At 47.7% G+C, this 113,993-nt stretch overlaps 4 protein-coding genes, 1 long non-coding RNA gene and 2 pseudogenes across 25 annotated transcripts in view; 2 read left to right on the top strand and 5 right to left on the bottom strand.

Moving 5' to 3' along the window:
- The first annotated feature begins 5,748 nt into the window (after nt 1-5,748).
- ZNF3 (zinc finger protein 3) lies at nt 5,749-26,085 on the top strand. 13 transcript variants are annotated; one of them, XM_054558894.2, is made up of 6 exons: nt 5,759-6,140; nt 6,371-6,662; nt 10,838-10,968; nt 12,626-12,714; nt 12,995-13,121; nt 23,054-26,085. In XM_054558894.2, the coding sequence occupies exons 3-6, from the start codon at nt 10,914-10,916 to the stop codon at nt 23,176-23,178; spliced, it is 396 nt and encodes a 131-aa protein (XP_054414869.1). In that variant the 5' UTR covers nt 5,759-6,140; nt 6,371-6,662; nt 10,838-10,913; the 3' UTR covers nt 23,179-26,085.
- On the bottom strand, nt 22,928-38,695 carry ZSCAN21 (zinc finger and SCAN domain containing 21). Of its 8 annotated transcripts, none has more exons than XM_054560232.2 (6): nt 38,536-38,695; nt 36,763-36,891; nt 36,483-36,662; nt 30,540-31,033; nt 30,055-30,247; nt 22,928-24,178 (listed from the first exon to the last, which is right to left on the bottom strand). In XM_054560232.2, the coding sequence occupies exons 4-6, from the start codon at nt 30,936-30,938 to the stop codon at nt 23,349-23,351; spliced, it is 1,422 nt and encodes a 473-aa protein (XP_054416207.1). In that variant the 5' UTR covers nt 30,939-31,033; nt 36,483-36,662; nt 36,763-36,891; nt 38,536-38,695; the 3' UTR covers nt 22,928-23,348. The 8 variants fall into 8 exon arrangements, with proteins under 8 accessions (XP_054416207.1, XP_054416205.1, XP_024105275.1 ...); XM_054560230.2 differs by having other exon boundaries at nt 36,763-36,894; nt 38,536-38,691; XM_024249507.3 differs by lacking the exon at nt 36,483-36,662 and having other exon boundaries at nt 36,729-36,894.
- A 7,671-nt stretch (nt 38,696-46,366) lies between these two features.
- Nucleotides 46,367-72,591, bottom strand: ZKSCAN1 (zinc finger with KRAB and SCAN domains 1). Of its 2 annotated transcripts, XM_009242588.3 has the most exons (6): nt 72,427-72,591; nt 64,038-64,551; nt 63,663-63,816; nt 58,063-58,154; nt 57,640-57,766; nt 46,367-54,708 (listed from the first exon to the last, which is right to left on the bottom strand). In XM_009242588.3, exons 2-6 carry the CDS (start codon nt 64,461-64,463, stop codon nt 53,816-53,818), a joined length of 1,692 nt encoding a protein of 563 aa, XP_009240863.3. In that variant the 5' UTR covers nt 64,464-64,551; nt 72,427-72,591; the 3' UTR covers nt 46,367-53,815.
- A 4,422-nt stretch (nt 72,592-77,013) lies between these two features.
- Nucleotides 77,014-92,923, bottom strand: LOC134761673 (uncharacterized). The gene is made up of 3 exons (XR_010140645.1): nt 92,809-92,923; nt 90,999-91,179; nt 77,014-77,273 (listed from the first exon to the last, which is right to left on the bottom strand). It is a non-coding gene; the product is annotated as an uncharacterized LOC134761673 (long non-coding RNA).
- A 4,498-nt stretch (nt 92,924-97,421) lies between these two features.
- On the bottom strand, nt 97,422-102,565 carry LOC100439844 (gap junction gamma-3 protein-like; annotated as a pseudogene).
- Nucleotides 102,566-102,692: 127 nt separating this feature from the next.
- On the bottom strand, nt 102,693-109,804 carry LOC100439102 (zinc-alpha-2-glycoprotein-like; annotated as a pseudogene).
- A 4,177-nt stretch (nt 109,805-113,981) lies between these two features.
- AZGP1 (alpha-2-glycoprotein 1, zinc-binding) overlaps nt 113,982-113,993 on the top strand; it is a 9,557-nt gene continuing 9,545 nt past the window's right edge. Inside the window, exon 1 of the mRNA XM_002817740.6 lies at nt 113,982-113,993. This exon is cut by the window's right edge and continues 315 nt beyond it. The gene's annotated coding sequence lies outside the window, so the exon portion shown is untranslated.

The following is a 113,993-nucleotide window of genomic DNA, read 5'->3' as shown; positions in this document are numbered from 1 at the left end:
TTCAGCCTCCCGAGTAGCTGGGACTACAGGCGCACCCCACCGCACCCAACTAATTTTATTATTATTATTTTTATTTTGATAGAGACGGAGGTCTCACTAGGTTGTCCAGGCTGGTCTCCAACTCCCGGGCAGAAGAGATCCTCCATCCTCGGCCTCCCAAAGCACTGGGATTACAGGCATGAGCCACCGCACCCAGCTCTCCGTGTCTGTTTTTCACATGCTTTACTCTCCCATTCAAAAGCCGGTGGTTCCTTCTCTTGTTCATCATGGTATCCGCTGTGACCAACACGGTGCCTGACACATTGGTGCCTAGATAGTTTTTGAGTGAATGAAGGAATAATTTGGGGTGGAATCTGGTGTTGAGTTGCTCCATCTTGTGAAAGTTGCAGATACCAGGACAAAATCACATTGTCAGGTCCAAACAAATTGGAGCCATGAGAACACCAAAGAGAAGGTCTCATGCTTGCATGTCTGAGATAGGGACTGTCTCAAGGACTTTCGAAAATAACCCCATAAGGCCAGGCATGGTCGTTCACACCTGTAATCCCAGCATTTTGGGAGACCGAGGCCAGACAATCACTTGAGGTCAGCAGTTTGAGACCAGCCTAGCCAACATGGTGAAACCCCATCTCTACTAAAAATACAAAAATTAGCCAGGCATGGTGGCAGGCGCCTGTAATCCCAGCTACTCGGGAGGCTGAGGCAGGAGAATTACTTGAACCCGGGAGGCGGAGGCTGCAGTGAGCTGAGATCACGCCACTGCACTCCAGCCTGGGCAAGACAGAGTGAGACTCCGTCTCAAAAAAAAAAAAAAAAAGAAAGAAAGAAAATAACTCCACAAGGCCAGGCATAGTGACTCACACCTGTAATCCCAGCACTTTGGGAGGCCAAGGTGGGAGGATCACTTGAACCCAGGAGTTTGAGACCAGCCTTGGCAACATGGTGAGACCTTGTTTCTACAAAACATGAAAACAAAATTCGCTGGGTATGGTAGAGGCATGCCGAGGAAATTTATGCTTGGGAACGGAGTCAAAACTCCCTTCCTTTTTGTTCCCAGATAGCTGTAATTCCACAACCCTGTGTTATAGCCTCATACATAAGCCAGGTTCCTACAATGGCAAAAGGCATATACCTTCCCAGATGGTCTTCCTCACAAATTGCTTGCCAGGAAATTCCTCATTAGCCTCTAAATCTTTCAGCATAAACATTCCCCCTACAAACCAGCCCTAATCCGAGTTCTGTGAAATCTCATACTGACAATGTTGATTACAAGCTTATTTTCCCAATTATAGAACAAGGAAGAGACCAGGAATCATCCCTCCACCTATCCTGAGACAGATGCATAACTGACTTTTTCCTCCACTCCCTCTTTTCACATGTTTATTGTATCTTACATAAAACGTAGATTTACCGGACGCTAATGAGAACCTCACAAAAAAGTAACCATTTGCAGCAGGGTACAGTGGCTCATGCCTGTAATCCCAGCACTTTGGGAAGCGAGTGGATCACTTGAGGCCAGGAGTTCAAGACCATCCTGGCCAACATGGCAAAACCCCATCTCTACTAAAAATACAAAAATTAGCCGGGTGTGGTGGTGCCCACATGTAATCTCAGCTACTTGGGAGGCTGAGGCAGGAAAATCACTTGAGCCTAGGAGGCGGAGATTGCAGTGAGCCGAGATGGACCCACTGGACTCCAGCCTGGGCAACAGAGTGAGACTCTATTTCAAAAAATAAAATAAAATATCCATTTGCTGGACTGGGCGCAGTGGCTCACGCCTGTAATCCCAGCACTTTGGGAGGCTGAGGTGGGCAGATCACAAGGTCAGGAGATTGAGACTATCCTGGCTAACACTATGAAACCCTGTCTCTACTAAAATTACAAAATATTAGCTGGGCGTGGTGGCACGCACCTGTAGTACCAGCTACTTGGGGGGCTGAGGCACAAGAATCACTTGAACCTGGGAGGTGGAGGTTGCAGTAAGCCGAGATCGCGCCACTGCACTCCAGCCTGGTGACAGAGCGAGACCCTGTCTCAAGAAAAACAAAACAAAACAAAACAAAAAACATTTGCCTCACTGCCTCTCCTTCTTCCTTATTTTCCTCTTGCATGCTTTTTTCCCTTAAATACTGAGTTCCTGGCCAGGCACAGTGGCTCATGCCTGTAATCTCAGCACTTTGGGAGGCCGAGGTGGGTGAATCACCTGAAGTCAGGAGTTCAAGACCAGCCTGGTCTTGACCAGTAGAGATGGTGAAACCCTGTCTCTACTAAAAATACAAAAATTACCCAGGCGTGGTGGTGCATGCCTGTAATCCCAGCTACTCGAGAGGCTGAGGGAGGAGAATCACTTGAACCCGGGAGGTGGAGGTTGCAGTGAGCCGAGATCACGCCACCACACTCCAACCTGGGTGACAGAGCAAGACTCTGTCTCATAAAAAACCCCAAAATTCACATCTGGCAAGCCTAGGCTGCTCTACCCCCTCCTTACCCCTAAGCCTAAGCAAGTTGCACACACTGCTCCTCCTGCCGCCCCTACAAAGAGGGGTACAGACACCTAGAAAGAGCCAGACAGACTGGCTCTAGGTGTCTGTATCCCCACCCAAAGTGTAAGCTCCTAGAAAGCAGGTGGAGAACTGTGTTATGACCCTGAACAGCCCCATTGTAATTGTAATTTACAGGTGATAGTTGTAATTTACAGGGGAATTATGCAATCTCTCCATTTAGGAGCCTGGATGAAGGAAACTTGAAGGGGCCAGCAACCCTCGATGGAACGGACTTGAGAAATCCTGTAGGAAGAGGGGTCTTCTGGCCAAAGGGAAGTTAAAAAGGAATTTATCTGATTCTAGTCCCCAGCGATAAACCAACCAGGTCTGGACAAACTGAGAAGGTTGTCAAAGAAAAAAAGTACGTAATGCCTTGTTTCTATTTGGAAAAACCAGGTCAGAAAAATGTATCTCTTTGGCGAGATGTTGGCTCACTGCAACCTCCACCTCCTGGGTTCAAGTGATTCTTGTGCCTCAGCCTCCCAAGTAGCAGAGATATCAGGCTTGCGCCACCACATCTGGCTAATTTTTGTATTTTTAGTAGAGATGGGTTTTCAGCATGTTGGCTAGTCAGTTCTTAGACTCCTGGCCTCAACCAATCCACTTGCCTTGGCCTCCTAAAGTGCTACGATTACAGGTGTGAGCCACCGTGCCTGGCCAGAAAAATGTATCTCTTTAGAGAATGCTAGGCAGCTTCCAAGGAGCATAGTGCTTCTCAGCTAGATAGAACGCTAAAATAAAAACAAGATGAGAATTATTCTAGGGTTAGTAAAGTTGATCGTTTGCACTGCTCTTTCACACATTAAAGAACTCCTTTGACTTCTTGTTTCAGGTGCTTTTGAGACATTCTTCAGGTAATTATACAGCTCATAAAACAAGAGATTATTGTGGAATTTAAGGATGACTTTGACATTGAATCAGTAGATTGTGCGCGTTTTAGAACTAAGTTCGCTAAACGTTTCTTTTTTTTGTTTTTGTTTGTGTTTGTTATTGTTGTGTGTTTGTTATTGTTGTTTTTGAGACAGAGTCTTGCTCTGTCACCCAGGCTGGAGTGCAGTGTTACAATCACAATTCAGTGTAGCCTCAACCTCCTGAACTCAAGTGGCTGTTCCATCTTAGCCTCCCGAGTAGCTGGGACTACAAATGTGCGCCACCAGGCCAGGCTAAATTTTGTATTTTTTGTAGAGATAGAGTTTTGCCATGTTTGTTTGTCTCAAAACAAACAAACAAACCAAAAAAATGTCCCCACCCCAAAAACAAAAACGAACAAAAAGCAAGTGCTCCTTTTTGGTATGGGTCAGTGGTTATCTATTCACCTATCAGTCATTCATTTAACAAATATTTGGGAGTGCCTACAAGTCAGCAGGTACATCACTGAACAAAACAAAGTCCTGACCTCATGGAGCTTATACCTTAGTTGTAGGAAACAGACCATAAACATACTTCAGGATATGTATATGTATAGAGAGATGGAGTATCGCTCTGTCGCTCCCAGCCTGGAGTGCAGTGGTGCGATCTTGGCTCACTGCAACCTCCACCTCCTGGTTTCAAGCCATTCTGCCACCTCAGTCTCCCAAGTAGCTGGGATTACAGGTGCCCGCCACCACTCCCGGCTAATTTTTGTTTTTGTATTTTTAGTAGAGGCGGGGTTTCACCATGTTGGCCAGGCTGGTCTCAAACTCCTGACCTCAGGTGATCTATCTGCCTCGGCCTCCCAAAGTGCTGGGATTACAGGCGTGAAGCACTGCGCCCGGCCAACAAATTGAATTTTAAAGATTGAGTTGGTTTTATTAGGGATTCATGAACTGGCAGCACCCAGTCTACAAAACAGAAAGGAAGCCAGGCGTGATGGTGCGTGCCTGTGGTCCCAGCTACTCTGGAGGCTGAGGAGGGAGGATCACTTGAGTCCAGGAGGTTGAGGCTGTAGTGAGGTAGGATCGCGCCACTGCACTCCAGCCTGGGTGACAGAGTGAGACCCTGCCTCTAAAAAAAAAGAAAAGACTTCATATGTTGAAGAAGGCAAAGGAAAGCATGAACATGATGAGGTGCTTTCCTTCTATTGATGGCTGTTGTGATACCGCATTTCTTATCTTCTTAGTTTAAAAGAATTTAAGGCCAGGTGCAGTGGCTCACACTTGTAATCCCAACACTTTGGGAGGCTGAGGTGGGTGGATCCCTTGAGCTCAGGAGTTTGAGACCAGTCTGGGCAACATGGTGAAACCCTGTCTCTACAAAAAAGTAGCCAGGTGTGGTGGCATGCATCTGGGGTTCCAGCTACTCGGGAGGCTGAGGTGGGAGGATCGCTTGACCTTGTGAGGTGGAGGTTGCAGTGAGCCGAAATCACAACACTGCACTCTAGCCTGGGTGACACAGTAAGACCGCCGTCTCAAAAGAAAAAAAAAATTTAAACAAGAAACACACAGGAGGCCGGGCACTTTGGGAGGCTGAGGCAGCAGATCATTTGAGGTAAGGAGTTCGCAACAAGCCTGAAGAACATGGTGAAACTTTGTCTCTACTAAAAATACAAACGAATTAGCCGGGTATGGTGTCACACACCTGTAGTCCCAGCTACTTGGGAGGCTGAGGCACGAGAATCGCTTGAACCCAGGAGGCGGAGGTTGCAGTGAGCCAAGATCACGCCACTGCACTCCAGCCTGGGTGACAAGAGCGAGACTCCCTCTCAACAACAACAACAACAAAAAAAAAAAAAAGGAAAAAGAATAAAAGAAACACATGTCAAAGGAAATCCAGCATAGAGTAATTTATTGCAAAAGGAAAATAGTATTTTGAAAGTTAAGTGCAGAGTAGACAGTACACCCTGGGAGAGAGAGAGGTAGAGAGAGAGTTAGTTCAGGGAGGGCTGCTCCTAACAATGAAACAGCAAAGGCTGGCTCTAGAGAGACCCCTTTTGTGGGGGGGTCTTACACGATTATTCATAAGGGGGTGGGAGAAGTGTTACTAGTAAGCATGTTCTGGGTGGTCCTCTAGGTGCACATGCGCAGTGGGTGTACAGGCTTGTTCATACATTGCATGTTTCATTAGCATCTTAAATCTCCACCCAGGGGCGTGTTTTTTACTATGATAATGAGCAAAGGGTCAGTTTGAGGACCAGTGAAATCAAAATGCGCATGCTCCCTACAGGGGACAGTCCCTGCTGGAGAGAGCTCAGCTTGAATGAGCTCAATTACAATGCGAATGCTGGGGCTTACTGTGTTGACTGTGCGGTCACCACGGTTGCCGCGTCTCCAGGACACGGTCACTTCCTTGACTACCTATCCCCGCCTCGCTTTCCTTTTTCTTTTTTCTCTGTTTTTGAGACAGTCTCACTCTGTGGCCAGGCTGGAGTGCAGTGGTGCGATGTCGGCTCACTGCAACCTCCGCCTCCTGGGTTCAAGCGATTCTCCTGTCTCAGCCTCCAGAGTAGCTGGGATTACAGGCGCCTGCCACCACACCCGGGTAATTTTTTTTGTATTTTTAGTTGAGACGGGGTTTCGCCATGTTGGCCAGGCTGGTCTCTAACTCCTGACCTCAGGTGATCCGCCCGCCTCGGCCTCCTAAAATGCTGGGATTACAGGCATGAGCCTCCGCGCCCGGCCGGTAAGCCTCCTCTTCTCTGCTCTCATCACCTGTACACGGGTTTTTTCCTCATGTCAACTCTGTATGGACTGGAATGTTTTCTTCAGATGTGGGTAATTTAAAGGGCGCATTTTTACAAGAAACCAAAAAAACTCGGTTTGTTCGGAGGCAAGTCTTAAATCAGGGTTTATTTTTTAATATTGATGAATCCTTCAATAATTGTATGTTTACTGCTGCCCTTCGCGAGCAAGCCTGAGAAGCGCGGGCTCGACATCCCCGCGCGCCCTCGCCACCCGCCCCCAAGGCCGGCGACGCTGGAGCACATGTCCTGCTGAGGCCCAGGACCGTGGTCGGCCGCTTTCGCACCTGCGTGGCCAGCAGAGGGCGCAGCCGGCCAGCCCCGCAGCGAAAGATCCCCGAGTGCCGCGTCAGCGATCGGGCTCCTTGCCCTTGCCGCCTGCCAGCCGCCCTGAGTCAGCAAACCACAGAGAGGCGAGGACCTCCCATTTTCCTAGACAGAACAAGTGGGCGTTGGGGGCACGGGTGAGTGGCAAGAACAACCGACCCGGAAGCGAAACGAGGGGGAACTTCCGTTCTTTGTTCTGTCCCCGGTGTGTGGCTCTGTGACAGGGTCCAACAGGGCCTGGTCTGTGTCCGGCCCCCCAAATCTGTCGTCCCTGCCCCCAGGGTGAGTCCACGCGTCCCCGGGTCTCGCGGTGAGACGGAGGCTGTGGTCGCCGGGGAAGGGGGTGGTGTCTGTGCCGCTGCGGCCCGCAGGGTCCCCCGGCCGGCCCGAAGCAGGGTTCGGGGAGGCGCCCCTCCGTTCCATGCAGCCCGTTCTCTACTCCGCTTCCCCAGGGATCCCCCTAGCCTAGCGGGACCCTGCGTAGGGGTTAGTAATGGGGCTCCGGTTCTGGTTTTGTGACTTAAACGGCGCCCCAGCTGGAGCGTTTAAAAGTTTCAGCAGAGCGGTAGGGGCGCCTCTCTCTTGAAAGCAGCTAATGACAGCGACCCTAACTTGGTACTTCTCCCAAATGTTTTTATTTGATGTTAACACAGTTATTCGCGCCCGTGGCAGGAGAGGAAGTTTATTTTTACGCAGCTGGGTCCAAGGATCAGAGAAGTTCTGCTAAGCGTACGCAGTTAGCACGAGGGCTGGGAGTGGGTGCAGACGCCGATTCCAGGGGTAATTCTGCTGGAGCCCAGTGCATGGAGTGATACACCTGGCTCAGGTTCCGTTTTCAGTTGTATTAGATTCCTGGTTTGATCCTCTCTCCGGAAGTGGGATTGAATCCACATCGGTGTTTACACTCTGAAGGGCTTGTGTAAACTCCAGGAGAGGATAGCAGAGTGATGAACCTGAAACCGATGGACTAATTAGAGGAACTGAGCGTATTATTTTCTCCAGAAAAGACATCTGTGGAGAGTGGGCATCATTTGATTACACGTGTTTGATGGACAGTCGGGTGGAAAGAGAAGATTCTGTTATTGAAGCTCTTTTTTTAAAAAAATTAATTTTTATTTATTTTTGAGACAGTCTGTCTCTGGAGTGCAGTGGCACGATCTCGGCTTACTGCAACCTCCGCCTCCCGGTTCAAGCGCTTCTCCTGCTTCAGCTTCCCGAGTGGTTAGGACTACAGGCGCCCGCCACCACATCCGGCGAATTTTTTTGTATTTTTAGTAGAGACGGGGTTCCGCCCTTTTGGCCAGGCTGGCCTCCAACTCCTGGCCTCAAGTGATCCTCCCACCTCAGCCTCCTAAAGGTCTGGGGTTACAGGCGTGAGCCACTGCACATGGCCATTCATTGAGTTTCTGTGATGCACTAGGTCTCTGTGAGGTGAAGGTCCAAGGAGATAGATTTTCAGCGAATCACCTGAAGACTTATAATGGCTCAGCTGTGCAATGTGGATCCCCTGCTGAAGTAGTTGGGAGCACAGTGTCTAGCAAGTTAGCTGACGGAACGTTAGAACTTTCTTACCCTGGGTGGAGGTGGACCTGAGAACCTACCATTCCCTTTCATCTCTCCACCCATGCAGCGCAAATACTAGTTGTGGTGGTGGTCTTAATTGGTATTTATTAGCATATAATAAGTATTCTCTTTTTCTTCTTTTTCTCTAAATGTCTTGATTAGAAATGAAGTTTAGGCTGGACTCGGTGGCTCATGCCTGTAATCCCAGCACTTTGGGAGGCTGAGGTGGGAGAATCACTTGAGGCCAGGAGATTGAGACCAGCCTGAGCAACATAGTGAGGCTGCATTTCTACAAAAAGAATTTTAAAAAACTCAGCCAGATGTGGCAGTGCACACCTTTAGTCCCAGCTCCTTGGGAGGCTGAGCTGGGAGGATCACTTAAACTCAGGAGTTTGAGGCTGGAGTGAGCTCAAACTCACTGCACTCCAGCCTGAGCAGCACAGTCAGACCCTGTCTCACATGGAAAAAAAAGACGTTTGCATGAATATTTTAAATTCCTTTTTTTCCCCTTAATCACACAGCATTAGCATCAACAAAAGTCAGAATTCCCGGGAACTTGAACAGAGGCTGCTAAATTCCCAGTAATTGCTCCTTTGGCCTTCTAGGGACTGACTTCAAAGAAGGAAGGAAAGAATCAGGCAGGTAAAGCTTTCCGTGTCTTGTTCTCACTGCCAGGCCATCTATCTCGGTCCCCACGGGCAGCACCAGGGAGTGAGGCTGGCAGCAGAGCAGGGGAAGGGCCCCGTCTGGACCTGAAGCCATGGGGGCACAATGGAGAGTTTTCTTTCTGTGAGAAACGCTGTTTACTGATCTGGACACTGGGTGCTTGTTCTCAACAATATGCCTTTGAGTTCCAGCTTCACTTAACCCAGCTGTGAGAGGGAGCGTTGCCTTTTTCTCTGGAGTCAGACCTTTGACCTGCCTTTCTAGGAGTTTGTACTGAAAGCTGACTTGTTGAGGGCGTCAGCTCATAAATAGCTCCGGAGATTGTAAAGGTGGTTGATAAGAGGATATGATGGTTGGCTCTGAGACACCGTTGAAGGGACCCTGCTGGGAGGGCGATGGTGGCAAGAAGGTGTGTCACCTTGATTGCCAGTGGCCTGGCTTGTGCCTGAGTCAGTGCTTTCCACTGTGTAAGAGCTCTGGTATTGGACATTCTATATCCCCTGCTACCCGAAGACCAGAGTTGTCCAAACTTGCAACTGACTTTCAAACAGGACCCCTCTTCCTTTGTTCTTTTTTTTCTTTTATTATCTCAAACATTCTGTTATCCATTCCTCTTCCTTTGATGCCTTATGTGAGTGTAACAGTCTGTAATTATGAAGCACATACTTTTTGCATTCCTGATTTTTTTACTCCTTGCAGTAGTGAGTGGCAATAGAGTTAGCACTCAGCAGACATTTGCTATGTGAGCAAATGAGTAAAGAGATAATGAGAGGTAGATCAAATTCAGGGTTTGTTTGTTTGTTTGTTTGTTTTGTTTTGTTTGAGACGGAGTCTCACTGTTGCCCAGGCTGGAGTACAATGGCACGATCTCGGGTCACTGCCACCTCTGCCTCCTGGATTCAAGCGATTCTCCTGCCTCAGCCTCCCAAGTAGCTGGGATTACAGGCACATGTAACGCCATGCCCAGCTAATTTTTGTATTTTTTCTTTTCTTTTTCTTTCTTTCTCTTTTTTTTTTTGAGGCAGAGTCTCTGTCTGTTGCCCAGACTGGAGTGCGGTGGTGTGATCTTGGCTCACCGCAACCTCCACCTCCTGGGATCAAGTGATTCTCCTGCCTCAGCTTCCCAAGTAGCTGGGATTATAGGCACACACCACCATGCCCAGCTAATTTTTTGTATTTTTAGTAGAGACAGGGTTTCATCATCCTGGCCAGGCTGGTCTCGAACTCCTGACCTCATGATTTGCCTGCCTCGGCCTCCCAAAGTGCTAAGATTACAGGCATGAGCCACTGTGCCCAGCCTGGGAGTAGTCTTTTTATGCCAGTGAATGTATATACTCGCTCCTGCATTTTGTTATAAATATTACTCAAAGTGATGGGGGCAGCCAAAGGTGGGATATTGTTGAGGAACTTGGGCCCTTTTTGTGGTCCTTGTGATAGTCTCATTTCAGGGAGTATGTTTACCAGGATCTAAAAGACTAGTCTGAGGCTGGGCATGGTGGCTCACACCTGTAATCCTAGCACTTGGGGAGGCTGGGGTGGGCGGATCACCTGAGATCAGGAGTTCGAGACCAGCCTGGCCGACATGGTGAAATCCCATCTCTACTAAAAATACAAAAATTAGCCAGGCATGGTGGTGCGTGCCTGTAATCCCAACTACTTGGGAGGCTGAGGCAGGAGAATTGCTTGGACCCGGGAGGCAGAGGTGGCAGTGAGACGAGATTGCACCATTGCACTCCAGCCTGGGTGACAAGAGTGAAATTCCATCTTAAAAAAAATAAAGAAAATGAAAAAATACCAGGCGCGATGGCTCACGCCTGTAATCCCAGCTCTCAGGGAGGCAACAGGTGGAGGATAGCTTGAGCCCAGGAGTTCGAGACCTGCCTGGGCAATATAGCGAGACCCTGTTCTCCACAAAAAGGAAAAAAAAAAAAAATTAAAAAATTAAAGAAAATAAAAGACTAGTCCCAGTTGCCACATTTCTTCTCACTGTTCCTGGGTACTCACTGAAATACTAGCTCCCATCTTTCTGTATTCAGGAGGTTGTTTTGAATTATCTTTGAACCTTGAACTTTTGCTTCTGCAGTGCTTCCTCATTCTCTTTTAAAACCCACTTCCCGCTGAGTCTGCACCCAGGAGACCAGAGAGCACCTTGCCCTTCCATGGAAACTCAGGCCGATCTCGTATCTCAGGAACCTCAGGCCCTGCTTGACAGTGGTGAGGAATAAGGACTCATTCATTCTATTACTCAGTCATTCCGCAATCATCCATTGAAATCACTCATTTACTAGGTACTAGGCTAACTACTAGAATCCAGATGTGAATAAGACACACTCTTTGCCATTCAGTAACTCACAGCCTAGTGGGGAAGCTGACCGAACAGTAATCAATGACAGCTTGATAGGTTTGATAATTGAGGCAGATTTTTTTTTTTTTTTGAGATGGAGTCTTGCTCTGTTGCTCAGGCTAGAGTGCAGTGGCACAATCTTGGCTCACTGCAACCTCTGCCTCCTGGGTTCAAGTGATTCTCCTGCGTCAGCCTCCCATGTAGCTGGGACTACAGGCGCCCGCCGCCATGCCTGGCTAATTTTTGTAGAGATGGGGTTTTGCCATGTTGGTCAGGCTGGTCTTAAACTCCTGACCTCAGTGCCCACCTCGGCCTCCCAAAGCATTGAAATTACAGGCGTGACCCACCGCGCCTGGCCACTGAGGCAGTTTTGAGGAGTTGTGAGTACCTCACGCGAGATTAATGAAACCGTGTCAATCATTCCATTTCTCGGGCATTCTATGCAGCCGACTTCATAGGCATAGTTTCTGCTTTTTAGGAGCATGCTTTTAGAGGAAGCACTTCGGAATCATTTTATGGGTCACAGACAAAAAGACAGAGTGAATAGGAAGCCACTAAAATATATTTTGCGGCCGAGCACAGTGGCTTACTCCTATAATCCCAGCACTTAGGGAGGCCGAGGTGGGCAGATCACAAGGTCAGGAAATTGAGACCATCCTGGCTAACACAGTGAAACCCCATCTCTACTAAAAATATAAAAAATTAGCCGGGCATGGTGGCACGCGCCTGTAGTCCCAGCTACTCCAGAGGCTGAGGCAGGAGAATTGCTTGAACCCGGGAGGTGGAGGTTGCAGTGGGCCGAGATCACACCACTGCACTCCAGCCTGGGCGACAGAGTGAGATGCCATCTCAAAAAAAAAGAAAAGAATTGCAGAAAAAGGTAAGAGATCCAACACAGAAACAGGGAACATTTTTCGTGTACAGATTTGATCTGGGGTGGAGAGAAAGGAGCTGTGGGCATTGTGTTTCCAGTCAGGGCTGGGGTGAAGCTGCTGGTTTTTCTCTGGTCTAAGAACTTCATGCTGGGTGCAGTGGCACACGCTTGTAATCCCAGCTACTTGGGAGGCTGAGGCGGGAGGATCACTTGAGCCCAGGAGTTTGAGACCAGCCTGGACAACATAGCAAAACCTACCTCAAAAAAAAAAAAAATAGAACTTCATGCAAGAGTGGGATCATATGTTTCTGGCCAAGCTTGGGTGAATGGACAAGAATGCAGTAGTCACTAAGATAGGACTGGGCGGTTTCATTGAGAGAAGAGTGACTGGAGAGAAGAGGGGACCTGGGGCAGACTGGAGACCAAGAATGACCAGGCCTGTGGCCATCTGCTCAGGCAGGATGGACCCGCTCTGAGTTTGCCTTTGCTGGACACACTTTAGCTAGCTGCAGAGGAAGCAAACTTAGAAATGTGAGAGAGAGGGTCCTGTGTTGTCCCAGGACCCCGGGAGCTTTCTGTGGGTTGGGAAGTCAGCAGGTTGGGAGGTCACAGAGCAGATGGACTCATTCCTGGGCCCTTTTATTGCCCTTCAGCTCTTCCTTCAAAAGTTCCTGCCTTTTCCGACAAGGACAGCCTGGGGGATGAGATGTTGGCGGCTGCACTCCTAAAGGCCAAGTCCCAGGTGAGCTGTGGTTCCCTTCATCCTTTTCCTTTCAATTTTCTGTGCAATGACATCCCATTCAGAGCTTTAAACTCTGATCTCCTCCATCAGGCCCATGGTTCTGTCCTGCCGAATCATGGACCCTCACCTTCCATCTTGGACTCCTGTCTCTCTTCCTCCACCCTGTCCTCCTTTCCTCCCTTCCCAAATGTGCATTTTTCACCCCATCCTCAGTGATTTTTTTGGTGCCGCCATTCACATTCCTCACCGTGAAATTGCATGCCAGCACGTGTTGTTTCAGGAGCTGGTAACCTTTGAGGATGTAGCTGTGTACTTCATCCGGAAGGAGTGGAAGCGTTTGGAACCTGCTCAGAGGGACCTCTATAGAGATGTGATGCTGGAGAATTACGGGAACGTGTTCTCACTGGGTAAGGAGTTATGCCTTGTCAACAAAACTCGCTGGTGTTTCTTTGCTTCTTTGTTTGCTAGTAACAATGTAGTCACTGAAAAGAGCTGACTGTTTCAGCAGATTTTTTTTTTGAGGTGCAATGGCACAATCTTTACTCAGTGCAACATCCACCTCCCAGATTCAAGCGTTCCCAGGTTCTCACCTCTGCCTCCCAAGTAGCTAGGACTACAGGCACGCACCACCACACCGGGCTAATTTTTGTATTTTGTTTTGTTTTGTTTTAGTAGAGACGGGGTTTCACCATGTTGGCCAGGCTGGTCTCAAACTTCTGACCTCAAGTGATCCACCCGTCTTGGCCTCCCAAAGTGCTGGGATTATAGGCATGAGCCACCACACCTGGCCTAGGTAAGGATTGACTTAGTCTTAGAAAACTGTAAGAACAATAATCTTAACTCATTTATACAGCAGTTTGCAACTTATAAAGAGTTCTCATATATATTCTTTCATTTAATCTTCACAGTAACACACTAATTGAGGCAGCTAGTATTATTCCTCATTTTAAAGGTAGGGAAAGTGAAAGTAGTCCAGGCGAGGTGGCTCACACCTGTAATCCCAACACTCTGAGAGGCCGAGGCAGGAGGATCACTTGAGGTCAAGAGTTCAAGACCAGCTTGGGCAACATGGCGAGACCCTGTCTCTACCAAATATCCAAAAAATTAGCCAGGCATGGTGGCACATGCCTGTAGTCCCAGCTACTTGGGAGGCTGAGGCTGGAAGATCACTTGAGCCTGGGAAGCCGAGGTTGCAGTGAGCCGAGATGGCACCACTGCAGTCCAGCCTGGGTGACACAGAGAGACCCTGTCTCAAAAAATAAATAAGTAAATAAAGTGGAGGTGAGAGTAGAGGTCTCAATGTCTTGTGCATGCATGGTCATCAATTGCGCTGAGTGGCAAAACTTGGGGCCCAGTCTTTAACTCCAAATCTGGTACCTTTTTTTTTTTTTTTTTTTTGAGATGGAGTTTCGCTCTTGTTGCCAGGCTGGAGTACAATAGCATGATCTCGGCTCACCGCAACCTCTGCATCCTGCGTTCAAGCGATTCTCCTGCCACAGCCTCCTGAGTAGCTGTGATGATAGGCATGCGTCACCACGCCCAGCTGATTCTGTATTTTTAGTAGAGACGGAGTTTTTCCATGTTGGTCAGGCTGGTCTTGAACTCCTGACCTCAGGTGATCCACCTGCCTCGGCCTCCCAAAGTGCTGAGATTACAGGCGTGAGCCAACGCGCCTGGCCAAATCTGGTACTTTTTCCATGTTATTCTCAGGACTTAATATATTATCCAGAGACTTTTCCGAAGGATTATCCCTGAACACATGAGGTGCTGCTCTTTGCCCATGTCTCTGTCCTCTCCTTCTCTGTTTCTCTTTTCTAACCTCTAGGGACCTGTTGCTTTGTTCAGGACCTAGTGCCCCTGCTGCTCTGTAGAAACTTAGAAAGGTTAAGAAATTAGGCCAGGTGCGGTGGCTCATGCCTGTAATCCCAGCCCTTCGGGAGACTGAGGCGGGCAGATACTGAAGTCAGGAGTTTGAGACCAGCCTGGCCAACATGTTGAAACACCATCTCTACTAAAAATACAAAAAAATTAGCTGGGGGTGGTGGCATGTGACTGTAATCCCAGCTACTTGGGAGGCTGAGACAGGAGAATTGCTTGAACCTGGGAGGTGGAGGTTGCAGTTAGCCAAGAACACGCCACTGCACTCCATCCTGGGTGATAGAGTGAGACCCTGTCTCAAAAACAAAAAAAAAGAAAGATTAATAAATTAGTTTCTTAACCTTTAGGATGTAGAATTCCTTGTCTCTCACCCCACTCTTAGTGGGCATTTTCCCGAGCAGAGCCAGGAGGTCTTCCTAACTCTCATTTGAGACCTCCCTGTACATTTCCCTTCTGTCCCCGGCAGATCTGGGGTCTGGAATTGAGCTCTGGGACTCTCAGGGTGAGCAGATAAACCTCCTTGTCCCATGTCTCTCCCCATGAGCAGAATTCCCATTTCTGAATCCTGCCACCATCTCTCTGCTAGAATGAGAGGAAGAGCCAAGGGGCCTGAGTTTAAAGGGAACTGAGAGCAGAGAGGTCCTAAGAGGTACCTGTTCAGGTGAAGGAGAAACAGCTGTTCCCGTCCCTAACACACATTACCCTGTCTTTACTTTTTAAAATATCAAGCTAAAAATGCAAACTCTCTGGACCCTTTACATTTGTCCTCTGTGCCCAGAGCTGCCTTTAGAAACTCCAAAGGAGTGAAAACAGAGACGTCAGACACTGAGATTCTTTGCATAGCCTCACGTGCGAGCATAGCCTTTTATGCATAGGGCCCAGAGGTGGACCCAGCTGTCTTGCCGTTTCCATGGGCTTGGCATTTGTGGCGTGACGACAGTCATGATTGCTCTTCTTAGGGGCCGTGGCGGCCACTAGCATCCTCTCCCTTGCTCGTTCCCGCACTGCTGCTATCTCTCCTCACCCTTCCCCCCTTTTCTCACCAACTGTCCTGTACTTGCTCTCCCTTTTTGCAGTCACTGTGTCCCCAGTTATATCCACTGCCCTGACCTCTCTAAAGGCTTTGTCACTTCATTAAGCAATATGACCTTCCTCTTCTAATATTGGTTCCCTGCCTCTCTGCCTGATCCGTCCTCCCCTCCACACACACTCGGCTTTCTCTCCACTTCTAGCTCTGTTCTCTTTGGTTTTGCTCTGCCCTGCCCCTTCCCTGTCTCCTTAGCCCGGCTATCTCATTTTGCCTTAGCTGCACACATGTGGGGCCTCTTTGTAGGCATGTGCTTTTGGCGCTGTAAGTATTCGTTACAATGATCCTGTCCTGTGATTTTCACTCTTTCTTCCCCAAGGAACAAGTGACATTTGCATTTTTTATTGTGTCAGATCATGAGACCAGGACTGAAAATGATCAAGAAATTTGTGAAGACACAAGATCACATGGGGTCCTACTGGGAAGATTTCAAAAGGATATTTCTCAGGGTCTCAAGTTTAAAGAAGCCTATGAACGAGAAGTCAGTCTGAAGAGGCCGCTGGGGAACTCCCCTGGAGAAAGATTGAACAGGAAAATGCCAGATTGTGGTCAAGTGACAGTTGAGGAGAAGCTAACCCCCAGGGGAGAAAGAAGCGAGAAATATAATGATTTTGGGAACAGCTTCACTGTGAATTCCAACCTTATCTCACATCAGAGACACTCCGTGGGAGACAGACCCCATAAGTGTGATGAATGTAGCAAGAGCTTTAATCGAACTTCAGACCTTATTCAACATCAGAGAATCCACACTGGGGAAAAGCCCTATGAATGTAATGAGTGTGGGAAGGCCTTCAGCCAGAGCTCACACCTTATTCAGCATCAGAGAATCCACACTGGGGAAAAACCTTATGAATGTAGTGATTGTGGGAAAACCTTCAGCTGTAGCTCTGCCCTCATTCTGCATCGGAGGATCCACACGGGGGAGAAACCGTATGAATGTAATGAGTGTGGGAAGACCTTCAGTTGGAGCTCCACCCTCACCCACCATCAGAGAATCCACACTGGTGAGAAACCCTACGCCTGCAATGAATGTGGGAAGGCCTTCAGCAGGAGCTCAACCCTTATTCACCATCAGAGAATCCACACTGGAGAAAAACCCTATGAATGTAATGAGTGTGGGAAAGCCTTCAGCCAGAGCTCACACCTCTATCAGCACCAGAGAATCCACACTGGAGAGAAGCCCTACGAATGTATGGAATGCGGAGGAAAGTTTACCTACAGTTCAGGCCTTATTCAGCATCAAAGAATCCACACCGGGGAGAACCCCTATGAATGTAGTGAGTGTGGGAAAGCCTTCAGGTATAGCTCGGCTCTTGTTCGCCATCAGAGAATTCACACTGGAGAGAAGCCTTTGAATGGGATGGGCATGAGCAAAAGCTCCCTCAGAGTTACAACCGAGTTAAATATCAGAGAGTCCACGTGAAAGAGCCACACACCCATTTTCCTCACTTCCCCTGAGTCTCAAGAGCTCTTGCCTTACCCTATAAATCTCAGCAGCTTAGGATGTGTCCCTTCCAACTCAGACCTTTCATTTTAGAGAATGGGGCAGATGGGGCAAATCGCTGAATTTTCCCAGAAGTTGCACCAGCCTTAGAAAGCGACAAGGCAAGCGGATGGCGTGCTGGGAATAGAAGGCAGCTCTGGGACCAGTCGCCCCATTTAGGAAAGAAGTTTGCACTAAACTGTTTTTCTCATAGCAGAGGAACCTTTCCAAAGTGGGGATGGAAGCCCAGTCGGGACAGAATTGGATGGATTCCTTTAGTTGGAATCCGTGTAGTCAGCACAGACGGCAGTGGAAAGGACGCTCTGGGTCCTGTTATTTGCTAGGGAGGGTAAAGGGAGACTATTTCAAAGCTACTGTTCCTAGTCCAGCTTTAAGTTTCGATAAGAAACATGCTGTTTTGTTTCATGATTTCATCAATTATGGAAATTTGGCATTGAGGGATTGTTTTATTGAGGGTAGAAGAGATTCCAGAATCATCTGTGATGATGGTGTCCTTTAGGGCTCTTGGAACAGCCAGACCATGTTTCCAAGAGAAACCTGGTGATATTGCCAGCAGACCCCCTGCCCTCCCCAGTTGTCCTGGGGCTGAATGGGCAAATCTATCCAAACAGCTAGTAACCGGCTGTGAGGGAGAGGGTCAGAAGCACTTAGCGTTGGCCTCTGAGTCCTGTCCTTGCTCGTCCTCTTCCCACTCCAATGATGAAAATGATTTTCTCTAAATGCCTGGGTAAGGATGCTTTCAAGGCGCTCACTCGGCCTGCTTGCCCTGCCCTCTCACCTCTGACACCCAGCCCCAGGAGCCAGACCACTCCTGCCTCCACCTCTGACTCCAGCAGCTGAAGATTAATGCAGATAAAGAGCAAAGCCCAAAAGGGAGAAAAAAATAAAAAAGCGAAGCCAAGAGAAGGCAGGCTGTGCCTGAGCCTGGTGGCAGAGCTCGTTGCTGGGTGAGGATGGCGCTCCCCAAGTTTTCCCAACCGACGGGATGACCTTCCATTGTGTTTTCCCAACCCTGCTCATCCTGTAGCATAAATGAAGTGCACTATTAAACAGAATAGTTTTTCAGAAGAGATTGAGTGTGGTTTTGTACAATGTTTGGACCATACATTTCAGTTAAAACAAGACATGTTGGCTGGGTGCAGTGGCTCACGCCTGTAATCCCAGCACTCTGGGAGGCCAAGGCAGGCAGATCACCTGAGGTCTGGAGTTCTAGACCAGCGTGATCAACATGGAGAAACCCCGTCTCTACTAAAAACACAAAATTAGCCGGGTGGCACATGCCTATAATCCCAGCTACTCAGGAGGCTGAGCCAGGAGAACCACTTGAACCCGGGAGGCGCAGGTTGTGGTGAGCCGAGATCACGCCATTGAACTCCAGCCTGGGCAAGAAAAGTGAAACTCCATCTCAAAAAAAAAAAAAAAAAGACAAGACATGTTGGTGACTATAAATGGAATCTGAAAGTTGACTTAAATTTTTTTTTTTTTTTTTGAGACAGAGTCTCGCACTGTTGCCCAGGCTGGAATGCAGTGGCACCATCTTGGCTCACTGCTGCCTCTGCCTCCCGGGTTCAAGCAGTTCTCATGCCTCAGTCTCTAGAGTAGCTGGGACTACAGGTGTGCACCACCATGCCCCAGCTAATTTTTGTATTTTTAGTAGAGACGGGGTTTCACCATGTTGCCCAGGCTGGTCTTAAACTGAGCTCTAGCAATCTACTGGCCTCAGCCTCCCAAAGTGCTGGGATTATAGGCGTGAGCCACCATGCCTGGCCCTAAAATTTCTTTATAGGCTAGGTGCAGTGGCTCATGCTTATAATCCCAACACTTAAATCAGCCAAGTGTGGTGGCACGTGTAATCTCAGCTACTCAGGAGACTGAGGGAGGAGAATTGCTTAAATGTGGGTGGCAGTGGTTGCGGTGAACCAAGATTGCACCATTGTACTCCAGCTTGGGCAACAGAGTGAGACTCCATCTCAAAAAAAAAATTAGCTGGGTGTGGTGGTGCACACTTGTGGTCCCAGCTACTCGGGAGGCTGAGGTGAGAGGACTGCTTGAGCCTAGGAAGTTGAGGCTGCAGTGAGCCCCTGTGATTGCACTACCGCATGATGACAGAGCAAGACAGTCTCAAAAATGAAATAAAATTACTTTATAGATTGCCATTTTTTTTTTTTTTTTTGAGATGGAGTCTCGCTCTTGTCCAGGCTGGAGTGCAGTGGACCAATCTTGGCTCACTGCAACCTCAGCCTCCCTAGTATGTGAGATTACAGGTGCCCGCTACCACGCCCAGCTATTTTTTGTATTTTTAGTAGATAACGGGGTTTCACCATGTTGGCCAGGCTGGTCTTGAACTCCTGACCTCATGATCTGCCTGCCTTGGCCTCCGAAAGTGCTGGGATTACAGGCGTGTGCCACTACGCCCAACCTATGCAAATAAATTTTAAATCTGTTCTCATGGCTGTAATCTCAGCACTTTGGGAGGCCAAGGCGGGCGTATCACGAGGTCAGGAGTTTGAGACCAGCCTGGCCAACATGGTAAAACTCTGTCTCTACTAAAAATAGAAAAATTAGGCTTGGTGGCACATGCCTGTAATCCCAGCTACTCGGGAGGCTGAGGCAGGACAATCACTTGAACCCAGGAGGCAGAGGTTGCAGTGAGCTGAGATAATGCCACTGCACTCCAGCCTGGGTGACAGAGCGAGACTGTCTCGAAGAAGAAAAAAATCTGCCCATGTCCTGATGCCTCTCCCAAGCCTCAGTCGTGGGTCTCCAGTGGACTGCAGAGCAGTTACACCTGGACTTTCTACAGTTTCATAGTATGTTTCAAACCAGATCCCACTTTCCCATTTATTGCCCCCTCTTAAAATTTCTGTAAACCTGTCAGGATCAAAATTTTGTAAGTTTTCTTTGATTATACTCCTCATCCTCCTCCATCTAACCAGCATCAAGCCTGGGCAGGTTCAGTAAAGATGGAGTGGAATGATACTGTTTTCAGAGTTGAGATTGTAGAGGAGATGGGATTTGCAAGTGATAGTAGCAGTAGCTGATACATGGCATATACTCTGTGTCAGCATTGCCTGGCTCTTTTCCAAGTGGTTTTCATGTATTAATCAGCTAGGTGCAGTGGCTCACGCCTGTAATCTCAGCACTTTGGGAGGCTGAGGCAGGAGAATCGCTTGAACTCAGGAGTTCAAGCCCAGCCTGGACAACATAGTGAGACCCAGTCTACAAAAAATAAAAATTAGCTGGGCATGGTGGCACACATCTGTAGTCCCAGCTACTCAGGAAGCTAAGATGGGAGGACTGCTTGAGCCCAGGAGCTGGAAACTACCCTAGGCAATATAATGACACCCCTGTCTCTATGAAAAGAAAAAAACAATCCAATACTTGGTGAGGAATGACGGCCTACAGTAAATGAGGTACAGCTGCTGAAATGATGAGCAGAGAAAGGGTGTCAGCAGACTCAGTGTGTGTTAAAACGAATTTCTTACATGAGACCTGAGAACCAAACACCTATGTTATTTCAGAGGGCCCAAATAGCTTCCCGTTCACTCAGACAATAAAGGATGAACTGAGGGGAGCACCAGGATTGTTCAGTGATAGCTGCCTCAGCAGGGTTAATAGGAGATTCTGCCACAGAACAGTTCCGTTGTTAATGGGATGACTGGTCAGCAGAGGCCAGGCGGTGGCACTGAGGTATCACAGGTAAAGTGGACACAATTACCATGATGGGCAACAAGGCCAGAGTGGCAACTAGGGTGATGTTTTTTGAGATGGAGTCTCAACGCTCTGTCATCCAGGCTGGAGTGCAAGGGCACAATGTCGGCTCACTGCAACCTCTGCCTCCCAGGTTCAAGCAATTCTCCTGCCTTAGCCTCCTGAGTAGCTGGGACTACAGGCGCCTGCCACCACACCCGGCTAATTTTTGCATTTTTAGTAGAGACAGGGTCTCACCATGTTGGCCAGGCTGGTCTCAAACTCCTGATTTCAGGTGATCCACCTGCCTCAGCCTCCCAAAGTGTTGGGATTACAGGCGTGAGCCACCACACCCAGCCTATTTATTTTTTGAGACGGAGTCTCACTCTGTTGCCCAGGCTGGAGTGCAGTGGCGCGATCTCGGCTCACTGCAACCTCCACCTCCCAGGTTCATGCCATTCTCCTGCCTCAGCCTCCCGAGTAGCTGGGACTACAGGTGCCTGCCACCATGCCCAGCTAATTTTTTTTTTTTTGTATTTTTAGTAAAGACGGGGTTTCACCTTGTTAGCCAGGATGGTCTCGATCTCCTGACCTCGTGATCCACCCACCTCGCCCTCCCAAATGCTGAGATTAGAGGCATGAGTCACCACGCCCGGCCTTATTTTTGTTTAAATTAAATATGAATTTAAAAAAAAAAGAGAGGATCTCACTATGTTGCCCAGGCTGGTCTCGAACTCCTGGGCTCAAATGATCCTCTGCATCAGCCTCCCAAAGTGCTGGGATTATAGGCATGAGCCACTGCGCCCAGCCCACTAGGGCGTCTTGACCCACAGGGAACTGTGGCATTGACTAATAACCCTTGGTGTTCTTAGCAAAAACTTTCAGCCAACAGGGTAAGGCTTTGATTTGTATAAACAAAAAATCCTAAGAGTTGATGAGAAGGCTGATACCAGCTCTTACAATGGGAAATTGCAATCCTTCCGCTGCTTTCCAGATCTGAGCCAGTTCTGAGATCCAGAATCCATCAACTTAAGGGGAGTTTGGGTTTCTTTGAAGACCTTCCAACTATAACACAAGTATTATGCAATAAATATTTCCCCAAAGGACCTGTGGCTGTTCACTAGAGTAACGTACTAGGAAAACAGAATGCCCAGGCCTTTTGAAGCTTTTTGATACAGGATCTAATATGACACGGATCTAAAACTTACCATTGCCCTCCAGACAGAGGTCAGCTGATAAATGGAGTCCTGGCCCAAATCCATCTCAGTGGGCCCAGTGGGAACAGACTCACCCTATGGCCATGTCCCTGAGAAGATAATTGGGATATGTTTAGCAGGGGGACAGATGCCCAGCACATTGGTTACTTAAGCTGTATCATAGGTCATAGGAAGAAGGGTCAAGTGGAAACTCCTGCACACCCTGCCCTTCCCCAGCCAATCAAAGTGGCAAGAAACAATACCACACCCTGAATGAACTGAAGTGATTATTGCTGCCCTCAAAGATGCAAAAGACACTCTGTATGGCTTCTGTAAAAAACCGACGAGTTGTGGCTGATAATGGTTGTCTGCCACAAACCCATCCACAACAGCTGTGCCGGGACAGTTCAGCATGGCCCCTGGCTCTTGGTATGCAGTTATTATCTAGTGAAAGCATTCACTTTTTTTTTTTTTTGAGGCGGAGTCTCGTTCTGTCACCCAGGCTGGAGTGCAGTGGCGCAATGTCGGCTCACTGCAACCTCTGCCTCCCGGGTTCAAGCGATTCTCCCACCTCAGCCTCCCGAGTAGCTTGGACTACAGGCACCCGCCACCATGCCCAGCTAATTGTATCTTTAGTAGAGACAATGTTTCGCCATTTTGGCCAGGCTGGTCTCGAACTCCTGACCTCAGGTGATCAACCGCCTCAGCCTTCCAAAGTGCTGGGATTACAGGCGTAAGCCACTGTGCCTGACCCCCAAATCCAAATTGTCTAAAAGCTAAACCAGTAGGAATAGTTTTCTCCATCTGTAAGTATTCAATAACCAATACATCATTTGTTATAATAATAGTCCCGAGGCATTACAAGATATTATAAGTTTATTCTGAATCTCATTCAATTGTGTTCAGTGTGGCTCAATTCTTTACAAATTAGAATTCTTGAATATATGTTAAAAATTAAAGTCTTAATGTTTCTTCCTTAACTAGACTGGACACACGTCAGTTTAACTACGCAAAAGGTAATGCTGGCATGGCTTACTGGGACCCTAAGTGTGGGGAAGGGACTCTGCTCCAGTGAACTGGCGAGTGTGGAACCTCCTGACACCTTCTGAGGACCTCCTGCCTGCCGTGTTGCTGTGGAGCTCGCACTCCTCAGGCATCCCCTGATGTTCAGTGATACAAACTCTGTCATCGGAATCGATACTGCTGCAATGACAAGACTTCTTCCTGGTATTCAGATTCTAACGTTTAAAACAACGACAACAACAGGAGTGCTTGAAAGTTACGGTGCTTCTCCCTCTCCAGTGTGGACTCGCTGATGTTTGGAAAGATTGGACTTGCTACAGAAGGTCTTTCCACAGTGATGACACCAGTAGGGCTTTTCCCCGGTGTGGATTCTGTGGTGTTTATTGAAGTTGGAGCTGTGGTTGAAGGCTTTCCCACACTCCTTACACTTATATGGCTTCTCTCCAGTGTGGAGTCTCTGGTGGGAGCTCAGGCCCGCGTGCTGACTGAAGCTCTTCCCACATTCGTTACACTGATAAGGCTTCTCCCCAGTGTGGATCCGATAGTGACGAATGAGGCTGCCTTTCCCGCTGAAAGCCTTGCCACAATCTTTGCACTGATATGGCGCCTCTTCTGTGTGCATTCTCTGATGCTTAAGAAGGTCTGAGCTCTGCCCAAAAGCTTTTCCACACTTACAGTCGTAGGGCCGGTCCACCAAGTGTGTTCTGTAGTGGAGGGTGAGGTTTGAGCTGTGGCTGAAAGCTTTCCCACACTTGGTGCACACGTAAGGTTTCTCCCCAGTGTGTGTTCTCCTGTGTTTGGTGAGATTTGAGCTATTACTAAAGGCTTTGCCACATTCAGCACATATATAACGTCTCTCTCCTGGGGTCGGTTTAGTAGGAACTGATTCTCTACCTTTCTTGGAGCCTGACTCTTGAAGAGGGGGTTTTGTTCCTTTTTCATGTTCAAGGTTTACGCACTGCCTCTCTAACCTGGCCTCAGGTTTATTGGCGATAATCACAGAAATTATATCCCCTTTGAGCCCCTCTGCTTCAGAAGCTTTCTGCTCATCTGCTGATTCCTCGTGCTGGGTACTCAATCTGCAATCTGAAACAATAAGCAGATTAAGGATACTTCAGTTGTTTCTTGTTCTGAGGAAGAAACTGTTACCAGAGAAATAGAACCATCACCTGAGACTGATGGATTCTGAAGGGTGACTAAATAGAGCTCAGGACAGCGCATAGATACAAGTAATTCAGCATCCAATCTAGTTTACAATATTGCATTTCTTTTTTTTTTTTGAGATGGAGTCTCGCTGTCAGCAGGCTGGAATGCAGGTGACCTCAGCTCACTGCAACCTCCAACTCCCTGATACAAGCGATTCTCCTGCCTCACCCTCCAGAGTAGCTGGAATTACAGGCATGTGCCACTACACCCAGCTATTTTTTGTATTTTTTTTTTAGTAGAGATGGGGTTTCAACATGTTGGCCAGGATGGTCTTGATCTCCTGACTTCGTGATCTGCCTGCCTCAGCCTCGCAGAGTGCTGGGATTACAGGCGTGAGCCATGAGGCCCGGCCTCTATACTGCACTTTCACACAAGCCCCCACCCGAAGCTATTAAGATGTGAAGAGAACATGGCTTTTTCTGCCAGAAAAACAGTTTCACATACAGAAGGCAAAATGCAGCATATGAGAGTGGTAGCCAGGCACAGCGGCTCATGCCTGTAATCCCAGCACTTTGGGAGCTGAGGCAGGAGGATGGCTTGAGTCTGGGAGTTCAAGACTAGTTTGGGCAACATAGGGAGACCCCCATTTCTACAAAAAGTTAAAATAAAAAAATTAGGCAGGCATGGTGTGCCCCTGTGGTCCCAGCTACTTGGGAGACTGAGGTAAGAGGATCACTTAAGTCTGGATGGTCAAGGCTGCAGTGAGCCATGATTGTGCTGGCCTGGGCAACAGAGTGAGACCCTATCTTTAAAAAAATATTTATTTTATTTACTTATTTTGAGACGGAGTCTCATTCTGTTGCCCAGGCTGGAGTGCAGTGGTATTATCTTGGCTCACCACAGCCTCCGCTCCTGGGTTCAAGTGATTCTCCTGACTCAGCCTCCCGAACTGGGACTAGAAGCACCTGGCACCACGCCCAGCTAATTTTTGTATTTTTAATAGAGATGGGGTTTCACCATGTTGGCTAAGCTGGTCTCAAACACCTGACATCAGGTGATCCACCTGCTGGGATTACAGGCGTGAGCCACCGCGCCCAGCTTTTTTTTTTTTTTTTGAGATGGGGTTTTGCTCCTGTTGTCCAGGCTGGAGTGCAATGGTTCAATCTCGGCTCACCACAACCTCTGCCTCCCAGGTTCAAGCGATTCTCCTCCCTCAGCCTCCCGAGTAGATGGGATTACAGGCATGTGCCACCATGCCCGGCTTATTTTGTATTTTTAGTAGAGACAGAGTTTCTCCATGTTCTAGACCATAGGCTGGTCTAGAACTCCTGACCTCAGGTGATCCGCCCGCCTCAGCCTCCCAAAGTGCTGGGATTACAGGCGTGAACCACCACGCCCGGCCCTTTTTTCCTTTTTTTTTAAAAAAAAAAAAAAAAAAAGAACAGCTGAGCCTCATGCAGATTAAAAACAAGGGAGAATGATTGCTGCAGGGCCAGAGTTAAGGAAAATGACAAGGACAATTAAGGATGAGGCCGAGTGGCAAACTCACAAAAACCCATGTTCCCATAGCAGTTGAACATAAAAGCAATCAGAGGGCATTCTGACCATTTACAATCATTCCAGCCCCAGATCTGTATCAATCAGAGTGAAAGCACGTGATCTCCAGGAGAGCTTAACACTCATCATTTCACTTACACTGGCTACATCTTGTAATTTAGTTATAAAGTGACGCTCACTATTGAAATCTGATGGAACCAGTTTATCCTTTTAGAACGCCTCACCAGGCAGTCACACCTCTTCAAAGTCCACCTGGCCATCCACATCAGGGAAAAGGGGAGTAAGAGAAATTAGCTTTGAAAAATGGGCCCCCTTTGAGAACTGTTAGTCCTCTGAGGGTACGGAAGCCTGTCAGCAAGCTACCTTCCTCCAAAGCCCTTTCCCCTTCCGTAGGAACTGCCCTGACAGCTTCTTTCTCTCTGCCCAACTGTCTGTCTCCTTCCTTTGCTGACAGTGACTATCAGCTGCTTCCATGCTCACCCTTTCCTCACCATCTGCTGGGGGTCAGAGCTTCAGCAGCTAAAGTCCTTTACACGCTTCATAATTAGCAATTGCTTGCCTACACACGCAGACTTCTCTTCGAGTCACTGGACAGCCATGGACTACATGTGTGGGACAGAAGTAACTTCATAAAACTTTATTTTTGTTTTGTTTTGAGACGGGTCTGGCTCTGTTGCCCAGGTGGGAGTGCAGTGGAATGATCTTAGCTCACTGCAACCTCCACCTCCCAGGCTCAAATGATCCTCCTGCCTCAGCCTCCCGAGTAGCTGGGACCCCAGGCACTAGCCACCACACCTGGCTAATTTTCATATTTTTTGTACAGATGGGGTTTTACCATGTTGCTCAGGCTGGCCTCAAACTCCTGGCCTCAAATGATCCACCTGCCTTGGCCTCCCAAAGTGCTGGGATTACAGGTGTGAGCCACCATGCCCAGCCAAAAGTTAACATTTTAAAAAATAGCTGGATGAGGCAAAAATTGAAAAAGAATTTACCAGGACTATTTATTTCATTGTCTTCCAGGCTGCACTGTTACTGTTGGGTAGTTTGCCATCAGTCTAATCAGCATTCCTTTGAGGGGGGTAATCTGTCTTTTATGTCTTGGTTACTTTTAAGACCTGGTCTCTGTCGCCCAGGCTGGAGTACAGTGGCGCAATCTCGGGTCACTGCTGCCACCACAACCTTCACCTCCTGGGTTCAGGTGATTTCTCCTGCCTCAGCCTCCCAAGTAGCTGGGACTACAGGCGTGCACCAACACGCTTGACTAATTTTTGTATTTTTAGTAGAAATGGTTTGTTTGTTTGTTTTTGACGGAGTCTTACTCTGTTGCGCCAGGCTGGAGTGCAGTGGTGCGATCTTGACTCACTGCAACCTCCGCCTCCCAGGTTCAAGCGATTCCTCTGCCTCAGCCTCCTGAGTAGCTGGGACTACAGGCGCGTGCCACTATGCCTGGTTGAGATGGGGTTTCACTATGTTGGCCAGGCTGGTCTCGAACTCCTGACTTCAGGTGATCCGCCTGCCTCAGCCTCCCGAAGTGTTGGGATTACAGGCTTAAGCCATCAGGCCCAGCGAGTCTGGTTTTTTTTTTTTTTTTTTGAGACGGAGTCTCACTCTGTCGCCAGGCTGGAGTGCAATGGCACGATCTTGGCTCACTGCAATCTCTGCCTCCTGGCTTCAAGCGATTCTCCTGCCTCAGCCTCCCAAGTAGCTGGGACTACAGGTGCATGCCACCACGCCCAACTAAGTTTTGTATTTTTAGTAGAGATGGGGTTTCACCACGTTGGCCAGGATGGTCTCCATCTCCTGACCTCGTGATCCGTCCTCCTCGGCCTCCCAAAGTGCTGGGATGACTGGTGTGAGCCACCATGTCTGCCCTCTCCAACTCTGTCCGCCTCCTCTGGAACAGCTATTAAACATATGCTGGACATCTTCATCTGATCCCACACTGATGTCCAATGCCTGCCACCTTGATTTTTCTAAGTAGCATTTCAGATGACTTCCTCTCATCTACCTCTGTTTGCTAATCATGTCCTTGATTATTTAAAACAGCCATTGCATTCTTAATTTCAATGACTACAGTTTTCACTTTTAGAAATTCTATTTTGTTTTTGTCCTGTTTGTGTTTTTATTAACAGTTTCTTGGCGGGGCGCGGTGGCTCACGCCGGTAATCCCAGCACTTTGGGAGGCTGAGGAGGGCGGATCATGAGGTCAGGAGTTCGAGACCAGTCTGGCCAACGTGGTGAAACCCTGTCTCTACTAAAAATACAAAAATTAGCCGAGCATGGTGGCAGCAGCCTGTAATCCCAGCTACTCGGGAGGCTGAGGCAGGAGAATCACTTGAAACTGGAAGGCAGAGGTTACAGTGAGCCGAGATGGCGCCATTGCACTCCAGACTGGGCAACAAGAGCGAAACTCTGTTTAAAAAAAAAAAAAAGAGCTGGGTGTGGTGGTGTGCACCTGTAGTTCCAGCTACTCGGGAGGCTGAGGCAGGAGAATCTCTTGAACCTGGGGGGCAGAGGCTGCACTGAGCCGAGACTGCATCACTGCACTCCAGCCTGGCGACAGAGGGAGACTCCGTCTCAAAAAAAAAAAAAAAGACTTTATGCAAAGCTTTCAGAGCCAACTTCCCTTTCCTTAGGAGGGCCCAGCAGCTTTGTCTTCTGTCCCATCTGGGTACTAAAACCCAAGCCTGTTCCTGGCTCTGATAATCCTTCCACTCCACCCTCTTCTTTGTAATACTGCCAAAGGGCTACACCAAGAGATATGGAAAATAAAACTGACCAGATAAGTCTCTGGCTATTTTTATCTCTAATTACTGTGGCAACTCTGGAGAGACCCCAATTGCCTGGAGAGGTCTACTGTGTTCACCATAAACCATGAAGAATTTAGCTAACAGTTTAATTTTTTACTTTTCCTAGAAAACGTGATTTTTAACACAGCTCAAAACTCTGTTTCCATGATGGAGTTTCACATTTCAGACACAGCAAGCATGGAGGGAGATTTCTGAGGGCCATGGACTCTTGTCATGAAATCACACCACACACATAAATAGTGGTCTACACCACCAACACGTAAGCAAAGTCCTGGTTTGAAACTATTAGGATTTGGAATAATATGCCATATTTTTGCAAACATATAATTAAACATTAACTCTGTTTCAAAGATTTAGTTCTAATCCTTCTGGTAAATGAAGGTACTTAAGAATAGAACCCATAAAATAACAAAATAACACATGGCCAGCTTGGGCAACATAGTGAGACCCTGTCTCTACAAAAAAATAAAAAGTTAGCCAGACATGGTGATCCCAGCTACTTGGGAGGCTGAGGTGGGAGAATCACTTGAGCTCCAGAGATTGAGGCTGTAGTGAGCTATCTATGATCACGCCACTGCCCTCCAGCCTGGATGATAGATGGAATCCCTGTCTCAGAAAAACACACAAAAACACCCCCACAGGGGATGACCATTTATGGCCTGAGATTATTCTATAAACCATAATATATGGAGATTTGAGCTCAGGAGTAGTCACCTAATGTATCTTTGACTTGTGAAAAATGCCCCACCTCTTTCCATAGCTTCAGAAAGGAGGTTGCCAATTATTTTCCATTTGCCCTTCCCAGATCCATTCTCTGACCTGCCCTGTGCCCCAGGAAGCTGACCCTAAGGGCTGCACTGTCTTGTCTTTCCTGCCCTCTGGCTGCCAACTGAGTTTGTCATTGGGGAACAAAAGCAGGAGATTTAAGGGCAGGAAGAGGGTGCGGCTGGGGTATTTACTCCGTTTTCTCCTCATCCCACGGCAGGGCGTACAGCCACAACTTCTATCAAGTGACCCCCTCCTCCATGACTGTAGCTCTTACCTGGTTCTGCTAAGAGGGCCCCCTCTGTCCCTTTAGGCTCTCAGGGAGTAACAGCTTTTCACCGTTGTCTGGTGCAACACTATTCCTTATTGGTTCATTTGAAGTGTCTACACCTCTGTTAACAGTTTCTTTTTTAAACTCACTTCAATTGACCCTTTAAAAAAAATTATTTGTAATACCGAGACTTCAAAGAGAAACTGATCCTTTAAGAGTGATCCATTCCCATGCTAGGGCCCAGGCTAAGACAGCCTTACTTGGGGGAGGAAAGGGGACTATTTCCACCCAGTCAGCCCAACCAATCAAGTCAATCTATGAAATCACCTCACAACCAAGAATTACTAATTATTCTGCTTCTCCAACCACAGGGGCCTGGGGCACTGAATAGGAGTCTAATGGGTGGTCCTCACCTCGGACCTTTCTCGGATCTTGAGCGAAAGCCTGCTCCTCACCAGACTCTTGGATGTACAGGGGCCCCCAAGACTCGTATTTGTGACTGGTCTCCAAGGGCTGTGGCTGCACACTGCTCGGGGATTCCTTTGCAGTTCCCGAAGAGGATATCTTCTCCCACACTGGTTTCTGTTCATTTGGAGGAGTTGAGACCTAGAGACAATCAGGAATGGCTGGGTTTGTGCATGGCTCACTTTAAGACCAAGAATGAAAATCCCAGGAGAGCTATATAGAACCTCTAGGAAAGAGAAAAGGAAAACACCCATCCCATTCCAATCCCAAGGCTAAAAGTCAGTTTAGGATGATACAGAAAAATAGGAGGAAACAAGGTCTAATTTAGCAGAAATTTCCATTCAGCGAATCTTATTGTATGGACAAACCCTTGTTCCTGCCTAGAATGTTAGGCTCCCAATCACCTAGAATAACAAAGGTCTCCCCTGCCTACCTGGTGTCCTGGCTCATCCAGTTCCCGCTCCAGATCTTCGAGGAGAGTGACAGCCTCTTCAGCGCTCTCCGGGCAATGCTCCTGCACCCAGGCCTGGAGCTCCTGGGGCAGGATGGTCAGGAACTGCTCCAGCACCAGTAGCTCCAGGATCTGCTCCTTGGTGTGGATCTCAGGCCTCAGCCACTCACAGCAGAGCACCCGGAGTTGGCTCAGGGCCTCTCGGGGTCCAGGGGTATCATGGTACCCAAACTGCCTGAAGCGCTGGCGGAACATCTCCAGGCTAGGAAGGTATTTGCCTTTCTCTTCTTTCTCCTCGACTTTTACCATCAGAGGCCCCACCTGCTCCTGTGGAGGCCGAGGACCCAGAACTGGGGCCATGCCTAGTACCTTGGTCATCATATAAACTCCAGAACAGCCTCACTAAAGATGGGACTCTGTGGGGCAGGAATATTGGTTCCTTTGGGTTTCCAGTTCTTTAGGGCCACACGTTAAACCTAAGAAAATATAGTTACCAAAAAATAATCAAACTGAAAATTGTTTTTGGGTCTTTACAGCCATACCTTTAGCACAAGAAATTGTGGAAATTATGTCCACCATAAAACTACCATATAAAAACAACTGCTCAAAATCTTTCTGGAATGAGCTGGGTACAGTGGCTCATGCCTATAATTCCAGCACTTTGGGAGGCTGAGATGGGTGGATCACCTGAGGTCAGGAGTTTGAGACCAGCCTGGCCAACATGGTGAAACCCTGTCTCTACTAAAAATACAAAATTAGCCAGGCGTGGTGGTAGACACCTGTCATCTCAGCTACTTGGGAGGCTGAGGCAGGAGAATTGCTTGAACCCAGGAGGCAGAGGATACAATGAGCCAAGTCTCCGCCACTGCATTCCAGCCTGGGCAACAGAGCGAGATTCCATCTCTAAAAAAAAAAAATCTGCGATCAGCTCAGGATATCCTACTTTGATTTCCGTGGTCTCCACTTTCCTAAAAAGTGCAATGTGGCACAATTTTAAAATTAACTTTGCTCCAAAACTAGTTCAGAATCTCACCACTATAGATATTATAGTTTTTGAGATTTTATCAAGCTATCTACTGGCTAGATGCCATCTGTTGAAACCTAAGACATTTAGTTTGAGCAATGAAAATTCACTAGTCAAGGCCGGGCATGGTGGCTCATGCCCGTAATCCCAGCACTTTGGGAGGTGCTGACGCGGGTGGATCATGAGGTCAGGAGATGGAGACCATCCTGGCTAACACGGTGAAACCCCATCTCTACTAAAAATACAAAAAATTAGCCAGGCGTGGTGGCAGGCGCCTGTAGTCCCAGCTACTCAGGAGGCTGAGGCAGGAGAATGGCGTGAACCCGGGAGACGGAGCTTGCAGTGAGCCGAGATCATGCCACTGCACTCCAGCCTGGGCAACAGAGCGAGACTCCGTCTCAAAAAAAAAAAAAAAAAAGGAAAATTCACTAGTCAAATGACTGGGCCTGTCAGTATGACCAGAGTCATGCTCAAAGGGTGTAATTAACTAGTATATTAAAAATAACTGAAGTCGGGCACAGTGGCTCATGCCTGTAATCCCAGCACTCTGGGAGTCCGAGGCAGGCCTGGACTCGAGACCAGCCTGGCTAACATGGTGAAATCCTGTCTCTACTAAAAATACAAAAATTAGCCGGGCATGGTAGCGCGCACCTGTAATCTCAGCTATTTGGGAGGCTGAGGCACACAAGAATTGCCTGAACACGGGAGGCAGAGGTTGCAATGAGCCCAGATCGCGCCACTGCACTCCAGCCTGGGTGACAGAGCAAGACTCTGTCTCAAAAAATAAAAACAAAACAAATTGAAGTGCCAGGTGCAATGGCTCACATCTGTAATCCCAGCACTTTGAGAGGCTGAGGTGGGCGGATCACTTGAGGTCAGGAGTTCGAGACCAGCCTGGCCAACATGGTGAAACTCTGTCTCCACAAAATATACAAAGATTAGCCAGGTGTGGTGGCATGCACCTGTGGTCCCGGCTACTTGGGAAGCTGAGGTGGGAGGATCACTTAAGCTCAGGAGGTCGAGGCTGCAGTGACCTGCAGTTGTGGCTGCACTACTGAACTCCAGCCTGGGTGACAGAGCAAGACCCTGCCTCAAAAAACAAAAACAAAATCAAAATCAAAAAAACAAAACAAACAAACTACCCCAAAACAACCAATTATGCTAATTTCAAACACATGACAATCTCCATGGATCTGGCTTGATGGCACTTAAAAAATATTAAAAGTCGGCTGGGCGCAGTGGCTCACGCCTGTAATCCCAGCACTTTGGGAGGCCGAGGCGGGCGGATCACGAGGTCAGGAGATCGAGACCATCCTGGCTAACACGGTGAAACCCCGTCTCTACTAAAAATACAAAAAAAAAAAAATTAGCCGGGCGTGGTGGCGGGTGCCTGTAGTCCCAGCTACTCGGGAGGCTGAGGCAGGAGAATGGCGTGAACCCGGGAGGCAGAGCTGGCAGTGAGCCGAGATCGCACCACTGCACTCTGGCCTGGACGACGCAGTGAGACTCCGTCTCAAAAAAAAAAAAAAAAAATTAAAAGTCATACATTTATACGCAGCACACATAGACCAAAACTTAACGGTGATATTGGTAGGTTATGGAATTATAGATGATTTCCACATTTTAATTCTTTGTTGGATTTCCAAATTTTGTTTCTTAAAGAATGAGAAAATTGTCAGCCATGGTGGCTCACGCCTGTAATCCCAGCACTTTGGGAGACTGAGGTGGGCGGATCACCTGAGGTCAGGAGTTCAAGACTAGCCTGGCCAACATAGTGAAACCCTGTCTCTACTAAAAATACAAAAATTAGGCGGGTGTGGTGTTGCACACCTGTAATCCCAGCTACTCAGGAGGCTGAGGCAGGAGAATGACTTGAACCCGGGAGGGGAAGGATGCAGTGAGCCAAGATTGCACCACTGCACTCCAGCCTGGGCGACAGATCAAGACTCAGTCTCAAAAAAAAAAAGAGAGAGAGAGAGATCATAAGTAGTTTTCTGACAAACCAAATGGACTTTAGTGCTAACATTCTGTAAACATGGTTCATAGTTATGAAATTAAGGCTTTGATTAGTCTTAAAAAAATTTAAAAATAAAAAAATAAACTAATGTTGGTGGAGTGTTTAGCAGTGGAATTAAGACATCAGGAAGCAACCCAAAGCATGAAAAGGGAAACTGTAAGGCATGGAAAAAAATGCATACAGAATTATTTCCCAAAATGTGTTCAAAAGCACTATAACTAAGGCGGGGCGCGGTGACTCACGCCTGTAATCACAGCACTTTGGGATACCGAGGCAGCTGGATCACCTGAGGTCAGGAGTTTGAGACCAACCTGACCAACATGGCGAAACCCCGTCTCTACTAAAAATACAAAAATTAGCCGGGCGGGGTGTCGGGCGCCTGTGATCCCAGCTACATGGGAGGCTGAGATATGAGAATAGCTTGAACCTGGGAGGCAGAGGTTGCAGTGAGCCGAGATTGTGCCACTGCACTCCAGCCTGGGCAACAGAGTGAGACTCCGTCACAAAAAAAAAAAAAAAAAAAAAGCACTATAACCAATAATTTGAATAAAAGATTCTTTGGCCAAATAAGTCTGTATGTACCCAGTACATACCACAGGAGTGCCCAAGTTGAGGACTACTTAAAAATAGAGCCAGGGGAGGTGCAACGTCATCTCACCTCCTAAAACAAAGGCCCGAGCACTAAAGACTAAAATAAACAAGAAATAACGAAGTAGCTGCGCTGGACAGCATTCTTTAGAATATTTAAAACGAGTGGCCGGGCGTGGTGGCTAACGGCCATAATCCCAGCACTTCTGGAGGCCAAGGCAGGCGGATCACTTGAGGCCAGGAGTTGAGACCAGCCTGGCCAACATGGTGAACCGGGGCCATGCCTAGTATCTTGGTCATCATATAAACTCCAGAAATAGCCTCACTAAAGATGGGACTCTGTGGGGCAGGAATATTGGTTCCTTTCGGTTTCTGATTCTTTAGGGCCACATGTTAAACCTTAAAAAATATAGTTGCCATAAAATTACAAGTTACTGTCTCTACTAAAAATACAAAAATTAGCTGGGAGTGGTGGCAGGCACCTGTAATCCCAGCTACTTGGGAGGCTGAGGCAGAGAATCACTTGAACCTGGGAGGTGGAGGTTGTAGTGAGCCAAGATCGTGTCACTACACTCCAGCCTGGGTGACAGAGTGAGACTCTGTTGCAAAAAAAAAAAAAATATATATATATATATATATGTGTGTGTGTGTGTGTATATATATATATAATGTATGTATAAAAGAGACCTCCTCAGTGGTAGATTAACTTTATGTAACTCTTACAAAATTTCATACTCTATCCAGAGGAGGGCACCCTAAGACCAGGAAAGAAACCAGTGTTTGGGCTGCTCAGCTTCTGTGATCTGGCCTGGGAAACATGGCAAGTCACCAGGGAGTCATGCAGCACCTGCTGGCATCACACAGGGAGCATCATGTAGTAACACAACATTCATGTGCGATACACTCTGAGAACTCAGTGAATCCAAATTCACAGATGCCACTGGATCACATGATTGCCTCTGCAAATTACAGAAAAAAAAGTTTCCTTGGATGTGGCTGCTGGGCAGTTGGCTGGGTAAGCTCATTAGCTAAGCGATTTATTCTAGGGACATCAGTTTTGTTTTTTTTTTGAAATGGAGTCTCACTCCGTTGCCCAGGCTGGAGTGCAGTGCCATGATCTTAGCTCACTGCAACCTCCGCCTCCCGAGTTCAAGTGATTCTCATGCCTCAGCCTCCTGAGTAGGTGGGATTACAAGTGCGTGTCACCATGCCCGGCTAATTTTTATATTTTTAGTAGAGACGGGGTTTCACCATGTTCGCCAGGCTGGTCTTGAACTCCTGACCTCAAGTGATCCGCCCACCTTGGCCTCCCAAAGTGCTGGGATTAAAGGCGTGAGCCACCATGCCCGGTGGCACATCAGTTTTGCGGTGCACACAACTCAAATGTACAACGCCTAAAGAATGCAAACGAGTAGAGGGCCGGGTGCCCTTCCTCCTTCCTGCACTCACTCTCCTTGGTGATTTCACAAGTTGCATGGTTTTAATTACCATCTATATACCCACAACTGCCCAAACTGTACCTCCAACTTAGACCTCCCTGCTGACCTCCAGACTCATACGACCAACTACCCACTTGCCATTACCACCTGGATGTCCAGTAAGACATCTCAAGCTTAACATGTCCGAAATGGAATTCCCATCTCTCCCTCAAAAGCTGCTCATCTCAGCTAATGGCAACTCTCATTGTTCTTTTTACTTGGACCGAAAAACCTGGGGTCATCCCCTGACTCCTCTTTCACATTTTTTTTTAATTTAAATTTTTTATTTTTTAGAGACAGTGTCTTAGTCTGTTGCCTAGACTGGAGTGCAGTGGCGCAATCACAGCTCATGGAAGCCTCGAACTCCTGGTCTCAAGCCATCTTCCTGCCTTGGTCTCTCAAAGTTCTGGGGTTACAGGCGTGAACCACTTCACTGGGTCTTTATTTTATTGTTTTTAAATTACAGAGGCAGGGTCTCGCTTTGTTGCCCAGGCTGGCGTGTAGTGGTGCCATGATAACTCACTGCAGCCTTGAACTCCTGGCCTCAAGCGATCCTCTCACCTCAGCCTCCAAAGTAGCCAGGACTACAGGTGTGCATCACCACATCTGGCTAATTTTAAAAATTTATTTATTTATTTTTGTAGAAACGAAGTCTTGCTTTGTTGCCCAGGCTGAGGCATAACTTGAGCTCAGGAGTTCCGGGCTGCAGAGTTGTGGCTGTACCACTGTGCTCCAGCCTGGGTGACAAAGGAAAACCCTGTCTCTTAAAAAATAAAGAAGCATGCGGCTAGAAATCAGACGCTGCATTACTAACTCACATTGTCTACAATCACAGTGACTTTTTAAAAGCTATCAAGACTTTATCTCAAGAAGTCCATCAAGCAAAAGTTCATGGTCTATCATAAACAGAAGGCCCTTGTTCTGTGTCCATTTTCCCTCCTCCTTTATGCCAATCTCCCAAAGCTTATATGCCCTTATGAAAGCGCCCCAAGTCCATTCTGTAACAAGATGAGGGATAAAAAAAAACAAATTACCATAGATTTTAAAAGTAGAACAGCACTTACCAACTTGTGCTAAAATGCTTCACACAGTCCGTACCTGAAAATCCCTAGGGAGCCCGGCGCAGTGGCTCACGCCTGTAATCCTAGCACTTTGGGAGGCCGAGGCGGGCGGATCACGAGGTCAGAAGATCGAGACCATTCTGGCTAACACGGTGAAACTCCGTCTCTACTAAAAAATACAAAAAATTAGCCAGGCGTTGTGGCGGGCGACTGTAGTCCCAGCTACTTGGGAGGCTGAGGCAGGAGAATGGCTAGAACCCGGGAGGCGGAGCTTGCAGTGAGCAGAGATCGCGCCACCGCATTCCAACCTGGGCGACAGCGCGAGACTCCATCTCAAAAAAAAAAAAAAAAAAGAAAATCCCTAGGTAGGCAGCCAAATTAGGTAATTCTTGAGCCACAGAATTCCACCAATTGTTACAAGTTGTTGTTCTTCTTTTTTTTTTTTTTTGAGACGGAGTTTCACTCTTGTTGCCCAGGATGGAGTGCAATGGCGCGATCTCGGCTCACCGCAACCTCCGCCTCCCAGGTTCAAGCGATTCTCCTGCTTCAGCCTCCCTAGTAGCTGGGATTACAGGCATGTGCCACCACGCCCGCCTAATTTTGTATTTTTAGGAGAGATGGGGTTTCTCCATGTTGGTCAGGCTGGTCTCGAACTCCCGACCTCAGGTGATCCACTCGCCTCGGCCTCCCAAAGTGCTGGATTATAGGCATGAGCCACCGCGCCTGGCCACACAAATTCTTTAACCTGAAATCAAATTCCGCATCATTTCAAAAATCCTAGGTTAGTCCAAGACCAATACTCACTTTCTCCATAGCAGCCTTCCAACACTTGAAAACAATTGTCTTGCCTCTTAACTCTTTTCCTCTCCACAGCTCAACTGTTTCTTAGATTTCGTGGGTTTCCAAGTACCTCACCCATCAAATCAACGTTTTTTTTTTTGTTTTTCGTTTTTTTTTGAGACCAAGTGTCGCTCTGTCGCCCAGGCTGGAGTGCAGTGGCGTGATCTCGGCTCACTGCAACCTCCGCCTGGTGGGTTCAAGCGATTCTCCTGCCTCAGCCTCCTGAGTAGCTAGAATTACAGGAGCGCGCCACCACACCCAGCTAATTTTTGTATTTTTAGTGGGGACAGGGTTTGGCCAGGCTGGTCTCGAACTCCTGACCTCAAGTGATCCGCCCGCCTCGGCCTCCCGAAGTGCTGGGATTACAGGCGTTAGCCACCGCGCCTGGCCCAAATAAACTTTGTCTTGACACTCTTATTTATACATGGTTTTTTAAGAATGTTTTTCTAAACCTGAGCAGATCCCTATTGTGTGTGTGTGTTCTAGCCCGAACAAAGCCCGAGGGGGCTATTTCTTCCCTTGGATTGGATTCTACCCAAGACTTCTAATGAGGTTCGGCTTCCCATAGGTTTCCAACCCCTTGGGCGTATTCCCATCAATGAGCCTTGCGTTCGGACCTCCAGTTCGGAGAAAGGAAAAAAAGGCGGCCACGGTCAGACTGATAGACGGCTTGGCTTGGGGAGCGCACAAAAAAAACTATTCTGGAACGCGAAAGAACTTCCAGAACATCTGTTCTTCCAGCTTTCATTTGTTAAAGCCCCAAGTGGAAGAAAAGGCTTTCCAGGGAGCCAGCGCCTCCACCAGCTGGGGCTGGGCGGGGACGGGAAGCTCCTCCCCACAGCCCTGCTACGACTGGTCTAGGTGGGGTCCTCGGAAGCCACAGCTGCTAAATCCACTCCTCCCTCCCCAAACCATTCAGCCAAGGCTCCCTGTCCTGTTCGCCTCGCTAACCCGCGACCAGCAGGCTCACCGTGCATCAGAGGCGCTCCGGGTACCGAGAGACCGCACCGCGCACCTCGGGACCGCGCACCCGGAAGTGCGTCATAGCCCCGCCCCCGTGGAAAAGTCGTGTGGGGCCGTAGCGGCCCCTCTAGAAATTCGGGAGGTCCTCTCTGTGTCTCTGGCCCTTGAGACATCACGGAGGAGCTGAGTCGATCCCGAAAATGAAAAGCCAGTGACTCTTTCTGTTTTTACCAAAGACGGTCACACCAGATGAAGGCTTCGGCGGTTCTCCCACCCAACCCCGACGCCCTGGGGCAGGGAGGGCATGGGCTGAGGCAGCCACCTCGGTCCCCCTCGTGGACTTCAGAGCCCAAGGTCCCTGAGTACCCTTGGGACGAGCACAGAGTTCCTTGTCCATAAACCTGGATCGAGGTCACTGGGTACCCTTGGGCCCAGCTCCTCGGTCCAGGTTTATGGACATGGAGCGCCGTGCTTGGCCCGTGAAGCCAGAGATTGAGTTAATACTTCGTTGATGAAAACAGTCAAACTGTAAAATATTTGAAGTCATTTATTTTGAGCCAAATATGAGTGACCAATGGCCCGAGGCACAGTCTCAAGAGGTCCTAGGAACATGTACCTATGATGGTCGGGCTACAGCTTGGGTTTATACAATTTAGGGAGACATAAGACACCAATCAATACATGTAAGATGAACATTGGTTCTGTGGGAAAGGCAGGACAATTCCAAGCGGGGATGGTCCAAGTCATAGGTGGACTCAAGGATTTTCTAATGGGCAACTGGCTGAAAGTTATTGTCTAAAGACCTATAATCAATAGAAAGGAATGTCTGGGTTGACTAAGGCAGGGGTCCCGAACCCTTGGGGCACAGACAGATACCAGTCCATGGTCTGTTAGGAACTGGGCCGTACTGCAGAAGGTGAGCTGCAGGAGCAAAGCTTCACCTGTATCTACAGCCACTCCCCATTGCTCTAATTACCGCCTGAGCTCCGCCTCCTGTCAGATCAGCCATAGCATTAGATTCTTACAGGAGCACAAACCCTATTGTGGACAGTGCATGCGACGGATCTAGGTTGTGCACTCTATATGAGAATCTAATACCTGATGATCTGTCGCTGTCTCCCATAATTCCCCAATGGAACCCTCTAATTACAGGAAAACAAACTCAGGGCTCCCACTAATTCTATGTTATGATGAGTTGTATAATTATTTCACTATATATTACAATGTAATAATAATAGAAATAAAGTGCACAATAAATGTAATGTGCTTGAATCATCCTGAAACCACGAAACCATCCATCCCCCTCCTGCCATCCGTGGAAAAAATTGTCTTCCACAAAACTGGTTCCTGGTGCCAAAAAAGGTTGGGGACCGCTGAACTAAGGGGTTGTGGAGACCAGGGTTCCCATTATGCAGATGGAGCCTCCAGGCAGCAGGCTTCAGAGAGAAGAGACTGCAAACATTTCTTAGTCTTTAAAAAGTGCCAGACGCCCAGTTGATTCTCTCCTGGATCAGGAAAAAGGCCTGGAAAGGGAAGGGGATTCTCTACTGAGTGTAGATTTTCCCCACAAGAGACAGCTTTGTAGGGTTATTTCATGATATGGCAAAAAAAACATATTTGGGGTGGAAATATTTTCGTTTCCTTCTTTATCTGCCATGTGATGTTACGCCACAGCCTGGTTGGAAAGTCAGCCAGGTTATATAAGGTTAAATAAAACCCGTCTGATGAGGCTTTATGGTTTGAAGGGGGTGGCTCTCCAGGCCCCTTAGATAGGAATTTGGGCAAAAGAAGAAAACAGTCAGAGTTTAGTCCTCAACTTTGCAGACCAGGGTCATGGTGACATCAGTCAGAAGTAGCCTTGCCCTTCTGTGGGTCCTAAACTTCCTGAGCAGAAGACCTAGGGGCTGAACTCCTTCCAGTGCTACAGGACTTGTTGAAGATGTCTTTGCCTGCCTTTTCCTCCTGCTGCTCTGGCTCAGCTGCAGGTTTCCAGACTGAAGATTCTGTATTTTCGACCTCAGCACTACTCCGTCTGGCCCCCGGTGAGTTTGCTTTTGTCTGGTCCTGCAAAACTCACGTGTTGAAGAACACCAACATGGCTGCCTGCACGTGGAATTCCCTGTCCAAATGTGTCATGAATTCATAGATACTCAATATCATTTTTCCCTTATGTTTTCCAGGATAATTCAAAATTTTTTCATGTTTAAAGACATGCAAAATTAGAGAAAATGAGCCTCTATGTGCATTTTTTTGTTTCTTTTTTTTTTTTTTTTGAGATGGAGTCTTGCTCTGTTGCCAGGCTGGAGTGCAGTGGCGCAATCTCGGCTCACTGCAACCTGTGCCTCCTGGGTTCAAGCGATTCCTCTGCCTCAGCCTCCTAAGTAGCTGGGACTACAGGCGCACACCACTACGCCCGGCTAATTTTTAATTTTTTTTGTATTTTAGTAGAGACGGGGTTTCACCATGTTGGCCAGGATGGTCTTGATCTCCTGACCTCATGATCTGCCCGCCTCGGCCTCCCAAAGTGCTGGGATTACAGGTGTGAGCCACGGTGCCCGGCTGTTTCTTTACTTCTCTAATAAACTTGCTTTCTCTTAAAAAAAAAAAATGAGCCTTGGCAGGGCACGGTGGCTCACGCCTGTAATCCCAGCACTTTAGGAGGCTGAGGCAGGCAGACCATGAGGTCAAGAGATCAAGACCATCCTGGCCAACATGGTGAAACTCTGTCTCTATTAAAAATACAAAAATTAGCTGGATGTGGTGGCGCATGCCTGTAATCCCAGCTACTCGGGTGGGTGAGGCAGGACAATTGCTTGAACCCGGGAGGCAGACACTGCAGTGAGCTGAGATTGCACCACTGCACTCTAGCCTGGTGACAGAGTGAGACTCTGTCTCACAAGAAAAAAAAAAAAAAAAGCCTCCATATGCATTGGCCAGCTTTAACAATTATCACATGGTTAGTCCTTTTAATTCATTCCCCCATGGTCTCGAACTCGTGACCTCAAGTGATCCGCCTGCCTCAGCCTCCCAAAGTGCTGGGAGCCACCGTGAGCCACTGTGCCTGGCCCCAAAATCTCCATTTTATAGACCAGGAAACAGGCTCAGAAAAGTCACTTTTCCAGTATCACACAACTGATACATGGGAGCATCAGGAGTGAAACTTGGCCCCCCTTCTCCAAAGCCTGTGCTCTACTGCCTCTCAGTTAGATGGGGAAGAAAGAGATGGGAAATGGAAACAGGATCACCAGGACAGAGGGAAGAACTGGAAAACCTGCACACATTCCAAGAGCCACACCTGTGTCGATGCTTTGGCGGGGCTCCATCCAGCCTCTTGGTCAATGGGTCTTTGTCTAGTTATGAAACCATTAAGTGGTTATGCTGGGGCTTGAAGAAAATCCATCTATTTCCAAACCCATTGTCCTTTCCAGGGCTGAGATGCTCCTCAAGCAAACGGGCTTAGAGCTGCTGTAAAATATTAATGTCAAAAGAGACCTTAAGGACAATCTGGTTAAACTCTTGTTTCTTGTTTTCAGTTGAAGAAACCAGTGCCTGAAGAAGTAGGATCCAAGGTACACTGGTTAGCTAATTAGTATCAAAGCTGAGAGCGCAAACCAGATTCTCCAATCCTGTGTGCTTGCTGTGTCTCAAGAGATTTTTTATTTTTATTTATTTATTTGTGGTAGGGCCTCACTCTGTTACCCAGGCTGGAGTGCAGTGGTGTGATCATAGCTCACTGCAGCCTCCAACTCCTGGACTCAAGTGATCCTCCCACCTCAACCTCCTGAGTAGGCACATGCTACCTACCATACCTGGCTTTAAAAAAAATTATTTGTAGGGGTTTTACCATGTTGCCCAGGCTGGTAGAGAACTCCTGGGCTCAAGCAATCCTGCTGCCTCAGCCTCCTGAGTAGCTGGGACCACAAAAGAAAAATAATTCCCATGCACACCACCATGCTGGACTATTTTTTTTTTTTTTTTTTGTGAGACTGAGTCTTGCTCTGTTGCCAGGCTGGAGTGCAGTGGCACCATCTCGGCTCACTGCAACCTCCAACTCCCTAGTTGAAGTAATTCTCCTGCCTCAGCCTCCCAAGTATCTGGGACTGCAGGCACACGCAATCACACCCAGCATTTTGTATTTTTAGTAGAGATGGGGTTACACCATGTTGGGCAGGATTGTCTGGATCTCCTGACCTCAAGATCTGCCCACCTCGGCCTCCCAAAGTGCTGGGGTTACAGGCGTGAGCCACCGCACCTGCACCGCACCTATTTTTTGAAAAAATGTTTCGTAGGGCTTTCGCCATGTTGCCCAGGCTGGTCAAGAATTCCTGTGCTCAAGCAATCCTCCTGCTTCAGCCTCCTAAGTAGCTGGGATCAGATGCACACCACCATGCCTGGGAGATTATTGGCTTGACAAAAGAAAAATAATTCCAGTGCCCTTTGCAGCGGAAATCCAGGAGAGGAAAAGATTCCAGCATTTAGTGTTGTCTCTGGCACCTTCCTTCCATTTCCAGTAAGGTGTTCATGGTTCTCTCTAAAAAGGTGCATTTCTGGATCTTCCTCGCTCATTCTCATCATCACCTATTTTTGCTACCATCAGCTGGCCAGTAGAGGGTAAACCAAACCTTGACTTCCCTTAGAGCAGGCTGGGCAAGCCTCTGGCCCATGACAACCCTGAACATGTCCTTTTTCTTCCGGGAAGCAGAGGACATGTGCAGCATGTTGGAAAGCTGCAAAGACATTTGCTAAAGAAATCGAAAGGAAAAGAATGAAAGTGGAATGGTGGAGTTAAACTTAATGAAAAAAAATTATTCAGTGCTTTTTTTTTTTTTTTTTTTTTGAGATAAGAGTCTCGCGCTATCACCCAGGCTGGAGTGCAGTGGCGCGATCTCAGCTCACTGCAAGCACCACCTCCTGGGTTCACGCCATTCTCCTGCCTCAGCCTCCCGAGCAGCTGGGACTACAGGCGCCCACCACCACGCCCGGCTAATTTTTTTTTTTTTTTGTATTTTTTTTAGTAGAGACGGGGTTTCACCATGTTAGCCAGGATGGTCTCGCTCTCCTGACCTCCTGATCCGCCCACCTCAGCCTCCCAAAGTGCTGGGATTACAGGTGTGAGCCACCACGCCCGGCTCAGTGCTACTTGTTAAAGCATGGCAAGGCTTTATTCAGGACCATCCTAATAAATACAGGAACCACTGTAGTGGGGTCTTGCAGTGAGGGGAGAGAGATTGGGCTCAGCTCTGAACACAGCATGGGCAAGTGGCAATTTATAGCCAAGGAGCAGGATGGGGGTCAGTGGATGGAAAATGATCAAGAGGAAACATCAGAGGGAAGGGGTATTCTTGCTGAATACAGGCCAGGCTGATCAGACATCGCCTGGGGGATGGTGTAGGACAAGGAACCTGATCAGATAAATATCAAGAGTAATTAGATATGGGCTGGGAGCGGTGGCTTACGCCTGTCATCCCAGCACTCTGGGAGGCTGAGGCAGGTGGATCACTTGAAGTCAGGAGTTCGAGACCAGCCTGGCCAACATGGCAAAAACCCGTCTCTAAAAAAAATACAAAAATTAGCTGGGTGTGGTGGTGTGCACCTGTAGTCCCAGCTACTCGGGAGGCTGAGTCAGGAGAATCACTTGAACCCAGGAGGTGGAGGTTGCAGTGAGCTGAGATCATGCCCTCCAGCTTGGGCAACAGAGATTCTGTCTCAAAAAAAAAAAAAAAAAAAAAAAAATCAAGAAAGAAAAGAAAAAGAAAAAAGAGTAATTAGATATGGAGGGTGGGAGGTTTTTGCTAAACTAACTTAGCAGGGTTCTTGCTAAAACTGGATTTTAGGCCCTTGCATGGTGGCTCATGACTATAATCCCAGCACTTCAGGAAGTTGACGTGGGAGGATTGCTTGAGGCCAAGGAATCTGAGACCAGCCTGGGCAACATAGCAAGACTCTGTCTCTGCAAAAAATTAAAAAAAAATCTAGGTGTAGTGGTGCATGCCTGTAGTCCCAGCTGAGGCTGAAATAGGATTGCTTGAGTCCAGGAGGTTGAGGCTGCAGTGAGCCATGATCGTGCCACTGAGCTCCAGCCTGAGCAACAGAACGAGATCTTGTCTTACAAAAATAAAGAAAAATAAAATCCAGTTCTGGGTCGGGCACAGTGGCTCACGCCTGTAATCCCAGCACTTTGGGAGGCCAAAGTGGGAGGACTGCTTGAGGACAGGAGTTCGAGACCAGCCTGGGCAACATACGGGGACCCCATCTCTATAAAAGAAAAAATAATTATTAAAAAAAAATAGGATTGGGTGTGGTGGCTCACACCTGTCAGGCCAAGGCAGGCAGATCACTTGAGCCCAAGAGTTCAAGACCAGCTTGGGAAATAGCCAGACTCTCTCTACAAAAAATACCCAAAAAAGGCCGGGTGCAGTGGCTCACGCCTGTAATCCCAGCACTTTGGGAGGCCAAGGCGGGCGGATCATGAGGTCAGGAGATCGAGACCATCCTGGCTAACACTATGAAACCTCGTCTCTACTAAAAAATACAAAAAAAATTAGCCGGGCACAGTGGCGGGCACCTGTAGTCCCAGCTACTCGGGAGGCTGAGGCAGGAGAATGGTGGGAACCCGGGAGGCGGAGCTTGCAGTGAGCTGAGATAGTGCCACTGCACTCCAGCCTGGGAGACAGAGCAAGGCTCTGTCTCAAAAAAAAAAAAAACCCCCAAAAATTACCTGGGTGTGGGGGTGTATATGTGTGTGTGTGTATATATATATATATGTATACACACACACACATACATACACACACACCTCCCCACACACACATATACATATGTATCTATACACATATATACATACACATGTGTATATATAATAAAATATATATGAGACCTATGAGCCATCCTAGCAAATTATCAAACCTGAGACTGAGAAGATTGTGGAAGCCCTTGATTTATAGCCGGTCCAAAGCACAGGTGAAAACCCGGAATGTAAGACTGGCGTCTGAAATGGGGGCAGTCTTGAGGGACTGAGCCCACAACCTGTGGAGTCTGCATCAGTTACAGGTAGTGTCAGAACTGAATTGAATTGTAGAGCACCCAGTTGGTGTCCAGAGAATTGGTTGGTGTATGAAAAAAAATCACACATTGTGTCAGAAGTGTAAAAACAGTTCACAGATGTGTTTGGATGTCTCCTGGACACAACCTCACATCCTCCCAGTTCACCTTTTTTTTTTTTTTTTTGAGACAAAGTCTCACTCTGTTGCCCAAGCTGGAGTGCAGTGGTGTGATTTTGGCTCACTGCAACCTCCCCCTCCTGAGTTCAAGTGATTCTCCTGGCTCAGCCTCCCGAGTAGCTGGGACTCCAGGCGCCCGCCACCACACCTGGCTAATTTTTGTATTTTTAGTAGAGAGGGGGTTTCACCATGTTGGCCAGGCTGGTCTCGAACTCCTGACCTCAGGTGATCTGCCTGTCTCGGCCTCCCAAGTGCAGGGATTACAGGTGTAAGCCACCATGGCTGGCCATGTCTATCAGTCTTAAAGAGTCTGTTGTTATCAGTAATTCCATATGGGGAGAGGGTATAATGAGGCATGTCTGGCTCCCCCTTCCCATTACGGCCTGAACTAGTTTTTCAGGTTAAGTTTGGAATGCCCTTGGCTGAGAGGAGAGGTCCATTCAGGTGACTGGGAGGCCTTTGAAATTTAATTTTGGTTTACAAAGTAAACAGATAGTTTTGTAGGTCGCAGCTCCAGTCTTTTAACTTTGAAATACTTTTTTTTCTTTGCCCCCAATGTGTATTTATGCAACCAAGAATGACAAAAACAAAGAACAAAAAACAAACCAGCACAAGCACTGCCACCTAGAGATGATAATTTATTGTTTTACCATGACTCAGAAGAGAAACAACATAAAGAGAATATTACAAATCCCCACAATTTCCTTCCCCAACCTCACTACTCTTAACATTTATCAGACGCCACTGGCTTCCTAAAATGGACCACTGACTATGTATGTGTACACATTATGCTGCCTTTTCTCTTATGATTAGAACTTTAGCCCTCATTCGAGGTTTCCAATGGTTACTTTTAGTGGAGTTCCCCAGCTTTTAAAAAACCACTTTTCCTCTAAGATTCCATTATTTATTGAAAGAAGTCTTTCTAGAAATGTTAAGGAGGATTTTAAATGAACACATTCAATTAAAAAAAAAATCACGTATTGAACATCTACCAAGCACCTGGACTCTTCGGAACCTAGTAAAATGAAAAAATCCAGTTTTAACAATAGTAACTTCATTCTGTGGGTATACAGAGACAAGCACGTTTCTTCTTTTGGTCTAATTTATTCTAAACGAAGAAGCTGGGAACTGACAAAACAGGACAGGTTGTTTTTAATCCAGTCTACAAATAAACAAGACAATGCCTGAGTTAGCTCTCTATATAGATTTAGGCTTATGCTGACCTCGTTGTAAAATCTGTATTTAACTAAAAGTTAATAAAAATACGTATGTTCATTTTAAAATAATTACTGATTTTGCTTGGCTATCCCACCCCTTACCCCCAAACTCATATATTTTTAGGACAAGATTTTCCTGCATAACCACAACCTGTCTCCTCCCACCCCACCCCCAACATAGATGTTTTCAAATAAGAACCCCTGCGATCAGCAGAAGCATCTTTAATCTACCATGCTTTGTCCTTGCTAGGGCAGGCTAAAAGCTTTAAAAAGCAACTGGATGCTCTTCTCTGGTTGAGGTGAGGGGAAGGCGCTCGGGTACCAACCCCAGCACACCCCAACAGCCTTTCCTCGGCCCCTCCTCAGGCCTCCTAATTCCTCTTTCTCAGCCTGGAGTGCGGGGCCGTTACCGTCCTCTTCCCCCTTCTCCTTCCATACCGCACTTAACCTTGCTGGGAGACTTAATGATGGAGATTTAGGGCAACTGTGGCTGCTTGGACCCTTCCCCAGACCAAAGGAACTTAAAACCCAAACCTGACACTGGAATGAAATCCAAGTTTTTAAATATCACCTTTCAATCACTCACAGATCTCACTCTATCTTAAAATACTCAGCCTCACTCCTTAATGAGTGCTTGCTGAAGGGAGAAAATTCCATTTTAAAAACGTATTCACTTCACTGATTACTGTGCAATTTGAATTAAGTCATGATTCTTTAGTAAATGGAGGTGAGAATCTCAGATTCAAATCGTCGGAGACCATGATTTAGAAGTCTACCAAACACCCAGTTTCCTTCCACTGTTTTAGGGTAACAGGAAAATATGAGATTGGGGTGGTGTCCATTATTAAATGGAACCACACATCATGAAATTCAATTATCATGTTAAGACATTCTGTATTGTGGGATGTCAAAAGTATTTCCCAAACTTTTGTTTGACCTGCAGAGTTGGAGATGGCTTACCTCCCTATAACTTCGTTTCACAAAGCTTTGAAAAGTAAAACAGATAATTTCATTTTCAGATAATAAAAAATCTGAATAGCAAAATAATTGCTTTTAAATGTACAGTAGTGTCCATTCTAAAAAAAAAACAACCTAAATCTGTTAGAAAAACTTTTCAAATAATGCCTTTTATTAAATTCTCCAGTAGTAGTTGAAATAAAAATCTACCCTAATTTCTAAGAAATAATCTATTTCTATCACTGACTTTTCTTTTTCTCTGATTCTATATTTCATTTAACAATCTGCAGACTTTCACCCCATTTCCCAGATAGGAAAACCCTAGCCCCCTCGTATCTCTGAGAAGTTGCTCAGAGTAGGACACAGAGAAATACGGCCCCCACCCCGGGAAGTATTGCTGTCACTGTTTGAGTGTATTTCAGTACTGTTACTCCAATTCATACACACAGTCTTCCATGAGGATGGTAGGATGAACCTGGTTAGCTGGCTTTGGATAAGTAGATCAGCATGACTACCTGGAATAAAAGTGACTGACTCTAGGATAAAAATTAAAAAAAGATTCTTTCACAGCAACGAGTCTTCGCAAAACCTCTCTCCTAATAATCACAAACCAGGGGAAGAAAAGTGGAAGCAGGGAACACAGGAACATAGCCAAAGGGAATATTGCAAAATGCTTCCCAAGCTTCATCAGACTTCCTGCAATGCCACGACTGAATGCATCTGCACACAATTCCGGGAAATGCCCACCTTGCTGTTCTCCTATCCCCAATTTTCTTTCTTTCTTTTTTTTTTTTTTTGAGACAGAGTCTCACTCTGTCACCCAGGCTGGAGTGCAGTGGTGCAATCTCGGCTCACTGCAACCTCTGCCTCCCAGATTCAGGTGATTCTCCTGCCTCAGCCTCCCGAGTAGCTGGGACTACAGGCACCCACCACCACGCTCGGCTAATTTTTGTATTCTTAGTAGAGACAGGCTTTCACCACGTTGGCCAGGCTGGTCTCAAACTCCCCGACCTCAAGTGATCCGCCTGCCTCTGCCTCCCAAAGTGCTGAGATTACAGGAGTGAGCCACCGTGCCTGGCCAGTCCTATCCCCAACTTTTTTTTTTTTTGACATGGAGTCTCGCTCTGTCGCCCAGGCTGGAGTGCAGTGGCGCCATCTTGGCTCACTGCAACCTCCGCCTCCCATGTTCAAGTGATTCTCCTGCCTCAGCCTCCTGAGTAGCTGGGACTACAGGCGCCTGCTACCACGCCCAGCTAATTTTTTTGTATTTTTAGTAGAGATGGGGTTTCGCCATGTTAGCCAGGATGGTCTCGATCTCCTGACCTTGTGATCCACCCGCCTCGGTCTCCCAAAGTGCTGGGATTACAGGCCTGAGCCACCGTGCCTGGCCTTATCCCCAATTTTCTAAGCATAAGGATTTAAGAGTTAGTGGGAAAGCATGACTACAGTTTAAGAGAACCTGGTCAGCTGAAGCAGTCCCACTTGGCCATTCCAGTACACTTCCTACTCTCGCTTCGTGGAGAAGACCCTCTACTGACAAGAGAATCCATCCCCTTTGCACACAGTGGTCACCTGACAGCTCAGAGGTCAACTTCTTGGTTTTGAGGAAAAATTCAAAAGGCTGCACATGTTTAAAGTTGTTCCATTTCAGTGCCCCATTAGCCTGTCTTTCCTCAGAAATTTACCAATCTCTTGATGTGATAAGCACCAAACTATGAAGCTTTTCCCTTCTTCTCCCCGCTGCTCCGTTCTGTGAACCGACTTTTTGTCTACAACCACACTGATTTTCTTCAGTTTGCTCCGAAACTTCACTTTGAGTGATGTGTTCTGTCAAATAGGCTAAAATAAAATACAGAATCTGCTTACAGGTAACACACGGAACAATAACAAGGGACTGAAGGTACAAAACACACACGGACATTATGGTCATATAAAATATATAGAAGTACCTAACATTAACAATTTTTGTAAGAAGTTGCACATTTTGCTATTTTTTAAAGCATTTCCCCAGTTTTTTTTTCATCTGTAGATCATCTGCAGTTAAGATTGAGCTCCCCCCTCCTTTTTTTTTTTGATACGGAGTCTCGCTCTATCACCCAGGCTGGAGCGCAGTGGCATGATCTTGGCTCACTGCAACCTCTGCCTCCCGGGTTCAAGCGATTCTCCTGCCTCAGCCTCCCAAGTAGCTGGGACTACAGGCACGCGCCACTGCGCCCAGCTAATTTTTTTTTGTATTTTTAGTAGAGACAGGGTTTCACCGTGTTGGCCAGGCTGGTCTCAAACTACTGACCTTGTGATCCACCCGCCTCAGCCTCCCAAAGTGCTGGGATTACAGGCGTGAGCCACCGCGCCCAGCCAAGATTGAGCTCCCTCTTGCAATGTTTCTCAAATTCATCACGATTGGAACATACCGAAGGAATTCATTCTGTCTGAAGCAATGAGTGCTATACATGAAAGTTTTCCTCACATATAATATTCATCAAGTTTATTTACAGTATAAGCTTTCTGATGCTAAGGGCTGAGATGTGATTAAAGGCTTTGCCATATTCATCACATTCAGGAGGCTCCTTTCTGGAATAAATTCTCTGATGTCTATGTGAACTGTCCCACATATCACACGTCAATCTCTCCACACATATTTAGCAGTTTCACTTTTATGCCTTTAATATTAAGTGCTTTACATATCAAGATGTCTCATAGATTGATAATCTCAGGTTTTAGCCTTGCCTGCCAGGCTGGAGTAGAAACAAATACCCCACAACCTGAGGATTTTACTTCTCTTCCTGGCGAGGGGAGGGTATATATTGAAAAACTCTTCAAAAATTTCCATTAGGACAACTAGCATGCTAATGGTTAACTGTAGAATGTTTCAACTGTTAACAGACTTCAGCGGGCCAAGAACTTTTGAATGACTATCTTGAATGCCAATTAGATGTTGCAAGCGTTTTTGACCATGACCCAATTACACTTTGCACTGAGCATCTGATAAACGAATGCACTGCTAGTGGTTTTAATAAACAGTTGTAGCCTGTTTTCCTCAGAAAACACATCTTCAAATAGCTGCTTCAAGGAGAGCATGTGGCTGAAGATCCGAAGCAACCCTAGTGGCAACTTTCCAACCAAGTCAGGAAGATGTCCCCATGGAACAGAATTAAATGTGAGGGCACAGGTCACATTTAACCTTCATTTAAAAACAAAACTCAAAAGTGATGGCTGAATTATATCAGCATGTAGTTGTGGCTGAAAGAAAAAAAAAAAACAAAGGCCAATGTAAACATGACCAAAGTCCTTCCCCTCTTAAAAAATAAGTGCTTGGGTCATTGCCTGGAGTTCCACACCTCACTTTTCAGTTTCTTTTTTTTTTTCTTTTTTTTTTAGATGGAGTTTTGCTAGTCACCCAGGCTGGAGTGCAGTGGCGCAATCTTGGCTCACTGCAACCTCTGCCTCCTGGGTTCAAGTGATTCTCCTGCCTCAGCCTCCCAAGTAGCTGGGATTACAGGTGCCCACCATCATGCCCGGCTAATTTTTATATTTTTAGTAGAGACGGGATTTTACCACGTTGGCCAGGCTGGTCTCAAAACTCCTGACCTCAGGTGATCCGTTCACCTCGGCCTCCCAAAGTGCTGGGATTACAGGCGTGAGCCACCGCACCTAGCCTCAGTTGCTTTCTAGAGGGCAAAAGTCCTTGCTCAAAAGCACAGGAGTTTTCTACAAAACCACTGCTGTGGCTTATTCTTTGAAGAAAATCCTTAAAACATTTTCTGCCTCCACTTTAGTTACTTATATATACTCTTCTGGAGTAACGGGTTCTTCTTCCGTTGCATGGGTAGAAATATCCTAGTGACTGGTTGACTTGCAACACGTTTTCCCAAGTAATGCTGATGAAACTGCTTAGAAGCTATAGGGAAGTTGCGGTTGGTTTAAGTCGTAAAGCCAAGGAGAGGCCAAAGAATGACCACTGTGCAGAGGTTTAGCTCCCACTTTGTTGGTTCCACATAAAACCATTTGGTCTCATGGACTTTAGCTGCTGATCAGTGAATGATTGATGAGTAATAGTTTTAGTGTAAGTTTCTCAAGGGAAAGTCTCAAACTATATATGGGGTTCTCTTGTTATGGGGAGGTCACACTGATAGTCTTGAGGTTTGTTCTCAGTCTATGTTTCTGTTTCCGCAGGGCTGTCCTAGCCTTGGGTAGGACCCTTGTCCTACTTGAGTGGCGATGACTACTTACACAGCTCACAATCTCCTGTGTGTGAAACAGTCTCCTGCCATCAGCTTCTAGGTAGCCAGTTGCACCCCGCGCACAGACGATGGGACCAGTGAAAGTTTCATAACCTCACCTCAGTCTTTAGTGATAAGAAACAGAAAAGTCACCGCGCACTGTGACAATGGCACAGCCAGCCACATCTCAGTACACTGCTGAGTTTCTCAGAGCAACAAAATACATTTAGTAATTGCCAGTGAACAACTAATGCTTCTGCAGTTACTGGAAAAGCGTGGGAAAAAACACTCCCTACCACATTCCTTTTTCTGAAAAGCAACAAAAATCACATCTTCTGAACTCCAGTATCTAAGTTACAAATGATTCAGAAAATCCCCAAATCATCATACTGTTCAGCAGCTAACTGAAAAGAATTCTAAGAGCTTTGCCACAGAAAGATGTCAAAAAAAAAAGGCCTTCATCAGTGTTCATATATTTCTTCAAGATGACGATGATAAAAGTCATTTCTGACATTCCATGGTATTTACTCACTGTTTAGAAAGTCTATGCAGGCGGCTGACTAGTGCCTTTTGTTTATATTTCGAACAAAAATAGCATCAGACCCTAGAGGTTTAGCATGCCTTGTGGCTATGAAGGGTCCTCTTTAGAAGCTGGGCCAGGCTACCATATTTCAGGGACTCATGATTCACAGGCCTTTATCACACACGTAGAAGTCCCGTAGAAGTCAGTCTGAATGAGTGCCTCTTAGGTGTTCAGTACTCACTATGTCCAGCACTGTGCTGGCAGGGATAGAAATATATCCCTTGACAACCGAATCTTTTTTGGGGGTTGGGGGGGTGATTAAAAACTTCATACATGAAACAATGAAGGATTAAAAGACAGTATACAATCAAGTGCTAACTTGTGGAGAAATGCATTTAGGAGTGCGATAGTGCTTTAGGGATTTCAAGAAGGGAGAGATGTATTTGGAGTTGTTGTTGCCATTTCAGTAGAACTGATCTCAGGGATGAGGATAGAACCATCTACATTTGTTGCAGTCCTTTGGAACTGTAGACTGGTGCACATACCCTCTCTTTCGGGAAGAGATAGAAATCTTTGGTTTGATACTGATTAGCACAGTCCTAGATTTCTACAGCTTTGGTAGGCTACCAGTGATCATATATATAACTTATCGTATATATAACTACCTTGAGCAGCATGTCCCAATGTCGTTTTTGTTTTCACTGTCCCTTTTTGAGAAATAAGCAGGATGTTGGCCAAAGTAGGGCTTGTTTGCAGCAAGTAGCATCCTAACCTCCGTATCACGTTCGTGGAGCCAATCTTGATCTTTCAACTATTATGCTGTGGTTGCCGAGAGTCCAAGAGTGCCTTAAAGGTATCCTCATTACTGAAAAGCTTGACATTTCAGTATGCGTGTGCTTTTATCTTGTGTGGAAATCTCACGTGGATTATCCATAAGATAAGCTTTTCCCTGCAGGGGCTATGTGGAAGGATTATATGCCCAACTACTACATAAAGGCAGAACACTGCTGATGTGACTAGAAGGATCCTTAAGTGTGATTTTTGTTTTTTAATCCGTTGAGGCTGTATTTCTTTTTCCCTCCAGGGGCACACATCTCTGAAATAATTTTAGAAACAAAAGGGGGAAATGGCTTGATGGCAAATTCTTCCTTTACACACAACTTTTCAGGAACGCGCCAAATGCATCAAGGGAGGCTGGGCTGTACTCAGAGGCTCTCTCTCTGGCATGGATTCTGTGATGCAGAGTGAGGGTGGAGCTGCGGGTGAAGGCCTTGCCACACTTAGTGCACTTGTAGGGCTTTTCTCGAGTGTGAATTCTCCGATGCAAAATCAGGTATGAGTTTCGGTTGAAAGCTTTTCCACATTCACTACATTCATAGGGTTTCTCCCCCGTGTGAATTCTCTGATGCTTGGTGAGGTCTGAACTCTGGCTGAAGGCCTTCCCGCACTCATTACATTCATAAGGTTTCTCTCCAGAGTGGATGCGCTGATGGAGGATGAGATTGGAACTGTGGCTGAAGGCCTTGCCACACTCGTTACATTCATGAGGTTTCTCTCCTGTGTGGATCCTCTGATGCAGGACAAGGTTGGAGTTAAGACTGAAGGCTTTCCCACACTCACTACATTCATAGGGCTTTTCTCCAGTGTGGATTATTTTATGGCGGATAAGGCTTGAACTTCTCGTGAAGCATTTACCACATTCATCACATCTGTGAGACTTTGTTCCCGTGGGCACTTCTTCAGGGGTGGTGAAGTTGGAGCTCAGACTGAAGCTTCTTCCCAATCCTTTCCCCTTCTCCCTTGGACCTCTCTCTCCTGTGATGGTTTTTTTGTCCTTTCCTGTAGCTGGCCCTGAATCTCTCTTCTCTTTCCCGGTTTTCTCCTCAGGGTTTTTCTGCTGTCTTTCTCCTGTTTTGCCCTCCTGGTCACGTTTCTCTCCGAACTCTTTCTGGAATCTTCCTGCTGTCTCCCCGTGTGATGCCGAATCTTCCGCAGTTTCAGCCTTTGAGGTTGACTCCTCGTTCTCATTCCTGTTTTCACCACCTGACACAATAAATAGAAATTTCAAATCGCACCTTTTTCTTTTGAATATACAGGTGGATCAAGCGACAGTTTCCCGGGAAGCTTCTACACGGCTGCAAAATGACTTTGCAATATTTTTATTTTTATTTCCTTTGAGACAGAGTCTTGCTCTGTCGCCCAGGCTGGAGTGCAGTGACATGATCTCAGTTCACTGCAACCTCTGCCTCCCAGGTTCAAGTGATTCTCCTGCCTCAGCCTCCCAAGTGGCTGGGACTACAGGTGCATGCTACCACGCCCGGGTAACTTTTTTTTTTTTGAGACGGAGTCTTGCTCTGTCACTCAGGCTGGACTGCAGTGGCGCGATCTTGGCTCACTGCAAGCTCCGCCTCCCAGGTCGACGCCATTCTCCTGCCTCAGCCTCCTGAGTAGCTGGGACTACAGGCGCCCGCCACCACGTCCGGCTAATTTTTTGTATTTTTAGTAGAGATGGGGTTGCACTGTGTTAGCCAGGATGGTCTCGATCTCCTGACCTCGTGATCCGCCTGCCTCGGCCTCCCAAAGTGCTGGGATTACAGGCGTGAGCCACCACGCCCGGCCTACGCCCGGGTAACTTTTGTATTTTTTTAGTAGACACGGGGTTTCACCATGTTGGCCAGGCTGCTCTCAAACTCCTGACCTCAGGTGATCCACCCATCCTGGCCTCCCAAAGTGATGGGATTACAGGCGTGAGCCACTGCACCTGGCCCGACTTCACAATATTAATTGGAGATAAAATAGGAGAAAAACAAGGGGAAAAACTGGGACAACAGGAAGATCTGTTGTCCTAGTTTTGGAACAACAAAAATTTGGAAAATGAGAACGCAGGCAAAGAGTGGAGTAAGGGGAAATGACAACAGAGGGAGCATGGGGAGAGGACGGGAAGAAACAGACACAAGGGGAATGAGCAGAGGGAAGAGAACAAATCACAGCAGAAGGGAAGGGATGAGAAGCAGGAGCCTTCAGAGGTCACAGGTCTACTACTGGATCACCTGATAATTAATTGGAAGGTTTATATATACATTTAAAACATCACGTTCCATTTCTAACAAGTATTCATAAGTTCAAAAAAAGAACAGGTCTTTCATAGAAAATGATTAGTGGTATTAGCAGAAAGAAAGGAATAGTAAATATTTCTCCAATTCTGTGAGTTTTCTATCAACAAGCTGATGATTAATAGGCAAACAAGAAACTTTGTTTTGTTTTGTTTTTGTTTTTGAGACAGGGTCTTGTTCTGTCACCCAGGCTGGAGTACAGTGGCATGAGCACAGTTCACTGCAGCCTCGATCTCCTGGGCTCAAGTGATCCTCCTGCCTCAGCCTCCCAAGTAGCTGGGACTACAGGTCTGCACCACCCCACCTGGCTAATTTTTAAAAATTTTTGTAGAGACAGTGGTCTTGCTATATTGCCCATGCTGGTCCTGAACTCCTGGCTTCAAGCGATCCTCCTGCCACAGCCTCCTCGAGTGTTGGGATTACAGGTGTGAGCCATTGTGCCTGGTCAAGGAACTTGTTTTGAACCTGGCAGGCTACAGGAATCTTCAGACACAGGAAATAGTTTCTCTCCACCAAGGAGAGGAGCACAGAGCTGACAGTGCTCAAGTAACAGAGGAGTAGGTGGAAAAAAGTGGTTACGACATTAGTAAAAATAATTAAACCCTTCACTGACTGACACAGAGTAACTCAGAACAAAAAAGAAACAGAAAACAATGCTGGAGACCAGGTGCAGTGGCTCACTCCTGTTAAATCCCAGAACTCCAGGAAGTGGAGACAGGTGGATCGCTTTAGCCCAAGGGTTTGAGACCAGCCTAGGCAACATGGCGAAACCTCTTCTCTACAAGACATGCAAAAATTAGCTGGGCATGGTGATGCATGCCTGTAGTCCCAGCTACTTGGGAGGCTGAGGTGGGAGGATTGCTTGAGCTTGAGAGGTCGAGGCTGCAGTGAGCTGTGATCGCAGCACTGCATGCCAGCCTGGGAAACAGCAAGACCCTGTCTCAAAAAAAAAAAAAAATCATCTAGTACAAAGAGCAAGTACCAAGAGAAATTATAAGCCCCATTTATGCCCGATCAAAACCAGAACTTGATGTTTCATTAGTAACATCCTTCACGTTCACGCTTTATTCACACTCCCTTTGCCCTCTCCAGGTAGAAGCTTGCTGCGGACCTCCCTGTTACTGTACTCACGTGAGGGCTTCTTTGCAGCACTGTCCTGAGGGGTTAAGATCCAGCAGAGACAAATGGAAATGTCTGCCAACAGTGTCACCTTGTCTTATCTGGCTGATGCCTCTTGAACTTCCTCGTTCTTACTATACATCCAGGACCCAGAGCTCTTCACAGAAAATCACCATTAAGTTTGGAAGCTGGGAATCCTCATCACAAGGACAGTCCAGGTGCAAGTTCGTGGAATTACACAAAGCAGTGTATTGGAATCACACTAATCATACACGATGGAAGAAGACAGAGAGCCAACAGAAGGATGCTTGGTAGTTTCGGGAATGTGGTACCGGGACAATGGGTTGGCATTAGACGGATGATCAGTTCGCCTGGTCATCTCTGCTAGGAAAGAGATATTCCCCCGACAGAGGCACCTAAATTGTAATCCATGGGAACGGAGCAGAACTGCCTCCCAGGCAACTGAGTGGCTGAAGAGGTGAGGACTTGGAACTCAATTATTTCTGATTTTAAAGAGCAAAAACTACTTAGTAATAAAAAACCCATCTGGAATCAGGGTCACAGTACCATGCTTTTGGAGTTAAATGAACACAAACATTCTCACTCTCCATCTGGTCTAAAAAAGGGGATAGGTAGTCTCTAACTCCTCATCAACACTCAACTGAACACATCAGAGATCCCACAGCTAACACACAGAGAGACAAAACCATCTTATCAGACAGGAAGCCTGCATCCGTCTTACCCTGGGGAAATGCGCTCCCATAATTCTCCTGCTTGTTGTCCCTACTGAGATTCCTCCGAGCCAGATTCTGACATCCCCATTCCTCCAGAATGAGGGACACAGCCATGTCCTCGATCTTCACCATTGCCTAAAATAACATGAGACAAAGAGTCATTTCCCCCCAAACTCAGGGACAATTCCATTGCTCAAACCTGGAGTCAGCAACAGAGGTGGCTGCAAAGCTACAGGATGCTGGGAAGAAAAGGGTGGCCAGAACCTGGGGGTGGAGGGGAGTTCATGGTAGAAAAATGCTAAAAGGAGGGGACAGGGTTGGGGTTTCTTTGAGAGTAGTGGCATCCAGAGTGGCCTGTGGAGATAATGAAGAGAGCTCAGGAACAGAGGCAGATGCTGGGGACTCAGGAGAGCAGAGGGGCCACAGCTCACCTGGGAATCCGCTGTGAATAGTGCAGATGCCATCGCCTGGTCTCTGGGACTACCCTCATGAGGGGGTGCAGGAATGTGGGCAGCAGGAAGAGCTGGGGGAGGAGAAAGGGGCTGTGAGTAAATCAGCTCTGCTCTGAGCCTTGCTCAAAGAAGGGCTTGGGGCACGTTCCTTCCTGCACCAGCATGTTCACTGTTCAGTGTTTAGGTTCCAAATAGAGAATTCCAGACAACACAAACAAGAGAACACAGGGCCTCAGTTTTCCCAAGACCTCTACTCTTGAGCAGGAGTCATAAAAAGGGTCCTAATCACCTGGTCCAACCCTTTTATTTTAAAGAAGGGGAAACTTGAGTCCCTGAGACTGCAAATGACTTCCCTAATGTCACATTCCCAGTGGCAGAGCCAGGATGGGAACCCAGGTTCCTATTCTCAGCTATAAAAGTAGGTACCTTCAGCCCACAGCTCAAGTCTGGCTCCTAATTTCCTCCAGTCCAAGGAACAATACCAGGATATGAGAATCCCATTTATGCTTACACTTGTGGAAAACACAACACAGCTTTAAAATCTTTAGTAGCAGGTGAGGCGGGAGGATCGCTTGAGCTCAAGGGGTCGAGGCTGCAGTGAGCTATGATCACGCACTCCAGCCTGGATGACAGAGTGAGACCCCGTCTCAATGAAATCCAGAAAAACAAAAAAACACTTTAGTAGCAATATCCAGAAAGGCAGGGAAGTAAGGAGGTCTCCTTAGCTCTGGGTAAGTTTTTTTTTTTTTTTTTTTGAGACAGTTTTGCTCGTTGCCCAGCCTGGAGTGCAATGGTGCGATCTTGGCTCATCGCAACTTTCGGTTCCCGGGTTCAAGTGATTCTCCTGCCTCAGCCTCCAGAGTAGCTGGGATTACAGGTATGCGCCACCACGCCCAGCTAATTTTGTATTTTTAGTAGAGGCGGGGTTTCTCCATGTTGGTCAGGCTGGTCTCGAACTCCTGATCTCAGGTGATCTGGCCGCCTCGGCCTCCCAAAGTTCTGGGATTACAAGTGTTAGCCACTGCGTCAGGCCACCTCTGGCTAAGTTTTTGCCACTTTTTGTCCCTCTACTTTTCTCTCTCACTTGGCCACAATAAATACTATTTTTTTTTTTTTGATAAGATGTATGCATGGTTCAAATGTTGAGACAAAAGTTGGGGCTGACACATAATAAAAGACATGCATAACATTATCACATGATCACAATAACTGTGATGCATAACAATTAGGAAAATTTTAAATCGTGCAATTTAACCCCCTCCCCACCTCTTGCCAAGTACTATTAGATTTGGAAATGTTACTGGTAGACAGATGATGTTAGTGAGATATAAGGATATTTGAGAAATGAATTTGAAACTGAATGACCAAACCTCGTACCTATTTCAAACTTTTATACAACAATAAGATAGACTCTCTGTCACCCAGGTTGGAATGCAGTGCTCAAACATGTCCCACTGCAGCCTTGACCTCCCGGGCTCAAGTGATCCTCTCACCTTGGCCTCCCCAAATGCTGGGATTACAGGTGTGAGCCACTGCACCCAAGTACTTTTTTTTTTTTTTTGGAGATGGAGTCTCGCTGTATCACCCAGGCTGGTGTGCAGTGGTGCGATCTCGGCTCACTGCAACCTCTGCCTCCTGGGTTTAAGTGATTCTCCTGACTCAGCCTCCCAAATAGCTGGGATTACAGGCACCTGCCACCACGCTCAGCTAATTTTTGTATTTTTAGTAGAGACGGGGTTTCACCATGTTGGCCAGGATGGTCTCGATCTCTTGACCTTATGATCTGCCCACCTCAGCCTCCCAAAGTGCTGGGATTACAGGCGTGAGTCACTGCGCCCAGCCCCAAGTACTTAATTTTTTAAACTTCTGAGAGTAAGGAAACACTCTGGAAAACAAATAAGACAGAGGAAATTGAGAATAAATGTACATGTCTCAATTTATTTAAGAACTATTTACTAAAGAGCAACTGTGTGTGCCAGGATCTTTGAAACTGTTACTCTGGCAACCTAAACTCTATAATCTAGTGCTTAAGACCATGAATATCCTCTCCAATTTCCTAAGGTTGCCCCCTGTGACTTCTGCTTGTAGAGTGTGGAGAAACCTTACAAGAACATCAACAGTGGTACACCAGTTGTTTTTTTTTTTTTTTTTTTTTCAGATAGGGTCTCGCTCTGTCGCCCAGGCCGGAGTGCAGTGGTGCAATCTTGGCTCACTGCAAGCTCTGCCTCCCGGGTTCACGCCATTCTCCTGCCTCAGCCTCCCGAGCAGCTGGGACTACAGGCGCCCGCCACCATGCCCGGCTAATTTTTTGTATTTTTAGGAGAGACGGGGTTTCACCGTTAGCCAGGATGGTCTCAATCTCCTGACCTCGTGATCCTCCTGCCTCGCCTTCCCAAAGTGCTGGGATTACAGGCGTGAGCCACCGTGCCTGGCCACGGTGCACCAGTTTACGCAGCTTTCTCTAGCACGTACCTGCTGGCTGTCCTCCAGGATGCATGGAAGACAGGATGCATCCTTAAGCTCCATGGTCTAATATTCCTTAAACGTCATCACCAATAAACACACTGGTTAAGGAATGTGCCTCGATCAATTCTTTTTTTTTTTTTTTTGAGACGAGTCTTGCTCTGTTGCCCAGGCTGGAGGGCAGTGGAGCCATCTTGGCTCGCTGCAACCTCTGCCTCCCGGGTTCAAGTGTTCTTGTGCCTCAGCCTCCTGAGTTGCTGTGATTACAGGTGTACACCACCACAACCAGCTAATTTTTGTATTTTTAGTAGAGACGGAGTTTCGCCATGTTGGCCAGGCTGGTCTTGAACTCCTGACCTCAAGCGATTCGCCCACCTTCGCCTCCCCAAGTGCCGGGATTAGAGGCGTGGGCCACTGTGCCCAGCCTTTCTTTTCTTTTTTGAGATGGAGTTTTGCTCTGTTGCCCAGGTTGGAATGTGTATGAATTTTTAACAAAAAAGCTTAAAAAGTATAAAATAAAATTTTTTTTAACTAGAAAAACCTTTATAGAATAGGGGGATTAAAAAATGTTTTTGTACAGCTGTCAACATGTTTGTGTTTTGAGTTATGTGTTATTACAACAGTCAAAAAGTTAAAAAAAATAAAAAAGTTCATAAAGTAAAAAAGTTACAGTAAGCTAATTTATTATTTATTTATTTATTTATTTTTTTCTGAGACAGAGTCTTACTCTGTCACCCAGGCTGGAGTCAAGTGGTGCAATCTCGGCTCACTGCAACCTCTGCCTACAGGTTCAAGCGATTCTTGTGCCTCGGCCTCCTGAGTAACTGGAATTACAGGCATGTACCACCACGCCTGGCTAATTTTTTGTATTTTGTAGTGATGGTGTTTCACTACGTTGGCCAGACCAGTCTGAGACTCCTGGCCTCAAGTGATCCGCCCACCTTGGCCTCCCAAAGTGCTGGGATTAAGCCATGAGCCACCATGCCTGGTCGATTTATTATTGAAGAAACAAAAATTTTAAAGATAAATTTAGTGTAGCCTAAGTGTACAGTGTTTCTAGAGTCTACGGTAGAGTAGTGTCCCAGGCTTTCACATTCACTCACTACTCACTCACTGACTCATCCAGAGCAACTTCCGGTCCTGCAAGCTCCAGTCATGGTGGTTAAGTGTTCCATACAGGGGTACTTTTTTTTTTTTTTTTTTGAGACGAGTTTCACTCTTGTTGCTCAGGCTGGAGCGCGATGGTGTGACGATGGTGCAATTTCGGCTCACCGCAACCTCTGCTGCCTGAGTTCAAGCTATTCTCCTGCCTCAGCCTCCTGAGTAGCTGAGATTATAGGCACCCGCCACCAGGCCTGGCTAATTTTGTATTTTTAGTAAAGACGGGGTTTCTCCGTTTTGGTCAGGCTGGTCTCGAACTCCCGACCTCAGGTGATCTGCCTGCCTTGGCCTCCTAAAGTGCTGGGATTATAGATGTTAGCCACTGCGCTCAGCCAATTTTTGTATTTTCAGTAGAGACCGGGTTTTAACATGTTGGCCAGGCTGGTCACAAACTCCTAACCTCAAGTGATCCACCCACCTTGGCCTCCCAAAGTGCTGGGATTACAGGTGTGAGCCACCGTGCCTTCACTAAAAATCTTTTATACTGTTTTTACTTTTTCGATGTTTAGATACACAAATACCACTGCGTTACAATTCCTTACAGTGTTTAGTACAGTAACATACTGTACAGCTTTGTAGTGTAGGTGTGCAGAAGGCTAGACCATCTAGGTTTGTATAAATATACTTTATGATGTTCGCACAACAAAATCACTTAACATTGCACTTACCATAACACATCCCTGCCATTAAGTGATAAATGTACTTTTAGCATTCCTTGTCTTTACATTCTATGCACATACTTTGATTTTAAAACTGGATAAAGATATTACATATTTCCGTCAAAAGAGAAAAAACAAGTAACATGACTTTTTATTTATATGACTGTGAACTGATCTTTTTTCGTGTTCCTCAACTCCCCTCAAAAGTTCTTCCATTCTTTTCCCATTGTTTGAAATTTCTGAAAATAACCTAGAAAAGACTGATGCTATAGTTTTTTTTTTTTTTTAAACAGAATCTCACTCTGTCACCCAGGCTGGAGTGCAGTGATTATTTTTATATATTTTAAATAAAATGGATCTTTAAAAAAGATTTATGATCCTTTTGAAGGTAATTTATGACATACTAAACTGTTTTAAAACCTAGGTTGAAAATGATGACATCTGTTCCCAATACTTTCCTATTAAAAATGTGCTGGACATCTGGAATGCTGATAATTCAATAAATAATGCCTACCAGGTTCATTATGGATAGTTCATTTGCCTTCGTAGTAACATTTAACTCCTGAGATTGGTCTGTAAGTTGTATTTTCCCCAATATTTGGTAATAATGACAACAGTGTAGAATAACTAAAAACAAAAAACAAGCATGCAGCTTTCTTTCATTTTTTTTTAAAATTTTTAATTAATTCTTTTTTTTTTTTTTAAAGACAGAGTCTCGCTCTGTCACCCAGGCTAGAGCGCAGTGGTACGATCTTGGCTCACTGCAACCTCCACCTCCTGGGTTCAAGTGATTCTCCTGCCTCAGCCTCCCGAGTAGCTGGGATTACAGGCATGTGCCACCATGCCTGGCTAATTTTCATATTTTTAGTAGAGACAGGGTTTCACTATGTTGGCCAGGCTGGTCTCAAACTCCTGACCTCAAGTGATCTGCCCGCCTCAGCCTCCCAAAGTGCTGGGATTACAGGTGTGAGCTACCGTGCCCAGCCTAATTCTTTTCTGTAAGTAGCTTTTGAGACAGGGTCCTTGCTCTGTTGCCCAGGTTGGAGTAGTGGCATGATTACAGCTCACTGCAGCCTCAACCTCCTGGGCTCAAGCAATCCTCCCACCTCAGCCTCCTGAGTAGCTGGAATCACAGGTGTGCGCCACCATACCTGTCTAATTTTTCTATTTTTTGTAGAGATGGGGTCTTGCTATGTTGCCCAGGCCTAACATGCTTCTTCATCACAGGTACTCAGCAGCACAAAGATTCTCGTCCTGAATCATTTCCCTTCCCCTAAATGAAACCTTGCTTCTTACCTCGTGACTGTAAGAGGCGGGGTTTCCGAGATGAATGTTTGAAGTGGGACTGGGTGGCCTCGTGATGAAGGTCAAAGCTCGAGGACTCCTGAACTGGATCCAGAGGCACCATCCCCCTTGCGAGCATCTCAGGTCCATGAACTTGACCTGGGACCTGAAGACAGACAGGTTGGGCTTGTGGGTAAATCACTTTGTAAATGGGAATTAAAATATTTAAAAACAGACCATGAGTATGCCAGTGGATGCAGGGAGAAAGCCAGAACATTTTTAAGACAGAGTAACCACCTAATGACCTGAAGACTGCCAATACTTCTCCTGGATCCAGTTTCAACGTCTGTGCTCTGCTCACACATAATAGGTTTCACCTCTTTTTACCTGTTGTCCTGATAAATCAAGCTCCAAGTCTTCTAGAAGGGTCACGGCCTCCTCTCCACTATCGGGGCGGTATTCCTGCAGCCAGACCTGGAGCTCCTTGGGCAGGATGGAAAGAAACTGCTCTAGCACCAGCAGCTCCAGGATCTGCTCCTTCGTGTTTATTTCTGGCCGCAGCCACTGATGACAAAGTTCCTTCAGCCGACTGAGAGCCTCTCGGGGCCCAAAAGTGTTCTGGTAACAGAAGCGCCTGAAGCGTTGGCGGAATATCTCTGGGTCTGGAGGAGGCGTGTCCTGTAGGCTGGAATCCTGCCCCCACATATGGTCTTCCTCATCTTCCTCTTCCACCTTCACTATTACGATACCATCCTTCTCCGGTGCAGCCTGCGGGGACAGACCCGTGGCTTCCCGTGATTCAGCAGTCATCATTCAGGCTCCAGGAACTGACTTGATCCAAACAGGGTGTGTGCTCACCTTTATGTCCTGGGAGGTTTTATGATGTGTTTCTGTACTATTCCTGAAGTATAAAAAAAAAAGTCATTAGTATGTACCTTTACAAAAAGTGATCTGTGCTGCTAACACTTTATAGGAGGCAGCACATCGAGGCACTATCAGAACGCTCCTGAGGCCGGGGGCGGTGGCTCACGCCTGTAATCCCTGCACTTTGGGAGGCCAAGGCAGGCGGATCGCCTGACGTCAGGAGTTCGAGACCAGCCTGGCCAACATGGTGAAACCCCGTCTCTACTAAAAATACAAAAATTAGCAGGGCATGGTGGCGGGCGCCTGTAATCCCAGCTACTCGGAAAGCTGAGGCAGGAGAATAGCTTGAACCCAGGAGGTGGAGGTTGTAGTGAGCCGAGATTACGCCATGCACTTCCTGCCTGGGAGACAAGAAGTTAAACTCCGTCAAAAAAAGAAAAAATCCTGAAAAATAGAGGAAAAAACTGTACAGTCTCCACTGTCACTTCATATATCAAGATTTGCAAACAGAAACCTCAAACAGGCCGACTCCACCCTCAGGGTGTTTGCTTGGAGTCAGAGTGATTTACCTGCAGGTGGACAGCAGGTTATGAAACGGAGCATTGACAGTGCCCAGCCCAGAGAGCTGAATGTTAGCAGAGTGCCAGGTGCCAGGCTTAAAGCAGTACATGCACCATCTTCTTTTGTCCCTACAACAGCCCTAGCAGGTCGGCCAAACTGTTAAGGGCCGTTTTACAAACGACATAACTGAGGGTTAGGTTTGCTCAGTAGTAGGTGGCTGCCTACTGGAGTCAATATTCAACCAAATTTGAAGCCCTGGGACCTACTTTTGTACCACCCAGCTACTTTTGCTATTTTTATGAGTGCCTTGGGCAGTCTAAATTGTGGTTTCCAAAGTACAAGATGATCTGCAAAGGATACAGAAAGAAAATAATCAGAATGTATCTTAAAAGAGAGAGAAATTAAGCCATATTTAACATACAAATGGACACTAATACTCTTACTTAATCTGTGCTGACCTGTTACAGGTGTTGTTCATTTTAGACATTGTGATGCAGCCCGGTTTATCTGAGACCAGTTATGTGAAATAATGGATATCTAAATCTAGCTTTGGCTGGGCACGGTGGCTCATGCCTGTAATCCCAGAACTTTGGGAGGCCAAGGCGGGCGGATCACGAGGTCAGGAGATCGAGACCATCCTGGTCAACATGGTGAAACCTGTCTCTACTAAAAATATAAAAATTAGCTGGGCGTGGTGGCGGGTGCCTGTAGTCCCAGCTACTCGGGAGGCTGAGGAAGGAGAACCACTTGAACCCAGGAGGCGGAGGCTGCAGTGAGCCGAGATGGCGCCACTGCACTCCATCCTGGCCACAGAGCGAGACTCTGTCTCAAAAAAAGAAAAAAGAAAAAACAAATCCGGCTTTAACTAATCTTACTCTCATAAAAGAGACAAGCAGCTTTAAAGATTCTTGTGGCCAGATGTGGTGGCTCGTGCCTATAATTCCAGCCCTTTGGGAGGATGAGGCAGGAGGATGCTTGAGGCCAGGAGTTTGAGACCAGCCTGGGCAACATAGCAAGACCTTGTCTCTATGAAAAAGAAAAAAATTAACTGGGCATGGGCACTGTGTCTGCAGTCACAGATACTCAGGAGGCTAAGGTGGGAGGATTGCATGAAACCAGAAGTTTGAGGCTGCAGTCAGCTACGATCATGCCACTGCATTCCAGCCTGGGTGACAGAGCAAGGCCCTATTAAGAAAAGGAAAAAAAAAAAAAAGATTCTTGTAGAGAAACCGCAATTACAGGACACACTAATAATATAATAATATAAACAGACGTGAACAAGAAGAAAATGGCACAGATGAAGCTTCTATCTAGAGCAAGGTTTTAGCCACATTAGGAGGTAAAAACCAATGTCAATCTAAATCAAAGAAAAAGTCATCAATGAGCAAGTAGCTTCTTTAAAAAAAGTGTGAAGAAAGAGCAATTACAAGAACAGCTGTATGAAATGGTTCCATTGTTATGTAATTTAACTGCCAAAAATGATGTCAAGTATCCAGGAAAAACCCATCTAGGATCACATTTTAGAAACTTGGGGCTGGGTGAGGCAGCTCATGCCTGTAATACCAGCACCTTGGGAGGCTGAGGCAGGGGGCAGGGGCCACCTGCAGTCAGGAGTTCAAGACCAGTCTGGTCATCATCGTGAAACCCCGTCTCTACTAAAAATACAAAAAATTAGCTGGGCATGGTGGCAGGTGCCTGTAATCCCAGCTATTTGAGAGGCTGAGGTTGCAGTGAGCTGAGATCATGCCATTGCACTTCAGCCTGGGTAACAAAGTGAGACTCCATCTCGGAAAAAAAAACAAAAAAACAAAAGAAACTTGGAAATATTTTCTAACCTGTTTAAAAATCTTTCAAATGAAGAATTTCAGGTGGGTCTTAAGCCTATTTGTTAAAAATATAAAATGCCACCGCCTGATTAGTTTGTAAGAATATACTCTGCATTTCAACAACAAAAATTTAGCATGGTTGATGGGTTGGATCAATCACAAGTTACTAAGCAGAACTGACACTGTGATTCTTCCATCTGAAGCTACAAATCTTTCTGAATTTATCCTTTTCACCTCTACAGCCATCAAAACTAAGCATCAGATTGAAGTTTTAGAAACAGACCATTCAACTGCTTTATCATGATGAGTTAAACCAAGAGTTTTAAACTAGCAAAAGCATTTTTAGTTTTATGGCTCTCACTAAACATATTCTTAATTTTGGTGAAAAAAGGATTGTGTACGTATAACAGCATAAAAATTATCTTTTTTTTTTTTTTGAAACGGAGTCTTGCTCTATCGCCCAGGCTGGAGTGCAATGGCATGATCTCAGCTCACTGCAACATCCGCCTCTTGGGTTCAAGTGATTCTCCTGCCTCCGCCTCCCGAGTAGCTGGGATTACAGGCACGAACCACCATGCCTGGCTAATTTTTGTATTTTTAGTAGACACAGGGTTTTGTCATGTTGGCCAGGCTGGTCTCAAATTCCCGGCCTCAAGTGATCCACCTGCCTCGGCCTCCCAAAGTGCTGGGATTACAGGTCATACTTATTTTTTTTATCTAGTTCCATGAAGTCCAGCTTCCTTTCTTTGGTTCCCTGCCTTCATTTTCTCCCTTCTCTCCCACAATCCACCTTTCTGATTATTCTTTCTAAAACTCTACAGCCTTGCAGTCAATACTTTCCAGAGCCTGGTCCCAATTTCCCCTCAAGCTGCTTTTCCCATCAATCCCCCATAAACCTTCCCTATGCAACAAAAGCACTCTCACCAGTATTTCCTATATATGCCTTGTATTTTGACTGCCATCCTTTCCTCGCATCACGCTCCACACCTGGGACTTCCCCTCGTGGTCCTCTCTGCCTTTTCAAATCCTACTTATCCTTTAAAGCTAGCTAAAACGCCACTTGCCTCTCATCGCTGTTCAAGAACCCTCTCATAAGTATAACAGTAAGAGCCAATGTTTACTGAGTGCTTTCTAGGTACTGGGTATTTAAGCATTTTCACTTGACCACATAATCTTAGCAGGTAGCTACACTTATCATCTCACTATATAAAGAACTGAGAGGCTGAGCGCAGCGGCTCACGCCTGTCATCCCACCACTTTGTGAGGCCAAGGCAGGTAGATAACCTGAGGTCAGGAGTTCGAGACCAGCCTGGATAACATGGCGAAACCCCATCTCTACTAAAAATACAAAAATTAGCCAGGTGTGGTGGTGCATGCCTGTAGTCCCAGCTACTCGGGAGGCTGAGGAAGGAGAGTCGCTTGAACCTGGGAGGCAGAGGCTGCAGTGAGCCGAGATCGCACCACTGCACTCCAGCCTGGGCAACAGAGCAAGACTCCATCTCAAAAAAAAAAAAAAAAAAAAAAAAAAAAAAGAAGAACTGAGGTATACTGCTATTAAATAACTTACTCAAGGTCACACAGCAAGTGTATGGTAGAGGGAGAATTTGAAATAAAAGTGACTCCCCAATGTTAACTCTTGTAACCATTATACAAAATTTATCTTGTACCTAATGTGCGGTATACAGATCCTAATATGAAGGCCTATGAAGGTGACAATGAAGAATCAATTGGCTGGGCCGGGCGCGGTGGCTCACGCCTGTAATCCCAGCACTTTGGGATGCCGAGGAGGGTCGATCACCTGAGCTCAGGAGCTCGAGACCAGCTTGGCCAACATGGCAAAACCCCGTTTCTACTAAAAATACAAAAATTAGCTGGATGTATGGCACATGCCTGTAATCTCAGCTACTCGGGAGGTTGAGGCAGGAGAATCGCTTGAACCTGGGAGGTGGAGGTTGCAGTGAGCCGAGATCGCGCCACTGCACTCCAGCCTGGGTGACAGAGTGAGACTCCTTCTCGAAGGAGAAAAAAAATCACTCAGGAACTTATCTACCACCCAGTTTTTACTGGAGGGTCACTATGTGACTGAAGCCCTTCCTGGAAAAGGGAGGAGACACAGCAGAAGATTCAAGTGGGGGCTGTCTACAACATAACCAGGTGGGATCTTCAAACATGGTAACTGAGCAGAACTAGTGTGATAGCGAGCCCAGCCACCAGAAATCCCTACTTTTGTGAAAGTTTTATCCTGCCTCAGCTGTTGAGCAGAACACTTCTTGGGTCAGTGGGAAGATGCGACTCTAAGGAGGAAATGAGTCCAGGGGGAAATAGACATGGACATGGGCACATTCCCTCTGCCCACAACTGGGACAGATAATCCTCCCCACCTTCAGTATCTCTCTGCTCCTACTCTGGGGTCCAGGGAAGACCCTCACAGCAGTGGAAAGGCTGGGTTTTATTTTAAGTTTGCCAGATGATCTGAGCACACACTCTTCTCTTCTGTCTCTAAAGGCCCTAATACTCTTCACCAAACATTTGCTAGGTAATTTATCATGATGTGCCAGGCACAGTGGCTCACGCCTGTAATCTTAGCACTTAGGGAGGCTGACGTGGGTGGATCATGAGGTGAGGAGATCGAGACCATCCTGGCTAACAAGGTGAAACCCTGTCTCTACTAAAAATATAAAAAATTAGCCGCGCGTGGTGGCGGGCATCTGTAGCCCCACCTACTTGGGAGGCTGAGGCAGGAGAATGGCTTGAACCCGGGAGGCGGAGGTTGCAGTGAGCCGAGATTGTGCCACTGCACTTCAGCCTGGGTGATGGAGCCAGACTCCGTCTCAAAAAAAAAAAAAAAAAAAAATTTCTCGTGACGTTTCTTTCTCTGTAATTTTTCTTGCCTTCTTCCTCAACTAGATTATTAAGAGCAGGCCTCTTTGTACTTCTTATATCACTTAGCATGATTTCTTGCAAGCCTCAGTTTCAAAAATACACTTGACTGAATTGACAATGTTACTATTTTTTAAAAGCCCGATCATTCTACATTCAATGTTGCCCACAAATTTGTTCCATGGACTAGTTGGATGAGTTTCAGGTTAGCATTAAAGCTGCTCCACCCCTTACTAGTTGATGACCTTAGGCAAGTCAACACGTTAACCTCTCTATGCGTCAGTTTCCTCATCTGCATAATGGGAAGAAAAATGAGCATTTGCCCCATAGAGTTGCTGTGAGGATTAAATGAGGTAGTAGATATAAAGCACTTAAAATAGTGCCTGGCATTTAGTAGGCACTACAGAAATGTCTTACTTTTTTTCAATAAGCTTAAAAGATGTAACTGTACATTCCAATTTTCAGCCTGCTTAAAAGATTAAGCAATGGGACAACTCCTGTAATAGTGAAAGCTGCACAGGCGTCAATAACTGAATTCTAATCTCCTACAAATAAGTGGCACATCCCTGAGTGGGGTATTTTAACTTCTCTGGCATTTTGTATCCTTATCAGTCAAATGGGGGTACGGTGGGGGTTCCAGATAGTAGGAAACTACCTCTGGGTGAATATGGGCTGAAAAACATACTGACATACCATCCACTTTAAATAAAATTACCTCCAGCAGCTAAGGATACCTCAGTCCTCACCTAAGATAAACAGAAATGATTTTCTTAAACAAGGGCTTTAAGTTACAAGCTCAAAGACTGTTTTCCAAACAGCCCAGTATTTTTCCAGGGCATAGTCTTGAAAATGTAAATAAAGGCTGGGCACAGGGTGGCTCACGCCCATAATCCCAGCACTTTGGGAGGCTGAGGTCGGCGGATTGCCTGAGATCAGGCGTTCAAGACCAGCCTGGCCAACACGGCGAAACTCTGTCTCTACTTAAAATACAAAAATCAGCCAGGCCTTGGAGCACATGCCTGTAGTCCCAGCTATTCGGGAGGCTGAGGCAGGAGGATCGCTTGAACTCGGGAGGCAGAGGTTGCAGTGAGCCGAGATCACACCACTGCACTCCAGCCTGGGCGACAGAGCAAGACTCTGTCTCAAAAAAAAAAAAATTAATAAATTGCCCTTTGCCCTTTACACTCATTTTTTTAAAGAGCTATCAAATGTTTTAATATGAAAAAGCTACCTTAAAAGACAGCTAGCTATTCAAAGAATATTGATACTCCCACAGAATGAAAATGTTAGATTTAACATGCTATTCATCTGTATTTTAAATGCTTTTAAATCGAGAATGAGCAAAAGACTAAGTAGCTAGCTTCCTTGTTTGTATTTTAAGAGTGGTGAAAACTGCCTGAAATAATAAACAAGAATCTTGTATGTTAATTCAGAGAAGATACAAACCTGGATACACATTCTGGGGCAAATCACCATGGTTTCCTATGTAATACAGCGATTTCTCCACATTTCTTCAGCATATATACTAACAGTGCTTTGTTGATGTGGTTACAATGAATTCTCCACAATTCAATTCAACAAGTATTTATTGACCGCCTCCAATCCGCCTAGCACTGGCCCGTACAATAAATGCTTTCTTTGGTCCCAGGCCATGGAACAGCCACTCTCTATAATGAAAGTATCTTATTGTGTACCGGGGGCACTGCAGGAAAGGGCGGGGAGGGATGGAGGAGTGTCAAGCTAAACTGTACTTAATTTTTCAATTACACTGACCAAATCATTTCGAAGTCGGAAGGGCCTTTTGAGAAAATCCAGTTAGTTTTATTGATGACGAAATTAAGACTTGGTGAGTGTCTCGTCTTATCCAAGGTCACTCAGCTAATCAGTCTCCTAGTGACACAGTGCAATTTTCACAAATTCCCTTCACTTCTCACCCCACTCCATCTCAAACAGAACAACTATCCAGAATTGAAAAAGCCACCTAACGTCCCGGACAGCTCTTTTCCAAAGCCTTCAAAGCATTCCATCAAGCTGAAAGAGTGGGGTGTATATACTCTCTACTAGATCCCAATCACTTATTTACCCACTATGACTCGGCTTCAAATACTCTTTAATCACCGCTCAGTGATGAGGGTGGGAGGAAAGGCAGGTCTGGAAACGTATGCGGCACCTCAAAATGTGTCCATCTCTCATCCTTCCGCTCATTTCACCTCGAGGTCCCGAAGGACGCAGGGGGGAAAAAAGACACCTCACCGGAATCAAAGCAAATGGCGACTAAGGGAGAGCAGAAAAATCAAGACTGGGGTCGCTTCGCTCGCGACCCCGTTTGCAGAAACGTCAAAGGGCGATGACGACACTGCGGGAGAGGGGCCCGCAGACGGCTTCTCCCCGGGTCTCCGGGCACCCTCGGCCACTGAAACTCTCGCCCCCTCCCCACCCGGTCCTGGGGGTGGGACGGGGACGTCTCCCAGGGACAACCACGCTTCCTACGGCCCGGCCGGCCAGGAGGAAGGGGCACGGACTCTCTTCGCACAACACCGGGGCCGCCTGGAGGGGGTCCCAGGGCCGCAGCTGCGGAGCCCACCCTCGCGCACACACCCTTGCGGCCCCGCCCTCCCACCCCAGAGGCCGGCCCCAAGTCTCACCGTGAGCCCCGGGAGCGGCCTGGGGGCGCTGGGCGAGAAAGGGGAGCTGACTCTGGGGCTCAGGCCGGCCGAAGGGCACCGCACACGGACTTAGGCCCTCCCGACGCCTCGACACAGACACAATGAGTCACAAAGGCCGGAAGAGTGTCAGCACCTCGTCTTCCGGGACCGCGCCGCGCTTCCGGGTCCTCTCTAGGAGCGCGGGAGGACTTTGCATCTCGGTTTCCGAATCGCTGGACCAGGCGCCTGCCCTTGAGTTTTCAAGCCTCCAGCTTGGAGGATCCGGTCCTTGTTCGCCCCTAGTTAATGTGGGGACTAACGGGAGCGGGTGGTGGGGGGTTTCAGGCTTTCCCCTACTCAAACTCAGACTCTCCAGCTCAGACACCAGTCCATGTGAAAGTTCGATTTCACCTATCTTTTTCATCTCAGGCAGTCCTTGTAGTAATTATAGTTATTATCAAGCAATAATAGTACTTGGTAATTGTATGTCTGTGGCAAAGGAACTGAAACAAGGATGTAGACAGAGGAAGATCAAAGTGAAGCCAAGGGTGGCTGGTTTCCCAAAGCTGCCACGGTAGCTTCTCTCAGGGCCCTGGAGCTATATGGAGTGGTATTTTCAAATACTTGGCCTGTGGACAAGGGATGTCTTTCCACAAGCAAGCATAGTTAGAAGGTTCTGTGCTTTGCTCATGTGGCATATGCTATTATAGCCGTTTAAAAGGAGTTTTCAGAGTAACAACAGACACTTTTACCTTCAAAGTGCTTTCACAACCTACCACAGTTACAGCCTTCATCTTTGCCTTGCAGGGTAAGGCACGCATAAGAGGGGGCCACCTTGTGCAAGGATGGGGGGGGGGACTACAGACTTTAATGGTTGTGACTTTCCACTATGTTCCGAGACAAGTTCATGGGAGATACTGAACTCAGTAGCTTGGTTGCATGACTCTTACTGCTTGGAGAGATTTACTTTTTTTTCTTAGATGGAGTCTCTGTCACTCAGGCTGCAGTGCAGTGGCACCATCTTGGCTCATTGCAACCTCCACCTCCCAGGTTCAAGCGATTCTCCTGCCTTAGCCTCCTGAGTACCTGGGACTACAGGCGCACACCACCATGCCTGGTTAATTTTTGTATTTTTGGTAGAGAACAGGGTTTCACCATATTGGCCAGGATGGTCTCGATCTACTGACCTTGTGATCCACCTACCTCAGCCTCCCAAAGTGCTGGAATTACAGGCGTGAGCCACCACGCCCGGCCAGATTTACTTTTTAAAAAATGTTTGAAAACTAAAAAGCAATGACAGGGACAGACACGATGACTCAAGCCTGTAATCTTAGCACTTCGGGAGGCTGGGACGGGAGGATTCTTGAGCCCAAGAGTTGGAGACCAGCCTAAGCAACGTAATGAGACCCTGTCTCTACAAAAAATACTAAAATTAGCTGGGTGCATGGTGGTGTGTGCCAGTGGTCCCAGCTGCTTGGGAGGCTGAGGTAGGATGGATTGAGCCCAGGAGGTTGAAGCTGCACTGAGCTATGATTGCGCCATTGCACCTGTCTGGGCCACAGAGCAAGATCCCATCTCAAAAAAGAAAAAAAGGGCCGGGCGCGGTGGCTCATGCCTGTAATCCCAGCAGTTTGGGAGGCCAAGGTGGGTGGATCATGAAGTCAAGAGATTGAGATCATCCTGGCCAATATGGTGAAACCCCGTCTCTACTAAAAATACAAAAATTAGCTGGGCGTGGTGGCACATGCCTATAGTCCCAGCTACTTGGGAGGCTGAGGCAGGAGAATCGCTTGAACTCCAGAGGCGGAGGTTGCAGCGAGCCGAGATCGCGCCACTGCTCTCCAGCCTGGGGACAGAGCTAGACTCCGTATCCAAAAAAAAAAAAGCAACGATAGTATCATTAAAGGAAATTTGCAAAATGGAGAAAAATAATTACCTGTAGTCTCTCCACCCTAACACAATCCCCATGGCTTTAGTTTACCTTTTTCCTGTTTTCATATACAAATAAATATTTATTGATATTATTTTTAAACACTGTTCAAAACCATAGTTGCAGTTGTATTGAAGAGGAGGCTGGTATCCTGGAAGTATCTGCTACATTCATATCATGTGAACACTGTTTTTTAAGGAAGAGAAAATATATTTACTATTCAGTAAGTGGAAATAGATCATCATCAAGGTCTTCATACTCATCGTCTTCACATTGAGTAAGCTGAGGAGGAAGAGGAAGGGTTGCTCTTGCTGTCTCAGGGGTGGCAGAGGCAGCAAGTGATCTGCCAGCCTCGGCCTCCCAAAGTGCTAGGATTACAGGTGTGAGTCACCGCACCTGGCCTCTTTTCTTTCTTTTTTTTTTGAGAGAGTTTCCCTCAGTTGCCATGTTGGAGTGCAATGGTGTGATCTCGGCTCACTGCAACCTCCACCTCCTGGGCTCAAGTGATTCTCATGCCTCAGCCTCCCAAGTAGCTGGGATTACAGGTGTGCACTCACCATGCCTGGCTAATTTGTGTATTTTTAGTAGAGATGGGGTTTTACCATGTTGGGCATGCTGGTCTCGAACTCCTGGCCTCGAGTGATCCGCCCATCTCGGCCTTTCAAAGTGCTGGGATTACAGGTGTGAGCCACTGCGCCTGGCCTCGACATCTTTGATTACTTCCTAAAGATGGATTCCAAGAAATGAGGTTACTGGTCCCACAGATAGTCAGAGGGAATATAGGCAATAACATTGGTAACCCCAGGGTTCTACACCTGTCAGCAAACAAGCTCAGCTGACAAGATCAGGTGGTATCCACCCAAGAGTTTTGAAAGAACTCAAAGACGAAAGTGTTGAAAGAATCATGAAATGTAATGATTTATGATTACAAAGAGACACTGTGCTTAAAAATTGGCTGGCTGCCCTGAACAAATAAAAGTTCCTGAAGGGCACCCTAGAAACTGTGGGTGCCTAAGTTTGACTTCCGTGTTGTGAAAGCTGGTGGAGTCAACGCTGAAGGGGAGCCCGGGTTTGCGGCTGTCACTGGGTGGCTGCAGCTACTCCTGGGAGGGAGGGTCTCCTGTCCCTCCAACTTGGAAGGAGTGGGGGCTCCCACATGTTCCCAGCTCCCTCCAGCTCCGTGGAGTGCTGCGATCCCAGCTGTGCCTCCCCCACTGCAGCCAGCATCATGGCAGTGGCCACTCCAGATGGGGCGCTGCTGCTATCACTTCCAGTTGGGAGGTCACAGAAGGCCTGGAAAGGGATAGAGCAGGCTCTGCTTATCCTAGAGAGTTATTTCCACATGCAATTTCCTCCTTGCCACAGTCTGATAATGAAAGAGAAATGTCCAAAATATGTTTTTGAAAAAGTCTCACAGGAAGAGGCAAGGGCCCTTTGTAGGAAACTAAGGAATATATTCCGTTTATCCTCAAAAGACAATAGCTCGTAATTTTCATTCCCATAGGTGAACCATCTTCATGGACATTTCGGGGTTGCCTAATAAGAATTTAAAATATCAATATGAGAGAAGATTCAGGTTGGGTGTGGTGGCTTACGCCTGTAATCCCAGAACTTTGGGATGACACCTGGAGAATATTCCATATTTCCTAGCTACTATTAGTTAATATTCTACCCAGTTTAAAACCCAAGTCTTAGGCCAGGCGTGGTGGCTCACACCTATAATCCCAGCACTTTGGGAGGCGGGCAGATCACCTGAGGTCGGGAGTTCGGGACCAGCCTGACCAACACGGAGAAACCCCGCCTCTACTAAAAATACAAAATTAGCTGGGCGTGGTGGCGCATGCCTGTAATTCCAGCTACTCAGTAGGCTGAGGTAGGAGAATCGCTTGAACCCAGGAGGCGGAGGTTGCGGTGAGCTGAGATTGAACCATTGCATTCCAGCCTGGGCAATAAGAGCGAAACTCTGTCTAAAAAAAATTAAAAAAAAAAAAAACCCCAAGTCTTATACCTGATTCCAAAGGTCCCATTTTACTGAGTCTTCTTCTTTCTTCTTTCTTTTTGACAGAGTTGTTGCTTTTGTCGCCGAGGCTGGAGTGCAATGGCGTGATCTCGGCTCACTGCAACCTCCGCCTCCCAGTTTCAAGCGATTCTCCTGCTTCAGCCTCCCAAGTAGCTGGGATTAAAGGCGTGTGCCACCTGCCCGACTAGTTTTTGTATTTTTAGTAGAGATGGGATTTCACCATGTTGGCCAGGCTGGTGTCCAACTCCTGACCTCCAGTGATCCGCCTGCCTCGGCCTCCCAAAGTGCTGGGATTACAGGCGTTAGCCACCATGCCGGGCCTGAGTTTTCTTTACTGTCGGCTAGGGCTGTGACTGGGGAACCTGCTGTGGGAAGGGTACTGTGATCTATGCTTTTCCTCCTCCCCTTCCCTCTCCCTGGTGTGGCAGGAGTGAGTGATCTGACTCTCGAAGACACCTTCCCTCTCTATTTTCCTGTTGGAAGCTGTGGCTTCTCTGTTGTGTTGAGCAAAGTGGACAGACAGGGAGAGGGTCAAAAATCTCTTACTTAACTAGCTATTCTCTCCTGTTGGTTGTTACTCTTCCCTTAGTAACAAAGTGTTCCAGCTACTCAAGCTGCAAAACAAATTATTCAACAATTTCATGGGTAAAAGCAATGACAACATTGTTTATTTTGCTCCTAAATCTTCCATTTGGTGAAGGGATCCACATGGATGGCTTATCTATGCTCCACCTGGCTCCTCTGGTGGGGCCTCAAAGGTTGGACCATCTGAAGGCTCGCCAGCTCCTAAGATTGGTGATTGGTCTGGCTGTCAGCTGAGATTTTAGCTGGGGCAGTGAATCCGAACATGTGCAGGTGGTCTCTTCATGTGGTCTGGGCTTCCTCATAGGATGGTGGCTGGGATCCAAGGACAAGTATCCAGCGAGAGAGAGGAGGAAGGGAAGGAAGGAAGGAAGGAAGGAAGGAAGGAAGGGTGGGTGGTGGGCGGGCAGGCAGGGAGGGAGGGAGGAAAGAAAGAAAGGAAGGAAGGAAGGCAGGGAGGGAGGGAAGGTAAGGAAAGGAGGGAGGGAGGGAGGGAGGGAGGGAAGGAAAGAAGGAAAGGAAGGGAGGGAAGGAGGGAGTGAAGGAAGGAAGGAAAGGGAAGGGAAGGGAATGGAAGGGAGGGAAGGAAGGAGGAAAGGGAAGGGAATGGAAGGGAGGGAAGGAAGGAGGTAAGGGAAGGAAGGAAGTGGAGTGGGTGACAGAGAGACAGAGGGGACAGGTGAATGAAGGCCACATCTCCTTTATAACCTAATCTTAGAAGCACCCAGCATCCCTTTCACTGCATTCAATGCCTTGAGGCAGTCATAAAGTCACACCTAGTTTCAAGGGAAGGGAAAATAGGCACCCCCCCCCCCGTTTTTTCTTTATGATACAGGGTCTCACTCTGTCACCCAGGCTGGAGTACAATCATGGCTCACTGCAGCCTCGACCTCCTGGGCTCAAGTGATCCTTCAACCTCATCTTCCCGTGTAGCTGGGACTACAAGCACGAGCAACTATGCCTGGCTAATGTTTAAATTTTTTTGTAGAGATGGGGGTTTCACTATGTTGCCCAGGCTGGTCTCAAACTCCTGGGTTCAAGCAATCCTTCCACCTCAGCCTCTTGAGTAGCTGGGAGTACAGGTGCACGCCACCACACCCAGCTAATTTTATTTTATTTTTTGGTAGAGATGGGGTCTCACTATGTTGCCTAGGCTGGTCTTAAACTCCTGGGCTAAAGCGATACTCCTGCCTTGGCCTCCCAAAGTGCTGGTTTTACAGGCGCCATGCCTGGCGATGCCACCTTTTCTTTTTGAGACGGAGTCTCACTTTTGTCGCCCAGGCTGGAGCATAGTAACGCGATCTCGGCTCACTGCAACCTCCGCCTCCCGGGTTCAAGCAATTCTCCTGCCTCAGCCTCCTGAGTAGCTGGGATTACAGGTGCCTGCCACCATGCCCGGCTAATTTTTGTATTTTTAGTAGAGACAGCCATGTTGGCCAGGCTGGTCTTGAACTCCTGACCTCAGGTGATCTGCCCACCTTGGCCTCCTAAAGGGCTGGGATTACAGGCGTGAGCCACGGCACCCAGCCAGATGCCACCTTTTGATGGGAAGTGGTGTGGTTCTGGAATTGCATGTGAGACCAAAAACACTGCCATGGTCACTTTTGGAAAACACAGTCTACCGCTACTGTGCGTCAGCCACACAAACGTTGGCTTGTGGTGTTCAGGGATGAAATCCTCAGGGGGCCTTAAGGGCCTGCTTACTACTCAGTCCCCTGTCCCAGTCAATCTGCCTTCTGCCCCTAGCAGGGCACTGCACAACCTCCTTTTGTGGAGATTCTTGGGTGGGGGCACCAGTTGGACAACTCAAGTCCAGCTACCTGCTTCTGGGTCCATTTGATCTGTGAGAAACTCAGGCACCCTTGGCCACTCAAATGGCTGGAATGTGGACCCCCTCTGGTGCTCCGCTGCCCCTCCCTGGCCACCTTCCCCTCTTAGTGGATTTGCTGAATCACCCACCACCTGCCTAGGTGCGAGAGTCTCCTGTTTAAAATAATGCTCAACTAGAGGTTGAGGTGTTTTTTTTTTTGTTTTTTTTGTTTTTTTTTCGGAGTCTTGCCCTGTCGCCAGGCTGGAGTGCAGTGGCGTGATCTTGGCTCACTGCAATTTCCGCCTCTCGGGTTCAAGTGATTCTCCTGCCTCAGCCTCCTGAGTAGCTGGGACTATAGGCCTGTGCCACCACACCTAGCTAATTTTTGTATTTTTAGTAGAGATGGGGTTTCACCATGTTGGCCAGGATGGTCTTGATCTCCTGACCTCGTGATCTGCCTGCCTCAGCCTCCCAAAGTGCTGGGATTACAGGTGTGAGCCACTGTGCCTGGCCGAGGATGAGGTTTTTTGTAGATATGGAGTCTCCCTGGTGACTGGGACTCCTGCCCGCCCTGCCCCCAGGTCTTTTTTTTTTTGAGATGGAGTCTCCCTCTGTTGTGCAGGCTGGCATGCAGTGGTGCAATCTTGGCTCACTCCAACCTCTGCTTCCCAGTTCAAGTGATTCTCCTGCCTCAGCCTCCCCAGTAGCTGGGGTTACAGGTGCATGCCACTACGTCCAGCTAATTTTTTGTATTTTCAGTAGATACGGGGTTTCCACATGTTGGCCAGGCTGGTCTTGAACTCCTGGCCTCAAGTGATCTGCCCACCTTAGCCTCCCAAAGTGCCGGGATCATAGGTGAGAGCCACCGCACCCAGCCTCTGTCCCTAGGTTTTGAAGACATTCTCACTTGTCTTCATGGTGAGGGGGCGAGGGAACCAGTCATGGAGGAGGAGAGGGAAGCCCCCACCAACAGGCAGAAGGCATTTGGCTTCTACAAAGTCCTTTCTCTCTTTCTTGCTGCTTTTGTCCAGACTTGAGGAGCAGAAAAACTGGCTGAGCAAGCAAAGCTCGCGAGCATTTCTGCCTGTCACGTAGGTGGCATCTGGGATCTCTGATGTGCCGTGCTGTGGGCTGGGAGTGTCCTCCTCAAGTTTTTCCTTCTTTGTTCTCAGCTTTGGACTCCAGCCACGGACAACAGAGTCCTAGCCCACGCACGTCCAGTCACATGACTGCAAAAGCACCTGCATCTGGATACGGATGTTTATGAGAACACTGGTGCCTAATCAAATCAAATCAAAACAAACCGAACAGCCCCCCAGCCTTGTGGCCTCATTCCCAAGTCAGCTTAAGCCATATCCTTCCTAGCTATGGTGTGTAGTAGACGGGCGCAGGACTCAGATGGCCTTGGTTCTCATCTTGTCTGTACCATGTACTCTTGGTCTAGTTACTTGAACTTTTGGAGCCTCAGTTTCTCTGTGTGTAAAATGAGGATTCAAACAGCACCTACCTCATTGGGTTGTCATGAGGCTTGCATGATGGAGTTGATTCATGTAAATCGGCAGTTGCAGGGCCTGGCATTGGACACAGATGAGTTTAGGGCTGTGGGCTGTTGACTGACCCTTGGGCTTGAGTGGCATGTGTGGCTCCATCCTGAAGCTCTTTTCTGGCAGTGCTGAGGTGGGAGGAGGGACTTGACTCTGCAGGTGGGGCTTGGACAGTGGACCAAACTGAGGATTAGCTAAAATGGGGCCAGGGCAGAAGCAGTTTTCCGTAAGACATGCCCACCAGTGGTGTGCCATGTCAGTTTACTGTTGCCATGGCAACACCCGGGAGTTACCACCCCTTTCCATGGCAATGAGCTGACAACCTAGAACTTACTACCTCTTCCCTAGTAATTTCTGCACTAACTGCCCCTTAATCTACATGTAATTAAAAGTAGGTAGGCCAGGTGTGGTGGCTCACACTCACACCTGTAATCCCAGCACTTTGGGAGGCCGAGATAGGTGGAACACTTGAGGTCAGGAGTTTGAGACCAGCCTGGCCAACATGGCAAAAGCCCGTCTCTACTAAAAAAACACAAAAAATTAGCTGGGTGTGATGGTGTGCACCTGTAATCCCAGCTACTAGTGGGGCTGAGGCAGGAAAATGGCTTGAACCTCGGAGGCGGAGGTTGCAGTGAGCAGAGATGGTGCCACTGCACTCCAGCCTGGGCAACAGAGTGAGACTCAGTCTCAAAAAAAAAAAACAAAAAAGTAGGCATAAATATGACTGCAAAACTGTCCTGAGATACTACTCCCTGCTCTGCAGGAGCAGTCACGGAGCTGTAACACCACTGCAGCTGTAACACTGCCTCTTCCATAAAGCAATTTTCTTCTCCCTCTGGCTTGACCTTGGATTTTTTCCTGGGCAAAGCCAAGAAACCTTGTGGGCTAAGCCCCATTTTGGGGCTCGCCTACTTTGCATCAGGGCCAACAAGAGGGCATCCTCTGTCCACAGTACACGAAGCGTAAATGCATCAGATCAATCTGATTCGACTTTTATGTAACAAAATTGTGAGTTGTTTTTCAGTTGCCACGGACCCTAGGTGAGGGTCGGGTAACCTGAGCATGCCCAGATGAACCAAGCATGCAACCACAGGGCGGAACCCAAGTGCTCGGACTGAAGAGGGGGACTGAATTAAGAAGTGGACACCACATGGCAGGATCCAATCAGATTGAGTACTGGCATCACCCCATGACAGGACTCAGTCAGATCACACCTCCTGCCATCACCTCATTTCAAGAGCCAATCACTCTCATTACCCTATGCTTATAAAACCTGACTTATGAGGCCAGGTGCGGTGGCTCATGCCTGTAATCCCAGCACTTTGGGAGGCCAAGCTCGGCAGATCGTGAGGTCAGGAGATACAGACCATCCTGGCTAACACGGTGAAACCCCGTCTCTACTAAAAATACAAAAAACTGGCTGGGCGCAGTGGCTCACACCTGTAATCCCAGCACTTTGGGAGGCCGAGGCAGGCAGATCACGAAGTCAGGAGATTGAGACCATCCTGGATAACACAGTGAAACCCCGTCTCCCCTAAAAAAAAATACAAAAAATTAGCCGGGCGTGGTGGCAGGCACCTGTAGTCCCAGCTACTTGGGAGGTTGAGGCAGGAGACTGGTGTGAACCCGGGAGGCGGAGCTTGCAGTGAGCCGAGATCGCACCACTGCACTCCAGTCGGGGCAACAGAGCGAGACTCCATCTCAAAAAACAAAAAAAACAAAAAATTAGCACGGTGTGGTGGCACGCACCTGTAGTCCCAGCCACCCAGGAGGCTGAGGCAGGAGAACCTGGTAGATGGAGGTTGCAGTGAGCCGAGATAGCGCCACTGCACTCCAGCCTGGGCAACAAGAGCAAAAACCCTGTCAACAACAGCAACAACAACAACAACAACAACAACAACAACAACAAAAAGCCACTGCTCTTGGCTTACATTCTGTAAATTTTGCATGACTCCCTTTGAAATCCTGGGATTCAACCCTAGCACGCAATGCTCAAACTTCTGTGATCCCTGGGGTTTCCATCACATGCAAACTGGGAGTCATTTCTAGCAGGGCCTCCCCAGTTTTGCCGTTGGTACAGGACAAATGTAAGAGGACAGAGAACACACATTGTGGGGACACATCTCAGAGTTGGGCTGGAATCTGGAGAGCAGCTGGACCAACTTGGAACTTCCTCTAAATATCTGAGTAGTTTATAAATGAAAAGAACTGTGATTGCTCCAAGGAGCCTATGGCATAAGGCAGCGTAGGGTGGATGTGCAAACATATCCGGGCAGCCCAGGGCGGTGGCCAGGAAGTAAGCTGTCATTTACCTGCAACACGATCCTTCCAGTATCTGGTTCCAGGAGTCACAGTCTGATTTTAACAATCTATGGTGGGCCAGGTGCGTGGCTCACGCCTGTCATCCCAGCACTTTGGGAGGTTGAGGCAGGTGGATCACTTGAGGTCAGGAGTTTGAGACCAGCCTGGCCAACATGGTGAAACCCCATTTCTACTAAAAATACAAAAATCACCCGGGTGTGGTGGTGCACGCCTGCATGCCCAGCCACTCCGGAGGCTGAGGAACGAGAATGGGTTCAGCCCAGGAGGCAGACGTTGCAGTGAGCCAAGATCGCGCCACTGTACACTGTACTCTGGCCTGGGCAACAGAGAGAGACTCTGTCTCAAAGCAAAACAAAACAAAACAAAACCCAAAAAAACAAAAAACAATCTATGGTGGTGCTGAATGTAGAGAGAGAAGAGCCAGTGTGGTTGTTCATGTCTGTAATTCCAGCTACTCGGGAGGCTGAGGTGGGAGGAGGGCTTGAGCCCAGGTGAGACCAGCTTGGGCAACACAGTGAGACTCCATCTCAAAAACAAACAAACAAAACAAAAACAAAAACAAAAAAACAGTGACTGTAGAGAGAGAATAAAGTGGTTGGGGGAAAGGAAGTCAGGGCTTCAAAGTAGAAAGAGTACTAAAAACTTATAAATAGTACTTTATCAGGAAGGTAATGAAAGACCTGAATGTAGGTTGGTTAAAATCATGATAGCAGGAAGAATCCAGGCACATTGAAGATGAAGACAGAAAAAAACGAACAAGCCACATTTAGCAGTTTAGGCAGGAAATGAACACAGATGCTACGGGGAAGCGAAGTTAACTTGTAAATGAGACTCTGTATGAAGGCACCTCTATATACATTTGCGTAAAACTGTTTTAAAAGCTGCAAAACACAGTCACACAGTTGTTACAGAAAGGTGATCACTAAAGAATAAATTGGGGTTGGGGCCAGGCATGGTGGCTCAGGCCTGTGATCCCAGCATTTTGAGAGGCTGAGGCAGGTGGATCACTTGAGGTCAGGAGTTCGAGACCAGCCTGGCCAACATGGCGAAACCCCGCCTCTACTAAAATACAAAAAAATTAGCCAGGCGTGGTGGCACATGCCTGTAATTTCAGCTACTTGGGAGGCTGAGGAACAAGAATCACTTGAACCCCGGAGGAGGAGAGATTGTGCCACTGCACTTTAGCCTGGGCGACAGAGTGAGACTCTGTCTCAAAATAAATAAAATACAGGCTGGGCACAGTAGCCCATGCCTGTAATCCCAGCACTTTGGGAGGCCAAGGTGGGTGGATCACTTGAGGTCAGGAGTTCGAGACCAGCTTGGTTAACATGGTGAAACCCTGTCTCTACTAAAAATATTTAAAAAATTACCCAGATGTGGTGGTGTGCACCTGTAATCCCAGTTACTTGGGAGGCTGAGGCAGAAGGATCACTTGAACCTGGGAGGTGGAGGTTGCAATGAGCCAAGATTGCGCCACTGCACTCCAGCCTGGGCAACAAGAGCAAAAACTCTGTCTTAAAAAAAAAAAGGGGCCAGGCACGGTGGCTCACGCCTGTAATCTCAGCACTTTGAGAGGCTGAGGTGGGCAGATCACGAGGTCAAGAGATTGAGATCATCCTGGCCAACATGAGGAAACCTGGTCTCTACTAAAAATACAAAAACTAGCTGGGTGTGGTGGCGTGCGCCTGTAGTCCCAGCTACTCAGGAGGCTGAGGCAGGAGAATCGCTTGAATCTGGGAGGCGGAGGTTGCAGTGAGCCGAGATCACGCCACTGCACTCCAGCCTGGTGACAGAGCGAGACTCCGTCTCAAAAAAAAAAACGTGTGTGTGTGTGTGTGTGTGTGTCCGTCTCAAAAAAAAAAAGTGTGTGTGTGTGTGTGTGTGTATATAAATAATAAATACATAAATTGAGGAGAAGGCAGGGGAACCAGGATTTGACAGTGACAAGAAGGAAAAGCCCAGGAGGACCTGGTGGCTGAGCCAGATGCTGGGGCTGGACTAAGGGTGATGGGAGCAGGGCTGGGACCTTTGGGTGGCAGAGAAGTTCTAATCAGTGAAACTGGGCAAAGCTGTTTGGATGGAGTAGTAGAGTTGGGGTTAAGAGACAGAGACAGGCTGGGCCTGGTGGCTAACACCTGTAATCCCAACTGTTTGGGAGGCCAATGTGGGAGGATCATTGAGACCAGGAGTTCGAGACCAGCCTGGGTAACACACTGAGGCCTTGTCTCTACAAAAAATTTTAAAAATTAGCCAGGTGTGGTGGTGTGTGCCTGTGGTCCTAGCTACTCAGGAGGCTGAGGTGGGAGGATCACTTGAGCCCAGGAGATTGAGGCTGCAGTGAGACATGATCGTGCCACTGCACTCCAGCCTGGGCCACAGAGTGAGACCCTGACTCAAAACAAAACAAAACAAACAAACAACAAAAAAAAGAGGCAGAGAGACAAAGGCTGCGAAGAAGATGGAATGATGATGCCTTTCGGGTAGGTTTGGTGTTTTGAGTTGTAAAAGGGAGGATAAAGAACTGGGAGAAAGTAGATAGAGCACTAATTGGGACTCAGGTAATAGCTTCAGGTAGATTGTACAGGTTTGAATGTGGGGAGACAAAGCTCAAGAGGAGACAAGAGGAAACAAACTTGGAGGAAAGTTTCTGTGATTCTAAACATGTTCCCTTTCTTGTCTCCATGATTTCAGCTAGTGGTGGGATGCTCTGTGTATGTTTCACGTAGTTTCACATAGTTGGGGGCTCAGTCTCTCCACGTAAGGCTTTTTATTTCTTTTCTCTTTTTTTTTTTTTTGAGACAGAGTTTCATTCTTGTTGCCCAGGCTGGTGCGCAATGGGGTGATCTCAGCTCACTGCAACCTCCGCCTCCCAGGTTCAAGCGATTCTCCTGCTCAGCCTCCGAAGTAGCTGAGATTACAGGTGCCTGCCACCATACCCGGCTAATTTTTATATTTTTAATAGAGACGGGGTTTCGCCATGTTGGCCAGGCTGGTCTCGAACTCCTGACCTCGGTGATCCACCCGCCTCAGCCTCCCTAAAGTGCTGGGATTACAGGTGTGCACCACCGTGCCTGGCCTCTCCACGTAAAGCTTTGAGTGGCGTGCTGGGAACGCCCCGCTGGTGGTGTCCTTGGGTGGACTGCAGGGCCCTCTACGGTGCCCCTTGAGGCTGACCACTTTGGCTTCCAGCATGTCTGAGATGAGATGTGACACTCTCTCCTGACAGCCACCTGCAAGGCGATCATGTATTGGAACAGGCTCTCTTCTTGCCTTATTTTACAGCCCAATGGAGAGGAAGGTGTCAGAGTAGAAGGGGCGTAAAATTTGGAGTCACTCTTGTTGGGCATGTGGTTTGTGCAAATGATCTGACCTCTCTAAGTCTCGACTCCCTCATCTGTAAAATAGGGATGATTTTGGCAATAGCTACCCACTTAGCTACTCTGAGGATGGTATGACATTGCGGAGGTGGCAATGCTTTGTAAACTGCAGAGGACTTTTAGGTGCCAGCCATCGCCATGTTTTAAATGCGGAGAACCGCATTTCTCACCACTTTGCAAAATAAAACTTCACAGTTTATTTGGGTTGGGTGTAATTACTGGGTGAAAAATGTAAAAATAACAATGTTTTATAAATTTCCCCAAAGAAGAAACAGTATTGGCTGGGGCTGTCTTCCCAGGGGCCCTGGAATCCTGAGGGTGCCTAACCTGCAAATGCCCAGTGCTTAGCAGAACAGCCAGATGGCCCTGCTAGCTCCCTCCCTGTGCAAACATCTCTCACCCAGCCGAGTCAACAACCCTCCCTGGGTCAAGAGGCTCCTCCATGCTGCTTCTGTGTGGTGTAGCCTAGAAACTGGGCGGCTGGGGCACAGGGCTCTGGACTTTGGTTATGTATTTAATCTAGGTCCCTGAGCTATAGGGTCATCTGTTTCGGCTCCTTCTCTGCTTATGTAAACAGGGCTGGTAGGCCCATCAGTACAGCCAGGCCCCGCTCTCACCCCCTCCTCCTGTAAACACATTACAAAGAATCTTTGTAACTGCCCAGGAAGAGCAGCTCTGCTCAGGGGAAGAGAGCCTGCATCCGGAGGGGGTGAGACTGGGGGTGGAGATGGATGGGAGAAGAGTGGGGAGGAGGCGCGAAGGTGGGGCAGGAGTGGTGCTTGCCAATACCTCCTGTACTATGCGGTACAGAAAAGCCAGCTTTGCTCAAAGTCTGGCCGTGATAGGAGGGGGCCTGTTGTCTGCAGCAGAAACCAAGGTGATAGGAAGGGTGGTGTTAGAAAAGGGGAGAACTGGGGTGGGGCATGGTGGCTCACACCTGTAATCCCAGCAATTTGGGAGGCTGAGGTCGGAGGGTTGCTTGAGGCCAGGAGTTTGAGATCAGCCTGAGCAACATGGGAAGATTCTGTGTCTACAAAAAATACAAAAATTAGCTGAGCGTGGTGGCATGTGCCTATAGTTCCAGCTACTTGGGAGACCGAGGCAGGAGGATCGCTTGAGGCCAAGAGTTGGAGGCTATAGTGAGGTATGATCACGCCACTGCACTCCATCCTGGGTGTCAGAGCGAGATCCTGTCTCTAAAAAAATAAAGAAAGAAAAGGGGAGAACGTTTATTTCCTAACATCCTGCAGCCCTGACACTTTTCTTACCTTAGCAATTCAAACATCGTTTTTTTTTAAAAAAAAGGGGGGGCCGAGTGCAGTGCTTCACACCTGCAATCCCAGCACTTTGAGATGCTGAGGCGGGTGGATCACCTGAGGTCAGGAGTTTGAGACAAGTCTGACCTACATGGTGAAATCCTGTCTCTACTACAAAAATTAGCCGGGCCTGGTGGTGGGCGCCTGTAATCCCAGCTACTCTGGAGGCTGAGGCAGGAGAATCGCTTGAGCTGAGAGGCGGAGGTTGCAGTGAGTCCAGATGGTGCCATTGCACTCCAGTCTGGGCAGTAAGAGAGAAACTCTTTCTCAAAAAAAAAAAAAAAAAAAAACAACTAGGCCGGGTGTGGTGGCTCACGCCTGTAATCCCAGCACTTTGGGAGGCCAAGGTAGGTGGATCACCCGAGGTCAGGCAAGACCAGCCTGGCCAACATGGTGAGACCTCGTCTCTGCTAAGAATACAAAAATTAGCCAGGCATGGTGGTGCATGCCTGTAATCCCAGCTACTTGGGAGGCTGAGGCAGGGGAATTGCTTGAACCCTGGAGGTGGAGGTTGCAGTAGGTGAGAGGGCGCCATTGCACTCTAGCCTGGGCGACAAGAGCAAAACTCCATCTCAAAATAACTAACTAACTAACTAACTAACTAACTAAATAAATAAATACAATAAAAAGAACTAAAGCCTCCTTTTCAAGTAGTACAGGGTAGAAGCAAGAATATTAGCTGGAGAGTCAAGAAAACAAATTGTATTCCTGCTCCTACCCCTAATGAGCTGTGTGTCCTTTGGATGATGCCTTAACATCTTGGAGTTTCCTTGTCTAGATAAATCAGAATGATAATATTTGCCATTTTCTGAACACCCTTGATATGACAGGGATTTTTACCTGTTATTTTATTAATCTACACAAATACCCAATGAGGTAGGGTGGATTATCCCCATTTTAGAGATAAAGACATTAAGACTTAGCTAGGAGAACTGACTTGCTCAAAAATATGCATGTGTAAGTAGCAGGAACAGCTCTTTTGTATTCCAAACCCCCATTCTGCCCCTGCAACTAAGAAAGGTGGGGGCGGGTTGGTGGCTCAAACCTGTAATCCCAGCATTTTGGGAGGCCGAGGCAGGAGGATCGCTTGAGCCAGGAGTTCAAGACCAGCCTGGGCAACAAAGCAAGACTCTGTTTTTTTTTTTTTTTGAGACAGAGTTTCGCTCTTGTTGCTCAGGCTATAGTGCAATTGCATAATCTTGGCTCACTGCAGCCTGGATGCACCTCCTGGGTTCAAGTGATTCTCTTGCCTCAGCCTCCTAAGTAGCTGGGATTGCAGGCATGTACCACCATGCCCGGCTAATTTTTGTATTTTTAGTAGAGATGGGGTTTCGCTATGTTGGTCAGGCTGTTCTTGAACTCCTGACCTCAGGTGATCCATCCGCCTCAGCCTCCCAAAGTGCTGGGATTACAGGCATGAGCCACTGCGCCCGGCCAGCAAGACCCTGTTTCTACAAAATATAAAAAATTAGCCAGGTGTGGTGGCATGCACCTGTAGTCCCAGCTACTTGGGAGACTGAGGCAGGAGGATCACTTGAACCCAAAGGCAAAAAAAAAAAAGAAAAAGAAAACAAAAAACTATTTTTATTGCTCAGGGACAAAGTTTCTGACTTCAATAAGCTCAAGATCAGCTGGGCATGGTGGCTCATGCCTGTAATCCCAGCACTTTGGGAGGCCGAGGCGGGCGGATCACTTGGGGTCAGGAGTTTGAGACCAGCCTAACCAACATAGTAAAACCCCGTCTCTACTAAAAATACAAAAATTAGCCAGGGTGGTGGTGGTCGCCTGTAATCCCAGCTACTTGTGAGGCTGAGGCAGAAGAATCGCTTGAACCGGGGAGGCAGAAGTTCCAGTGAGCCGAGATTGCAACACTGTATTCCAGCCTGGGCAACAGAGTGAGACTCTGTCTCAAAAAAAAAACAAACAAACAAAAAAAATAAGCAAAAGAGAAAAAAATAAGCTCAAGGTCTGGAGTCAAAGCCTCTACCTCTCCCAGATATCTCCTCCCATTGTATTTATCACCTTGGTTAAAATCCAGGGAAGGGAACAACCAGCAACTTGTTCCACTTGGGGTAGAACTTGGCAGGAACTCTCGGAGTTGCTGTTACTACCTTTTCCATTGCAAGGCAATTCATAAATGTCTAAATTTCCATAGTACATCTTGGAGGCTGCATGAGGGAGAAAGAGCCAGCAACCCTTACGTCTACAGACAAAAATTAGTTGTTTTTTTTTTTTTTTTTTTTTTTTTTTTTTTTGCTGTAGAGTCTCACTCTGTCACCCAGGGTTAAGGGCAGTGGCACGATCTTGGCTTACTGCACCCTCTGCTTCCTGGGTTCAAGCGATCCTCCCACCTCCTACAGGTGTGAGCCACTGTGCCCTGCCTATCTGGCCCTTTATAGAAAAACGTTTGCCATCTCCTGTTCTAGATAAAAGTAGCCATCTGGGCAGGGATGAGGGAGGGTCTCACCAGTCGGGAGGTAAATATCTATTTAATCCTCTTGTTTTCTCTGTAGCGTCCACACCCTCAACTGTGCCCGGTATTCCTCAGGCCAGTGGGGTCTGATTGCTGGCCTGAGGGGTGTGGGATCTCAGACCCACCGTGGATGGGCAGCCCTAACCTTCCTTCTCCCACCTTCAATGGTTAAGTCTTTACTTCTGTTGGTACAGAGTGGCGGCTGGGCTTGGACTTTTCAGGAAGGAGACTGGAAGGTATTCCTCTGGAGAAACTGACCCAGGGCTAAGAGCTACAGATACTGGCCGGGTGTGGTGGCTCACGCCTGACATCCCAGGACTTTGGGAGGCCGAGGCCGGTAGATCACCTGAGGTCAGGAGTTCGAGATCAGCCTGGCCATCATGGTGAAACGCTGTTTCTAATAAAAATAGAAAACTTAGCCGGCGTGGCGGCGGGCGCCTATAATCCCAGCTCCTCAGGAGGCTGAGGCAGGGGAATCGCTTGAATCCGGGAGGCAAAGGTTGCAGTGAGCCGAGATCATGCCACTGCACTCCAGCCTGGGTGACAGAGCGAGACTGTCTCAAAAAAAAAAAGGTCACTTTATACCACACTTTGCTCTTGTTAATCAGACTCTGCAAATAGCGAGTGACTGAACCCTGCGATTCAGTTACAACACAGATATGTGAATGGACAGAGAAGATGTTTGAGGAAAGCTCCTACCTTTTTTTTTCTTTTTTTTTGACCGAGTCTTCCTCCATCACCCAGGCTGGAGTGGAGTGATGTGATCACAGCTCACTGCAGCCTCAAACTCCTGGGCTCAGGCAATCTTCCCATCTCAGCCTCCTGAGTAGCTGGGACTACAGGTGTGTGCCACTATATCCAGCGAATTTTTGTATATTTTCTTGGTAGGGATGAGGTTTTACCATGTTGCCCAGGCTGGTCTGGAACTCCCGGGCTCAAGCCATCCTCCTGCACTGGTCTACCAAAGTGCTAGGACTACAGGTGTGAGCCACCACACCTGGCCAGTGCTAACATCTTTAATGAGGATTGTTATTGCTTTTTCTTGAAGTTTTGATTGCAAATATATATAGTTTTGAGTAGTTTGCCCAACTCTATTAACTTGGTCTTGTTTTGAGTGCCAGACAGGGGCTTTCAAACAGAAAAATACAGTTCATAAGGAACACAGGTTTAATAATGGCTCAGAGGAAAAAAGACCTACCTGGTCGCCTCTCCACAAAGACAAATCCAAAGACACAAAAGAAAGGGAGGGCCGGGCATGGTGGCTTATACCTGTAATCCCAGCACTTTGGGAGGCCAAGGCTTGAGCCCAGGAGGTCGAGGCTGCTGTCAGCTGAGACCATCACGCCACTGCACTCCATCCTGGGCAAAAGAGCCAGACCCTGTCTCAAAAAAAAAAAAAAAAAGTGATTTACAAAGTATATTTATTTTTTAAAATATACATTATCATACTTGCTTTCACTCAGATAAAAATGCTACAAGATATTTTATGGGTATAATAAGAGACAGTATGATGCCCCATTCAAATTTTGTGAGAACTGAATAGGTTGCTATCATTTCCACAAACATCTTTCTTAACACTTTCTGGAATTTACTCCTCTTCCTCTTTCCACATTGCTTACTGTACAGAGAAGGAGGCTCCATAACGGGAAGGGATACTATCACATTTTTAATGATTATTAACAGTAAAAACAATGATAAACCTCCGACGTATTAATACTACCTGCCACACACACTGTGGTGGATGCTTTATACAAATTAACCTAATCCATTCCTCCCTATTACAAGATATTATTGCTATCCCCCTAGAAACGCTATCCCCCTAGAAACGCTATCCCCCTAGAAACAAGGGATTTGAAAGTCAGAAAGGTTAAATAAATTGGCCAGTAAATGGCAGTCAGATCTCCTGCTATAATATTTCTAGAAAACAAACCATTATTTTTTAAGGGGCTTGGCTGTTTTGAGCAGAAGTGATCTGTGGTCACACAGATCTTAATCACTACTCCCCGACAGAGAATAAACATTTATCAGGATGGGGCGAAGACGGTGGCTCACGCCTGTAATCCCAGCAATTTGGGAGGCCGAGGTGGGAGGATCACTGAGGTCACGAGTTCGAGACCAGCCTGGCCAACATGGCGAAACCCTGTCTCTAAAAATACAAAAATTAGCTGGGCTTGGTGGCAGGCACCTGTAATTCTAGCTACTGGGGAGGCTGAGGCAGGAGAATCGCTTGAACCCGGGAGACGGAGGTTGCAGTGAGCCGAGATCGTGCCACTGCACTCCAGCCTGGGCAACAGAGCGAGACTCTGTCCCCCATCCCAAAAAACCAAAAACAAACAACCATTTATCTAGACGGTGTCGAAATATTTACCACTTCCCCTGCACTTCTGACTTTTCGAACTTTGTGCTTTTGCCCGAGCTCCATCTGGAATGTTCTTCTTGGATGGTGGAGCATGTCGTCCACCTATCCAATTCCTACTTCTCCTTTGAATACACACCACTTATTGGAAGTCTTCCCTGATCCCTGCCGACAAGCTTTTCAACTGCATCTCTCTCTTATGCTAACCCAAGTCAGTACCGGCACCCTTGCTGGAGTGTCCTTGGGAAAGGCAATATTTCTTGTCTGAATCTTCATTTGCCCTCTACTGGGGGTAAGTGCACGTTAGAGAATAATGAAAACTTCAAGTCAAGGGATGCAGAGTGCGTTTTCCAGTTCAACAGCCTGGACTTTCTACCAGGCCATTTTCAAAATGAGCTGCCACGGACAGCAGCATGGATTTTGGTGCGAGCGGGGTCGGCCTGAAATCTGCAGCCTGCATGCTCCAAGGATGCCTGAAAAGAGGGGTCGAACCATGGGCCGCTCCCAGCCCCCACCCTTTTAGTCTTCCCAGCTGGCTCAGGGAACAAGGAGGGGCCGGAGAGAGGCGGCGCCCACGGCGCAACAGACGGAGACTGGCGCTGCGTGCCTGGGGACAGAGGCCTCGTGCTAGGAGCCCCAAGCAACTACACACCTAGCCGCTGGCAGGAACAAACAGCAGTGACAGCAACAAACAGCACCGACCAGCCGCAGAACGCCGTCGCTGCGGTCCACAAAGGCCGGAAGTGCGGCGGGTGTCGGCGGCCAAGGCGCCCTCTCTAGGACTTCGGAGGGCCCGCATCTCGGTGGTTCCCTATACTGGAAGACCCCCCGACTCCCAGGGCGTGTATCCGACGACAGGGGCCTCAAAATGAGTCAAAAGGGAGAAAGCCTGGGCGCAGTGACTCGTGCCTGTAATCCCAGTCCTTTGGGAGGCCGAGGTGAGAGGATCGCTTGAGGCCAGGAGTTCGAGACCAGCCTGGGTGACAGAGCGAGACCTGGTCTCTACCAAGAATTAATAAAATGAGCCGGGTGTGGTGGGGCACAGCTGTAGTCCCAGCTATTCGGGAGGCTTAAGTGGAAGGATCACTTGAGCCCTGGAGTCAGAGGCTACAGTGAGCTGTGCTTGCACCATTGCACTCCAGCCTGGGAAGCACAGTGAGACCCCATCTCAAAAAGGAAAAAAAAGGAAACGAGAGAGGGAAGGAGAGAGGGAGGAAGGACGGAGGGAGGGAGGAGGGAGAGAGGGAAGGAAGGAAGAGAGGAAAGAAGAAAGGAAGGAAGGAAAGAAGGAAGGAAGGAAGGAAGGAATCGAATTCAGCGGCTCACCTGTGGAAGAGGAAATCCATTTACAATGCATCCGGGCCTGAGTTTCAGCTGAGGGGTTGGAGCATGGCTGATTATCATCCTGGCTTCCCCCAGAGACCAAGAAAACTGAGGCCTGGAGCAAGTTCTTGCTTGCTCAGGGTCTCACAGTGATCCGGGTCAGAAGCCAGGACTTGTGGGACCACGATTTGTGCCCTTTGCACTGCCTGGACTGCCTCTCATCAGAAATGAACACTGATAAAATGTCTTATGCTTTCAAAATGGTAGGAAACACATGACAGATCAAAGCAGACAAAATAGTGTGCAAGACTTCCGAGAAGACACCTCACACTCGTCGGGATGGCTACAGTTTAAATATCCCTTATCTGAAATTCTTGGGACCGGAAATGTTTCAGATTTCGGAATTTTTTTTTTGACTTTGGAATATTTGCTTTACTGGTTGAGCAGCCCTAATCCCAAAATCCTAAGTCTGAAATGCTCTAATGAGCATTTTCTCTGAGTGCCATGATGGCCCTCAAGTTCTGGTTTTGTAACTTTTGGAGTTCAGATATTTGGATTAGGGATACTCTCCCTGTACTAAAAACAAACAAACAAACAAACACAAAAAACCACCACCAACAAAACAAAACAAAATAGCAGGTGTTTGGTGAGGATGTGGACAAATTGGAATCTTTGTGCATTGCTGGTAGGAACATAACATGGTGCAGCGCCCGTGAGAAATAGTACGGCGCTTCTTCAATAAAATTAAAAATAGAATCGGCTGGTGCGGTGGCTCCCGCCTGTAATCCCAGCACTTTGGGAGGTGAAGGCAGGCGGATCATTTGAGATCAGGAGTTCCAGACCAGCCTGACCAACATGGCAAAACCCTGTCTCTACTAAAAATACAAAAAAATCAGCTGGACGTGGTGGCTCACGCTTGTAATCCCAGCTACTCAGGAGGCTGAGGCAGGACAATTGCTTGTACCTGTGAGGGGGAGGTTGCAGTGAGCAAAGATGGTGCCACTGCACTCCAGCCTGGGCGACAGAGCTAGATTCTGTCCCAATAAAATGAAATGAAATAAAATATAATCTGAAGGCTAAAGAGAGAAATTGGGTCAGCTGAAGAGTTTACAGATTTGCAGAGAATAGAGGCAAGGAAGCTTTGTGAACTACTTTTAGGTTGTGAAACTTGGTCATGATTCAGCCCCCACATGGTCTTCATATACAAAGCTTCTTTGCAGAGGAAGCTCTTTGGAGAAAGATAACTGGTGAGATAGAAAGCACAGCCAAGAGATGACAAGGGAGACTTCTCTAGAGAAATTTGTGGATGAAGAGGAAAAACAAATCCGTAAGTTCATGGGGATAATGAGTTATTTGAAATCAGAAAGAGTGATTAACATGGAGGCCGGGCGCAGTGGCTCATGCCTGTAATCCCAGTACTTTGGGAGGCCGAGGCAGGCGGATTGCCTGAGGTCAGAAGTTCGAGACCAGTCTGGCCAACATGGTGAAACCCCATCTCTACTAAAAATACAAAAAAATTAGCCGGGTGTGGTGGCGTGCACCTGTGGTGGCGTGCACCTGTAATCTCAGCTACTCGGGAGGCTGAGACAGGGGAATTGCTTGAACCAGGGAGGTGGAGGTTGCAGTGAACTGAGATTTTGCCACTACACTCCAGCCTGGGCAACAGGGCGAGACTCCATCTCAAAAAAAAAAAAAAAAAACAACCAAACCAAACCAAACCAACAAATAAACAAACAAAAAACATAAGGCGATTCTCTACAGGTGTTTTACTGCTAGAAGATCATGCTCCTCATTTCCCAAAGACTCACAGAGAACAGAAGACTGGTTGCATGAGAAGTGAATAACAAGAGGTTATAGTGCTTATTTGGGGTGGGGGCAAACATGACATTTCAATATTAACTTGTTTATTTATTTGTCTTTTTTGGTTATACATCATTGATGGTATATGTACTTTATTTTATTTTTTAGAGATGGGGTCTCGCTATGTTGACCAGGCTGGTCTCGAACTCCTGGCATCAAGCCATCCACCCATCTTGGCCTCCCAAAGTGTTGGTATTACAGGTGTGAGTGAGCCACTGTGCCCAAGCTAACTCGTTTTTTTTCTTTGGTCCAGCAAGGCTTGTGATTGTGTCTGGGAACAACGTAAAATCTGGCTTAAAAAAAACCCCACTAAACTCAAAGCCCCAAAACAGAGCTGAGATGCTTTTGAAGGAGACAGCCTCATTGGTCTCCTTGTCGGAGAGGCCCCAACTTATCAGTAAATATTGGTTAACATCTATCATCCGGTGGGACTAAGCATGGAACCAATTGCCCTTGCACAGAAGGCCATGTATTGTATTATTCAACATAGATGGAATGACCAGAAAAGGCAAAACCACAGAGATAAAAAGTAGATTAAGGCCAGGCGCGGTAGCTCACCCCTGTAATCCTAGTACTTTGGGAGGCCAAGATGGGCGAATCACCCACCAGCCTGGTCTACATGGTGAAATCCCGTCTCTACTAAAAATACAAAAATTAGCTGGGCATGGTGGTGCGCGCCTGTGATCCCAGCTACTCGGCCGACTGAGGCAGGAGAATCGCTTGAACCCAGGAGGCGGGAGGCGGAGGTTACAGTGAGCCGAGATGGCACCACTGCACTCCAGCCTGGCGACGGAGCGAGAAAAAAATAAATAAATAAAAAATTGCTAAGATTGTTATTAAATCCGCTGGGAGAGCCTTTCATCATGTTAGCAGGATCATAGTGTCCTCTGGTGGCAATAATACGCAACTGCAACTGAGTTGCCTGTGTAGAAAAATCTTTCCTGAATCCTGAAAGCTGCATTCTGTTCTATTAGCTTAAGAAGGAAATCTGACACTGATCCGCACAGTGTGTTTTACGATCCTGCACATAAAGATTAGGTGCTCAAGGATGCAGAGGAGCCCACTGCTCCCAGAGCAGGTGCCTGAGCCTAGGAGGCATCTGACCGGAGTCTCTGTCGCACAAGCTGGAGTGTAGTGGTGCGATCTCGGCTCACTGCAACCTCTGCCTCCAGGGTTCAAGCGATCCTCCTGTCTCAGCCTCCCAAGTAGTTGGGATTATAGGCACACACCATGCATGTCTGTAATTTTTTGTATTTTTAGTAGAGACGGGGTTTCACCATGTTGGCCAGACTGGTCTCAAACACTTGACCTCAGGTGATCTGCCCGCCTCGACCCCCAGAGGGCTGGTATTACAGCGTGAGCCACCGTGCCTGGCCGAATGACAGGATTTCAAGCCTGAACTCGAGAGGCAGCCCAGACTGGGGATCTACACTGGGAAGTCATCCGCAAGGACGTGGTGGCTGGAGCTATAGACAAAGGGAAAGTTATCCAGGGAGAGTGAGGGTGTGGAATGGGGAGAGAGAGGGCCTGCAACACAGTCCTAAGGAACACTAGCATTTTTTTTTTTTTTTTTTTGAGACGGAGTCACCCAGGCTGGAGTGCAGCGGCACGATCTCGGCTCTTTGCAACCTCCACCTCCCAGGTTCAAGCAATTCTCATGCCTCAGCCTTTCAAGTAGCTGGGATTACAGATGCCCACCACCATGCCCAGAATTTTTGTAGTTTTAGTAGACACGGGGTTTCACCATGTTGGCCAGGCTGGTCTTGAACTCCTGACCTCAAGTGATCCACCTGCTTAGGCCTCCCAAAATGCTGGGATTACAGGCATGAGCCACCATGTCTGGCCCAGTTATCGCTGAGAAAGCAGTTTCTCCAAAGTTTTCAATTTGACATAATCAATATAACCATCCTGCGTATTAGGGGATGGCTGGTCCTTCACTCCTTCAGCTCCTTTGGTTAACCGGTACCTTGACTTGGCCATATCCACAGGTGGGGGAGGTCAGGAGATGTCACCCCTAGTCACTGGGGCTGTGGGGCACATGGTCTCTGAAATGGAACAAGGCTGACCAGGCCGATGGATGGCTCACAGGGTCTGCTGGAGGTTCCTTTTGATGCTCAGGGCCAGGGCGTGGCTGGAGGAAGAGGCCCCACCCAGGAAGTTCCACAGGGGCTTACACAGTCTTCCCAGACCCAGAAGCACAATCTCCAAAAGAGTGAACAAGAGATGGAACCCACTGACCCCAAACATGGCTTTTAGAAAGATGATCTTCTCCGAGGGGCGGGAAAAGGTGCAGGTTAATCTATACGGGCAAGGCTCTTGGCAACATGCAAAGGAGCTGGGCATCTGGAACCCATACAGGTGGTACTGCAACCCCGGCGCTGTCCCCTCCGGGACCAGCTGAGCTCCCAGCTGAGCCACATAAGCCCAGAGCAGCCTGAGGCTTCCAGCCCCTGGGGTATCTCTGCTGCTGTCCCCTCCCTGGATCAGGGTGTCCTCTTCCTCCTTCCCCTTTCATGATTCTTCCCAGTGCCAGATCACATGATACAGAGTGAAACCTGTGTAGAGGACGCTGGGTACAGCCACCAAGATGACCTGGAAGACCCAGAAACGCAGCAGGGAGAGGGGTTGGAAGGCATCAAAGCAGGCAGCCTTGCAGCCCGGCTGCTGGGTGTGACACACGAATTCACTCTGCTCATCGCCATAGACTCCAGGCCCACTGGCAGCCAGCAGCACAAGGCAGAATCCCAGGAGCACGGGAAACAGGAGGCGCCCCACGGGGGTGGAGGAACCTGCCACACGTCCTGTTAGGGAGCTTTAAAAAAAGATTATTACACGTTATTGATTTTTTGTTTTTAAAGACCTCTGTTGCCCAGGCTGGAGTACAATGGTGTGATCATAGCTCACTGCAGCTTCCAACTGTTGGGCTCAAGCAATCGTCCTGCCTCAGCTTCCTGAGTAGCTGGGACTACAGGTGCATGACACCAGCTAAGTTTTAATGTTTTTATAGATATGGGGTCTTGCTATGTTTCCCAGTGTGGTCTCAAACTCCTGACTTCAAGCAATCTTCCTACCTCGGCCTCCCAAAGTGCTGGGATTACAGGTGTGAACCATTGCACCAGGTTATGAGTGATTTCTTTTTTTTTTTTTTTTTGAGACAGAGTCTTGCTCTGTCGCCTAGGGTGTAGTGTAATGTCGCGATCTCCGCTCACTGCAACCTCTGCCTCCCGGCTTCAAGTGATTTTCCTGCCTTAGCCTTCTGAGTAGCTGGGATTATAGGCATGTGCCACCACACCTGACTAATTTTTTGTATTTTTACTAGAGATGGGGTTTCACCATGTTGGCCAGGCTGGTCTTGAACTCCTGACCTCAGGTGATCCACCTGCCTTGGCCTCTCAAAGTTTTGGAATTACAGGCGTGAGCCACTGCGCCGGGCCATGTATTGATTTATGACTTTGCCTGTAACTTCTACTTCTCTGCCTCTAAAAACCCTTACCTACAAGCCATTGGGGAATTTAGGTCTTACACTTGAGCTGGCTGATTCTCCTTGCTTGGCACCCTGCAATAAATGCCTCAGTTTCTCTCACTGGAATCCACATGTCAGTGTTTGCAGCACCCGGTGGGCGGACCCAAGTTCGATGAGGTAACAGACGTCCACTGGGTGTGCTGTCATCCCGCGGAGGTTTTCCTCCACAATAAAAGGCAGGAATTGGCTGGGCGCCGTGGTTCACGCCTGTAATCCCAGCACTTTGGGAGGTCAGGAGTTGGAGACCAGACTGGCCAACATGAAGAAACCATGTCTCTACTAAAAATACAAAAAATTAGCTGGGTGTGGTGGCGGGCGCCTGTAATCTCAGCTACACGGGAGGCTGAAGCAGGAGAATCGCTTGAACCCAGGAGCTGGAGGTTGCAGTGAGCCGAGATCGCGCCATTGATCGCGCCATTGCACTCCAGCCTGGGTAACAAGAGTGAAACTCCGTCTCAAAAAAAAAAAAAAAAAAAAAAAAAAAAAAGAAACAGCGAGAGTCGTGCGAGTTGTGCGAGGAAGACCGGATGACCGTTATCTCATGGCCTTTGCATCCAGGCTTTGACCCAAATTCCCAAGGACTGGATCTTAACACTTGGCTGCAACTATTTCCTTGACCAGTAGGGGGCAGGCAAAAGCCATAGCGAATCCGGCCCAGAGCTGATTGGAACCTGCCTGAGAAAAAGACCTCTTATTGTTTAAGCCGGCGGTCCCCAATCTCTTTGGCACCAGGGACCGGCTCCGTAGAAGACAGTTTTTCCACGGACTGGGGAGGAGAATGGTTTTGGGATGATTCCAGTGCATCCCGTTTATTGTGCACTTTAGTTCTATTATTATTACATCGTAATATATAATGAAATAATTCTACAACTCGCCATGGTGTAGAATCAGTGGGACACCTGAGCTTGTTTTCTTGCAACTAGATGGTCCCATTTGGGGTTGATGGGAGACAGTGACAGATCATCAGGCGTTAGATTCTCATAAGGAGCATGCAACCTACATACCTTTCTTGCACAGTTCCCAGTAGGGTTCGTGCTTCTGTGAGAATCTAATGCTGCTGCTGATCTGACAGGAGGTGAGCTCAGGCGGAAATGGGAGCAATGGTCGGGGGGTGGGGGAGCAGCTGTAAATACAGATGAAGCTTCGACCCTGCAGCTCACCTTCTGCTGTGTGGTTCGGCTCCTAACAGGCCACGAACGGGTACGGGGAGTTGGGGACCCCTGCCTTAGATTATCTTGTCTCTCTCTGGTGGACTCTCCTGGGGATAGTTCCCAGGTAGGCTGGAGGAATGATGCACAATGAATCAGGCAAAAGACATCAATCAGGTATATAGCAAGGTATACATACGTTAAGGTCCTCTTCAATTTCTCTGAGCTTTGCTTTTTCAACCTTCTTTCCCAGTAGAATTCACTGTCCCAGCCAAGGGGTTCTTCTTCGTCGTCAGAAATATTTAGTGCTTTCTATTGCCTTTGCTTACGTATTTATTGATTCATCCAGAAATTATGTATTAATTACCTATTGTATTAATATATGTATTTATTTATTTTTTTGAGACAGGGTCTTGCTCTGTTGCTCAGGCTGGAGTGCAATAGTACAGTCATAGCTCACAGCAGCCTTGACCTCCTACGCTCAAGTGATCTTCCTGCCTCTGCCTCCCAAGTAGCTGGGACTACAAGTGTGTGCCACCATGCCCAGATAATTTTTTATTTTTTTAAATGTAGAGACGGGGTCTTGCTATGTTGCCCAGACTGATCTGGGACTCCTGACTCAAGCAATCCTCCCACTTTGGCATCCCAAAGAGCTGAGATTACAGGCATGAGCCACCGTGCCCGGACCTATTGTATATTTGATTCTCTGGTAGGCACTGGAGACTCAAAAGAACAAGGAATGTAAAATCCCATTCTGCATGGAAATCTTTTGACCTTGACTTGGCAAGCTGTCTTAGGCCTCCATATCTCTCTGAAATCCGAATTGCCCCAGGAAGTTTTCCCTGAGTATCTCAGTAGCCCTGTGTCCCTCTCCTCCTGCCCCACACCTGCCCAGGACTTGAATCCTGCAGCTTCTCTCTCCTCCTTTATCATCATCCATGTCTCCTGTTACAGATGAGGTCACATATCCTATTCCAATTTTCCTTAGCCCTGGTCTGATCATGTGGATTTTGGTTTCTTCGTTGATCTTAAATGTAACTTTCACCTTTTATTTGCTCCAAGTGTCCTCATATTCACATATCACATGCTATATTTTTTCCTCTTGATTATTTGCATTTTCTTTTTTTGAGACAGAGTCTTGCACTGTCGCCCAGGCTGGAGTGCAGTGGCGAGATCTCAGCTCACTGCAACCTCTGCCTCCTGGGTTCACGTGATTCTCCTGCCTCAGCCTCCCCCGTAGCTGGGATTACAGGCACACATCACCAAACCTGGCTATTCTCCTGCCTCAGCCTCCCAAGTAGCTGAAATTATAGGCACACGCCACCACACCTGGCTAATTTTTTGTGTTTTCAGTAAAGACGGGGTTTCACTATGTTGGCCAGGGTGGTCTCGATCCCTGACCTCGTGATCCGCCCGCCTGGGCCTCCCAAAGTGCTGGGATTACGGGCGTGAGCCACCGCGCCTGGCGACTATTTGCATTTTCTTTCCTGAACTTGGCTACTGTTCATATAGGATGTTTTTGCCCTGAAAGGGAGAAAGGTGGATTTCATGTAGACTTAAAAAAAAAAAAAAAGTAATTTCTCAGCTTTGATTTTCAAATTGGAGTCGAAGTATTAAAACAAAAAATTGTAGCCTTCAAATTTAGGCTTTCATGAAAGATAAGATGATTAACTCAGAATTCTGAAGGCTGGGAATGATTCTTCTATGGAACCCAGCTTGGAGGATGGATTTTGGAATAATCCAGAGTGGGAGGCTGAGTATAGGATGTAAAGAAAGTTCTTGTTGCTAGATGCAGTGGCTCACGCCTGTAATGCCAGCACTTTGGGAGGCCGAGGCAGGCAGATTACCTGAGGTCAGGAGTTCGAGACGAGCCTGGCCAACATGGTGAAACCCTGTCTCTACTAAAAATAGAAAAATTAGCCGGGTGTAGTGGCTGATACCTGTAATCCCAGCTACTTGGGAGACTGAGGCAGGAGAATCGCTGGAAACCAGGAGGCGGAGTTTGCAGTAAGCTGAGATTGCAACACTGCAATCCAGCCTGGGCAACAGGGCAAGACTCCATCTCAAAAAAAAAAGAAAGGAAAAAAGGAAAGTTCTTGTCCCACAGGAAGGAAAAGCACAGACACAGGCAGGTGAGACTTCATGAGAAGGTCAAGGTGAGAGCTCTGCTGTGTGTTTGGGGTTCATACCTGTGCATGGCAGTTGGTGACTCATTTGAGGAAACTCACTCTCAGGGACTCAGAGGGAGTCTGATAACCTCAGGGCCAATTCCTGCTTCATTGAGCTGTACCCTGGAGAGCTGAGAGCTCTCAAATAAGCTTTGGCTGGTGGGCCAAGGCCAACGTGGTGTGGAGATGTGGAGCAGCTGGAGTGGAGGGCTGGGTCTCCCAGGGAGCCAAGAAGTGTGGGGAAACTGAGGCACAGAAGAGGCTTGGGTTTGTGTGAAAGAGCTTGCAGGGTTCTAGCACCTCACAGCCAGAGTGGCCATGGCCACGCCTGTGGATGTCAGCAGGGGACACCTGAACAATCCCTAAGGGACAGCAGATCCGGGCCATGCTTGGAATTGCCCAAGTTAGGGTGCCCAGGAACCATGGCCTCCAAGGGAAACCAAGAGTTTCAGATGAATTCAGTGATTGGGAGCAAGACCAATGAGAAAATCACGTCACATTTCTATAGCATTTTACAGTTAATACTGTTCTCTGTCGTGCTTGACAAAGAGAGATGATTATTTATTAGTTTCCACAGATTAGACAATGGCGGGGGGTGGTTCGAGGTGAGATGATTTTTGGGTCCGAGTCAGCTCAGGGCAGGCATCCCAGTCTTCAGTCTCCAAATCCACCTCCTGTCTGTCCCCCGACACTGCTCCTTGGGCCTTGAGGATCCATTGACGGTGATTTCGGTGGTTCGGCTCCCATGTCAGGCAGGAAGGGCAGCTACTGGGGCTGAGATCCCACATTGCCTCCCGCCCTTGCTTCCTACCTGGCCTCCCAGGGCACCACCAGGGGCTGGGCCAGGCTGCTGTGCTGCACGTGGCAGGAGTAGGGGGCTGTGTCCTGCGGGGGCACGTGCACCAACAACCAGGTCAGGTAAGTACCGTTTCCACCGTGAAGAACATCTCCCCGTAACTCAGGCTCCTGCACCTCGCTGGCCCGAGTCCAGTGCACATCAATTTTCCCTGGGTAGAAGTCGTAGGCCAGGCACTTGAGTGTCCTGTTTTCTCCTGGGGCCTGGTGGCTGGTGACCACTACAGAGGGAAGATCTGTGGAGGGATAGAGTGTGACACTGCAGGCTTGAGGTCGACTTCTCCCGGCCCAGGTCTCTTCCCACCCCCACCCCTGGATGTCAGCAATCAGCAGAGCTCTAAGCTCTGGACCTGACACCCCCCCCCCCTCCGCCCCCTGCCCTGGGACACTTTCCAGAAGATCAGGAAAGGCTGAGGCTTTCCCTGATCCTTCTCTGTTGGATCATGGAATGTCCTGGCTCCCCTCTCGCCCATTCCCCACCCCACCCGTGTATTGACTCTGATAAGTTGTGAATGCTCCGTGCACTTTCCCATGTTTTCCCACATTTGAGTGGGCTTTGGAGTTCTCCTCTCCCCTAATCTCAGTCCAGCTGCTTGGTTCAGCCCATGCCTCTATCCAGCAACCACTTCCCTGCAGCACTGCACAATCCTAAGTCTCACTACGTCTGCAATCCAAGTCTCAGCTTGTAGCCACCGATTCCACTCACACTGGCTCGCTCTTGTCCTTCTGGGGCTGACATTTTACACACCTCCCTTCTCTCCACCACCCAGATGGGAGGCATCATTGTAGAGAGAGAAACAACGATGGGATTTGGAATCTGAAATCTGGAATTCAAGTCCTAGCTCTGCCTCTTTTTTTTTTTTTTTTTTTTTTTTTTTTGAGATTGAGTCTGGCGCTATTGCCCAGGCTAGAGTGCAGTGGTGTGATCTTGGCTCATTGCAATCTCGTCCTCCTGGGTTCAAGCGATTCTCATGCCTCAGCCTCCCGAGTAGCTGGGATTACAGGCACCTGCCACCATGCCAGGCTAATTTCTGTATTTTTGGTATAGACGGGGTTTCATCATGTTGGCCAGGCTGGTCTCGAACTCCTAACCTCAAGTGATCTGCCCGCCTTGGACTCCCAAAGTGTTGGGATTACAGGCACGAGCCAGCACGCCTGGCCCCAGCTCTGCCTCTTACACACAGTGTTACCCTCACCTCTCTCACCTCCAGCTCCTCATCTCTCAATGGTTGATATTTAGGGAAGCCTACCAGTGAATCGGTGGCTTTCCTGGCCCTTTCTGCCTGAAATTTTGATATCCTCCTGGGAAAGGAATGAATCCTATAAGTTGAAAACTGGGGGTCTATGTGACTTACATGGATGGAGGAGATTGGCCTAAGATGCTCTCTGAGCTCCCAGCCTCAGATCACCTTGGTTTTTCCCAGCTTAGCACTGGAGAGCAGGAAGCAGTGAGTACCTTGCCGGTCCAGGATATTTTTGCTGTATTTCAGGTATTTCTGCAGAGTTGCAGGGCACTCCTCCTCCAGGTAAGCCTTGGCCCGCTGCACGTAGACTGGTTCTGCCTCCCACTTCTGCTTGGTGTTCTGGGCTTCCGGGACCAAGGGGACCCAGGCTGGGATTTCTTTGTTGAATTCAATGTAGTCCTTTCCATCATAGGCATTCTTCCAGAATGCTCCAGTGCTTCTGTTATTCTGGATCTCACAACCAAACCTTTCCTGCAAGGCGTGAGACCCTGAAACCTCCCCCGACCCCACAGCGAGCCAGTCAGCCTAGTGCCAACTGAATAACTCTTAGTCCTGCACTCTTCACAACTCAATAGGAAGAAAGGCTTTTGCAATCTAAGCATGCAGTTCCGTAATCATGGCATATGATTTTATCTGGGCGTACAGTTGACACAGAGTGGCAAAGACTATATGGATTGGCATTTTGGGCCAATTTGAGATGAAATATGCATTCCTCCCAGCCAGGGAAGTTAAGAGAGCTACAGGCTGTAGGCAGATTTCTATCCCTTCTGTAGTATCTCTTTTTTATTTGTTTGAACTTAGAGGGAGTGTTTAGGAACCTGTCAAAACCACACCAAAGTACATTTCCGAATTTGATAGAAATTATTTGTGATTCTATATGAGGAAAGGAAGGCTCTCCTTTTCTCTCAGTTCTGGTGGAGTTCATATCATCACCTAAATCAACCTAATCTGTCTGATCATTTCTTTGTTTCTTTTTTTTTTGAGACAGAGTCTTACTCTGTTGCCCAGGCTGGAGTGCAGTGTCATGATCTTGGCTCACTGCAACCTCCGTCTCCCGGGTTCAAGCTATTCTCCTGCCTCAGTCTGCTGAGTAGCTGGAATTCCAGGTACACAACACCACGCGAGACTAATTTTTGTATATTTAGTATAGACAGGGTTTCGCCATGTTGGCCAGGCTGGTCTTGAACTCCTGACCTCAGGTGATCTGACCACCTTGGTGTCCCAAAGTGCTGGGATTACAGGCGCGAGCCACTGCACCTGGCCTGATCACTTCTTTCTTCCTTTCTGGTGTTTGATATCTTTATCCCAAATCTCTCAAAGTCCCAACCTTCTTGCCCATTAGCAACAACTCTCAGAAATGGACCTCATAGGGCAGGGGACACAGCCTCTTCATTCTGATAATAAAAGCAGGTGTTTACCCAGCACTGGTTGGTGCTGTTGACATAGTCTCTGACAGCTCTCAAGCTCTCCAGGCTCAAGTCCCAGGTGTCTCCCCGCCCCAACCTGGTGTGTTGCGTGAACTGGAGCCAGTCACCTCCTTGTGCCTCTATTTCCTCACCCCTGAAACAGCAATGCCAAGAGCATGGTTTCAGGGGGTTATTCTGAGCATTAAATAGGCTCATAAATGGGCCTGGCACAAAGTAAGTCCTCAGTAAATGTCAGCTACCCTTATTTCCTAATACCCTGTGTTCATCTCTTCATCCTCCTTCCTTGTAATTATCCACTTTGCCATTTCTATTCTTGTCCATCAAAGCTTCTCCCAGTGCCTTTCCTGATCACCTGTGCCCCCTCCTCTCCAATTGCTGACACGCAGCCTGGGCCATTTTCCTTACCAAGACCTCCCATCCCTCATCCTTCAAACATCTGCTTATCTCTTGCCTCTTTTCGGAAACCTTCAGATCCCATGTAGCAGCTTGGGCAGTTTTGCACTTAGAAACCCATCTTTTGACACCCACTCCATGATAATTTAACACCAACAGTTCACCAGACCTGGGGTTGGCTGCCTTGGGGCCAGCAGTGTGGTTTAGGAGAAAGAGTGCTGGGCCGGGGGCACAGGGACCGTCTCTGCGCGGGCTCTGCCACCAGCTCCTCCGACCATAGTGCAGGTGGCTCTTCCTGGGTCTGCATCTTATGGTGAGGAGGAACTTTAGGGCTGCAGGGAACTCTAACAGCCCGTGGTTTTGAATCCAGCACTTCCTGAGCCCCCAGCATGGGCTATGGTGTGTGGCAGGTGCTTCTCTCTGTTGATTCCACAAATTTCAATTGAGCCAATATTGGCTGCACCCTGTCCTACACGATGGAGCTGAAAGGGAGATGAAGACAGACTGTGACATCCTTCATAGAACAGACATAGTTAAATATTACAAACTTGTTTGGAGGTAGGTCTCAGTGCTCCAATGTTTGCAGATTTCGACCAGATATTTTGGGAATGTTTCACTGTCAACAGGTAGGACTGGCAGAGCCACCAGGTGAGCCCAGGTCTGAGTGACTTTGAGAGTGGCTCACTCTCCAGGCACCCTCCCTGGACAGGGGTGAGTCTGATGCCTTCTCACTGGGGAATCAGCCTCCAATGGGTGGGTGTGGAGGTGAGAGGTCAGAAGTGCCTGGATAGGAAGTGACTCTGCCATCACTTCCTGTGTGAACTGAGGCCTGGGATGAGGATGGGGCAATCGATGGGGAAGGGGACAGCACTGTGCTGTGGGGTGGGTGGGATGCGGACATGTCTGTGTTTCTGCTGTGTCTCCTGTTCCTCCCCTGGGATTGGGACTATTTCCATCCTGCTGACCCCTTGCCACTCACACTTGGGGGGCTGCCTCTTGGGTTAGACCTTCCACCCCCGCGGTCTGTTGTTCACTGACCGTTACTGTCGTTGTAATACTCCATGATGTTGTTCAGGGTCTCTATAAAGATGTCCTCCCTGGCCCTCTGAACTTGGCTCTGCTTCTCTCAGTCCTCTACTCCTTCCACGTGTCTCCATAGTCCCAGGGGCTCAGCCTTCCTGTCTTCACTGTTGTAGTAGAAGAAGGCACGGTCATTGAGGAAGACAGTGCCCTGCAGCCTGTGGGTGCCTTTGCCAGGCCTGGACAGCCCAGTGTAGAGATAGGTCAGAGAGTAATGACCTGCAAAAGAAAAGACTCTGAGGGCTGGGGTCCATGCAAGGGTGTCCCACTGTGGGGCTGCAGAGGGCCAGGAGGGGGGCCTGGCCACTGGCCTCTTCCTCCCCAGCTCTCTCCTCTGCCATCAGCTTCACACCATCGGAGCCTCACTCAAGGAAACAGGCTCTACTTTCATGCTGGGGATGATATTTCAGAGACCATTGTGTGTCTTCACTACAGAGTTTAATCTGCTCGGCACAGAGGAAGATAACATTTCTCAGCCTCCTTATAGATAGATTGGAACAATGTGACTGAGTTTTGTCAAACAAGAATGTGAGTGGAAGCGACTGATGTCTTTCTTCTGGTCCAAGGCCCTACCACCTGGCTTGCCCCTACGGTCTCTTTTCCTTTTCGTTGACTATGGAAGCCACAGGATGAAACAGAAGAGTCCCAAGATGCAAACAGCCCAGATCCCTGAGTCACCCTGTGGGGGAGAGGAACCTTGCCCAATCTGCATTGAACTTGACATGAGAAATAAACATTTCTAGTCTAACCAGACAAATACATATAGTTAGAAAGTGTAGGAAGATGAATTTACTAGAAAACTCAAGAAGTGACCCAGAATGGATCAGCATAGGGTAAGGCTAGGATACCTCTCAGAATTCCTGGCATTGTACCTTGCAGTTGGTACAAGATGGAAGCTGAGAGAGTGGGACATTTCCACAATTAGTTCCATAGTTAATTTAGAATATAATTTACATGAGTGTTAGCAATATTGGAAGTCATATGACAGATTTCTAATTTAAGTACTGAAGCCATTCTTGCTCATGAGTTTCTGAATGAGACTGGCCTTTAAATCAGACCTTGAGTAAAACAGATTACCCTCTATAGTGTGGGTGAGTCTCATCTAACCAGTGGAAGGCATCAAAAGAAAAGGCTGACGTCCCCCAGAGAAGAAAGAATTCTGCCTCCAGACTACCCTTGGACTCAGGACCTCAACACCAACTCTTTCCTTGGCCTCCAGCCTGCTGGCTTGCTTTGCTGATTTAGGACTTTTAGCCCTCAGAATTGTGTGAGCCACAAGAAATATTAAATAAAACTGCTCCCTTTCTCTGTTTTCTATATGCATACACGTGTATATGTATACTATACATATACACATATATTTGTATTACATATGTGTTTGTATTATAAATATACACATATATGGATATACTATACATATACACACATATTCATGTATATGAATATACATTGTATATTCATATATACGTATGTGCGTGTTTATACAATGTATATTAGTTTTACTTCTCTGGAGAACCCCGAATAATTCAGATTTGGGTGCAGAATGGGATTAATATTATAAATGTGATTATTATAAAACTAACATGAAACACCTATTCTGACAATCTGTAAATGTCATGAATTTTAAACTCACACAACTGAGAAGCCATTCACTTTCGTGTATTCATCCTGCACATTCTCATGCCACAAACAGCCTCCTTCCCCTATCTTAGAAGTGACTCTTGATCCCTCCAAGCTCCCACTGTCTTCTCTTCGGGCCACTCGCCTTCCAGACCCACTGCAGCTGTGTCTGAGTGTGGGGTGAGGGCACGGGTTTCCTTCTAGCACCATCCCTCCAGCCGACCTGCCTTCCCACTTTCCCTTTGGGGCCGCTCTCTCTTTCCCTCAGCATTAGGCAGGTGTACCCAGCCATTGGAAGGAGGGAAGGAACAGGAGCAGAAGCAGCTCCAGGCATGTGGTTCCTGCTCTGTCCTGGCTGTCTACCCCAAGCAGGTCGCTTGGTCTTTGGAGTCTTTGTTTTCACTGTAAACTAAGGGTTTTAGATTCAGATTCCTGAAGGGCTTATTTCGGGTGAGGGCAGAGGCTCCCTGAATGCTCCTGGAAGTGTGTGAGCTGAGGGAGTTGACAGCCTTGGGCACCCGTTCCTGCCATATGCCAGGGAATCCCAGCTGCATCCAGCCCTTCTCCCAGCCACATGTCCTGTTCCGCACCTCCTTCCAGTCCTCTCCAACACCCATCCCTTGCTTTCCCTACTCACCATCTTGGGTCTCCTGGGGGACAGCAGGACCCAGAAGCAGCAGCAGAGACAGCAGGACAGACACCATTCTTACCATTGTGTCTGCTTGGAGGGTTCTGGGCAGGAGGCACAGATATTATCCTGGGTCCTGGGGCCCTGCCCAGGGGAGGTGAATGTACAGGCCAATGGGAGTGCCAGGACCGACTCCTCCCCTGATGGTAAGAAAGAAGTATGCACAAGCCAGGCTGGGCAGAGACTGTGATCAGTGAGTCTACACACAGGTTATACAAATTCAGAGCTGAGACGGTTGATCTCTGGACTGAGGATTTGTGTGTGCTTGGGGCAGAAGGATGCCAGTGTGTGGGAGGTGTGTGTGATGGGTGGCAGGTGCCTGGGATGTGTCGCCCTTCCAGTCTATTATGACACCCTCTGGGGTCACTTGGGTGTTGTCAGACCACACTTCATCCCTGCCTTCTGGAAAAACTCTCAACATGTCCAGGACGTGGATCTGGGTAGACCCCAGCTGGGGTGGGACCCTCACTCTCCCACATCCGATCCTGCCAGAGCTGTCTGGAGGACATTCACACTCCCATCTCTCCCTCCTTCCTTTCTGTGCCTGTGGAATCTCAGCCTTCCATGATGGGAGCAGAAATAGCCGCATCCTCCTTTTGCAGCCTCCTTGTCAATAGAATGAGCAAGTGTGCACGGGGTTTATGCTCAGCAGGTCGAAGCTACTGCCTTGGATATCGGGTCGAGTATTAGGGAAACAAAGAGGGGGCACAGTGGACAATGTTTTCTGGTGGTCTTGGCAGGGGCTGCAACTGCCAGCTTCCGGGGGCATTGAGGCTGCAGTAGCTGCGGCAGCGTCTGAGTTCCAGTCCCCTGGGATGTTGTAGATCCCGTGCTGTGGCCTCTGCTGCCCCCTGCTGGCAGCTTCTGTGTATTTACCGGGCGGGTTGCTGGTGTGATTTGGACTGTTCCGCTCCTCTGGAATTCTGAGCCTGGGTTCTCTCCATCCTTTCTGTGGATTCTGAGAACTAACCAATAAATACGTTTATTTTCTGCTTAAGGTCAGAACTGCATTACGTTTCTAGTAACAAATGCTCCTGGTGGATACAGAGATTGGTACAAGGATTGTTTCCAGGCAATAGTTGCTCAGGGAAATGGAGGGCTGGGAAGCTGAGGTTGGTTACGGGGCCAGATTGGGGCTGAGCAGTGAAAACACAAGAGTCTTGGGGGATTCTGGCAGGCCTGGTGTGCAGTGATAACTTCAACAGTTGGCTGAGATATCTGTTATGGTAGATTGGTGTAGGGACCAGCCTCACAGGGTCGGACGGTGCGGAGACGAGAGATTGTAGAAATAAAGACACGAGACAAAGAGATAAAAGAAAAGACAGCTGGGCCTGGGGAACCACTACCGCCAAGACTCGGAGACTGGTGGTGGCCCCGAATGTCTGGCTGCGCTGTTATTTATTGGATACAAAGCAAAAGGGGCAGGGTAAAGAGTGTGAGTCTTCTCCAATGATAAGTAAGGTCACGTGGGTCACGCGTCCACTGGACAGGGGGCCCTTCCCTGCCTGGCAGACAAGGCAGAGAGGGAGAGAGAGAGACAGCTTACGCCATTATTTCTGCATATCAGAGACTTTTAGTGCTTTCACTAATTTTGCTACTGTTATCTAAAAGGCAGAGCCAGGTGTACAGGATGGAACATGAAAGCGGACTAGGAGCGTGACCACTGAAGCACAGCATCACAGGGAGACGGTTAGGCCTCTGGATAACTGTGGGCGGGCCTGACTGATGTCAGGCCCTCCACAAGAGGTGGAGGAACAGAGTCTTCTCTAAACTCCCCCGGGGAAAGGGAGACTCCCTTTCCTGGTCGGCTAAGTATCGGGTGTTTTATCCTTGACACTGAGGCTACCACTAGACCACCGTCCGCTTGGCAACGGGCGTCTTCCCAGATGCTGGCGTTACCGCTAGACCAAGGAGCCCTCTGGTGGCTGTGTCTGAGCATAACAGAAGGCTCGCATTCTTGTCTTCTGGTCACTTCTCACTATGTCCCCTCAGCTCCTATCTCTGTATGGCCTGTTTTTTCCTAGGTTATGATTATAGATCGAGGATTATTATAATATTGGAATAAATTATAATATTGGAGGATTATTATATTATAATATTGGAATAATAAATTTGGAAAAAACAAATGATTAATGATATTCATATATAATCGTGTCTATGATCTAGATCCAGTATAACTCTTGTTTTATATATTTTATTATACTGGAACAGCTCATGCCCTCGGTCTCTTGGCTTGGCACCTGGATGGCTTGCCGCCTACATCTCCCCCCTTTTTATTAACTAGGATCGCCATTGCCATCATTGCTTGTCGTTGACTTCGGACTTGTTTTCAGACTCCTTGGAGGCATCTGCAGGCTAAAAGGAGACAATGTAAGCATACCAATATTAATAATTCCAGTGACAACAATGATCCTCCGAGGGGTTTGATCTATTTGAAGGGATTAAGATCAGATAATTGTTTAGTTATGCCTTCAAAAATGTCTGAGCCAGGAACAGTGGATAAATGAGCTTGTGAATCCTCAAAGATTTGCTCTTTAAGTTTTGAAATATCCAAGGTTAAATTATCATCCCAGGCTTTTAAATGTCTTGAGACCTTTTCCCAGCTATGTTGATCTTTATTGTAAGCATAAGGCGTTATGCAATAATCAGAAGTATTCCAATCGCACTGTAATTTCATACGGTGTTCCAAATTCATAACTCTATCTCCCAGCCAGATTACACTTTGGCGGAGATCATTAATTTGATTAGCTAATTTTTGATCAATTTGAGCCTGAGAATTTCAAAGTCTGGAGGAGTTTTTTTTTTTTTGCCATGCTTCAACATATTGAGCGATTTGAACAGAATTGTGGATGGCAACTCCAGCAGTTGCTGCTGTTGCAGTAACCGCAATTAGTCCTGCAATGACGGCAATAAGAGTAAAAATAAATCTCTTTGTTCTTTTGAGGATACCTTTAAGAACTTCATTGACTATGTGAATAGAGGGGGAAGACTCCCATGGACGGTGTAAAGAAACTGGTATCCATACCACCTCCCTAGCCCTTACCAAGAGAATACTTGTAGTGGGATTAAAAGTAGCATCAATGCAGGTGAACAGCTTACATTATCACATTCTATAGTTTGTGTATTGAGAATGATAATTATATTTCCAACCAACAGCATGTAAGGGGGTTTGACATAGCTCCTGATGGGTATCACCCGATCAGAAATGAAGGTGATGTTGAATGTGGGTGTTTTGGTATTAGTGCGAAGGAGTTGATAGGTAGTGTTTCATATCCTTATTCCTGTCATAGCTGCAGCTAATTTTCATAGTTGAGGATGTTCTGGGGTAACAAAGGGATGAATCATTTTTGGTCTAGGAGGAGTAATGTCTGCGTCCATCCATTTAAATAGGTAAGGAGACACCCATTGTCTCAGCCTGTATGACTGCCATCCATCCTCTATATAATCTAACAAATAATTAAGTTCCAAGCATGAGGTATTTTTGCCGGAGCAATCTTGCCAATAATACCCTTTTGGAGCCCAATCAATAACAATACCTGTGGCTAGACTTTGGAGCACAATGGCCTTGGGAGCATTACAATTATTCCATAAAATTGAAGTCACTATAAAAGGTCCCTTTGTAAGTTTCTTTAACCAAAAGAGAGGCCGGGCACAGTTGCTCACACCTGTAATCCCAGCACTTTGGGAGACCGAGGCGGGCAGATCACGAGGTCAGGAGTTCGAAACCAGCTTGGCCAAGATGGTGAAACCCTGCCTCAGCTTCCCGAGTGCTGGGATTACAGGCACGTGCCACCACACGCAGCTAATTCTTGTATTTTTTCAGTAGAGACGAGGTTTCATCATGTTGCCCAGGCTGGTCTCGAATACCTGATCTCAAGTGATCCAACCACCTCAGCTTCCCAAAGTGCTGGGATTACAGGCATGAGTCACCGCATCCAGGCCCCAGTCACTTTAGAATAGCATGTTGCTTTGTATTCGGAGGGTCTCTCTGCAAATAACCCATCAACACTGAGCGTGCCTGGAAAGACCTGGTTTCCAAATAACTGGCTTCCTCTGTGTAAAACGAGTCTTATTGTATGCAATAAAAATTATCTTGGCTGGGCGCAGTGGCTCACGCCTTTAATCCCAGCACTTTGGGAGGCTCATTCTATTGCCAGGGAGGCTGCAAAAGGAGGATGCGGCTATTTCTGCTTCCATCATGGAAGGCTGGGATTCCACAGGCACAGAAAGGGAAGAGGGAGAGATGGGAATGTGAATGTCCTCCAGACAGCTCTGGCAGGATCGGATGTGGGAGAGTGAGGGTCCCACCCCAGCCGGGGTCTACCCAGGTCCATGTCCTGGACATGTTGAGAGTTTTTCCAGAAGGCAGGGATGAAGTGTGGTCCAAAAACACGCAAATGCCCCTACTGGCCCAGGGGTTGTCGTAATAGACTGGAAGGGTGACACATCCCAGGCACTTGCCTTCCATCACATGCACCTCCCACCCACTGGCATCCTTCCGCCCCAGG

Source organism: Pongo abelii, chromosome 6 (assembly GCF_028885655.2).
Source record: "Pongo abelii isolate AG06213 chromosome 6, NHGRI_mPonAbe1-v2.0_pri, whole genome shotgun sequence".
In the NCBI taxonomy this organism is placed as follows: Eukaryota; Metazoa; Chordata; class Mammalia; order Primates; family Hominidae; genus Pongo; species Pongo abelii.
This window is presented reverse-complemented; position numbering and strand designations above follow the sequence as displayed.

What these genes read in the sequence shown, in the direction of transcription:
- ZNF3 (XM_009242607.4), top strand. Translation starts at nt 10,914, where the DNA reads ATGGAAACTCAGGCCGATCTCGTATCTCAGGAACCTCAGGCCCTGCTT. An exon ending in TCAGGCCCTGCTTGACAGTG is followed by an intron (nt 10,969 to 12,625) that starts GTGAGGAATAAG and finishes ATTGCCCTTCAG; the next exon opens with CTCTTCCTTCAAAAGTTCCT. An exon ending in CGGGAACGTGTTCTCACTGG is followed by an intron (nt 13,122 to 16,032) that starts GTAAGGAGTTAT and finishes TTATTGTGTCAG; the next exon opens with ATCATGAGACCAGGACTGAA.
- ZSCAN21 (XM_024249507.3), bottom strand. Translation starts at nt 30,938, where the DNA reads ATGATGACCAAGGTACTAGGCATGGCCCCAGTTCTGGGTCCTCGGCCT. An exon ending in TGGATGAGCCAGGACACCAG is followed by an intron (nt 30,248 to 30,539) that starts GTAGGCAGGGGA and finishes GATTGTCTCTAG; the next exon opens with GTCTCAACTCCTCCAAATGA. An exon ending in AGATCCGAGAAAGGTCCGAG is followed by an intron (nt 24,179 to 30,054) that starts GTGAGGACCACC and finishes TTATTGTTTCAG; the next exon opens with ATTGCAGATTGAGTACCCAG.
- ZKSCAN1 (XM_009242588.3), bottom strand. Translation starts at nt 64,463, where the DNA reads ATGATGACTGCTGAATCACGGGAAGCCACGGGTCTGTCCCCGCAGGCT. An exon ending in TTGATTTATCAGGACAACAG is followed by an intron (nt 63,817 to 64,037) that starts GTAAAAAGAGGT and finishes GTCTGTCTTCAG; the next exon opens with GTCCCAGGTCAAGTTCATGG. An exon ending in TATTCACAGCGGATTCCCAG is followed by an intron (nt 57,767 to 58,062) that starts GTGAGCTGTGGC and finishes ATGTTATTTTAG; the next exon opens with GCAATGGTGAAGATCGAGGA.